Source organism: Ursus arctos, unplaced genomic scaffold, assembly GCF_023065955.2.
Source record: "Ursus arctos isolate Adak ecotype North America unplaced genomic scaffold, UrsArc2.0 scaffold_7, whole genome shotgun sequence".
Classification (NCBI taxonomy): domain Eukaryota; kingdom Metazoa; phylum Chordata; class Mammalia; order Carnivora; family Ursidae; genus Ursus; species Ursus arctos.
The window spans coordinates 38,769,591-38,913,769 of NW_026623089.1; the positions used below are offsets into that span (position 1 = coordinate 38,769,591).

The following is a 144,179-nucleotide window of genomic DNA, read 5'->3' on the forward strand; positions in this document are numbered from 1 at the left end:
CCAGCCTTTGTCTCTGTTAAGTAAGGGGTGAAGGAGGAGGCCACTCACTGCATTCCCCAGGGAAGTGGGTACTGGAGAAGGGCTCTTCAGGGTGGCAGAATTATTTTAAATTTTATTTGAAGGCCTTGAGTCAGCACACACTCTTCAGCTTATCACAATGTCCCTCCACCTGACTTTGCACATTTATGTCACCTGCCTGGCTTTTCAGTCATTTGAGTTTTAAACTTTGTGATGAGGAAAACAACTTCTGAGAAAAACAACTTTTGTTTTTCTAAGTTGCTGTGTAAGCATTTTGCAGCTTGACAGCCCTACTCACACCCAGAGTCTGGACATTTAGATAAGGACTTGAGTTTAGGATTTTAAAAAAAGATTTTGTTTATTTATTTGAGAGAGAGAGAGCATGAGGGGGCAAGGGGCAGAGGGAGAAGGAGAAGCCGACTCCCTGCTGAGCAAGGAGCCCAATGGGGCACTTGATCCCAGAACCCTGAGATGATGACCTGAGCCAAAAGCAGACACTTAACCGACTGAGCCACCTAGGCACCCTGAGTTTAAGATTTCTGACTTAAGTTCCCATTTTGCTTTTCCTGGGGCACCTTTAAAAATAACCCCTTAGAGTTAAGCCCACAAAATATTAGTGACCTCCACCCCAACTACCTTATAAATAATAAGTGTTTGCTACCCTGCTGTCTACTGCTTACTGGTGATCTATGACAGATGACTGCCCTTCCCCCTGCTCATTGCAGCTACACCCCCCCCCCCAACGATCCCCCCCTCTTCTGGGATCTGTAACAAGAAAGTCTGTGAGTCTACTTCCTTTGCATGGTTGTATTGAAACTGTGTCTTCAATTGAGGTGACCCCATTCACCCCGTTTCTCTTTCCCAGAGTGGGAGCTCAGATGCTGGGATGGGGGTGTGGGCTACTGCGGCTGCTGTGTGGGTGGCTTATGCTTCCTCTTTCAGCACATCATAATCTGCATATTCTTAATTCAGTACACCAGCTCCAGCTTCCCAATGTAGACCTCTGGCCTCTTCTGACTCCCCCGTTGTGAGACTTTTAAAGAGGCAGTAGTCCAGCCTGTAGAGCAATTGTTATTTATGCATATGTTTTTTGCCCTGTCTGATTTAAAAAGCGGGGAGGATTTAAAGTAGATGTTTTTCTGTCCAGTGGCTGAAGAATTTAAAACTTAGTGGAATCTTAGAGAAAAGAAACTTTCCCAGGGACTTCAAGGTGCAGACATCTCTCCCAGCCTGCTAGCCCTCATAATTCATGACTGTTCTTGAGCATGGAGCCAAGTTATCTCTGAGATCATGCTCAACTCTTCAGTCCTCCACTTACCAATGGCAGGAAACAGACTCATTTATTAAGCACTCTATGCCAAGGGTGTTATGTGTGCTGTTTCATTTAATCTCTCTCAATCCTGGTGCAGTGTAAGTGTTCTTTCCCTTGTCTTACTGATGAGGAAGCTGGGCATAGAGAATTTGGGTCACTTGCCTGAGATCCCAACAGTACAGCCTGGATTTAAGCCAAGGCTGCGCGGCGGGGCCTGTTTTGTGGTCCTTATGATACCTCCCTATTCCCTGTGCTTCATTGTGCCTCTGCTAGTCCATCTGCAAGGTGGCCACACCTTAGCAGTGTAAGGAAGAGGGACAGATGAAGATTGGTGGGAGGAGGAATGTTCTTGGCTGCCTCCCTAAGGAAGCTTCTGGGACACTAAACTCCCTCAACCTTCAGCTTCCAGCTCAGAATGCAATCCTGTACCCCGTCAATCAGCATCCCCAGGGACTAGGGTGCAGGAGTCTCAGGACTCTCCTGCCTCAGAAAAAGGCTAGGGGCTGAGCCTTGGCAGAACAGGGGAAGAATCCCAGTTCCTGCGCAGGCTGCAGGGAGCTGTCCAGGGTGCTGGTCCCAGCTTCGCAGCTGGCCAACCAGCCTTACACAAGGGCCTGTCCCTCATGCTTCCCCGGGTCTGTGGCTTCCTCTTCAACAGGACTCTTGGTAAATTCCTTTCCAGAGACTTCTCTATCTGACCATAACTTGCAGGAAAAAGAGAACTTCCCATCCAATCATATTGGAGAAAATGGCAACATTTTCTTCTCTGCTTTCTCAATTAGACATAGAAACTGTTACTACAGAGTACGTATCTGCTACTCAAGGTAAGTCAAATGGTAAAGGAAAGAATTTATTTTTTAGGCACACAGAAGTGCTTATGATGTTCTAGGCACTGTTCTAAGCATCTTACAAACATTAACTCATTTAATCCTCTTACCAGCCTTCATATTACCTTTTTACAGGCAAGGACACCGAGGGACAGGAATTTATCCACAGTCAGAGAGCTCATAGGTGGTGGAGACAGGATTCAAAGGCAGACTATCTAGCCCCAGCACCCAGCTGTCAACCACCATGCAGCCCTGCTCCAGGATGGCTGAAGATTATGAGTCGACTTACTTGAAAGTATCTAGCTCAATGCCTGATACTTAATAGGAACTTAATGATTATTGTTTTGTATGGACAGAGACAGCTTGGTGATTTCCTGCTGACAACATTTCTTCCCATTTTATCCGTTGGACACAGCTGTGGCCTCCATCTGCTAGAACAAAGTCCTTTCCTCAAGCTTGGACTGATGTCACAGTGTTGCTTGCTGTGGGCTTGGGGAGTCCTGGTATATGGGAGCTTGAGGAAGGTGTGGAAGGATAGCCTTCCCGCACCTGTGCCTGGGTGAGGTATGGTGTGTGTATGCCAGGGTGGATCTTGAGGGAGTGTATCTGCGTGGGTGCTGCTTTGGAGGAAGGCATCAGCCCATCCTGAACTCTTTTCTAGAAGGTTGTGGGCCACATTAATTCCAGGTCCATGCCATTTGTTGCTTCGCTGAGACAGCTGGTCTCAGAGACTCGAAACGACCATGTTTCTGTAGAGAAGCAGGTTGATAGTGGTGGTGGCAGCACGTGGGTGGGGCACCTGCTCCTGATTTATGATTTCTTTGTCTCCCTGGAAGCACTTAAGTGCAGGCTTAATTCCAGTGGAGCTCAGAAGCCTCTTTGGATTCCAGTACTGGGGGAGGGGGTTGTCATTTACCCTGGTCTCACTACTCACCCTGTGTGCTTCCTCAGGAAGGCCTCAGGGCCTCAGAATCACTTAATTAATTTAGGCTTCCTTAGTCACATATTCTCAGATTCAAAGGAACAGAGCAGCCCCTGTCAGCTTTTCCTGGAAGCCTGTGAGTCTGGTGGCTGGAAGCCAGAAGGACTACGTGCCTGCCTCCCTGCCCTTGGCTAGTGCATCCCTAGGACTCAGACCTGTCTTGCACACTGCATAGCTGGGCTCCAGTGGGGGAATAAGGGGACCAAAGTTCCTGTACTGTGGGCAGGCCTCGGAACACCTCTATAGCTCTCAGAGAAGAAGCTGCTCTTACCTGCTTTTCTTCTGACTCCCAATGCTTCTCAGGAAGTGGGAGCAGGGCCTCAAAATCACTTGGTTTATGCTCTGACCTCCACTCTTCTCATCCCAATCCGATGAGTTTCTCAGGTTTATCACCTCCTCTATTGAGACCATCCCTGCCCAGACCTCTAATCTTCCCTTAAACCTAATCTTCCCTCACACTGGGACAATCAGTCACCTCCCAAACTTGGCCCTTGCTTCCTGGTCTGTCCAATCCTCCCTGCACGGATGCCAAACTTCTTTTCTGTAAAGTTTCAGACAAGTTCCCATGTGATTACAGACCTTGCAGGGCACCCTGCTGCTGTCCAGCTTCTTTTTCCAGTGTTGTGGCTTTCCACAATGAGTCCCCAACCTTTCCTGTCTTTCTTGTCTTCCCTAACAGACCCCTGGAGCTCCCACCTCTGCACCTTTGAACCTGAAGTTCTCTCAGCCCATGCCCAGCTTTGCCTTTCCTTGGTTGCCATAAATGCTTCCCCATTTCCTAAAATATTGTGAAACCCTCCCCCTCCCCCTACCATAACTTCTACTGCATTTTTCTACTACTCTTAGGAATTTATCTCACGCAGTGTTGGACCTGCTCCCCCCCTGCCAGCCAGAGAGTTTTTGAAGGCAATATCTGCCTAGTGTGTGTCTAATAACAAGATTTGCTTGTCATGCATTCAGAACACCGGTCACAGCACTTTGCATAGGAGTGGATATGTCAGTGGTTTTTGAATCTATCTCTACATTTATTAAAATGAAAATCATGGAAGTATACATGAATAGAAATTGCTTATAGAGAGGCTCACAGAAATTAGAACATAATAAATATTTGTTTGTCCTCAGTCCTGGTCCTCTCTGCCCCTCTCAGAAGCTACCACTGTTACTGTTTTTACATGTATTTTCCAGGATCTTTCTAAACCCTTTTCCAGACATATCTACGAACCCATATAAAACATAACATAAGCAGGCTTTATTTTAACATAAAGCTTGTTATATATGTATCATTCTGCTGTTCTCTCCCTTCCCACTCAAGAATATATCTACTTTAGTCCATTAAAAAGTAGCTCAATTTTCTTAGAGGCTGCATAGTATTTTTTGTTATGAACATACCCCAGTGTTTACAACTAGTTCCCTATGATAGACATTTGGGTTATTTCTAATGTTTAGGGATGATGATGTTGCAATGGATGTCCTTGTGCTTGGGTGAGGTGCTATCCCAGGAGAGGCACCAGCACCTTATTGATCCCAGCAATCTGTGCACATTTTAAATTTTGAAAGAAATTTCCAAATTGCCCTCCAAAGTGGCTGCATAAATGTATACCCCAGCAAGTAATCTATAAGAGTACACAATTTCCAACACCCTAGCAATATTTGTTCTTTTCTGCCTTTTTCCCTTTTGTCAATCTAATGGGAGAAAAATGGCACTCAATATTATTTTAATTAGATATTTTAATTGGCTGAGTAACTTTTCTTATTTTCATTGGCCATTTGTGTTTCCTTTTTCATAAATTGCCTGTTATTTTCTTCCCCCATTTTTCTATGAGGTTGTTTGTTCTTCTCTTCCTGAGTCGTAGGAATGTTCATTATATAGAGCATCATTATTAAATAGAATAACTTCATTAAATAAAATACATTTCCCCTGGACATGTCCTTTGTGGCTAAAAATCATTGTTACTTCTTCACTAGTAGAATTTATGGTTTATACATATTGGGCAGGATAGAATGGAGTGGATGTGGAGTTGCAACATCAATTAAAACCCTTCAGAGCCTCTTCATCATCAATGGGAGAGACTCTAATGGAAGAGACTCCAAATTCTTTAGCTTGACATAACAGGGTCTCTATAATCTCTCTACCTCTGCGGCCTCAATATGATACCCAGATTTGATTGCTGATTCCATCACTTTCTACCTGTCTAACTTTGAGCACATTTACTTAAATGCTCTGAATCTAGCCTCTGTCATTTAAAAAAGCATACAGCTGTCCCTTCCTTGCAAGTTTCTGACTCTCTGACCTTGTGCAAGTTGCTTAACCTCCCCAAACCTCACTAATATATCTGTAAAATGGGTGCATTGACAATGCCTCATAGGCTTTGGAATGAGATTCCTTGTGAAGTAAGTTGTTGCTACTGTTAATTATTCCCCCTCCTGTCTGCCTAGATGACTCCTATACATCTTTTGTGGTCAAATCAAGTCTCTTTGTCTTACTCCCCAAATAAAATTGATTTCTCTCTCCTTTGTGCCAAGACCATGTATCTATCACTGTTTGTCACACTGTGTTATGAAGGTGTGTTCATGTGTCTCTTTCCTCTACCAGAGGGTAGGGTCTGAGGAGGGTGGGTTGCACTCAGCGCCTGGTATCCAACACCCCAGTAGATGACTGTGCAGCGGAAGTATTAGCCTGTGTGTCACTTTTGAAAAGAAAAGGGCTTCCTTATTTTGCCAAAATTTTGTTGAATCTGGAACAGACGGAGGGACACTCAGAGGAAAGCTAAAGCGTACCAGAAAAAAAGCCCTAGATGTACCCTGGAGAGAGCCAGAAAACAGATTTGCCTTAAGGCGTGTTGACACTGCAGCCTAGCTGAAAAGCTCTCCTGATTGACTAGTTGGATAGGCAAAAAGATATTTAAGGGAAACTCTACATTTTACAGTTAGAGTTGGCTGGGTTGGGAAAATCAGGAAGATAGATGAAGGCTGCCAGCCATTCCTTTTCTTTTTTAGAGGCTTGTCTTGATCAGAAAAGCAAGCACTGATCAGTTAGAGTCTCTCCCATTTTCAGACTTGAAAAAAGTATAAGTTTGGGGCAGGGAAATCTCAGAGCCCTGCACAGGGGGAGGGTGGAGGACTATTCCAGAAGGATGTCCCTTATAGATGCGTGCTGCACAGGGCTGCAGTGTGCTTAACTGCATCAGTACATCCCCAGAACATAGCACAATCTCTGCCTTTAGAAGGGCTCAGTGAACATCCAAGGGAAATGCTTGTTTGGGAGTGAATTGTTCTGAATGGGTATGTGGTGACCATCTCCACTGAGAACTATGGAAATCCTCTGTGCCTGGATAGTGTAGCCATGGATTCAAGATCATCTCTCCTGAAGCCTCTGAAAATGGATTCCTTCTCAGAGGGGCCTCAGATGTAGACAGTGGAGATGCAAGGAGATGGCCCCATCTGGTAAAAAGGCTGGCCCTGCAGGACCTACCTACTGCTTACCACCCTAAGCCTCCAAGTCATTGTGAATAGATGGGTCTGAGTTTCAAACATGAGCCTGGAGGGGGCAGGGACACTACAAAGTCATTTCAGTTCCCCTGGTTTGTGTCTGAGTGGCCAGAAATTTGTCCTTCCCCAGGCTGCCTGCCAGGGCCTTCTCTGGGCGTGTCTATGACGTAAGAGAGAGGTCAGCAAGCAGCCCCAGTGCGAGCCCTGGTCCTGTGCCAGACGCCGTGAAAGGCTTTTACCATTATTAGCTTTCAATGTCATAAAACTCCTATGAGCTAAGTCCTCTTCTGGGCCTCATTTTATAAATTGGCAATGTAGGGGGTTGAGTAATGTGCCAAGGTCACCCGGCTGTCTGATTCACGTCCATGGCTTTGTCTATTTGGCCATGTGGCTTCCGTCCTCTGGAAGCCTGTGGAATTTCTCTGTGGCCTTCAAAGCACTGTTCTCCCCCACAACCTGTGTGCAGGGTCATGGCTGCCATTCTCCTCTGGGTATTGGGGACCATCCAGCCCCAGGCACAGAGGCTATACCTGTTTCCTCCTTCTTTAGACATTCTGACCTCTGTCCTTATTATCTCTTACTAGGACTATTGCAGTAGCCTCTTGGTAGAGTCCCCTGCCTCTGGTGTTACCACCAGCTCCTGACTCCCCACAGTCAACTTTTTAAAACATAAATCTTCCCCACGGTAGGCACTTCATAGATATTTGTTAAATCAGTCATCCTTCTGCTTTAAATTCCCCTTGCCTAGGGTCAAGTTCACAAGCTCAGCTTTATTTTATTTGTTTAAAAGATTTTATTTATCTATTTATTTATTTGAGAGAAAGAGAGAGAGCTCGTGCACTAGAGGGGGGAGGGGAGGGGCAGAGGGAGAAAGAGAACCTCAAGCAGACTCTGTGCTGAACATGGAGCCTGATGTGGGGCTCAATCTCATGACCCTGAGATCATGAACTGAGTCAAAATCAAGAGTCAGATGCTTAACTGACTGAGTCATCCCAGTGCCCTTACAAGCTCAGCTTTAAATTCCCATTGCCTAGGGCCAAGTTCACAAGCTAACCATGGCTTTCAAGGCCTTCAGTGTATGTCCCCAGCTCCTCCCCATGCTGCTTCTACTAGCACTCCCTGCCACACACACAGGGCTGCCTGCCCAGAACACCTGGGTCCTGCTGTGCCCGGTCCCACTGTTGGCTGTTCTCTTTCCCAATAGAATGGGTTACTAACCATAGGGAGCATCCTGGCCCACATGAACATACCTTAACCCTAGCATTGCCGGAAGGGATTCTAGGGTTTGATGGCATGTCTCCAGTCCCTATCCTGTATTTAATCCATCTAACATCTTCCGTGCCCACAATGGGGCCTCACAGGAAGAAAAACATCTGGGAATGGTTTCTGCCACACACACACATATAGCTATGTGTATAGTGACCTATCTCAAATGAGGCATACTCTCATTTCTACTATAGTTATGTTAGATGCTGGTCTCAACCCACTAACTTGGGTTTCTAATCAGCAAATGGTTGGTGAACTGTGGATTGAAAAGGTTGCACTGCCTGACTTATTCCTCACAACAACCTTATCATGTTGACGCTATTATTCTCTTCCATTTTATATTTGATGAAACAGAGACACAAAAAGGCACATCACACCTTATGAAGCAAGAGCCCAGGTTTGAACCCAGGCAGGTGGCCCCAGAGCCCACACTCGCAACTCGCACAAATGTGGCTTTGCTGATGGATCAGGGCTTGAGGGACTGGGTGGTTTGGTAGATAAGAGGCCATACTGAGCCCACTGCAGGGGTGGTTTCCAGCTCCCTGCACACCCTTGGGAAGTGGCCAACAGGAAAGAAAGAGCTGGAGCATCACCTTCCCCTGAGGGTTGAGCTGCAGCTACAGGGTGGCTCTGCCCGGAGTGCTGTGCTTACACCTCCCGGAGTGAGAGGACAGTTAGCTTGTGCCTAAACGAGGGATGGCGGGATCCTCTCCTCGCCTGTGGTCCGTGCTCAGGGAGTGAGGCCGGGGCCAGGTAGAGCAGGGATGGGACGTTGGGGAAGATTGATGATGGACAGTGGTTCATGTTCATGAGCTGTACCTCCCTCAAATCTGTCACCACTGTGTCCCCAGGAGCTGGCACCATGTCTGGCACATGTGGAAAAATGAATAAAAACTGGCTTTTTCTGGAGGTGTTTGCAGGGAGGAAAGTGACCAGAGTTGTGACTCCTTCTTGTTGGGGTACAAAGATGTTAAAACATATCCGAAGAAACTCGGAGGCCTGCTCTGTGGCCATGTGGCAAGATGAGGCCTGAGAGGAGGTCTCCATGAGAGAGCAAGTCTGGGCTGGAAAGTTGGGTACTCTAACCCTCAAACTCCTGGTGATGTCATGGGAGGTTCTGGAGGAAAAAACCTATATCTTGATGGAAAGAAATGGGGCATGGGCAGGTGGCCAGGGACACCCCTGAATGACCCTACCTCTGACCACACTGGCTACACGAGTCCAATTCTACAGTGAGGCCTGACTCAGGATTTCCTGAGCGGGAGAGTGGGTCCCCTGACTAGTCCTGGAGCTCCAGATGGTAACATGGGCAGAGATGCAGAAAATCTGTAGCTGCAGATGTGAATGCTGATGTAGCTTCCCTCTCTCTACAGTTGTGTGGGGGATTGGGCAGCTGGGAACTGTGGGAACTGTGGGAAGACCAGTGGGGGCACTCTCAGTTGAAAACATGATCAACTCTGAGTATCAGTAAGACTAACCAGAACATTGTTTTCTCAGGTAATTAAGATGCTAGTTTAAAGCTGGTTTCCAACTAATTCTTTTCTTTAAAAGATTTATTTATTCATTTGAGTGAGTGAGAGAGAGAGAGAGAGCATGAGCGGGAGGGGCAGAGGGCGAGGGGGAGAGAATCCCAAGCAGACTCCACTCTAAGCGGGGAGCCCAACAGGGAGCTCCATCCCGTAACCCTGCGATCACAACCCTGAGATCATGACCTGAGCCAAAACCAAGAGTCGGATGACCAACTGAATGCACCACCCAGGTGTGCCATTTCAAGCTAACTCTTGATGACACATGCACGCATCCCGCATAAGGACTGTGCCTGTCTCCCATGGGCTATGAGGCTCAAGCTGAATGTTTGGCTATCAGCAGGCTCCAGGCCTGGCCAAACTAACAAAGAGTGGACAGTCTGTGGGTTTGTAAATGAACAAGTGACAAGAGGACAGGTGCCATTTCCTTACTTGAACTTCTCGGATGCCATCTGATAGCAGATTACATGACCTGGAATGTACTTCTTGTCCGACCTCAGATATTGAGCAAATTCCAGCCTTCCTTGTGAGTTAGTCTGCAGGGCTGATGGGCTTAGAAAGCCTCTGTTCTTCCTCTAGTGGCCGGAAAGAGAGAGAACAGCAGGGCCAGGCATTGCCCTGAGTAGCCCTCCTCAGCCATCTCTAGTGAGATGTGGGACCCAATGAGCGCCCCCAAGGGGCTCAAGAAGGGTCCAGGCAGTACCCCACACGGAGGAGCACCAGATAAGACCTTCTACTTGTGGTGGGAGTGAGAGATGCCCAAGTTGTCCCCTCTGCCCCTGTCCAACAGGCCCAGCTTCAGACCCTTATAGGAGGGATGGAGAGAGGTACCTCTTGCAGGATCAGTCCTGGACATTTTGGAAAGAGAGAGGAAGAGAACTCTTTCCTGAGCAGGGGGTGGGGTGTGACTGGGCTGCCCCAGGCCAGAGGGCAGGGGAGAGAGCACACCCTGACCAGTGCTGTCCAGGGAGGAGAAGACAGAGGCTATACCCAGAGGCAGGTGCTGCAGCTGGGGGGTTGTGTGGGGGGGCTGGTCGTGGGGGTGAGATGCTGGAGTGCGAAGCCCTGGGTTTGGAGACGCTGTCTGCCAAGGCCCTGGAAGCCAACTAGCTTTCTGTGGCTAATTGAAAGGAACAAAATAAGAATCCCTATTTTTTTTTTTTTTTAGGATACAGTTCCAGATGTGGAATGACTGGTCCGAACGATGGGACCGGTTTTACATCTCTTAATACATGAAGCCAAATGGCATTCTAGAAGCATGATGCCCTCAGTTTGTTTCCCAGAGTCCATAGTCTATCATGGCAAACTGAGGGCTTTAGAGGGGAGGGGGGTCGGTGATGGGTATTAAGGAGGGCATGTATTGCATGGAGCACTGGGTGTTATACGCAAACAATGAATCATGGAACACTACATCAAAAACTAATGATGTACTGTATGGTGACTAACATAACATAATAAAAAATTTAAAAAAATAAAAATAAAAAAATAAAAGCATGATTCCCGATTCCATTCCCACGATGAGATGCCTCTTTCCAACCTGACAGCAACGAGAGTTATTATCTTTAAAAACCAACAATCTAATAGGAGAACTGTATCATCTGTTTAATTATTGCCATCTGAAGATTAGACATCAGCACCATGTCCTCCCAGTAGCTCCAGGCCCTAGGGTCTAGATCCCACCCTCACTGCCACTCAGCAGGTCCTCTGCATGGCTCTTCCACTCTGCACGAGTTCGCCCCTCTGCTTGGAAAGTAATCCACCTGCACGTTTCATTTCCTCATCTCCCTCTGATGTGCTTTTGTTAATGAAGTCTTCCCAGACCACCTGGCTTCAAGGTGCTCCCCGTACTTCTTGTCCCCTTGGCTGCTTTTCTTCTTTTCCAGTGTGAATCCTCATACGCAGTTTACAGATTATGTTTACTATCTGTCCCCCCTCCCTGGAATGGATGCCCCAGAAGGTCACATGAAAAGGGGAAAGCTAACTTGTGTCTGGCTGCACAGTTTTCTGAGCAGGCATCAGGATTACCTAGAAGGTTTGTTAACACGCAGGGTACTAGGCACTAATAGTTTCTGATTCAGTGGGTCTGGGAAGCTGTATTTTGAACAAATTCCCAGCAGGGCTTTGTTTGCCCTTGCCTGAAATTATCTTATATCTTTCCTGAAAGGGCTGCGGGTTCAGAGAACATACTAGAGAACCCCTGGCCAGTTTGATTCCATTACTGGTCTTTGCTGCCACTGTCTGGTTACTCTTGAGAATGACATTCTCTTCCTCTGACGTGTCAATTATGCATCCATTCATCTGGCTCTTGGTTTTAATGTTTATTTCACTGACAGTATCTTCAGGGGGATGAATTCTTTTTCTTGTAAATTCCTCAATGACGATTTTATTTATCCATTGGGCTTTAATAATCCATATCAAATATCCCCAATATAACTTCTACCTCCTTTAATTTTCTTTAGGAGAGGGTTAATCAGTTACTTAATAAATTAAAATTTTTTGTCTATGCTGCTTTACCTATTGTATTTTGTGTTGACTATTTTTAACAAATCCACCCCCCCCAGAAATTTGGTCAAAATGTGGCTAAAGCTAAATGATCAGGGTCAAAATGTTCTGCTTTGTCTGGGTACTTTCAGGATTATGAAATGACCTCTTTCTAAGATGAACCGAGAAATCTGAAATCATCAGAGTTGGAAGACCTAGATTTGAATTTAGGATCCGCCACTTGCTGGTGTGATTTTGGGTGAGTTATTGATATTCCATCTCCAGAGGATTTAGTGAGATAAGGTCTGTAAAGCCCCAGCACATAATAGGTGTTTCAGGATTTGCACAGACCTGGGCTGTGTCTGTCCCTATCCAGGCTAGGCTTTACTCTGATGCTTCATTCTCCCTAAAATGGAAACAGCAGACCACTGGGACACCAAGCGTTGTCTGAGGTTCTCACTCCTATGTGCCCAGATGCACACAGCACCATGTAACATTCAGGCATGATCTGTGGGGACGGCTGGGATTTAGAGACAATCCACACACATGATCCTGGTCTATGGAGCTGGTTGGGTTTGCTTGGCAATGGGATGAGGTGGAGGGACTCATTGGTTTTTCCTGTCGCCTTAGTCAAGCCCCTCTAAGGACAATTGGGCAGCTGTTTCTGCAAAAGGTGGGAATCGTCCTGACCAACATCATCACATCTGGGGCAAAATTATAGGTCCACGGAGACAGTTATAAGACATCTCCTTAGTTCTATTTGGGCATAAACTTATTTAAGACATATATCAAAGGGTAAGCAAGCAGGTTTTAAAAAGCGAATTATGTCTTTATGGTATATAACTCATTCAAACTAGGTTTTAAGCAAGTAGGGTTGTTAAAGAAAGGGGCTTTCAAACATCTGCTTGAAACAGAAGATATAGGTCTTCTTCCTTCAGAGTAGATTCTTAGATCACTTTCCTTTCAGAAGACACATAGAGGTCTTGGCATGCCTCGTTTCAGGACAAGGGACAGGCTATTGTCCATCTGTTTCCAGGAGAGAGAGAATCACTTCCCAGCTGTGCTTAGCCCCACCCACGGCATTTTCCCAGGGCCTCTCATAGCAAGAAGTATCATTATTTTACTCCGGCTTGGGGAAAGGCTGATGCTAAATGCCCAACTATTTAATGATTGAAATTTGACTTCGGTTTGCCTAATTTCTGTTTCCCTAAGTTCTTCAATTTCTGGCAGTGGGCGCATCATTTTCTAAAGATACTTCAGCTCGAGAGTGAGGAACATGGTCCTGTGCTACATTACACAAAGTTAAACGAGTTTGGATTTGGAAGTCGTCTTATTATTGTTGTGTTGTATTTTACTGCAGAACTTCTTGGAAACCTTAATGAGCTAATCTAGTGTCTTGGAAAATTATTTGACCACTAAGTCCTTCTGCTTTTCTTGAGGATCATTTCAAGGGATTAAATGTTGGATACGTGTTGGTGTATTAAAAAAATGACTTAGGATTGTTGTTTCGGGACCCTTCTGTGTCCTAAAGTTTCCACTTGGACCCATGACCATTCATAGGTCATCCCCAGCCCACACCATGAGGTCATAGGGAGGGTTTAACGCTACAGGAGAAGGTCAGAGGTTGGCTTCAGAGGACGGATGTACTTGATGGCACATGAGGAAGTGAGTATCCCAAATAAGGAAGCAGGATTTCATTTGTCTTTGTCTGAAAGTGTCTTTTACCTTCACTAACACACCATGAGCTGAGCACTGAGTTAGGTGCTGGGGTGAGGTGAAGGTCAATAAAAGTATATGATACACAGTCTCTTCACATAGTCCCACCATTTAGTGAGGTTGACAAGACTGACTCTTTGTTGAATTCTGTGTTACATGGTGCTATTTATGTACCATCTTTCCCCATCCATTCTTGTCATGGCTCCCTGTAGGAGTGTACTTCTCTGCCCCTCTGGGGTGATGTTTGGCCAATGCAACTGTGATCAGAGGCTTTTGTGTGCTTGCACGATGTAGTTTAAAATCTTCTGCTCTGCCTTCTTCTTCGAGAAGATCATGCCCCAGTGGTGTGGGTCCTAATTTGGAGCTAACCCCAGCCAACCCTAGATAAGTCACAGATGCCCACCACCTCCATAACTGCTTTTTCATGTAAGCTGCTACGCTGGGTTGTTTGTTACCAGAATTGCAGTGGTGGGAGGTGCTAACCCCTCCCCCCGTGGATTCTTGGAGGTATGACAGGAAGCACTGGTACTTATTGACCAAGAGCCCTTAGTCTCATGCTGGATCTACCATGGTCCAGAAACTGTGGGGTAGGTGCTCAGATGCAGGGAGCTTGGGTTGTTCTTTGAGGATCCAGGAAGGGACAGCTACTGTAGCATGAGAGAATCATGGGCGGTTTCCCTGAGTCCAGACTTGGGCCCCACTCTCAGAGTTTCTAGTTCTGTCTGTTATGCACTTAGGGACTGTGCATATTTAATTTCTAACAAATTCCCAGGTGATGCTTAAGTTGTTGGTCTGGGACCACACTTTGAGAATGAATGTCCTAGTTTTGTCATTGAAGCTGGGTCCCTGTCCCATCTGGGTTGCAGTCTGTGGGAAGGTAAAAGTGGAGATACCTTCCCTGATTCCAAGGCTCCACTCTATTTTTTTTTTTTTGCCATTGTTCTCCATACCCCTGTTGGGCTCTTAAGAGGATGATTCTCCTCAAAAAGGGAACAACAATGAACCTACACAATCCCCCAATGAGAGAACACATTGGCAATTATAAGTCTGGTATCCAGGGACCACATTTACTAGATGACCAGGGATTTTGTGCCTTCTGTTAATTATCTGTCCCTCTTGGTTCAACACAGTCTAGACATTGGTGGTAGTGGGTGCAGAACTAGGAGATATTGAAGATATGTTCTTTATACCTATCTCATCTTCCAGGCTTCCTGAAAGTTTCTAGTCTGGAACAGGTAGGGACTAAGGTAGAAGGTAGTTTTAAATTGGATGACTTCAGAAATATGATTATTACCGTGGAATGAAATAGAATATTGAGACTTATTTTATAGACCAGAATGTCCTGGTAAATGTTCCATGAGCTTGAGAGTGAATACTTTGCTGTGGAGAATTCTATAAATGTCAACTAAGTCAAGTTGGTTGAGAATGTTTAAGTCAACCTGTATCTTTGATGGTTTTCTGATTGTTGTATAATTATTTTTTAAAGATTTTATGTATTTATCTGAGAGAGAGAGAGCATGAGTGGGGGAAGGGGCAGAGGGAGAGGGACAAGAAGACTCGCTGCTGAGCGGGGTGCCTGATGCAGGGTTCAGTCCCAGGATTCTGAGATCATGACCTGAGCTGAAGTCAGACACTTAACCAACTGAGCCACCCAGGTGTCCCTGTTCTATAATTATTGAAGGAGGAGTATTGAAATAACTGAATATAATGTAGATTTATCTATTTCTCAATAAAGTTCTATTTGTTTTATTCCATATATGTGGAAGCTGTCTTATTGGGATCATGAATAGTTATGATTGTTTTGGTCTCTTGATAAATTGGCCCTTTTATCTTTACGAAATGACCTTCTCCATCCCTGATTATTATTTGCTCTGAAGTCTCCTTTGTCTGATGTTGATACAGCCACTGAAGCTTTCTTTTGATTAGTGTTATCTTGGCATATGTTTTTTTTCCACCCTGATGTTTAATCTATTTGTCTTTAAATTTAAAGTGCATTTCTTTTAGCATGTAGCTCGGGTATTGCTTTTTCACCCAGTCTGATAATTTCTGTTTTCTAATAGGATGTTTAAACCATGTACATTTTATGTGATTCTTTTATATGGTTAAGTTCAAGTCTATCATCTTATGATTTGTTTTCTGTGTATCCTATCTTTGGTTCATTTTCACTCTTTTCATGTTTTCTTTGGATCAAATGTTTTCTAATATTCGATTTTATATTCTCTGTTGGCCTATTAGCTCTTTGTTTTGTGATTTTAGTAGTTGCTCTATAGTTTATAGTATATATCTTTAAATTATCATGGTCTACCTTTAAGAGATATTAGAACATTTCACATAGAACACTGGTTTTGGACTGGGGGCAATTCTGTGCTCGAGAGGACATTTGACAATGTCCTTTAGTGTGTAGAAGACAGGGATGCTGCTAAAAATCCTTCAGTTCACACAGGACAGTACCTCAAAGTGAAAAATTACCTGGTCCAAAATGTTGTTATCGGAGTGATTGAGAAACACTGACATACAGGATAAAGAACCTTATGACAGTGTACTTACTCTCTCTCCTAGCCTTTGTGCTATTGTCATATACTTTACTTTACATACGTTATAATTATTATAATACATTTTCATCATTTTTGTTTAATCTATGTTATCTTTTAAGTCAACTTAAATAATAAAAAAGTCTTATACACATACCCATATAGTTACCTTTTATGACATTATTTCTTTGTATAGATTCAGACTTTTTTATTTTAAATTATTTTAAAATTTTTATTTATTTATTTATTTATTTATTTATTTATTTATTTATTTATTTTAGAGAAAGAGAGAGAGAGAGAGAATGTGGGGGGGGCAGAGGGAGAGAAAGAATCTCAAGCAGTTTCCGTGCCCGGTGCAGAGCCCCCGAGGAGGGTCTTGATCTTATGACTCTGAGATCATGACTTGAGCCAAAATCCAGAGTCAGCTGCTTAACTGACTGAGCCACCCAGGCACCCTGATAGATTCAGATTTCTATCTGTTATTATTTTACTTCCATTTGAAGGATTTCCTTTAACATTTCTTGTATTGCAGTTCTATTCATGATACATTCTATAAGCTTCCCTATGTCAGAAAAAGTCTTTACTTCACCTTTGTCTTTGAAAGATGTTTGTGTTGGGTATGAAAATCTAGATTGACCTTTTTTTTTTCCCTATCAGTACTTTAAAGATACTGCTCCACTGTGTTCTTGCTTGCATTATTTCCAAAGAGGAATCTTCAGTCATCTTTATCTTTGTTCCTCTGTACATAACCTGTATTTTCCCCTCTGACTGCTTTTAAGATTCTCTCTTTTGCACTGGTTTTGAGCAATTTGATTGTGATATGCCTTGGTGTAGGTTTCTTCATATTTCTCATGCTTGGGGTTTGGTAAGTTTCATGGATCTGTGGGTTCCTTGTTTTCATTAAGTTTGGAAACCTCTCAGCCATTTTTTTTTTCAAATGTTTTCTGCTTCCTCTCTCTTTCAGGGACTCCAGTCACACACAGATTAGTTTGCTTAAAGTTGTCCTATAACTCACTGATGCTCTGTTCATTTTTAAAATTCATTTTTTTCTATTTCATTTTGGATAGCTTTTATTAAAATGTTTGCAAGTTCACTAATATTTTTTCCTGCAATTTATATTCTGCCATTAATCTTATCCATTGTATTTTTCATTTTATACATTGCAGTTTTCATCTCAGGAATTTAACTTGGGTCTTTTTTATAAGTTCCTTATCCTCATTATGGATCATATTTTCCTGCTTCTTTGAATGCCTGGTAATCTTTGAATGTCAGACATTATGAGTTTGCCTTGTTGGTTGCTGAATATGTTTTAGCATTATAAATCTTCCAGAGCTTTGTCCTGGATACAGTATAATTTACTTGGAGACAGTTTGATTCTTTAAGTTTGATTTATAATTTGTTTGGTGGGTCTGGAGCAGTACCCAGTCTAGGGTTAATTATTTGGCATTACGAGACAAGACCTTCCTGAGTATTTCTATTGTGAATTATGAGGTTTTCCAGTCTGTCTGGTAGGAGCAGGCATATTCCAGTCACTGTGTGAGAATAGGCATTGTTACCGCTAATCTTTTTAGATAGCTCTTTTCCCTGAACTGGGTAATTTCCTTACATAAACATGCTGGTCAATACTCTGCTAAATACTCAAGGGAGACTCTCCGTAAGTCTGTAAGTCCCTGCAGTCCTCACTCCTTTCTGGTATTCTGCCCTCTAAACTTTAGCTGCCTTGGTTATCCTAGACTCTCAGCTCCATGTTCTCAAATCAGAGAGTCTCCTGGTTCTGTTTCAGTTCCTCCTGTTTGTATTACAACCTGGAAATGCTGTCAAGGTGGAAAGCTGAGACAATTTTAGGGCTCATTGTGATTTTTTGCCACCTCTGTATTTCATTGCCTGGTGTCCAAGGTGTTGAAATCCATTGTTTCATGTATTTTGACTGGATTGTTGGTTGTTCCATGTGGGAGGTCACATATAGTCCTTACTACTCCCTTTAAAAATCTGGTTTTGTTTTATTATTATTTTCTCATTATTTCTGACTTCTCAGCATCAAGTATAGGATCTGAAACAGAGAAGGTGATCAATAAATGCTCACTGGATGGACGGGGGGGCGGTGGATGGATGTTGTGTTGTGTATAAGTTAGTGAATAATTGGTTGACTAAAGGCAGAACATGGTCTAACTGAGCTGAGGACCAGCACAGGGTGACAAAGCTGAGAATCAAAGACTGGGGAGAGGATAGAGGACACTGGACAGTCACTAGAGTCCAGTGTAATGGCAGAGAAAGAGCCGACCCTGACCCAGTCAGAGAGTTGGCATGGGCATGATAACTAGCCTGCAGCTCTGTAGTATTTAACAAAGAAGCAAGGCAAAGGAGCAAAGCCATGAGAGTGTAAGGTCTGTGTGAAGCTCTCATGTGGTGGGGCTGCTCTACCAATACCTCTGTGCTTCCTCCCGGGGTAGTAGTTAGGTTAGCATTAGCAAGAGGTAGAACCAGCTACTAATTCTCATCTTTGGCATTGGCTCTTTTGTTTATTTTATTTTTAAAAAGTTTTATTAAATTTTGTTTTTTAGTAATCTCTACAACCAACGCAGAGCTCAAACTCACAACACTGAGATCAAGAGTCACACGCTCTTCTGACTGAGCCAGCCAGGCATCCCTGGCCTTGGCTCTTTTAAACAGATCAGATACTGGGACCATCTGGGGGTCCATGAGAATCCAAAATAATCTGCACAATTTATTTGGGTTTTCTTTTTACTTAGTATAGGAAACACAATGTAGGACCTTGTTTAGCCAGACGGTGTTGTATCTGTAATGTCAAATTTTAAAAGCCAATAGTACTTTGAGAAAGAGAGAGAGGAGCAAGAGAGAGAGGGAGAGAGAGAAAGAGAGCAGGTCAAGAGAGAGAGAGAGGGAGGGAGATGGTGAAAGAGGGGAGAAAGTTTTAAGGAGAAACATCATACACAGTATTTCACATAGAAATATGATTTTCAGAAGGTTAATTTATGGGCGCCTGGGTGATTCAGTTGGTTAAGTGTCTGCCTTTGGCTCAGGTCATGATCCCAGGGTCCTAGGGTTGAGCCCCATGTCGGGCTCCCTGCTTAGTGCGGAGCCTGCTTCTCCCTCTCCCTCTGTCCCCCTGACTTGGGTTCTCACAGGCTCTGCTCTCTCTCTCTCAAATAAATAAATAAATAAATAAATAATCTTAAAAGAAAAAGGTTGATTTATTCCCTAATTTGACTCTCTTTTGTTCATTTCCCTTTCTCTCTCTCTCTCTCTCTCTCTCTCTCTCACACACACACACACACACACACACACACACACACACGAGTCAAGCACTTAAAGCTCATGGTTGTTGTTATGAGCCTTTTCTTGTGGTTTGTTCAAGACACGGAGAAACAATAGAAATATTTGGAAATGACTGGGCTATTTTACCTTGTGAAATAATAGTTTCAGATGCTCTGTTACAAAAGGTCCAAAAGTTACTCACATCCCTTGTCAACCCAACTACTTTATAGATACCCTGTTTTATCAACCAATGTGCAATCAGGACTAAATGTTTGGACTCAGTGTCTTAATGAGGTTTAGAATAATCCTTTACTCTTTCTTTGGCAAAACTTGTTTTCGGCAACCTTGGTGATGTGTATAAACTCTCCATTCCTCTTTTCCATTCTCCTCTCTCATGTAATCCTTCCGGGTGCATTCCTTTGAAAGTTTCTCGTTACCCAATGATCACTACAATTTCTAGTGGACTTCCTGTGGGAAACAATGCTGTCATTGCTCTTCCTTTTATAAAATCCCTGGGAATTCAGGACAGAGTGGTCCACAGGAGCCTCACGAGAGCAGTAGGCCCAGGAGGTAGACAACAATAGGCCTTTTAAGAGTAAAAGGTGGACGTTCCAGGCATGGCGCATAGGGTCTTTTGCATATACTATACCGTTTGGTCCTATGAAGTGGGTGCTATAAACACAAAGGACCACTCCCGGATTCTTGGGATACTGTTTTCCTGGCTTTTGTGACATTGTTTCCTTCCTGTTTTTTCTCCTACCCCGGTTTCTCAGTCGTCTTCGCTGGTTTCTTGTGCTTGACCTGTAAATGTGAGAGGCTGTAGAGCGTCCATCTTTCTAGTTCTACATTGCCTGCAGGTGTCCTTGTCCGATCTCATGGCTTCACATTCCATCTACGTCCTGAACACTTCCAAACTTATGTCTCTACTCCAGACCTCTCTCAGCTCCAGGGGAGCAGAGATTGTGTCTTTGTTACTTGCTGCTGTCTCCACAGTGCCTAGAACAGGGCAGGTGTGCAGCAGGGACTGTAAATAGTCATCGAATGAATAAAAGGTGAGGAAACCAAGGCTCTGAGATATTGGCTCACTTCCCAGGATGCATATCAGTGGCTGAGCCAGGACACCAGGCCAAGTCTGTTGTCCCATGGCCTCGAAGACTGTGCCTTTTCATATATTCAATGGCTGCCATGAGGAAGGGTCCCAGAAATCTCTTCTCTAGGTGCATGCATGGACAGGGAGTTTGCACATGCCCAGCAAAGTGGGCCAGATCTGATGCCCTTGCCAAGGACTTCCAGGATCAGCCACTCAAGGTGAGGGTAGTGGTGCTGTGTGCCCAGAATGCTGAGTGCTGCAGCTGAGTCTTGTGGAATAAGCCAAGCATCTAGCTGCACATAGCAGGACTGGCAGTGTGTGCAGAGGACTGGAGAGGTCTAGATGCTGGTCAGATGCCAGTGATGGCGTGAGGTGGTGTGATCCCTTCAGGGAGGACACCGTTCCCACAGAACCTGGCTGTACACAGGGACAGCGGAGGGGCCTGGCTGTTCTTCTTCTTCTTTTTTAAGATTTTATGTATTTATTTGAGAGAGAGTGTGTGCACAAGCCACGGGGGGCAGCAGGCAGAGGGAGAAGTAGGCTCTTTGCTGAACAGGGAGCCCAACGCGGGCCTCGATCCCAGGACCCTGGGATCATGACCCAACCCAAAGGCAGACGCTTAACCTACTGACCCGCCCAGGCATCCTGGGACCTGGCTGTTCTTTCAGGGGGCTCTAACCACGAGGGGCTCTCTAGGACTGATGAGGGTGTGTTGTCCACCATTGCCATGAAATCAGTCAACAGAGGGAGGGAGGATTTCAGCTTTTTCGGTGTTTAAAGAAAGCTTTCAAAGCAGGGAAGTACCTGGGGAGTATATGGTCAAGAGGCCGTGGTCTGGCTTGCCCTACATCCATGATTCCCTGAGGAGGAGGCTTGGGATTTTGATGGTTAAGGGCGGCAGGTGGGCTACCTGAAGCACAGACTACCTTCCAAAAGGGCCTGCGATGTATACGCACAGCACATGGCCCTGAGCCTCTCCCTGATTGAGTCTGGAGATAATCAGAGCTGCAAAGGGAGAGGCACGAAGAGATTTTCAGGCCCAGGTGAAGTCGAAGCTGTGTGTGAGCACACGTGGGAGCATAGCAGAGAGGAGGGGCTAATTCTAGGTGGGGGCTGCCAGCAGGATCAGATGACAAATGGGAGTGGAGAATTGGCAGGTTGGTAGACATAGGCCACACCAAACAATTTTCTATCGGGCCTGAAAACTTCTGAAGGTCCTGCCCCGTGGAGGTCCTTTCGGGCCATGTTCTGTGGCCCTCCTCTCCCCAGTCTCCCAGAAGGGGCTGCTGCATCCCAGGAAATCCTGGTGGATGGTGTGTTTGGATGGAAACACAGTGTCCCTGGGAGCTCCATTTGAATAGCAGAAAAGGGGTTCCTGAGTGTAGAAGGTGCTTGAGCCCCCACACCTTCAATTTTCTCCACCCCAGCACCTCACCTCAAATCTCCACAGAAACAGACCTACAACAGCTCACTAAACTCCCAATGCAGCCATGTTTCTATTTCTTCTGCTCTGCTAGGCCTCATGTGCCCAAGAGCTGCCCACTGCTGTGCACTTGGGCAGCCCCCATTTTGCTGCTTCCAAGCATGCACAGATCTGACAGGCTACAACCTTGTATTTTTCCAGTTTTATGATGTCAAAGATGACTCATTAGGTCGACGCTAGCTTTGCTGATTAATCTTACTTATGCACATGTCTTATTTCTCCCTGCAGGTTTGCTGGGAGCATTTATTTCTGCTACACTAGGAACAAAATCACAGGCAGGTCTCTGGGGCATTGCATATTGCAGACTCCGTCTCTTTGGCCCTCCACGTTAATTTCCTTCAAATGACACCAAGGGGCCAATATGTTGCACGCACACCTTTGCTTTGATGAAATTTTTGCTTTCATTTCTAATCATTTGTGTAAAAAGCTCTGGTTTGGGTTTGTTCAGACCATTTGGGCAGGGAATTGATCTCCAAACCATTTCCAAATTGCTTTCACTTTGGAATCTTGCTGAGCCTGGCATTTTCTCCCCTGGACCAAAGGCCTCAATGCCTCTATCAGTCAGAAAACAACACACACCACACTGGGTGTGATTCCCAACTCCCATCCCCAATAAGGATTTAAAATTTTTAAATTAAAGCTGTGATCCCAAGGCATTAATTGTGTGAAAGGGTTTTGCCTTCTTTTCTTGAATATTGTTTTGTTAAGTTGGGATTTATCCTGGGATCTTTGCCGATTTCTGTATCTTTGTTCCCCGATCCCCACCTGTATTGGTTCTGTACTGACTCAGGCTAGAACAGCCAGCTACAAACAAAACACCACATTTCTTGAGTGGGAAATGTGAGGCAGTAACTTTATGAAAAATATTACCCCTGCACTTCCCAGTAGTTATTCTGGTGTGATAGGAGGGAGATAACCAGGAGGTGGAGGGAAATGTATAGAAAGGAAATAGCCAAACATGGGAGGGTCACCTCCCACCTTCCCTGAGGGTGGTGGAGTCAGAAATGCCTCCTCTGGTCTGGAGCTCCGGAGGCTGCCACTCAGTATGCGGCAGGTGCCAAGGCTGGGAGACAGGCCTGTTCCCAGCCCACTCCTGGGGATCCCACTTCTGGTGATCTGAAGGGAGCCTGGGAATCTGCCTTTAATGACCACATCCGTGATACCGATGCAGGGGTACCTCATGCCGCACGTTGAGAACCGCTGCTTCAATCTCAGACAAGTGTGCTAGAGCCAGGAGGTAGAAGGAAACCCTGGCAGACCCCTTCAGGACCCTACGTGCCAGCCTCCCATCCATCTATCTCATAAACACCAAACAGAATCATGTCGGAGGCATTTTGTTCGGCAGGGAGGTTATGGAGGTACAATGGGTTTCTTCTATCCCTGCCTTCAGGGCCTTATAACACAGAGTGATCCGTGCTCACACTGATAAAGCATCATGCTGTATTTTTAAAGTATTATTTATGGAGCAAGGGAGAAGGTATTAATCAAATGAAAAAAAAAAAGTGCCATGCTCATCTGCTCTTTCTTAAAATCCAGTCTTTAAAGTAACTGAAGCGTCAGTGGCAGAGAGGAATGTGGTTTGGAGACTTTGGCAGGTCCCTGTAGGTGAATTGAAATGCAGGCCCTTGGGATTTGGGGGCAAAGCCCTGCCATCCTCCACAGATAACTACTCTCCTTTTGAGAAACAGCTCTTTGCCTGTTACTAGGTCGTAGTAGAGACAGAACACTTAACCACGGGCCACCAAGTTAGCATGCGATCTGAGCACCTAGTAAGAGCCAATTTCATTGCTCTTATGACCATTACCTCTCTTGAACTTCTCAGAAGCCCGAGACATTGCACCTGTGATATCCTTTTCCCACTGCCCCATTCCAGTGCATGGCAGGTGTAAGTTTTAAAAATTGTACTGCTTTGGGGGCGCCTGAGTGGCTCAGTTGGTTAAGCGGCTGCCTTTAGCTCAGGTCATGATCCCAGGGTCCTGGGATCAAGCCCCCCATCGGGCTCCTTGCTAAGCGGGGAGGCTGCTTCTCCCTCTCCCTCTGCCTGTCGCTCCCCCTGCTTGTGCTCTCTCTCTCTTTCATAGCTCTCTCTCTCTCTCTGTCAAATAAATAAATAAAATCTTTTTTAAAAACTTGCACGGCTTTAGCATGCTAGAAGTTGTCTACTCCTCCTAACCCAGGTGTGGGGCCCTCCTTGTCAGGCTGTGGGTGATACAATCCTAAGATCCCATTTTAGAGTCTGCTTCCTTGAACCACTCCTGAATCTGACTGTTTTAGGTCATGATCCCTGAGGACCCACCTCTCAGGCAGAGGACATTTATTGGGAAGTGCTCTGGGTAACTCCACAGTGTGGAAGTGAGGGAAGTGGGACTGGGCAGGTGGAGGCAGTTAACTGGAAATGCAGTTGCAAGAAAGGCAGAACTAGGGGCGCCTAGGTGGCTCAGATTGTTAAGCGTCTGCCTTCGGCTCAGGTCATGATCTCCAGGTCCTGGGGTCGAGCCCTGCATCAGGTTCCCAGCTCAGCGGGGAGCCTGCTTCTCTCTCCCTCTGCTTCTCCCCCTGCTTGTGCTCTCTCTCTCTCTCTCAAATGAATAAATAAAATCTTTAAAAAAAGAAAGGCAGAATGAATTCCTTGAGAGTCCTGGGGCTGGGCTGGCCCTGTGTACTTGGAGCTGTGGCATGGAGGCTGCTCTCTGTGCCCCTATATGAACTGGTCATTAGACATTGGACAAAGTAGCTCCCATCCAATGAGCTAACAATTTTTGTGGGAGGACTCACAGACCCACCCTGTGGTTATTGCCCCAGCCCCCAAATGGATCATTGGGAGGCACATACTTGGTGGTTGATGAAATGCCCACGGTGGTCTCTTGGGCTGTGGGGTAAGAGCTACTGCAACCGGGGAGGCCAAGTAGGAGTTTCTGAAACTGTGGCCCCCCATCTCCAGGCAAGAGAGCGAATCACACGTAGTGTTGCATCCTGGGGGACAAGGCAAAAGGTAGTGGCCCCTGTGGCTCAAACTGGAGGGCTATCCCAACTCCAAGGCCTGTGTTGACGTTACACGGCGGTCCAGTTTTTCCCTCGGCTCAATCTTACTTCCCCGGCCCCATAAATCTCCCACACACAAATCTCTGCTTTAGCACCTATTTCTGGCGGGAGTCAACTTAGGATACCGAGAAGAGCAGTTTGTAAAATCGCATCCGTCTTAAAATCCTGTTCACACGAGGCAGTAGAGAGCCAACAGTCAAGAGTACAGCTTCGGGAGTCCAACTGCCCGAGTTCTAGTCCAGGCTTACAGCGGGGGGACCATGGGAAAACGATTCCGTTTCTCTGGGCCTCAGTGAATGTGCTGTAAAAGGGGGATGAGAACTGTACTTACCTCAGCAGGACATGTGAATACATAAGTACTCCTAAGTGCTGTGAGGATTAAATGTTAGCACATGTAACCACTTTGCATGGTACTGACCCGTGGCGAGCCACCGATGAAAATTAGTTGTAATTATTGTGTCAAATGATTTGCCTCCAAAAGGCCTACATACCTGCAGGGTGTAAACCAAAGTTGACAATGGTCGTCTGGCAGGGTTGGGATTTCTGGGGTTTTCTTACTACTTTTTGATGGCGAATTTTCTGTAATAAGGCTGATTTTATATATATATATATATATATATATATGCACTATATATACATAATATATAATGTTTATTATATATAATTATAAGTAAAATATATATATAAATAATATATATATATATATATATAAACATTTTAAAGAGAACTGACCACGGTTCAGCTCTTGTCCCCTGTCAATGCAGTACACACTAAGCTGGCCCTCCCCCCTCCCCCACCACCACTTAGACCTTCCATCTTCCTGGCCTCTGGTCTCTGTCTGTACCTCTGTGCTGTCCGTCCTTTTCTTTCTCTGCCAGGCCTTGTCTTGAGCTCCTCATGGGTACTACTTCTCAGTTTCCTCTCCAAATCTCTCTCTCTGTTGCCCTCAGGAAAACAGTGCCTGTCTGCATTAATTTCCCATCGCTACACAACCAATTACTGAATTTCCAGCAGCTTCAACAACATCTGTCAGCACCCAGTTCTGTAGGTCAGAAGTCTGGCCCGGCACGACCAAGAGAGCACGACTCTGTGCAGAGAATGATGGGCTGAAATCAAGGTGTCAGCAGGACTGAGCTCTTGTCTGGAGGCGCTGGGCCAAACACCCACTTCCATGCACATTCTTATTGTTGGCAGAGTTCAGATCCTTGTGGTCGTAGGACCATAGTCCCTGTTTCCTTGCTGAAAGTCAGCTGGGGGTAGCTCCCAGCTCCGAGAGGTCACCTGCATTCCTTGCCACGTGGCCCCGTCCATCCTTAATAGAGCAGTGGCACGTTAGGAATCTCTGATTTCCCCTTCTGCCACCAGCCAAAGAAAATGCTCTGTCTTTTAAGGGTTCAGGTGATCATATCTGGCCTATATAGAAAATCTCCCTACCTTAATGTCAGCTGTGCCATGTAACATAACCTGCTCAGACGGGTAAAATCCAGCATACTCACAGCCCTGGGGACTATGCAGGATGTGTCCGGCAGTGTGTGTGGGGAATTATGGGGGCCATCTCAGAATCCTGCCTATCACATTGTCCCAGTGTCCAGGTCTGGACCCTTACCTTCATAACCTCAAACCCCTGGACATAATAGTGAGTGGAAAAATAAGGAAAACCAAGTAAGGAACACTCCTGGACTTCTTCAAGAGTCACAGGAACTGGAGTGGGTGTAGGGTGTGTGGGGAGAGAGCGGGGAAAGAACTGAGCATGGCAGCCCGCCAGATGGAGGGTTTAGACCTGGCACAACTTGTCCAGGCTGACGTGCTGCTCCAGGGGCTTGGAAATGGTTTCTGAAAGTCCCCTTTAACTTAAATCAGAGCTGACGAGGTGGTGAGGACAGGGAACAGAAGGAGCAGTGGGAGAGTTCGTTCTCCAAAACCCTTTCAACACTCTTGATATTCACATGTTGGCATGAGCAGTGGTTTTCAAAATCATCTGATCCAGCCCACCCATTTCTATAACAAATATTTCTTCACCCCCCCCACACAGTTATTAAAAAATCAGTATAATGCCCTAGCTGAATGAAATAAAAGGGAAGTGATTCGTAAAAAAATCATATTCATTTCAACATGCAAATACCCAGGCAGACCCAATCCTCCCTTTTATGCCCTACACATTGAGAATGTCAGAATTCCAGATCCCTGCCCAAGAAATGCCCCCTGCTCATCGTTGTGTCCCCTGCTCCCCTCCAAGAGAGCCAAGATATTGAGGAGTGCCCCGTGAAAGCATGCCAAGGATATGTAGAGAATGGGCATCCTGAGTGCTATTTCGTTCTTCCTTTTTTTTGAAAGGCCAGAACGCTGGAGCAGTTTCTGCAGAATTGGTTAATAAGACACACTAAAATGAGGATTCCACCAGTTCGCAAATTGCACCCGGGTGGAGGAGCTCTCTGTGGCCTCGTTTCTGCTGGCCCTACACTTCTGCTAAAACCTATCACTCGCGGTGTGACACTTTCATTATTTACTGCTCCGAGGCTCAGAGAGCAAAGCGGCCAGGCTGGTCTCCGCTCCCTCATTCATTAGTTTTAATTAAACCCTCTAATTTTATTTATGCTGCCACAAACTGATTAACAATTTGCCAGCAAAGAGCAGGAAGTCTTAAAAAGCATCTTGAGGAATCTGTAGGCCTCTAAACACAGACCTCACAGAAATGAGGTGGGTTGTGGGTAGGGGCTCTGCCAGGCGGGAGGAGGCACGTTTCTGAAGCTTCGCCACTTCGTACAACCTGAGAACAGCTGTTGGCTCTGAGATCTGCGGTCCCCAAGGGGCTGATGCACTTCGAGGGAGTGGCCGTGTCTCTATCTGCAGCACCTGACAGTCCTTGTGGCTCTGGGAGAGAGGACGAGGCTGGGATTGGCGTCCTGTGTCTCTGGAGGGAAAGGGTCAAGTCTGTGGGAACAGCGGAGATCTTGGGAAATGAACATTGACCCAGCCAATTACAAAGCTGTCTGGGTAGTGCTGTGCTGGAATTGAGGACAAAGAACAAGGAGAATTTCCTGCAGACTGAAGTCAGGTGTCAGGAAAGCTTTATAAAAGGGCTGAATTGAGCTAAACCATGGAGGACGGAGAATATCCATCACCATAGAGGAGAAGGACACGAGCTAAGATTCAGACGTTTATTCCTTTGCTTCCCAAGGATCAGGCACATGGCTAGCACCAAATATTAGGCAGAGAAAAATGAGTGAAAAAAGGTCACAGGCTGAATTGTGCAGTTTTAACCTAGCAATGTACAAATGTGATTTCCCCCCCGCTCTGATAAGCATTACTATTGACTTTGCTTTCTCGGGTTCTTTTTCCGTTCCTGAAACTGGGGAGAAACAAAAGTTGGTCTCTTGCCAGACAAGATCAGCCAGGTCACACCTAGCCAGTATTCTAACGTGGGGCTAAAACCTTTGTGTCCTTTCAGGTAAATATTCAGGTTCTTTGAGTGTTAGGATTCTCTGCCCAGGTCTTCAGAAGCAGTGGGCTGCTGGCAGAGAAAAGCACATGGCCTCCCTCCCTCCCACCCTCCAAGCCCCAGGTGTCTCTGCTCTTCGGGCAGTGCCCAGAAGGGTCCCACTTAAGGACCACCTGCTCTTGGTGTGAGGAGTGGCTCTATTTTTGCTCTCTCATTCCCGTATCTTCTTTGAATGTCAGCCATCTGTGCAGGCTTTGGAGTCCCTGTAGATGTGCTTGCTCTGTAGACAACAGTGCAGTGACCTGTGACCTGGCAGGTCCTCTCTGGTATGGTGACCCCTAAGAAGGGAGCCCCCTTGTTGTCTTCCACATCTCTGGCACTGAGCATTGTGACAACCTTGTGGGTCACCTTCCATATCCGTTAGCTTTTGCTACATAACACGGTACTTCAAAACACAGTGCTTAACACAGTCAATATTCATTGGTTCTCACAATTCTATGGGTGAGTGAGGAATTTCTCTGGTCTGGGCCAGCTCTGCTGATCCTTGAGGTCAGCTAAAGGTCTGGGTGTCAGGTGCGACTGAATGGCTGAGGGCGACCTCACTCACGCATCTCGAGTTCATTTAATGTCCCTTTGGCTTGTTTAAATGGTAGCTGTCACAAGAGTTCCAAGACAAGAATTCAAGCCCTAATGTACTACAACGTATTTAAAAATCGTTTTATTGAGATATCATCACATACCATAAAATTCACTTTTAAAGGTAAATAAGGTCTTAAGAGTGGGGTGGGTCTTAATCTGGTGGAACTGGTGTCCTTATAAGAAAAGGAAGAGACAAGAGCACCTGGATGGCTCAGTCAGTTAATCGTTTGCCTTTGGCTCAGGTCATGATCTCAGGGTTCTGGGATCGAGCCCCACATTGAGATCTCTGCTCAGTAGGGAGTCTGCTTGCCCCTCTTCCTCTGTCCCTTCCCCCCACCCCACCCATGCTCTGTCTCTCTCTCAAATAAATAAATAAATAAATCTTAAAAAAAAAGAAAAGGAAGAGACACCAGAATTGAATTGGACTTCCCAGCCTCTAGAACAGTGAGAAAATAAATATCTGTTGTTTAAGCCACCCAGGTATGGCAGCCTGAGAAAACTAAGACAGTTGGAAAGAGGTACACACAATAGACTTGCTGGCCAGTCCAAGCCGACTGCAGCACATCACAAATAGAGTAGTAAATAGTTCCTTAAATCTTGAGCACAGGCATGCAGAGAGTGCAGAAACATCAGATTGGGCAGGATAATAAAATGGCTTGGACAACATGTTAAATAGCTTGGATTTTTATCCTGCAGGGGTGGGTCTGAGGCAGAAGAGAGACATGATCAGAAGGGTCTGAAATCCCCATCCAATTGTATGGTTAGGGAGCAAGACTGGGCTAGGAGACTGGTTGCAACAGTTAAGAAAATTGAACAGAGTATCTCTGTCGAATAAATAAATAAAATCTTAAAAAAAAAAAGAAAATTGAACAGAGGGGATGGAGAAGATGCGATAAGTGTGAAATCTATGGGGGAGGCACAGTCAATGGAACTTGGGGGCTGAATGGATGTAGGGGGAAAGGAGAGAGGTTTTGGCTGACAGACACTTAAGATCGTAAATGAGTGTTAAAGTAAGTTACTAAAACCCGCACCACTTCTTGTATTCTATCTTAACCCATTCAGGCTGCTAACAAACCACCACAGACCTGGCAGCTTCGAAACAATAGAAATTTATTTCTCATAGCTCTGGAGGCTGGGAAGTCTGAAATCAAGATGCTGACAGATTCGGTGTCTGGTAAGAGCTGACTTCCTGGTTCATGGACAGCCATCTTTTTGCTGTGTCCTCGCATGGCAGAAGGGACGAAGGATCTCTCTGGGGCCTCTTTCATAAGGACACTAAATCCCATTCATAAGGGCATGAGTGAAAAGAAGGATCCTGAGTATTCAAGTGGGCACAGGAATCATCAAAATCTGAGTTGTTGCTGCTAATGTGACCTTACTACTACTCTCAGGCAACAGAAGTCAGGAGAAACTTGGCTTAGAGAAAGTACATAGATCCTTTAATTAACTAAATACAAATTCATCTAAAAAGCTTTACTGAATTAATAGTGACGGTTTCATTACACCTTTCCTAAATTAAAGGGACACTAAAAGGATAATTACAATTGTGTGGGGTAATGATGCATCTTTCCAGTTTGATCCTCCAAACCTACTCTCCAGCTCTCTCAACCCTGCCCTGTGCTTGAAGAGGCTGATCTATACAGAATGGCATCAACGGTCTCCATTGCCCTCTGGCCATCAGTAGGTTTTGATCAATGGGAGGCAGTGGTAGATGAAATAATGAAAGGGTAGTGAGTTCAGGGTATTTATTTCCCCAGTTCCCTCCCACTGAGTGACCATGGGTTGGTACATTTCAACTGGTCTTTTCAACTATTCTCTTCTGAACCTAGTCTTCCCATTACCTTTTCATGCCCAGGGATGGTGTATTCGTTTTTAATGCTGCCATAACATATTACTACAGACTGAGTGGCTTAAAAAGGAGAAATTTATTTTCTCACAGTGTGGAGGCTGTAAGTCTGAGATCAAGGGCTGGCAGGGGTGGTCTCTTCTGAGGCCTTTCTTCTTCAATTGTAGATGGCTGTTGTTTCCGTGTCTTCACATGGTCTTTCCTCGGTGCATGTCCATGCCCTAATCTCTTCTTCTTATAAGGACACCAGTTATATTGGATTAGAGCTTACCCCAATAACCTCATTTTAACTTAATAAAAGGTTTTTAGGGTCTTCAGAGATCCTGTCTTCAAATACAATCACATTTGAGTTACTGCGGGTTAGGATTTCATCCAATACAGTCACATTTGAGGTACTGGGTTTAAATTTGGAAGGATGCAATCCAGCTCATAATATATGGCAATAGCTCCTAAAGTCTTGCTAGCCCCAGGAGTACTGTGCCATCTGAGTTGTTTTCCTGATCCTTTCCACACCTTTGTAAAAGTTATTAATTCTCAACTACCTAGTTTGAGTTTACCATCTGCTTCCTGTCCAAATTCTGATTGATACATGGGGGCTCACCAAAATAGTGCACATTAAAAAGGGGACCTCATTCTCAAAATGGTCAGGAACCACTGTGTATTGGGGAGAAACAATTTTCATATTCAAGCATTGAAACTAATATCTTACCAATGCCTTTCTATTCTCAATTATTGTATTCAGGAGATCACTAGAATTCTTCATTCCTTTTTAAAAAAACAAGTTACATTTTTATGTGGGATGACTTGAGGCAAAGGCTGTGGATAAGACAGATATGGTAGTATTACTGAGTAGCTTCCCAGCCCCCTTTTCCTATGGTCCAACTTCAGGCTTCAAAGTGAGGAAGGCACTTCCTAGGACCAAATATCCTTTCCAGAAAAACAAACCAAAGCACCCCCCCTCCCTAAACCCCCCACAAAGATCCTTCCCTTAGTCACTGCTACTCCCAGAGGACTTTCTGGCGCTGGCCCCAGAAAATCCACCCTCTTCCAGTGCTGGAATCCCTGGGCTGAGAAGGTGCCTTGTTGATAAGGCTGACACCCATCCTGGGCTACTCCTTCCTCAAGTAAAGCTGTTTACCTCCCTTCATTCTGAACCTAGGTGTGGATATTTTGTTTCTTAAAAAGCTCCGAGCAAAAATTCTCATTTGGCTCAGAATCCTTCTTACCTCTTTGATATGAGGACAGATATTAAATAATTGACTCACTAATGCAATCGAGACATTCATGTAGGCCCACTACACACACATACCATTCCCGCCCAGATATGTGTGTAGGAGGCGGAGGGGCAACAGAGATAAATAAGGCCTCTCCCTATTCTTTGCGTGCTAACAGCCGTACCAGATGACCAAGAGGGAGCAACAACGTCTACCGCGCATGGCTACTGAAATGTGACATTAAAGCCGGCTCCCTTCCTCAAGCCTATTTTCTTTGGGGTTCACTGCACACGGGTACCTCTCTCCCCCTCTCTTTCTTCCTGGAAAATGTCTTTTAATCCTTTTGATCGCCTCACTAAAGAGGTATTTTTTGACCAGGACTGAAGCGCTGGACCCAAGGCACAGACATGGTCACCAGCCCATACAACATTCACACACAGGTCGCAGATAAAAAGGCGGGGCTACACGCCTCCCTCCAATCACGTGGCCGTACACGCTCGTCCAGGGCAGCCCGGCGCATGCGCTGTGGTCGTGTCACGCTTGGGGGCGGTGCTTACGGCGGACAAAAGACGCATGCGCCGCGGCCGGTCCTAGTCCGGCTTCCACGGCTGCTGGCGGAGGTGTCGTCTTCATTTCTGTTCGGGTGGCCGCGCGGCCCTGGGGTGAGTGTTCGGGCCGCCGGGCTGAACGTCGAGCAGGGCATGTTTGGGCCCCGCTCGGACTCCCAGGCGCCCATGGCCTCGCCTCGGGCATCTGGCCGCCTTGAGGGAGCCCATCCGCAGGGCCTACCGGGAGCTGGCCCTCCAATCGGGCGCGCGCCTTCCATGCCGGCGCACCTGCGGCCGGAAGTGACGAAGCAGAGCGCTCTCACCTGGGGCGGCGGTCTGTCCCAGCCTCGGGCCGGCGGCAGGCTAGCGGGCCCGCCCGGAAACTTGAACTTCTGGGCTTTGTGTCGGCCCCGGCGCGCAGGATCAACGGGGCCCTTTTTGATTTCGATTAAAATATTGGAGTTGTTTGTTACTTGAAAGAGTGAATCGGGGTAAATACAAGTCAGGCGCTTTGGGCATTGATATTGTCAAGTGGGAGCGTGTGAAGGAGGATTGAGCCGTCCGTATACGAATGCTGTAACATTGATTTCCTACGTAGCATCCAACCTCACTGCTCTCACTCTGTTCCAAGCAAGCTGCCGTCATTTTTCACCCGTATGTCGCCCATCATTTCCTTGTTGTACTGTTTCCGCCAGTCCGTTATCCATACGGTAGCCCAGGTGGTCTCTTAGGAACTTGAAATAGGTCATGCCATCACCATCCTGTTTAAAACTCTTAAAAATCATTCCATTGCAATTGGAATAAAATCCAGGTTCATGTTTTCCCACGTTCTTTGTGACCTTGCCTACGCCTCCATCTTCACTTATGCCTCACTCCCTCCCCAGCTAGATGTGTTTACAACCAAATCTGCAAACCAGTATCCAGCTCCGCCCACAGAAGTCCCAGTGCTCAAGGGCAGGACAATGAAGATACTGTTTTTCCAGATGATTACTACTTGCAGAGTGTTAGGAGACAATTCTGTAAGAGTTATACAATGAATGGAGTCCTTATCAGCAACTTTAACTCAGTTATTCATGTAGGATAAAGTAAAAAATTATCACTGTGTTCCATCCTTCTTTCATTTTCCCAAGTGCACCAGCTCTTACCAGCCTTAGCAATTACACGTTTCTTTGCAAAATGTTCATTCCACTTTTGGCCTGATTAATCCTTTTCATCCTTCAGATACCGGGTCAAGTATCACTTTATCAGAGAGGTCTCCCTTCTCACACCTACCTCTGCACTGTCAAGTAGGTCCCTCTGTTATTTTGTCCTAAAGAATCCTGTATTTTTATAGCAGTTAGCATAATTACATTTGTGGGTATAATTTATATATGAACATACATATTTAAATGTGTAAATATGTATATGTGTATATAATTCTTAAAATGTATGTCTTCCCCAAGAGACTGTAAGCTCTATGGTGACAGAAACTAGCTAACCTAGTACACTGTCTGGTATAATTGACTATCAACATCAAGTATTTGTTGAGTGGATGATTTATTTCACTTCTGAAACTGTTTAGTGTCTGATGAGAACCTCCTGGTTTTCAGCTCTCATTCCCAGGGGACTTGCCCTTTGGACCACAGTCATTCTCCAAGTGGCTTCTTGATGTCTCCCTTTCTCCTTCCCTCCCTTCCTATCCCATTCCCTTCTGGCTTGTTTTTTTAATCTCTCCAGCTTGGACCCCAAGTTCAGTTACTTGAACTACTCGTCTCAGCATCTGTATCCATGCCCTTTTGCCCTTCTGCTACTTCTACTCTGCAAACTCCCAACAGTGACATTTCCCCTGGGACTGCTGATTACTGAAGGAGGGAATTTTACAGCCTTGGGGATTGTTGGCAGTCTGTGGTTTTGGGGGGGCCTCCACACCTGTCACCAGTGTTTGTTCCCCATCAGCTTTTCCCTTCTATAGGACATTTATTCCAGATTCTGATTCTTCTCCAGTCCCTCCTTCTGCTTCCCATTTGCTTCCTTTCTGAGATTCTCATTTTTATGAGTGAATTCACCAGTGGCGTAGTTGTCCACATCAAACTTGTTATTTTAGACTCCTTTCTGAACGTTGCTTCCCTTCAGCATATATGGAGTATCTTCTGTGTATCAGGCCCGGGGCCAGGGGTTCAAATCTTAGCTTGTAAATGTTTCTTTAGCTCCAGACCCAATGCATTGTCCCTCCCTCTGTTTCCAGGTGGCCTCTTGTTGGTGCCTCTTCTACAGACCTGCCCTCCTGTGTTGTTACTGACATGTTTCTCTTCCCCTAGAGAATGAGCTACTCTGGAAGGGATAGCGCTAAGTTCCTGGCATCTTTGTATCCTCGTGCTTAGGCTGCCAGGATGGTTTTATTTAATGAGAAATCAGTGGGGCTTATTGGGAGAACATCTGGTATCTTTATATAAATAAAGTTTTGGTGGTGAAAGAAACCTTAGCTTATTCAGTTAAATGAAAACCAAGGCTGTCTCTTGGTTATTGCTTTCCTTTTTAATGTATTTATTTGAGTTGCACAGGCAATATAGTGAATACATTTTCACTCAAGGATCTCCTAAATATGTGGAGTGAAATGTGAAAGCTTCCTTTATTCCTCCCTATTCCTTCTGCTTCCTCCATCCCAACAGTTGCAGGTTTAGTGTTTATCTCCAGATCACATTGAATGCATTCCAAACATGCAGATGCAAACATCCATTTTTTTATCCAACATAAATGTGTTTATACTCCGTGATTTTTTTTCAGTTCACTAGACTTATATCAGTGTCACTGAAAATACTTAATGCCTATATTAAATTAGTGACATGCTACAGTGAATATCTTTGTATGTATGTGATTATTTCTGTGGAATAAATACCTGGTCACGTGCATTTTAAATCTTGATGGATATTGTTAAATTGACTTCCACAAAAGCTTCAGTAATTTATATTGCCACCAGCACTATGTGAGAGTGGATCTTCCTTGTCTGTACTGGGTATTACCAGGCCCAACCTGTTTTGCCAACCTGACTGGCAGAAATTGTATTGCACATTGAAATGGGGTTATTTTTGATAGTATTTAATCTTTCTCAGATTGAGATTTTGGTGGTGATATTATGTCTCGCTCAGAGTTTTTGTTTATTAGAGTAAATGTTCAACCTTAAAGTTTCTAGAGATTAGTTTCATAGAGAAGCTTGTTCCATACTTCGCTAAATTTGTGTATCTCAGTTGATCATGCCACTATATTGTGAATCTTTTGTGCCACAATGCAGTGAAGATGCTAACTTGGAAAGTGGCAGTCAGATGACTTCAGTTGATTTGGAGAAGACTCTTAGGGTGTCAGTCAGGATTTTGGTTGCCAGTTTTCTTAGCTGGCTCTCCAAATGTCCTTTGTTGTTGATACTGTGGTTTTTTTTCTTCTTGTTTGTTGTTTTTTTGTTTTTTTTAGGTTAATTTTTCTTAATTATTATCAGAACTCAAGAAGATATATAGCTTGTACCCTTTTAAGAAAAGTAATACTTGGAAACTCAAATTTATCTAACTGGAGGATTATTACTTGATCTTTTGAGAAATCAATCTCCTTTAGTTATAAAAATTTTAAGAAACTATATAAATATCAATTCTTTATAACCAAAAGGCTTATTACATTTTTTTTTCCTTTCAGATAGTCAGTAGAGGATGCAAAATGCGAGAATCCCCCACTCAAGTCAAACTCAGGAGCAAGACTGTTTGCAAAGTCAGTATGTCAGTGATAAACAAGAAATGACAATCAAGCAAGAGAATGATGGCAACGTGGCGGTGGAGGAAAGTCTCCCCTCTTGTTCCTCTGCTAATGCACCATCCACTTCTGCCGAGGGGTGTTCATCAGAAGTTCCGAGGAGAGGGCCGGCCCTGCTGCACATCGACAGACATCAGATACAGACAGTGGAGCCGAGTGCGCAGGCCCTTGAACTTCAGGGGTTGGGTGTGGATGTGTATGACCAGGACGTGCTGGAACAGGGTGTGCTTCGGCAGGTGGACAGCGCCATTCATGAGGCCAGCCGTGCGGCCCAACTTGCCGATGCAGAGAAGGAGTATCGGTCAGTCCTGGATGACCTCACGTGAGTGTGGACCATCTTCTTTGATTGCAGAATTTGTGTTTACATGTGATGGAGAAATTCAGATAATAGCTGTGGTATTCCAGAAATTTAGGAGATTTATAGAACCTCTTATTTGGTGGATGGAGTCAATCAGGGCAGTCCTTGACCTTGTGTATGAACTCCAGCCCTTTCCCTCAGGAGCAGCATTGAACGAGATAGTCAGGGTCTCAGGCCAGCTCACAACAACCTGTTTATGCATAATGTCTTAGAGAGAAATACTGTTCTGAGTACCCCAGAACTCACAAGCATGTGCCCAAAATGGTTTTCCGGAGAAGTGTACCTAAGGTGATGTGTGCTACTTGAGATACCAGGAACACATCACCCCCCCCCCCCCCATTTTTCTCTTGTCTTATAGTTTCTTTCCAGTTTCCTGTGTCTAAACCAAGTGTCAGTCTTTTGGTAATTTTTCAGATTTATATTTCTAGAAGTATTGTGAAACAACTCCTTGCTTTTCCTTTCTTCCTCCTACTTGTGACTCTATAGGAAAGATGAAGTTCCATGAAAACTTCATTTGTGTGTTAGAGGAGAAGCAGGCTCTGGACCTGGGCTAGAAGGGTGGGGCAGGTGAAGATTGAGCTCCTTTCCTATAGCCAGTCTTCCCTGTCTTGACCAGTGTTCTAGGCTGTGTCAGGCAAGCACGAAAGAGTAAAGGAATGGGTGGAGGAATGGTGCAGTCTCAGATGGGGATGGCTAGGGGAGGGGAGAGAAGGGAAGAATGAGGAGTTATTGGCTACCCTCAGCCAGGGAGACTGTGGTACAGAATTCTGTTGGAACTAAAGGACTTGTTTTCTGCCAGCAGCTTCCTGGTGTGTTCTTTTGGCCTCTTGAGTAGCAGGTATTCTGGAATACTTGTAGTATTCCAGGTGTGAGGTGCTCGACTCCTGATAAGGAACACACTTTTGCATTTGACCTTGGAAATGTGCCTACTGCTTGCATAGGTGACATCAGAGTGCTGCAGAATTACCACGCAGATGAATACTAGCTCCATGGTGACACGTGGTTAGACTGCCAGTAACTTGAATTGATAATATCTTTTGTCCTGAAATCCGCAAAGGATACAAGTAGCAAATTATACAAGTGTCAAGATTGAATTTATGTTTTGAAAATTGGGGATTACCATTCTATGGTGTCTGTTTTAGGAACACTGTATTAGGGATTGTTTTTTGTTTTTTTTTTCCTTCACACTATAAAATATTACGCTACAGCAAATAAGTCTTCCAGTATTGTGAAAGAAAAATATTGTCACAGATATCTGACTTATATAAAAAAATGTGTCAGCATTTTTAGTACTTTTCCAAACTTTGGGTGTGACTTCGAAAATGGGTTTTAAAAAGCCATGTATAGGTGGTTGATAATGGGGGAGGTTGTGTGTGTTTGGGGAAGGGATATATGGGAGTCTCTGTACCTTCCTCTCAATTTTGCCGTGAACCTAAAACTGCTCTAAAAAAATAAAATCTTTAAAAAAACCCCAAACCACGTATATGCATGTTTTTTTCATCTGAAAGGATAACTTATTGCACATTGTTTTAGCACAGTCTCTTGAATCGTGTAGACACTTAAAATGCTTGTAGAATGAATGAACTGCTTACAAATGGGAATGTGCTGATTTCAGTCAGCCAGATCAAAGAAAACCCTAGCAGTTTCTTTAAACTTCTAATAACCCTTCAAGTTCTTTATGTGGCCAACATGTACATGCATTCTGGTTTAGTTTCTTTCGTCTTTTAGTTAATAAGAAGTAAAAGGACATCTTTGTAGCATTTCTGTCTTCACATTACACTATAAAAAAAAAATGTTACCAGAGTGGAAAATAGACATTTTATTTTATTTTTCAGGTCATGTACAACATCCCTAAGGCAAATCAATAAAATTATTGAACAACTTAGCCCTCAAGCTGCCACCAACAGAGACATCAACAGGAAACTAGATTCTGTAAAACGACAGAAGTATAATAAGGTGATTCCAAATAACACATAAGTATTGCATTTTTGAAAAAGTCATTTCTGTTCATTTAATATTTGGGCAGTATTCTGAAAAGTAGTTAAGACGTGAAGGAAATAGCTATAATAGAAAATTTTGAGTTCCTTTTTTATGTTTAATATTTCAGCTGTTTCCCTTTCATATCTTCTGTTAAAGAATATCTTTTAAAATACACACATACATACACACATATTTGAGGAAAGGTTCCCTTGTTGGCTGTGCATGCTGCCTTATTGATGTTTATGATTATAGTCTCCCTTGCTGTGCCAGCTTAGGCTCCTGTTTGGCGTGCAGGCCTCTCATCAGTCTCCTTGTGTGTGTGAACTTTTTTTTTTTTGCTTGGCTCCTGCTTGTCCTGATTACGTACACTGTGTTTCCTGTTGCTGCAGCCATCACCCCTCACACACTCGTGCTCACTGTTCTTAGGTATTATGGTCTTCACCCAGACACACTGATGGGTGTGCACTTAGGTTTGTACAACTTCAGGGTAGGGAATATCTGTTACTTAGGACACTGTTTTTATGAGGTCTGAAACGTTTTTTAGAATTTATGCTTTATGAAAATATATCAGAGTAGATAGGAATGACTAGTTTTGATCATTTGATTTCTGCCATCCAAAATGACGAGCAGATATCGTTGTGCTGGCCCACGGCAGTGAGTGAAGTCCTCGCATCTCTTATTTAAGCTTTACTAGTGATGTCTATAGACTCAGTGCCTCCTTTTGCTTTCCACTCACCAGTCCGTTATTCTCACCATCCCATCTTCTGTCACCTCCCTCCAGAATAGCAGCCCAAAGGTTAGAGCTAGCAGTGGCTTCAGGGAGTCGGAGTCTCACCAAAGCAGAGAGGACATCTGCTTCTTGTGGGAACCTGCGAATGGACGTTCAGAGACCTCTGACCTCGGGCTTCTGGTGGGCTGAGGTTTCAAGGAGCAGTGAGGACCAGACTTTGGGCCATTTTAGATACGAGTCCAAGTCAATTGTATATTCCTATCTTTCTAAAATAGCCCTTTGATGGTTTGAGATAGACTGTTCAAAGAGAAAGGCTGTGTTTTGTTTGTTTGTTTTTAGAAAGGCTGTTTAAATGAGATTAAGTGAGAGAAAACTGAAAGAAAAGGCATTGCATGTATATGTATAAAAGTATAACATGGCATTTATATTCAGCGTTTCTCCTCATCCCACTCTCATATTTGATGTTTAAATATTCTCGACCTTGGAAAGAAGAACCAGGTATCACAGGCCTAGTTAATTGGAGAGGCCCTAGGAATGGCTGCATAGCTTAGCACTGGTGATGTAGAGGGAGAGAAGACAAAGAGGGGTCTGGGGTGGGTAGGGTAAAAGGGTATATCTAAATGTATATTCCTTTTAAAGTCTAGTGATTGGATAGAATACTATTACAAAAGACTGTAAAGGACAATCGTAAATATGGTACATTATCAAAGGAGGCTGACTTTTTCAAGTGTTCGAACATTTGTATTTGTTTCTTATCCTACAGCTTATTGACCCCATAGTCTGTCGGTTGCTAAGGTCGGAAACAAAAGTTTAATACTGTACGCAGTGTGCAATGGAGAAAACCAAGTAGAGCAGTTCCACTTCCTCAGTGGAGAGTCAGTACATGTGAACTTAAGTGCTCAGGCACGTAGAAAGCTGGGCCGCCCAGCCAGGGAGTGGGTGGGGACAGGGATGCCTGCCTGATGGAAATGCTTTTAGGCCTACATCCCGCTAGAGAGTGGCAGTTGCTCAAATAAGGTTCTCTATAATAATAGTAACATGGAATTCGTTCTGTTTTGCTTTTGACTAAAGCTTTTAAATTTATCTTTTGTATTTAACAATAAATCACTCACTTTGTTGCCATTTTCTGTATTCAATATTTACCATTCAAGGAACAACAGCTAAAGAAGATCACAGCAAAACAAAAACGTCTCCAGGCCGTCCTTGGAGGAGCGGAGGTACAAGTTGAACTAGATCATGCCAGTCTGGAGGAGGAGGATATAGGTGAGGGTACTGGGAACAGTGTCTTTTTTTCTTGAATTGGTGCCTAATGCCTGTAGTGGTGGAGGGTATCTCCGCAGTCCTGAAAAATCCGTGGCTTTGCCTTATGTTCAAACAGATTTAGGAAGATTTTATTTTCTACACTTGTAGAACCAAATCTTTTAAGTTATAAGGGGGTTTTTGGAGAATAAGTAAATAGTTTAACTCCATCTGCTAGAGGCTACTGGTGCACATTTGGTATTATGTTTAATAAATTAGGGAGCTTAGCATTCTTATGTGGTTAGTTTTGTAGAGACAACTAACATCTTGATCAAATTACTTTTTTTTTTTAAGATTTTATTTATTTGACAGAGAGAGGCAGCGAGAGAGGGAACACAAGCAGGGGGAGCGGGAGAGGGAGAAGCAGGCTTCCCACTGAGCAGGGAGCCCGATGTGGGGCTCGATCCCAGGACCTTGGGATCATGACCGGAGCCAAAGGCAGATGCTTAACGACTGAGCCTCCCAGGCGCCCCTCAAATTACATTTTTAAGTCTAGCATCATCAGTCAGCATTCACAGAATTGCTTTTACATATGTTTTCGGGACATATTTGGCAGGCTTTCCAAGCATTACATCTTTTGTTCAAGAAAAGCTGTCTTCATTCAGGTTATACTATGGCTCTGATTTTGTTTTTTGTTTTTTGTTTTTTTTTTTAATTTTGTTTTTATTACTGCCTAGGATGGGTGTCTTTTGGAAAACATTTTGAGAAAATGCATAAGCTCTGAAACGAAGTATCTTTGTAGTTTGGGTGTGTGTATGTGCAGATGTGTGTTTAGAAGTTATTGGTAGCTGTGCAGTCATTTAATACTTGAAATATAGATTAAGGCTTCTTAGCACGTAAGCTTTCCAAGCAAATATTTTCTACTAGCTCCTGAAGCTTATTCAGTAACACAGAATTATTATGAAGAATTAATTGAGGCAATAAAAAAAATATTAGAGAGATGCACTTTTAAATTTCAGTCTCTCAGAATTCGCTGGGCCTACGATCAAGGCTTTCTGCTGCTGAGGTGCCGTGTTTCTCGTTCCTGTCTGGCTGCCTAAAACCTGCTACTGCGCTTTACCTCCTCTTGCTTGTTTGGTAAAACTTTGCCCAGGATTAATAGTTACTTCCCCAAAATCAGAAGCCCCTTTTTGTCCTTGCCGTACTTGGCATGTCTGTAGCAGCTGATACTTCTGTACCTTCCAGGATCCCAGTCTCACCTGGTTTTCCTTTTGGCCCTCTGACCACTTCAGTGGGTTGTTTTGTTTGTTTGTTTTCTTTTTGGAGGGAGAAAGTCTGGGGTGGGAAGTATAGGGTGAGGATGGGGACATTAACAAGATGATTCTAAAATTGATATACAAATGTATTGGGCCAAGAAAAGTTAATCTTGAAGAACAAAATATCAAGACCCGTTATCAAGCTACAGTAATTAAGACAGTGAGGTATCGGCACAGGGAAAGACAGATAGACCAATGGGACAGAATATAGGGTCCAGCAAACAGACCCACCCATATGTGGTCACTTGGCTTATGACAGGTACGGCAGTGCAGTGCTGTGAAGAAGTACCATCTTTTGAGTAAGTGGTGCTGAGTTATTCAGTAAGTGGTGCTGGGTTGATTCACACGGAGGTAAAATGAATCTTGGCCTGTTACATCATGTACAAAAATAAATGACAGAGATTTTAAATATAAATGTGAGTGGTAAAACAAAGCTTTTAGAATATAGCATGGTAAAGTATTTTCATGATCTTGGGGCAAAGACTTAATGAGACACAAAAATGCTCACAGTAAAGGAAAAGGTTTGATAAGTGAGCTATATCACAACTAAACTTCTGTTCAAAATACAGCATTAAGAGAGTGGAAAGGCAGGCTAAAGAGTGGGAGAAGATATTTGCAACCCATGTATTAATTGAAGGACAGGAATCCGGAGTGTATTAAAGAACTCTCGAGAAAGGGCTAAAGACTCGAACATTTTCTTCAAAAGAGGCTATTCAGAAGGTCAGTAAATCTATGAAGAGGTGCCCTAGTTCATTAGTTTGTAGGGAAATACCAATTACAACCACAAAGTGGTACCATTACACACGTCCCAGAATAGCTAAAATGGCAAGAATGTAGACCAGTTGACACTCTGAAACACTGTTGGTGGAACTTAAAATTAATAGGACCATTTTGAAAAACTATTTGGAAGTGTCTGCTAAAGCTTAACATACCCGAAGAATTATGTATAAATGTATTACCGAAGGATGTGTACTGGAGTAGTCATAGCAGTATAATTCATAGTAACTAAAACCTGGAAGCTACCCAAATGTCCATGAACAGTGGAATGGAAAAATCATAGTGTAGCTATATGATAGAATACTAACAGCAATGAAAATTAACAACTGCAACTATATTCAACGATAAGGATGAATCTCAAGCATAATGTTGAGCAAAATAAGCTAAGTGTACAAACATTTCCATTTACATAAAGCTCAAAGCCAGAAACAGCTTGCTTATAGTGTTAACAGTGTGGGCAGTCATTATTTTGGGGTGGAGTAGAGACTGGAAGGTGCCATGAAGGGTGCATCTAGCGGTGCTAGTAATTTCTGTTTCTTGATCTGGATGTTGCTGTACAGGTATGTTTTTTTCTGAAAATTCACTGAGCTGTGCACTTAGTATTTGTACACTTTCTGATGCGTATTTTTCTTCACTGCAAGTTTAGTGAAAAACTGGCTGCGGTATTACTGGACTATAAGAAATGTAGATTTTAGAATATGGATTCCTTGTGTTCAGCCTTACTTACCTTGGTGTTTGGCTATGGGTAATGTTGCCAGAGATTAAGTTCAGAGATTTCTGGGTGACTTTATATTATTATGACCTACCTTCCAATATATGTCCTCTGTTCTGTCCCTTTGCACATCTAACACAGTGCTGTCCAGTAGACCTGTTTGCAGTGATGGAAATGCTGTCTGTTGTCCATTGTGGTAGACCTTAGCCCCATACAGCTCACTGAGCACTTGAAATATGGCAAGTGCATCTGAGGAACTGAATTTTCAGCTTAAATTTGGATAGCCACATGGTGACTGTTATATTGGGCAGTGCAGAGCAGACATTTATGTTTTACCTATTTAGGTACATGTTGATTCTTTATACATTTGCAGTTTTACTGTCTCTTGAATGTTAAGTCTGTGTGGATGCTGGTATTCAAAGTGACATAGAAACTTGGGAGATTGCTTCCTCGGGGGCTACTCTTTGATAAGGAAACAGACACATTTGTCTATATGTTACATGTGAGTAGGTGTTTCTTTGGCTGCACAGAGAGTATATTTATAATGCATTATTTTAGAAAAAGTTATTCAGAATTCACCTTCTGGAATAGAAGTATATTGAGTTTGGCATGATGAATGCTATAATAAATTTTATTCCCTTCTCTCTATATAATATGCTTTAATACATCCATGGTATATTTTAATTTTTAAAAAATTTTTATTATTTTTTTTTAGAGAGAGAGCCCATGTGAGTGGGGGGCGGAGCAGAGGGGGAGGGGGAGGAAGGGGGAGAGATTCTTAAGCAGACTCCGCACTGAGTGCGGAGCCCTCCATGGAGCTCAGTCTCACAACCCTGAGATTATTATGACCTGAGCCGAAACCAAGAATTGCAGGCCCAAGACTAAGCCACCCAGGTGCCCCCATCCGTGGTATGTTTTTAAAATGTGAGTTAATCGTGGGTGCTGTTCGTTGAAGAAGTGACTTTTTGTGTTGTACTCTTGGAAAGGTTTAAGCTAGTGCCCAGTGCATTATTGTCCTCCCTCTTTCAGAACCGGGGCCGTCCTGTCTCGGCAGCATGCTCATGCCTGTCCAGGAGACAGCTTGGGAAGAGCTCATCCGCACTGGCCAGATGACACCTTTTGGAACCCAGATCCCTCAGAAACAGGAGAAAAAGCCTAGAAAGCTAATGCTCAATGAAGCATCAGGCTTTGAAAAGTATTTGGCAGATCAAGCAAAATTGTCTTTTGAAAGGAAGAAGCAAGCTTGTAATAAAAGAGCAGCTAGAAAAACCACGGCCTCGGTCACTTCTGAACTGAGCGCAACACTCAATGAAAACAAACCAAATGAGCCAAGCAAAGTTCTCTCGAAAACAGATAAGCGCTTGAAAAAGCACCTCAAGAAGCTCCGGAAGAGGGCTCTTCATTTCCAGGGGAAGGTGGGCTTGCCAAAAGGAAAGAAATCTTTGGAGTCTGACACAAGGGCAAAGGCGGAGGGGAACTCTGAGGGTGACGAGTCCGAGTATTTGCCCACGGAGGAGGAGCTGGAGGAGGCAGAGGGGGCCGAACTGCCGGGAGAGGGCGCGGACTATGAACTGAAGCCTGGGCTCAAGCACCGGAAACGGCAGAAAAAAGTCATGGTGCAGGAGATCGAGGATGACTTTTTTCCGAGTTCTGGGGAAGAAGCAGAAGCCGCCTGTGGAGGAGGAGGTCGAAAAGTAGTGAGATGCCGAGATGATGGAGATGAAGATTATTATAAGCAGCGGTTAAGGTCAGTCTGCACTTTGTAAACAGGTTGCCCTGCTTGTTAAATAAGAGTTCTATTCAGCCTAGTGTATTAGGCCCCCATTTATCCAAGGGTTGGACTTCCTGCAGCCTTAGCCTCCTAGAACCAGCAGAGCCCCTGAGTCCCCAGTGGAACTAATTCCTAATGCTTCTAACTTCTCTATCTTCATTCAGATTTGGCGCAAGTCTCAGAAGAAAAGATTAGGGGAAGGGCCGGGGCAAGAGGCATGCCAGGGACCGAAGTGTGAGCCGTATGCCTTTACGCTCAGAGAGCTCACCTGTAGCCAGGGTCAGGAAGAGGAAAAGGCTGGCCTGTGTGGTGTATGCTGCATGGTTGGTTTTTTTCTATTGAAGCAGGAAAGTAATTGTCCAGGACTCTCCTCCAAAAAGCTGAAATTTTAAGCTTTATGTATGAAAGAATAAGCTTGTTTTTCTTAAATCCCTCTTTCCTTGTCCTGAGAAAGTAGCCCCCTACAGAATTGCAAACTTGTCATGCTGCCAGAAAGACCTTTCACATGCAGAGCCCACCCTTCCTTTTCACTCTCATCTTTGATGCTGCACACTGACTTTGGCTTTTTTTTTTTTTTTAAAGGTCTATTTATTTATTTATTTGACAGAGAGAGAGACAGCCAGCGAGAGAGGGAACACAAGCAGGGGGAGTAGGAGACGAAGAAGCAGGCTCCCAGCGGGGCAGGGAGCCCGATGTGGTGGTGCTCGATCCCAGAACCCTGGGATCACGCCCTGAGCCGAAGGCAGATGCTTAATGACTGAGCCACCCAGGCGCCCCAGACTTTGCCTTTTCTTTCCATGACTTTCTCACTAGATTTTGCAAATAAGATGAAAGGGAAGGTGATCGTGTTCCTTCGGGAAGTTGGTTGCCACATATTTTTTGTGAGCCCTAAAAAACAGTCTGAACGCTGCAGGTACCCGGTGTGCCCACCGAGCACGACCCTGCCACATCTCCGGCCTCCCATGTGAGCTTATGCAGCACTAAGAAAGTCCAAGGGAAAGGGAATCTGTTTAACAGATTAGTTTTTAAGTATTTGTTCCCGGGATGGCTTTTTCCCAGTCCTCAACAGTTTTTTCTTGTTTTCTACGTAGGGAGACCTCATTTATTGTGTTTCTTTTAGCTTTCCACTGACCTTCGTGAATGCAGATTGTCCTGATATGTTTTCCTTCTGTTATTTAGAACTGATGACCCACATCCAGACTGTCACATACATTACCATACTTTAAAAGCAGATGTGGCATAGTTCTTTTCACACAGAGCTTGAGGACCTGTGACCTAAATCCAGTTCTTGAGAGCTGTTACACTCAGGCCGTGGTAGAGCTCATGTAGCATAGTGGAGGAGTGGCTTACATTTGTTACTTCTCATTGCAACTTTAACTTTATTTTGCACATTTAATATCTGTAGAGCTATTGGAGGGATATGGCTGGATACTGTTGAACCCTGAGCAGTGTCCATCTCTTTCTTAGCTAACTGTAGGGAATTAATAAAAATGTTAATCTCAACATATTGATTGTAAATGGAACAATATTTTCTTCTCATTCAATATTAAATTTATTTTAAATGTATTAGTATCTTGATCGGAAACAGTTTATTTTGATGGAGTTTTAAATATGGGTGTAGTTTAAATTCATGGCAACACGTTTTTCTTAATAATCTCAAGACTGTAGAACAGTTATTTCCAAAGCCATATCAAAGCTAGTTTTTGCTGAAGTTACATTAAAATCTCAAATGAATTTCAGAAATATCAATAACTCTAATTGCCACCAAAATACTATAGCTCTTAAAATTTTATGGCCACAGTTATTAAGGCTGTTAAACTGCAGATAGCACATTGAAATGTTTATATTACATCCCCTTTGGTATTCTTTGGTTTGGGGGATGGTAAAAGAAAAGGCTCGGGACTGAGAAGCATTATTAAGAACATTTTAGAACTGCCATTTGCTTTTTTTATTTTGTTACTTCTTGTTGCTGATATTTGTATACATATTGAAATTATAATCGTATTTCCTTGAGTGAACAACAAAAAAAACAACAACTTTTAGGCTCCCTTATCTTAGCAGTGGTTTGATGACGGGTGATCAGAATAAAGCGCCGTAGAGTTTGCAACATAGAAAATGAGTTTTTCTTTATGGTTAGAGTTTAGGAATATGTACCTAGGCCGGGCGCCTTTTACTGAACTTGTACTGGATATAGCCTTGTTAATTGTAATGCTCATTTAGACTCGGAAGTGAAAGTGAGTCACTCCTAGAGATCTCAGCCCCTTTACTCTCTCAGCTGGAGCATCGGAGGTCTTTCCTTAGCTCTAGCTTAGTCCCAACTAGGTATCTTTGTTTTTAGCTGTTGCCAAGTGCTAATTTCCTATCAACCCTTTTCTATAGCTTCACCTTTTCTGGAACAGGATAATGGCACTTAGGATCCTACTTTCTCTGACTTAGCCCAAGACCTCAGATCAGTCTCGGAAGTGTTACCCATTTTTTAAACTGCCCATATATTTTTTTGCCTTTTTCACATTTGTATCCTGCTTCTGTCTCTGTACTAATTTGCATTTAGAGGCTATCTCCTCATTGATGTTCCCTGATTTTCATACCTTTGATAATGTCCCAGGATGGATGAGGCAGTTCTTAGAAGTACATATTCCGTCGGTTCTTACTCATGTCTTTAGTATGCAAATCCTAGAAAATATCCATTATTTTTTAATTTTCATTTTGTAGCAGCAGAGTTTCTATTAGGGTATTGCTGTTAGCTGTGAAGTTCAGCTTTTCTTAAAATACATTGCTGCTTTAGAAAGCTAGGGTCTGGGAGCTCCGGGAGCCAAATGAAGACTTAATAGGAATGATACACGTTCAGTGTTTGAGCAATAGGTGTCCCTGGTGAACACTTAGCTGTTCCTTATCTTATCCAGTCTGTACAGCCAGGAGAGGTCAGGGCGGCCTAGAAGATCAGACATTTCATATGTGCGCCTTTCCCCTCAAGGTGATCAAAGATCAGCAGTCCTTGTTACCTCAGTGTTTCTGGCTGATTTCCAGATGAGGTAAGAGGCAACTCCCATTGCTTCCACTTTGCTCTCGATGCATGGATGCTTGTGTGCACTCTAGGACCAGGACTAGGGTTTCTGGCAAGGAATTTGCAGTCTTTTAGGGGACATGGGCACCAATAGGCCCTAACCAGTGTGAAGGGAAGAACGAATCAGACCGATATTCAGGGAAGACTGTGGAGGAGATCCGTACCAGCATCGGGCCTTGTCTGTTGAGTAGTTCAGATATGTTGAAATAGACCTTAGGGTGCAGATTATTGAGGGAAAATACTTGCTTTGCTTTGGAGGCACATTATTTCTCATATGGATTGCCTTGGACAGTGGTGTGATGGACAAGTGGTCTGCAGAGATGCCTGGTTTCTAAGCCATCTGCTGTAGGACAGGCAGGGCACAGGCCCTCGTCTTGCCGGACAACTCCCATCTTGGGCAGCAGCATTCTGTTCAGGGGGAGATTGAGGCCCTGTTTGGACTCTGGGGAAAGAGTGCTGCACTGCATTAGTGATGTCTGCCATGGGCATGGGGGCCCCGGGGAAACAGCAGCTTCATGCCAGCTGTTTGCCAACCTTGATTTACAGCACAAACAAACAAAAAATGTCACCAGCTCTGGCCTCCTTCTCCGGCAGCGGTCAGCAGTGCTTGGGTCAGGCTTGGGCTGCAGGTCAGGTTACGTCCTGAGGAGGTTGCACTTCCAAATAAGTGTTGTCTCCTGCTGGCACAACTAGGGCTAGTGCTTAGACTTTGACTTAAACCCATACCCTGAAGCTCTTTTTTCTATTTCTGTTTGCCAGACATTATTGTTTAAGTTGCTAACCTGACAGGCTGTATTTCCTTGGCAGTGAGCATAGACTAAAGCAGACGTTCCCAGCCTCTGGTCTGGTACTGCAGGATCACCTGGGAGCCCTGCCGTTGGAGGTGCTGATTCAAGAAGTCTAGCGTGGGGCTACCAAGCAGTAATTTTTGAAAAGCTTTCTAGGTGGTTCTGATGCACTGTCAAGTTTGGGAACTACTTGGTGTGTATAAATAGGTTTTTATACACTGTTTTCCTTCTTGAGGTTGTGGCTTTTGGCAGATTCAGTTTGTATTTGTTTCTCTGAAATCCTCTTTATATATATCCTGCACAGTGTGTTTATGTAGGGAGGGCTTGAAGAGGAAATTTGAGGTTAGTTCATTCCGCTGATTGCTGTACATAATAGATCATCTGCTTCTTATCAGAGCATATGCTTTAGAATCACCTGGAAAGCATCTTGAGAACTCAGCCAGGAGTGTCTGAGGCAGCAGGTCAGGGGTGGGAGGAGCTGGGCACTGCGTGAGTGCTTTGACCGAGCTCCCGCTGATTCTGAGGCGAGGTTGGTGGCGTTCTTCATTATTACAGGCCCTTGCTGTGTTCCCACTTAGGAAGCCCTTGAGGCTGTTGGAAGGAACTGTGGGTAAGGATGTTGGGGTTTGAAAATGAAATGCTTTTTTTCTCTCCTCTAGCCCAGAGTCAGCTTGGTATTGCTGCCGCAGTAAATCTGCCCCGTCCCGCATTCCACTCCCACCTCAGTGAGTGAAGCCCAGTAGTGTCAGAGACAGACTCCTGAGTGGGTGGTGCCTGAGTCTCCTCAGATTATCAGGTACTTGAGGCCAAGCTGCTGAGATCACAGCCTGAAACCCATTTGAGTTGTTACCTGCGAATGGATTGAAGGCTTTCCACACTCCCCACCTTGCACTTTTGGTGATTCCTTGTTTTTTTTTTATAGTGAATTTATGATAACATTAAGATGAAAAAAAACTACCTCTGCCTCTGTTTTTCACGTTACTCGTCTACATCTCATTCCAGGCTTTGATCCTGTGCATACATATCTTTCAGTTATTAGAGTTATAGTAAGCTGTTCAAACGTTTGTTCATGCCCTATTAAAGTTGATCAACTTGCTTATAATCTCACCGTTAAGAGGTAGAGCTGGGATTTGAAGCCAGGACAGGGTTATGTAAATGTCATTTTCCTTTCATTTGTGGAGTTGGGTGGAATGGACTATATCTAGATGTGACCACAAGGTGGCGCCAAGAATCAGCATGTAGCTGCCTCCACCTCCCAGTGATGGAAACCAAACCAAAAACCTAATGGGGACTTGGGGAGATTATAGGGAGTCTAGAAGACTCGACAGGTATGGTGTGGATGGGGATAGATTTTTGCCTCATGTCTTGTATAACCTGCATCTGTAGTCACGAGGCCTATTGGTGTAACTGGTTTCTAGTCCATTTAATAAAATACCTTTAAACCTTAAAGATTTTTCTTTTCTGCCCCCCCCTTTTACTTTATTTTACATGACTAACTTTGAATGACTCCATTCATTATTTTAATCTTACACAGTGTCTTCACACTGCAAGGCTTAATCATCTGAGTAAACAGTATCTCCGTCGTCCTTCCTCCTGAGCCCTGGGGCTGCTGTGGCCAGGGGCGAGTTGGATCCTGGTTTGGAGGGCTTGACTGTATACATGAAGAGAAAAAGAGAAAGAGACTGAGAAGAGAAAGGCTGTCAGCATTTTCAGATGCTTAGAGGGGTCAAGCCAAGTAGGATAAATGTTGAAAAAAGTCTCTTGGGTTTGGAAATTTGGAGGGTTTGATGACCCGAGCAAGGGTGGCATGTGGGGGATGGAAAGAGGTTCTCCGAGAACAACTGTAGCTAGCAGCACTGAATGTGCACTACTTGGCAGTGCTTCATGTCAAGTGGACTCCTTGGTTTAATCCTCACAACCCCTGAGGAGACAGGAACCTGTCAGAAAGCTGACATAATTTGCCCGAGATAGCATACATGGAGAAGGCTGGGGAAGGGACCTGAAGGTGAATGGGGGCAGGTGGGAGTGATCTACCAGCTTGGTCAGTGCAGTGGACTGAGAAGAGCATTGCTTCAGCAGCAGGTTTCTGCCGTCACTTGATGGGGACCACCTCCACACTTTTTGTGGGTCCCATTCCTTGCCTGAAATGCTGCTGAAGACCATGCCTCCTAGAACCACTCTCCTAGCTGCCTGTCTCCGTCTTACTGTCCGCACAGAGCCTCTTTCTCTTGTTTCGCCCGGAGCCGGCTCCCTTTGCACTGGGATTGTCTCATTTATTCCTCAGTCGGGTCTTTGTTTGCCCTGGTCGGCCATTTAGCACATTTGGGAAGGTCGCACAGAGCAAAGGCCAAATTACATTGTAGAGCTTGTAACTTTTTTTGAAAAAACCATTTGCTCTCTAAATTTTGAATTTATTAGAAGTTTAATTTAGATTTGATCAAGAAACCTAAACCTAATTTGATGAAGAAACCTAATGCTTTGAACATTGTTCTTACCATCAGTGTCTGGGAGTTAATGTCTCAAGAAATAAACCTATGTGTCCCCCCCCACCCAGGAGTCTATATTTTAAAGAGAAGAAAAAGTTACTCCCTTAAAGAGTTTTCTTAGAATCTTGGCTTCTTTTAAATGACGAAGCTGAGACACAAATGAAGACTAATTCTGCTTCGTGCTCTGCACACACCTCTCATTCCCAGCTCCAGTGCATAATTGTCTGCATCAGTCTTAATTTACTCTGTGAGATCTGGACTCCTAACTGAGGGTATTTCATCTGCTCAGATGTGCCAATTAAGTCCACCCAGATAGACCATAAAAAGGCAGATAAGAAAAGTAAAACACTGAGTATCTCAATTTAGCAAATTAGACTAATCTGTAAGGGATTCTTAGCTGTCTGAAATAGAAGACCTATCGCACTACAGAAATGCAAACTATATTAAATACCCAGCTTGGTGCCTTGAATATATTTTTAAAAATCAAGTTGTACTCATTGTGCTTCTGTTGTAGAATTTCTTTCGTGGTTATTGCAATAAGTGGAGAATGAGCCTGAGATTGAAATTTCACCCTGTATTGAGAATGATTTAACTATGTGGTGTGTGACTTTTTCCTCACAGCGCGGATCCGAACTCTGGGCTTGGTGGACCTTGCAATGTGAAAATGAAGGCAGAGCAGTTAGGTCACTTTTGAATTTCAGGCAGCTGAATATAGGGCTTCCTTGGAGTTTGGGAGCAGGCATGTTCGTTTTATTACTATATGACCTGAAGCTACTAATAATTGACAATTTCTGTTGATCGGTATATTTTGTCTGTTTTGTGAGTTGGCATAGGCATTGGTTTGTCTGTTTATTAAATGTATCCTATGTGTTTGTTAAGCCCAGATTATTTGTAGTGAAAAGAATTGCTAAGGTGTTTTTACTGTTACTTGAAAAAGTTGGCAGCTGTACAGTGAAGAATGAGTTTTGACTCACTTTGTGCAGTATTGAGGTGGGGGAAGGAAATCTTTTGAGACAAATTTGAATCGAAGCTTTAGAATTTGGTTTGCTCTTATAAAATTGTTTTCATTTTTTAGTGATTAAAGAGGTGATTATTGACTCTTTGGCTTATACTATGAGAAAAGGGGGTTTTAGGTAGTTTGAAAAATATTTTTGAGAGACAAGATTATGTAACAGGAGTACAGACTCTGTGGGCTGATTATCTGGGTTTGAATCTTTATGTTAGTGATCTTGGGTATCTGCCTCATAGGGTTTCTAAGGATTAAATGAATTAATACAGGTAAATTACTTAAAACAGTGCCCAGGACACTGTGAACATCAGTAACTATTCTTGTTGTTATTACTTAGTATTTGTTTTCTGACTCTAAATTTAAAAAAACATATACCTAGTGTGGATGTTTGTATGTATAATTTCAAAATACAGCTGGTCTAGAGCTAGCAAATGTTACTCGAGGAGGTGATATGTGACATAGGGGTTAGAAATCACAGGCCACAGAACTCAATGCCAGAGTGTCACGTAGTAGCTGTGAGATCTGCCACATCTCTTCATCTGTAACATGGGAATCATAGGAGTACTTTCTTCAGGGGTGGTATGAGGATTACAAAAGATAATATATCTAAGCTATTAGGCATATGTCAGGCACTCAGTAAATATTAACTATTCCTGTTTGCATGCCCACTAGGTTAAACATTTACTACAAAGATTTCATTGAGCCAGTAGGAGGGTCTGTGAGAATCATGAAGAGCCTATAAATATTGATCTATATGAAAAGGTGTCCTCTTTCCAAAGTAAAAGGCAGTTTTAAAGTTGGTATTGATATGCACAGCCAGATCATTATCTATTATAATACTTAGTTTTGTTGATGTCAGGCTTTTCTTACCTCTCATACATTTTTTTATTAATACGATAAGGTCCACTTAGTGATAAAATATCTGTACAAATAGGAGCACATTATCAGTAGTTGTTTGGGGAGAAATAAACATTATTTCTCCTTTGAATGCACTAGGGGGCACTAGACCTCTGCCCAGGGGGCATTCTTCAAGCTTCCATAGCCTGCTCGTGGGTTCTAAGTGTGTGTAGGTCAGGATTACACTTTGGTTCCTCACGGTTTTCTCTGTTCTCAGGTCAGTGTTCAAGATTATTCTGTAGTGTCTTGTAAGGCTTGATTTCCACATTCCTTGCTAACCTAGATGTGTAGGACATCATTCCCCAAGTGGACTGTGATAAGCTTACTCTGGGCTGGTGGCATGGATGGACTAGCATGAAGGCCTTCTAGACTTGGGGGCTACGTCTAACTCCTTTCTGCCCAAGATTGCAGTAGGTGTTTTCACAGTTGTTATTTTTTATTCATATTTAACCTACAATTAACGAAAATGTCTCAATTTTACTTTTTTGTATAATTTCCTGCCAGTAATTAATTGTGAGATAGCATTTGACATGTATGCAGTATAAAAAAATAGTTTCCAAAGGGTGTAGTATATATATTATCATGTACTGCTGTGAGAACCCTTTATTTGGCTCCTTCGGTGGCCGAGGAGACAAATGCAGTGATGTTGGATGATGTTTCTAAAGTTCAGATCTCCCCTTGCTAGTTATAGACCTGAAATGTAGCTCTCTGCCCACATCTGGTTTGCACTTCTTGGTGGGATCTGAAATCTGTTTTTTTTTACTGGGTTCTCCTCTAGTGGCTGCCACCGAAGTCTGAGGAGCTGTTGGAGTTAGAAAGTCTCCCCAGTGACTGACGTCCTTCGTTTTATTTGGTTGCAGCTGTGACTATTACATGTGTGGATTAAAGAAAAAGATGAAGCATCCAAAGCATTATTTCCTTTCTAGTAATGTCAGTGTAGTTTAGGGCTAGTTAAGCTTTTTTTTCCCATGTGTCAGAAGATGAATTCTTTCATTTAAAAAAGTTGAATATTTGCCCACCCTTTCCACCTGGTCCTAGGGAAGCGTGGACCCAAACTCAGGGCTCCTGATTCTTCCCAAGGACTGGTGTGTAGAAACCAGTTTTGTTGCAAAGTAAATCCACTGGAAAACCCATAAAACAGAACTCAGGACTTGAAAATTACTTACAAAATTTTTATTACTCAATATAATGAGCTTCATCTCCTGTCCTTTTTTTTTTCTCCTTATAAAAGTAAGAATTTCTCTGATTTCGTCCTTGCCATACCTTGTTCTTTGTTGTGGACCTTAACCATGTTTGTCCAGTGGATGGATCTTGTAGTACCTTCACATCATACGTGTGGAAAGAGGAGGAATGCAGCAGGAGGTAGGCTGTAAATGAGATAGAACAGGACGGTTCTTGAACCCATTTTTCAATGACCTACTTTGACCATTCTCAAGCCACGCTTCTGTCCCTGGTGTCTTCCTTACCCCTAGCCTAAATCTAAACCTCATTCATTCATTCGTATAGCATTTACTGAGCATCTGTGTTAAGGTGGGCCATTGTCTGGTCTCTAGAGGTATGAAAATGGCTAAAACAGTCTCTGGCCTCAGGTGGCTCCCAGTCTAATGGTGGAGACAGATACGGTTTTCAAATGTTGCTGAACACTTGGTGAGTGTTCTAGTAAAAACACCAGGTGTGCCCATGGTGCCATGGGGTTGGGAAGGTAACTGGAGGACAGGACAACTCTGGTTCGTCAGAGAGGGCTTCCTCCTCCCGAGGCACTGCTTGAACAGAGCTCTGATAGGTCCATGGGGGTTGTTGATGTGTTTGCGGGAGGGAGGTTGGGACACTACAGGAATGCAAAATGGCATAGGAAGGAGGAAACCACAAGGTAGTGGCATAATGACAGCTAGCCGTGTTTGCCCACTTATATATTTTGAACATCCTTGGTGTTCTGGAAATTTTCCGTTGAAAGTAAATTAAGTTTAAATGGTGGCCGCTAGCTCTCAGGTGTATTCTTAGGATTCCATTGACAAGGTGCCTTAGCAACTGGAGGAGGGGGTGTTCCTCGTATAGTTCAACTGGTTATGCTGTGCATTGTTGCTAGCCACCCGGCCCTGGGTCCAAGTCGCTTCTGACAGATCGTTATTGTGGTCTCAGCCCCAGGCCCCACAGCCTGGGCCAGGTTCTCATTCTTGCACGAACGTAGCAAAGCCAGGGAGCAGTTTCTCTGCCTGCATCTGATTGGAATTGTAAGTTGATGTTTATTGCTGGGTTCTTTTCTAAGTGGCTGCCAGTGGAGTCGCTAGCAGGCTGACGATGCGAGGCGTGTGAAGAGTTAGAAACCCTGCCAGGGAACACTGGGCCCGCTTGCTTTTATGCGGCTGCAGCTGTGACTATGACATGTGCGGAGGTTTTTAAATGAGAGCATAGAAAATATGAGAAAGTTCTTTTCCAAAAATGTAAATATTGGACTATTTACTGCCCCCTTCCACTTTTAAAATCCATTATGTAGCTTCTTTTGTTGAAATAACAGAATTTAGACATTTTGGGACCATACATGATTTTTATGATTTTAAATCACTGGGGCCTGAATCTTCATCTCAACCCACCCCCAACCAATTTTAAGTCATTCTGTATCTGTTTTTTTCTTACTGCCATATAAAAAGCAGCCATACTTCATGACAGCTCCCTGTTTACACATCTATTACAGAATTTTAAAAGTGAGGTATTCCAGCAGGTACCTTCTAATGGGTAGGTGTGTTTACTCATGGTGATCACGTTATTCGTAATAATTTTCTGAGCATCTGTTTGATTCCCAAACATGGGTTTTGTTCAGACGTACGTGTTCAGGTAGTTCTGTTAAGCCCTTGTGGTGCCTCGCATTATCGCAGCAGATTGCCTTGTACTATATATTGCCTCCACTTCCTTCTCCGTATGTGAACAGAGTGGCAGTACCAGCCTGTGAGGATCACGTCTGAGTTGGTGTGAGGGTTTCGGTAGGCAGACGTGATTATGTAGAACAGTGTATTTATTTGTTGAGTACTTATATTCTAGGCTCATGCTAAGTGCTTTACATGTGACACCTCATTTAATCCTCCCTAAATCTAGGGAAGTACATGCCATTGTTCTCTCCACCTCCCACTTGAGGAAAGGTAGGTGCTGCCAAGGCTGAGTGACTTGCTGAGGGTTAAAGAACTGATAAAAGCAGTCAGGATTTGATTCTAGACCGTCTGGGTGCAGACTTTTCGTGTTTTGGCCTGTGCTTGCTCCGTGCGTCAAACCCAGTTTATTCATAGCACAGAGATCCCTTTACACCTGCTGGCCAGACAGATTGCTCAGCCTGCCAGGCTGCAGGACAGGCAGGTTAAGCACACAAAAGAGAGCAACTTTAAGACCCTTAATGGCATCTAGGTTGGGAAAGACTTCTGTTTCTCTCAATTCAGGTGAATCTGGCCCTCCTCCACCTCCCTAGTCTGCCATGGCGTCCTTCTTGTCCATCGGCACTTGGTGCTGCACTGCCTCAGTGGGCATTGGTTAGATGGTCGGAGGTCTGTTCTGGCTACAAGCCACATGGGGAATTACTGCTTTATATAACAGAAGGATGTCTTAGCCTGAGCCGCATATGCATGTGGTTTTATAACCCTGGTATTTTCTGTCTTTAATATGTGTATATGATTCTACTGGGGCGATTTGTCTTCACAATGGTACAAATGCTTGTAGGCAATAATGATTTTTCCCTACCACCTTTAGTCATCCTTTAGCCAAACTGTATAAACGTTCGGCTTGCTTCATCTTTATGAAGCGGAAGGCACTGGAATGCAATCATTTCTGTAGTGGCTTATGTGGTTTCCTAGGTGCTGTGTTCTGTGGTGACATGATGCCTGTACCTTTTAGGAGGGAGGAGAAGGAGGAAGCTGAAACCCTGTTGACTCAGAGTGATGCAGTGGGAAATTGAACGGCCACAAAGACTTGCTGGCTGAGTCTGAGGAAATAGCTATCATCTGTCAATGGAGTTTAGTATGTGATACTCTTTATGTAAAGTATTTAATGACTTTATGCCAAACTTCTAAAACCAATATCTTCTGGTGTTTTTCTTTTTCTTCCTGTAAAATTATCTTTGCATAATTGCAAAATGGAGTGTTTTTAAGTGGATTGGTAGTTTTTGTGATTCTTCTGAGTTTTGTATTATTCATAAATTTGGTAAATACAAGTATCTTTTGATTTGCAGATGTTTGGTTTTGAGTTCTGATAGTAAGGAATTTGGATACTGAGGAATATCTTGTTATGTGAAATTGCTTGCTCACTAAATTTCAGATAGTAGGTAGCGAGAATCCAGATATATATACCAGGAAAATGGATGTACGTCATTTGGTTTCTAAGTTTCAGTAGCGCGTCTACTTAGCTACCAGGAATTTTCAGCCTTGGCACTATTGACATTTGAGACCAGATAACATTTTGTTGTGGAGGCCTGGCTTGTACATTGTAGGGTGTTTATCAGCAGTGTCCCTGGCCTCCACCTGCTAGATGTTAGTAGTGTACCTCCCTCCCCACAGCAGTTGGAACAACTAAATATGTCTCTAGACATTGTCAAATTACCCTGGGGGGCAGGGAGGATGGCCAAATTGCCCCTGGTTGAGAACCACTGCTGTGCACCATTGCACTTAACTAAATTTGTTCGTAATATGAAACTCAGAAGAATAGCAAAGACGATTATAGGCACCGAGAGGTACTTCATTTCATCAATTGCACGGAGATAATTTTTAAGGAAGAAAAATAAAAGAGAGGAAGAGATTGCCTTTAGAAGTTAAGCACAAAAAGGTCATTAAATATTTTATATAAAAAGACTATCTCATGGTTATATGACAGCAGTTTTCTTAGGCTTGGCTATGTACTGCCTCTTAAATTTCCTGTTCTTCTCTGGAAATTACCAACAGTGCTTATTTATAGCTCCTCTTAGTACCCCGAGAAGCAGCTTCAGATCACCAGCTACTTCTTCCTTATTGATTGCAGTTATATCTCAGGTAGCCCTTCCTTTTGTTACTTTGAAGAGTGAACATTCTCAACAAGGCAAGACTTTGTATCAGAGGGCGTGCTTTAAGGTCCTCCAGCGGCTACCTCGATGGGGTTGCCTGTTGCTCTTGTATTTGGCCTCCTGTGCTGGTGTGGTAATTGATACTGGAAAACACCATTGGTTAAACCGAGCAGTGTATATGATATTATCCTTCCATTTTCTCATTTACTTTCCTCCACACATTCTCTTAATATTCTTACATAATCAGTGGCGGTTAAATATCTTATACATGTTGCTGTTCTCATTCCCTTCCTGTGAGCTTTTTACTTTGAAGGCATTTATCTGTATTGCTTTATTCCATTCCCACCATTTTGTGAAATTCACATTGTGAGATGCATGCATACTGAGAAAGAAAGGTCATCCTTTTATTTTGGAAGTAAATAGAATGTGAGGCTATTGAGTTGTGTGTGTGTGTGTGTGTGTGTGTGTGTGTGTGTGTATTTTTTAAACTCATGATACCGGTGTCCATTATATAGTTACTTGGATGCAGAATTAGTCTGGTTAAATGACTACACCTTCCCAACAACCTCAGTGTGTTGTTAAGACTTTCAAATCTTTAGACATTTCTTCTGGTATACATACATGGCATCACCCCTCTGAAATATAAACACTCATCTTATTTTATATCTGAAAAGCATCATATTACTAAATTTATAACTTAGATTTTATTTAATGAACACTTTTTTTCCTGAGTTAGATTTTATTTAGTGAACACCTTTTTTTCTAAGTTGTTTACTTATCAGTCCTTTGATATTGCTGATGGCCCTCCATTAAGTAAATAATATGTTAATCTGATATATAGCAATTTTGACCTAACCTTTGCTTTTTGTTCAAGATACTGTGTTGTTTTATGCTATGACCGTCATATCTTTAGCACAGAAATAGTAATGATAAATAAAATCTATTTTTTGTTATATTGCCATTTTGGAAATAGTTATATTGAAATTTTCACTGAGTCTTTTCTAGAATTAAGTTCATATATCTTAGGAAGTAGAAGAGAAATTTCCCCTTAGGGTATGCCAGAAGAGGCACAAGTAGTTTTGATAATGAAATGGGACCTTACAGAAATATTTCTAAAGTAGCTGTAATAATTCAAATAAGAATTGAATTGAAAAGGAAGGAAAAGAGAATTTTTTTTCTTTGAATATCAGTGTTTTGGGTAATGACGGTGGCAGAAAGCTAAAAGACCATTTTAATTTCCGTCTTTTTCCTGTGCATTATCTAGAACTGTGCTTTAATCTGTCTTGTAACCAAAATAATGAAAATATGATTTTTCTTTTCATGGTAGGAGATGGAATAAGCTGAGGCTGCAGGACAAAGAGAAGTGTCTGAAGCTCGAAGACAATTCTGAGGAGAGTGATGCGGAGTTTGATGATTTTAAAATGCCAGGTTTTCTGTTCAAAAAGCTTTTTAAGTATGTGCCGTGTGTTCTTTCCTTTATATCTGTCATCAAGCCATTGTGTACAAATTAATATTTTAGATATGATACAGTAGTTACCTGTGGGCCCTCAAGGTACTTGCAGCAATTTATTGCAAATACAGATATCGTCAAATGAAATTTTAGCCACGTGCTGCTCATTAAAAGTAGATGATAATAAATGGCCTAAAGTGCGCATGGGGCACGTTTGTAAGCTGGTGAATCTATGTGGACCTGTCTCAGCCAGCTAAAAGCAACACATTTAAAAGCCATCTACGTCGAATTATTTTTTTGTTCTTAGTAATTCTAAGGGACCAAACCTCTAATTTCTTAAGTCAGATGAATTAAGTAAGAAGAGTTGTATATTAAAATCAATATTGGGGTGGTTTTTTTTTTTTAACTTCTGTGTAGAAATAAAAACTATTGAGAGTAGTTTGAGTGTTTTATATTGTACCTAAGGGTATAATACTTTTGAGCTGACCAAATGTGCATCTAAATATTTTATGTAGATGTTCTAATGTCAAAAGAGAAGATCTAGGCAAACACCTTTGGCATTAAGTTGCTATTTCAAACTGACTGTGTTTCCTTTGTGAAGTGGCCGAGTGTTCCAGATAACCGGGAGCTGTGTAATAGATGCTGTAGCCTGCATGGCCTGGGCCAGTCTCCCGTGATGAATGTAAATACGGAAGCGCATTTTCCGTCTCATCACTCCTGGGATTTACTTAACAAGATACTTTAGGAAGGCTTCTTCAGTGCATATAGGAAGTTAAACCATTATATAGTTACTTTCTGTTCAGTAGCATCATTTGGTAGTTGGGTGTGGGATAGAAACTTCTTTCTTTGAGACAATTATGCTTAATCTCCTTCTAGATTCAGTTGTCTGCCATGCCTTAAACTTGTGCAAGAGGTCTATTTAAAAATAACATGCTTTTTATATTTCCTCTCAAAGGGCTTATATTATAGTTTTAATTTTTACCTCAATGAGGGGAGGGTGGGCAAAAGGCGTTGGGAACAGTTATTTTACCTCACTAAATATATAGGAAAGCTTAAATCCTAAAAATGTGAAGTGTGTTGGTTGGGTTGCCATAACTGGACAGAAGCCGACTTATGTAGAAATTCAAATCTGAATCGCTCTAATAATTTTTGCAGACAAATCATTTTGTAGCCCAGAGAGGTGGCTACTTTGTTTATTGCTTCTCCCAAACGAAAATTAACTGTGGAAGGGTATGTAAACAACATTTATTGACAACTCTTTTTATCTTCTCTAAAGCGATTGCTTATTAAGGAACAGTCCAGATAGTACCAGTGTTGTACTAGCAAAAGAAATACCCAAATTATAAATTTAAATTGATTTAACGAAGAAGGATACTTCTGCATGTGTAGTAAGTTGGTATATAGCCTCAAGAGTCAAGTTGAATGTGCACTTTTGTATAAGTGTGAGAATTTGTGCTAACGGAATTTCACAGTTACTAGAACCAGACTTTGCTTACTAAGGGTATATAGGTTTCAGTGTATTGACTTATTAACCCTGTAGTAGTTAATGTAAATACATGTCATGTTTGTTTGTTTTAATTTGTCTTAATTACACATTTCTGCAAAGTATTTTGTGTTCATTTCTAAAAAACATATTCTCAAAATAATTGTTATTAGACTTGTTCCTTTTCTTCTGCTGTATGAAAAAAATTAATAGGATTGATAAGTTTTCATTTTGCCTTTATGATTAAGTTTTAGCCAGGCCAGTTTAATTTTCAGCCGTAGATATATTTTTGCTGTATTTATTGCACTCTGTGGAATTAAATTAACAGGGTATAGTTGTACACAAGGGAGTCAGAAGCTACAGTTATCCATTTAAGCGCTATTTTCTCTAAGATCATGTTTAACTTTTAAATTTCTGTTTTGAAAGTTTGCCCAGCAAATGCATTCATCTGTATAATTTAGCAATCAAATGACAAACTTCAATCTTTTGACCTTACTTTTAGCCACACTAGCAAATGGAATCTTGGGTTAGTGTGACAATGCCAAGATATATACCAATTATTTGTGGTTATTTTGTGATACTTCATTCTCATGGGGAAAGCAGAGTATGGTCCTTTTTTTTTTTTTTTAACTATTGTACAATAGTTTGTAAAATATCTTTATAAGGAGTAATTTTTTATATGCCTTTCAAAGGTTCTGAAAACTATTCTGTAACCTTTCATTTGAAGTATGTCATTGTTTATAGTGTTTATTAGGAAATTAAAGCAACAAAACCTAAGTCACTTAGTGGCACTACTGAAACCAGAACCCAGGCTCCCTAACTCCTCCTCATCCAGCGACACACACCTGCCAACCAATGTGCTGGTGCGGTCTTAGGGCCTTTGTAGAAAGAAAGAGCCACTCTGCCATCTTTGTACAATGTCTCAGTTGTTGGGGATTTCCATGTAGTGGTGTGACTTACAGGGCCACCTAGTAGATATTTTTCCTTAAACCATTTCTTTAGTGTTAATCATTTTATAAACACGAAATCGTATGCCCTTGGAGATTACATTTGTAAATGAGGAGAAATCACACTATTATTGCCTCTCCTGGGTCACATAGGATGCAGCTGTCTTAATGCCCTCCTAAACTCCCTTTGGGATACCGTGCAGGTTGCCATTCTTTATTCCTTTCATGGTTTCTGGAGTGCTCCTCTAGATTTTCCCCGCTTAAATTGATTGGCCCCAAACAAAAAGAGATGTTGGACCCGTGTTAGGAGAGGTGGTGTGGTGTAGTGGTGAAACACTAGAATGATCACTGGGAGATTTTCGTCCTTACTCAGCCTGGAGGAGCTGGTCCCATAGTTGTTCACCACCTCGGTAAAAGGAGGTTGATTAACTAGTATTTAGTGCTTCTGATCATACATCAGGTTTTTTTGCACTATATCTTTATCCACAGCTGAGATTGGTTCATTGTTGTGGTTCACAGTCAGCTTTTAGCCTACATCAGGGGTTCTCATCCTCAGCACACCTGACGTTCTGGACAGAATAATTCTTTTGTTTAAGGACTCTTCTGTGCATTGTAGGATGTTGAACAGCATCTCTGGATTCTACCTACTAGATAACAATTGTACTTTACCAGTTTGAATGACCAAAAATGACTCCAGGGATTGCCAGATGTCCCCTAGGGTGCAAAATAATTCCCCATTGAGAACCGCTGGTCAAGATTATCTCCTAAGTGGAGTCACTTTGGAAGGAGAGGTTCTGGATTTCAGTTCTGGCTTGCTCGTTTTTTTCCTAGCAGTGTGACCTTTGGCAAGTTACTTAACCTCTGTGTGCTTTCACATCCTAACTATAAAATGGGTTGCTTTCTTTATGCAGGGTGGTTGTGAGGCTATATCCAAACCACGTGGCCTTCTGCCTCCCCGGCATTGGCTTCTTAAGGAGTTAGTAGCCATTATTCTCTGATTATGTACCATGTGTTAATAGAACTTGTTGTTCTTCAGTTTACTGATCTTTTATCCATACTAGACTTTACTGTGTTTTGATTTTTAATCCTCTTCCTCAGGGTGCATATTCAGTGTGTATAATAGCAAACTTAATAAGCAGCAACATTCTCATTCGAAGTTTTAGATAGATAGTAATAGCAACAGCTAGAGGTAAACTTTTGGAATTGATTCTGGGGGAAACTACTGGGGGAAGTTAATTATAACATATGATTAAGAGATGAAACTAGTTCAACAAGGAGTAGAGTTCACAGTGAGATTTTAGGTAGACATACCACACATATTGGAGTAGATATCAGGCCAGTAAACCAACAACAAAAATGCCTGTGTTTAAGATGGGAAGCTCATCAGCCTTGGTATTTTTTTTGGAAAAAAAAATCTTTAGATTTCATGGTCTTTTAAATATTTTTTGCCTTAGATTTGTTTTTAAACTTGGCATATATTTTTCATATCATTCTATGATGTCTTTCTTCACTCTCAAAAATGCTTCTTGCGTTATCCCCTTTTTAGCTTCATTTTTAGATTATAGATTAAATATGCCATTGATGGAGAAAAGAAAATACCAACTTTGTTTTTATAGGAGAACATATTATTTTTCTTTGTCTTGTACTCCTTATTTAAAATTTTAATAGCTCTGATCTTTCTGTATCTATGATAAAGCCCCTGAATCAAGTTCTGCTTTAAAATATTAAAAAGACTTTTTGTATTGTTGAGTCTTTAAAGTGTTCTTTTTTTCATCTGCTAATAATATGAGAGAATCATCTGTCATGTACTAATTTTGTGAGCAGCCCTTTTATTCAGACTTGTTTATGGCCTTAAAATTCAATTAAATTTTTCCTATAAAAGATAATATAATTGTCAAGTGACTTTTCAAAAGTATGTGCTGTAAATTGTAGTGTTCTGTCTCTTGCTTTTTGATGCTGTTGAGATAGAAAAAGTAAATGTTAATGCCTCTTTTCCATAGAAAAAATATTGGAACTTTATATAAGTAAAAATATTTGAGATTTTTTTCTGGAAAGATACTGAATAAAAGATAATAAATTTATGCTTGTTTACCAAGCTATTTCTAATGTTGAAAAAGAAATGAAATAGTCCCTAATTACCCCATCTATCAGTTTAATTAGAAATGTGTTAACATGTTCTATAAAGAAAAATTTGTGATTTTATGCCTAGGTAATCAAAAATGTATGACCTTATAAATATAATGCTCATGTAAAACACACATCCGGCATGTTTCTCTGACTGGTACTAGAACCTAGCCAAATGATTAATTCATGAGTACTTTCTGTTATGATCTGTATTATCCACCATTTGCCATTTTCTCTTTCTTGTTGGTGTTTGTTGTTGTAGGTACCAGCAGACAGGTGTTAGGTGGCTGTGGGAATTGCACTGCCAGCAGGCAGGAGGAATTCTGGGAGACGAAATGGGATTGGGCAAGACCATCCAGATAATTGCCTTCTTGGCAGGTCTGAGCTACAGCAAGATCAGGACTCGTGGTTCAAATTACAGGCAAGTGCTCCTCTGCAGACTGTCAGTCTGTGGAGCTCAATTAATATTTCATCAGATGTATTGCTGTGGAGGAGGGTCTTGTGAATTATTGATGACATTTCAATTACAATATTCCTTTAATTCTTTTAGTGGGGGACATCAAAGGAAAATTTTTACGAGACAATGGAGCTGTAGGGCAGGAGAAATTAAACATGTAACACTTTTAATGAATTCCAGGCATTGATGCTTCATTTTGCAGATGAGCCCCACTAGATATTTTGGGTCAATACAGTGTCTAAGGTTAGCTTCTACAAATGGATTGTTTACAAACTCAATTATGTTAATATCGATAGTTTACACAATATGGAATTTTAAATTGGGTATAATACCTTTAGTCCCATTTATTAAATTTTACATTAAAATATTTGTTCTGGCAGGAGACCAGGTGAGCATTACAGTAAGTACAAAGTCTATTCATGGGGAAAGTTGGAGCTTTGGAGAAGCCATTCTCCCGAATTTCTTTTATAATCAGTATGTGTGATAGCATTTGTAGATAGTAATAGTGGTTGGATTGGTTTTTTTTTTACATGAAATTGTCTGCTCACTATGTTTTCTTCTCCCTCTCCCAATCTTCAAGAATTTTATATCGACTCTAAAGCCAAAGCCTAAATGATTGCCTAAAATGATGGAAAATTATGTTTGGATTGTGATCTTTATTCTCTTTAGGAATTTAAATGAACTATTAAAGCTGTGGTATTCAGAAAGAATCAACATTTAAATTGTGTTAGTTCAGTATGTTGGGACTGAAATATTTCTCTCGAAATACAGTGAGCATTTATTTCCATACTAAAGCTGTAAATTGGCTTTATGTAAATCAGTATTGGTAAAAATAATACGAGGTGAATTATGTAGGATAGTTCATCTCTAACCCAGATAATCTGAGAGCTCCTTGGATTCCAGTAGGTTTATCTAATGAGTAACAGCAAGATATTTACTAGACGGTTATGTTGTAGCAACCTCAGACACTCACTGAATAGGGTTTAGAGGCACCTTCAACACAGTTCCAATGTGCCTGAAGTCAGCAACTGCAGAGAGTGACTGTCCTGCGCTCGGGTTTGGCGCCAGAGAAACGTTTAGTATGGAGCCAAATGCAAACCATAAACTATTGAGTAAAGAACTTTTTTTTTTTTTTTAATCGTTAGTAGTGCTTTGTTTTTATTCCTTTTCCATTAATTTAACAGATCACACTTCTCATGAGAAGTATTCGTTTTAGGAATATTTTATATGATGTAGGAAAGGGAAAAAACATTTGGAGATTTTAAAATACTAAATACTTTGTTATTACAGGGAAGTTGTACTGAAGCAGAGGTTTTCCTTCAAATATTAGAGTTCTATTACATATTTTACTTGGAACCATGAAAACATTGCAGCCCAAGGGAAAAGTCAAAGTTGAAAATGAGCATTTAGTGTTTTCTTATCTATGAGTGTCATTAGTTTAGTGTTTTAGAAAGTGCTTTCTCTGTTCTAAATAAGCTCTTTGATTGGCGTGGCTCTGCATCTCTACCTGGATGTTTTTTTGTTTGTTTTTTTCTTTTTGGATAACTGGAATGCCCCAGGCTGCCCCAGATGGTTTCTAGGACAGTCTTTCTTTCCTTAAATGATTTCTGGGATTTTCTTATTTCCCATCTCTTATCTTCCCTTCCCTTCCTATTGTCATGAAACTTGTGTGGAGTCTAATACTCTGGGCCTACGAAAACTCAAGTCCTCCCTGCAGTGTAGTTTTGATCTAAAAATTAAAACATGCTCTCCAGAGTGGTGGCAATCCTACTAGGAGTGAAGGCAGGGCTAATAATGAGCAGCAGCTGTAATCAATTAACTATCAATGCTCATATCCTCTTTTCCATAATGAAATAGTGTGGCATGTTGGATGATAGCCCAGATTGTCTTTATTAAAATAGTACTGGTGGAAGTGGCTTCCCAGAATGCAGTTATGTATCAGCCAAACAGCCGGGCTCTTTATGAATAGAGGTGTGTTGGGGAGCGTGGTCCCCTCGACTTCCATGTGCCAGAGCAAATTGTATCACATTTTTCTCACAATTTTATAACCTGTCCACCTCTGCAACTCGATGAACTTGGAGTTCTTCGCTGTGTTTATGTCCTAAAGAAAAATAGATGAATGGTTAGATGAAGTTCTCAGTGAGCTGACATGGTTCATTTTGGCTATTTACATTTTCTCTGAACCCCTGTGAACTGTGTAGATTTGGGGGCCCTAACTTGAGATGGTCTTCGTGTTGCAGTTTTATGGCCCATGGTCTTTGAAAGTTGTAAGTCTCTGGGATACCAAGAAGAAACTTCATGGTAAAGAAGTTTTTTTTGGTTTTGTTTTTTAATGTGTTTTGCATGTGTGTTTGTTTTTAAAAGAGGGAGAAGCTTATTACGTGCAGTTGTAAAAATCTGTACTGGTTTTTGTGCTCCCAGTTCATCATGTGCATACTACCTTCTTTTCCCTTGGCCATTCATATTATAACGATAGGTCCCCTGAATTTCATGATGAGGAAATAAATAATTTACCTTTCAAACTTCAGTTAATACTTTAAGGTCTTGGATATCATTTAGTAAATTCCTGGTTACAAATAAAATGGCCTGAAAAAGTTAATTAACTTTCAAAGGTAAATATTTTACTTTGTAATTCCTGGTAAGTTCTAGCCTGTGGATAGCAGGGTTTCCATCCTGTAGGTTGAAGTATTTGACCATTGGAGCTATTGGCTTGTCCTAAACTCATTAGATAATCAATGCTAATCAAAGATGAAAGGAATTTTAGCCAGTTTGGTAATTGATGCTAATTACTCTAGTACATTTAGCCATTACGCTCATCTCACTGGTTTTGAGGGTTGGAAAAGGGTGGTTCAGTTGATGTGACAGTTAATGGATTTGATTGCCCCTCCTGTGGTTCAGCAACAATCTAGGTCTGCTCCTAGATTTCCACTCAGTGTGAAAACCTCCATAGTCTTCTAATAGAGGGAGAATGGCAGAAATGAAAGGGCATCATAATGCCAGATATGTGTTCAGCTAGAATAAAATATTGGTCCTAAATGACACTGTGAGTCATCAGTGTAGCCGTTTGCAGAAAGCATGTGATAAAAAGAAATAAGTGCATGTAGCTGAATAAAGCATGTGTATGTATTTATACTTATTTGAAAGTGACTTTGTTTGTAAATATTTTAAACAGGTTTTGATTGGTTGTTTCCTAATCCCTGCTAAGCGCATATTGATAATAACTCATGTTCCCCATGGAGGATATAAAGAAGCTGGTGCATTTAATCCATTTAGAAGGAAATATTGTCATGAAGGGGGCCAGAACAGAGTCATGCCATCCCCAGGGAGCTTGAGGGGGTGCCTGCCCTTAGTGAGGAGCAGAACCTGGCTTGGGTATTTGGGAAGTGTCAAAGTCTGTTGTAGCCTCTACTTCTTGAGCCCTTAATATGGAGCAGAGGGGCAGGGGGCAGTAGCTGTAGCTGAAGGATGAGAGGATTTAGAAGTGGATGGAGGCATTTTGTCACATTGGAATATAACTGAGCCTCATTTCAGTTACGGCTTGTTTCTGTAATAGAACTGCAGGTATTTTTGAGCTGTGCAGAAGATTACTTTTAATATTTCAAGCACTGTGTGATTTACTCTGAGTAACTTACAAAAAAATTAAGCTCAGAAATTATTTACTGAGCTGCAGCAAAAAAATAAAAATTACCCACGATTCCCTAACTCAGAAATAATCTCTTTTAACGTTTCAATGTATTTTCTACAACCTTTAAGAAAATGTTTTCATTTAATAAATCCAGTATTCATTAATTACATCCTGTGGTCTAGGCATTTGAAGAAGAGGCCATTCCTACCTTCAAGGGGCTTAGGAAGGATCTAACACACAATAAAAATACGAGTGATACCTGTTATGGTAGGGTTAGTATGGGGTCCTAACTAGTGTGGATATACCAAGGAAGAATCCTTAACCCATCCAAAGAGAAAAAGGAAGACTCTGTAAAAGAACCTCAGGGCTAAAACACAAGTAGATGGCAGCTAGGATAAGGGGAACGTCGAGAGATCAGAGGAATATGTGCTTTGTAGGAACTGAAGACAGTGCTGGCAGGTGGCGTGCTGAACCACAGAGGCAGATGTTGGGGTGGGAGCCGTGAGAGAGGTGGGGGTGAAGAGGTGAGCAGAGGTCAGTCCTTGTGGTCTCATAGGCCAGCTTAAGGTGTGTAGATTATTCAAGAGCAGTAGGCAAACATTAAAGCTTTTCAGGCAAAGGGATGAGACATTCAGATTTTTGCTTTTTTGAAATGTCTGTGCTAAAGAGTGTAGTAACCTAGGTAAGAGGTGATAGTGGCCAGACCTGGAGTATCAACAGTGTAGAAGGAGAGACAGGTGCCTTTCTTGGAGATAGACATGACATGAACTCAGTGTACGTTGAGTAGGTAGAGAACAAGAGGGACAGATCAGTGATGAAACATGGATTTTGAATTTGGGCACCTGGATAGTGGATGACAGTTCTTTCCATTGGGTTTGGAAACATGGGAGGAGGGCGAGGTGGGGGAGGATTGTGTGTGGTGCTGTGGGGACATTTAACTGGAGAGCCAGCAATTAGACATCCAAGCATATGGTACTTTGGAGTTCAGGAAAGAGATCTGGGCTGGGGACCTAGATTTGGTGTCACCCGTGTAGAGGGAGTAATTGCAGCTATGGGAATTAATGAGGTAGCACGGGGAAGTATACGTAATGTGCATTTAGCTTCAGATATTCAACATCCTTGTTGGGCAGAAAAAGGTGGGGGAGGGGGAGAGTGGCAGTGATTCTGCCCCAGAATGAGTGAAATGTAGGCCACGTGACCTCAGCGTCCTCAGTCAGTCTTGGCTCCCAGTTGTCTCCTGTAGCATGAGCTGAGCGTGAGTCTAGTGCTGAAGAGATTCCCATAGTTAGTCTGACTTTTGCTTAATTTTCATCTTATGTACCAACTGGCGCCCAGCTCCCAGCAGGACTGAGGATGAAGTGTGGCCACAGTAATGGGAGTATGGATTTCTAGGCACAGGCAAAGGGATTGGTCAGACATGAAGAGGGACACTTGTTCCAGTATAATGGGGGGAAGGAGTGCAGGATGGTGCACATTCGGTTAGTTACCTGTGGTGTGCAATGTATCAGGATATTTTGGTTACAAGTAGGCAAAACCTTACATTGAGTCAGATGTTCACAGTATATGTGATACCCCTAGGAACCTACAGAGAAGGTGGGCAGTAGACACAGCATGATCCGCAGCTCAGTGATGTCATCAGGGTCCCAGGGACTTCAGTTTTCTCCTAAGGTCAGTTCTCCTTGTAGTCATCAGATCTCCTTGCACTGTAGCCCAACTGCCCAGCAGCCACTGGGCTGTGTTTCCTTGTTCACATGTGCTAGGAGAGACCGAGAGAGAAAAGTCTCCCCCAGCCTGGAATGGGAGTCCTTCCTTCCTTATGCTGAGTGAACCAGTCTTACCAGGCCCTGAGTCGAAGAGTGAGTGGCGCCGGGGAGGGGGCCGGGTACTGTGTGCTGACAGCTGTGGATGAACCCAGGTTTCTGCTTCTCCCACAGCCAGGCAGTGGTCAGATCCCCATCAAGTACAGTGTGGGAAGAAAGAGGGAACACCCGCACAAAATCGTGGTTCTATTGGGAAGGAGAGGGAGGGATGAATGTTGAGATAGTGTCCATCACAACCAATCTGCCAGTTCTCTATGTGAAAGTGAGTTGGAGTGATTCCATAAATAGTTTTGTTTTATAAAAGACTTCTTATGAGCATTTTTCCAGGTTTTTAAATATTCTTCAAAAGTGATTTTAATGGTTCTGTGATATTCGATCTTATTTAACAAGCCCTTATAATATTTGCTATATGGCACTGTTCTGAACACTTTACAGGTATTAACTGAATTAATCTTCATTTAACCCTATGTGATCAGTACTATTATTATTCCCATTTAAGATGTGAAACTGAGGTTCAGAGAGGTGAAGTAATGTGCCCAAGATCATGCAGTTAATGTGTGCAGAGCTGGATAGACCCAGGCAGCACTCCTAACGACTAGCTTGTGCTGAATTAAAGAAATGGAATGGTTTGTTCAGCACTTGTCTTTATGGACGTTTAGGTGGCACCCACTTTTTCCACGGTGTAGATAGTGCTACCGTGGATATCCCGGTACATGAGTGTGTGTTTGGGACTGCGGGGTCAGTGGGTGACTGCTAAGACTCTTGCTGTGTCGTGCTCCGCTGCTTTCCCCAAGAACAGTGCAGCTGCACGCTTGGTGTGGGCTTGCCAGATCACTGTGATGCCCCCACACACATGGAGAAGCGAGCAGCACGGTGTCATGAAAGCAGGCCGCGGCGGTCAGGAGACTGACCGTAGGAATTGCTGCGTCTGCTGGTAACCACGTCGCCTTGGGCATGCCAACCTTCGGATCCCCCGAGCACGGCAGCATTTCTGTCCTGCTTACTTCCCCACGGCTGGGAGGTTGAATGAGATCCTGTCGGTGAAAACTCCTACGATTCTCTGTTTGAAGAGATACATAACACCTTCCCTCACCTGGAATAGAAGAGGAAAGGAAAGTATTTTTGTTATGTAATTTTTGTTTCATTTTCTTTTACTTTACACTAGATCTCACTTACTGGGTGTTAACCTCAACAGCTTTTTCTTTAGAGAAAATATCAATAAATTTCCATAGCTAGGCTTTTCTTTTTCAAACTGTTAACCTATTTGTTTCCTTTTTTGTTTTTTGGCGGTTAATCGTCCATATGCTGTCATTCACGGTTGTGTTTTCTTCTTGAACGTTTTGGATGCAGGTTCAAGGGGTTGGGTCCGACTATAATTGTCTGTCCAACGACAGTGATGCATCAGTGGGTGAAGGAGTTTCACACGTGGTGGCCTCCGTTCAGAGTGGCAATTCTACATGAAACCGGCTCCTATACTCAAAAAAAGGTAACACTACAGTACTTCAGTACCTGTTGGTTTGCTTGGTTTTAAACTTCTCCATTTTACATATTTGTTTCACCTTTGATCCCTGTATTTTTTTTTTTTATTAATGATTTTTTATTATGTTAGTTACCATACAGTACATCCCCGGTTTCCGATGTAAAGCTCGATGATTCATTAGTTGTGTATAACACCCAGTGCACCATGCAATATGTGCCCTCCTTACTACCCGTCACCGGTCTATCCCATTCCCCCACCCCCCCTCCCCTCTGAGGCCCTCAGTTTGTTTCTCATAGTCCATAGTCTCTCATGTTTCATTCCCCCTTCTGATTAGCCCCCCTTTCTTTATCCCTTTCTTCCCCTACTGATCTTCCTAGTTCTTAAGAAGTTCCATAGATGAGAGAAATCATATGATAGTTGTCTTTCTCTGCTTGACTGATCCCTGTATTTCTTAAATGTATGTTCCTGTGTTTCTTTTATGCATTAACTTACTGATTTAATTTAGAGCTCTGTTATTTTCACAGTAGTTGTGAATTTAGACGTTATCATTCTCACAGTTCATAGTGGCCTTGAGACGTGTTTGTTGTCCAGCAAAACACAACTGGGCCCAGACAGGGCACCACAAGCCTGCTAGCGTGAGTGGGGCCATACATTGGGGGCTTACAGAACAGTTAACTAGTCGGATTTGGGCCATTAGCAGCTGTCCACAGTTTTAGGAAAGTGTAATGTAACTCCTCATCGGTAAATGCATCTAACATGCTCTTCAACATTTTTAATGAACAAAAGAACAACCTGCCATTTTGGGAATTTCCTGATTTGTTGCTTTTCCTATTGTTGTTTTTTAGTTAAATTGCTTTGTGTTCTCTGAATCCCTGGTCATCATGTAAGCATAACCATTGTATTTTGAAAGTTGGATTTCTTCACTTATTTGTAGTTTTAGTTACTTTATTAAAAAGGAGGTTGGTTTGTGCTCAAATGGGTAGCATAGAGAGGTTGTATTATGCTTTTTTAATTCTCAGCTCTGACCATCCAGACTGTAAGCTGTGTAAAGTGCCCTTAAGCGTTTGCTGAATAGCTGATAATTACATTTCTTCACCGTGGGTTTACAGGTTACTTTATTGACATGAAGTGGCAGTTTGTTATGAGTTCTTTCTTTCCCAAGTCTTTGGAGCTCTTGAGTGAGCTCTCCTGTGCCCCCACGCAGCGTGCCTGAAAGAGCTGCTGCATGTTTGCCTCACTGAGTTCGACACACGCGAGCCCCTGAACTCCATGGTTCTTGCAGTTTCGCCCAGTACCCCTTTCCTCCAAACTCGCATTTTGTTCAGGATCCTGAGTAGTGAATCATAGCATTCATAGAAGTGGATCAGGAGTATCTATAATCTGGTAGCTCAAGTTTGATGAAATAGAATCTTGCTTATACTAGCTGCTGTTAAAACCAACTGACTTTGCCCTGAATTTTAAATGGTATATGGAAAACGAACTGAGTTAAAATAATTAATGAGGTAGGGTTAATGCTGTGATCAAAACAAAACAGTGATTTTTAACAGCATGATAACCATTTGGATTGTTTTTCTAGTAAGACTAAATTGTTGTAACTATCTTTTTGTCACCCTTGTAAAACATTTTTGATACCTTTTTCACTTCCATCGTCTGTTGACATTTTGTAATGTTCTGTATTGCAAAATCCAGCAGGATTCATTACTTGATGTTTCTCTTTAAAAGGCACGTTTTCCATATGTTCCTCTTTATCCTTTTATTTTCTTTTAGGCTACTGAAGGGCATCTATTCACTTTCACCTTTATCATAGCTTACCTGCATTTCCTCTTTTATTATAACCTGAAGAACTATCTTCATATAAATGAAATGTCTGCGTTGGTGCCTTGCTTCCATATTTGGAGGGCAGAACTTGAGAGAGTAGATCATTCACTTTGCAGTGATTCCATCTTCTGAAGTGGTTTTGCACACACAAACACATGCATGCATGTGATTGTTCATAAATTTTTTTGGTGCTTTACAGTTTGCTAAGGACCTTAACTTGAAGTTTCTTATTTAACTTTTTTTTGAAGATTTTATTTACTTATTAGAGAGAGAGATAGGTAGTGACAGAGATAGTGAGAGAGCACAAGCGGGGAGGAGAGGGAGAAGCAGGCTCCCCGCTTAACAAGGAGCCTGATGCGGGGCTGATCCCAGGACCCTTGAATCGTGACTGGAGCCAAAGGCAGATGCTTAACTGCCTGCGCCACTCAGGTGCCCTCTTATTTAACTTTTGAGGAAAAGCAGTAGACGTATGTTTTTCCTCTGACCCTTAATTAACTCTACTGTTTCTTTTCCATTATAAAGTATCCCAGATCTCTAAAGATGTAAGTTGTTATACAAAAGACCAAAAAGGTGTTCGTTTGCATCTTACAGACCATACTCTTGACTTAGAAACAGAGTTTATTATTTATTATTGTTAATATCAGTTTATTATTTGTGATGAAGACACATTGAATATACTTTAAATCCTTTGCACAGACCTTGTTAGTAACACTTCCAAGATCAGAAATCCAGCTGCTAGGGGGCGCCTGGGTGGCTCAGTCGTTAAGCGTCTGCCTTCGGCTCAGGGCGTGATCCCGGCGTTCTGGGATCGAGCCCCACATCAGGCTTCTCCGCTGGGAGCCTGCTTCTTCCTCTCCCATTCCCCCTGCTTGTGTTCCCGCTCTCGCTGGCTGTCTCTATCTCTGTCAAATGAATAAATAAAATCTTAAAAAAAAAAAAAGAAATCCAGCTGCTAGATTCAAACACCAAAGTGACATTTGATACCTTTGCTCCTTCCTTTTTATATTTGTTCATGAAGATCTTTGTCACCACCCCATGCACACCTGTTGGCTTGCAGATAATGTGTTAGATTGCAGTTATTTAACTGTTTTTTTAATCATATTTCAAATATTATGTCAGTGTTGGTCTGACCTCTAACCCAGCATCTAATGCCTGACTTCCTTTCTGTTCTTATCAGCTAAGATTCTTTTTCTACATGGGGGAGCTTTCTGTGCCCACGGGCCTGTCCAGATAATGGCACTCTGAGATAGGGACATTCCGTGCTGGAGAAAATACGAAAGAGAAGAGAATTTCTCTTTGGAAAATGTAAAAGTACTAATTCAGGAATTGTTCTGCTTATCACTCAAGTAGATTGTCTTTATTTTCCTAATGATTTGTTGTAGCAGATATGACATAAAATTTTGAAAATTAAAAATTAGAAATTTCATTTAGAGCACAGACATCAGATCAATTTCTGAATGGAATGCATCCATCATTCTTCTTCCTTACATTGCCTTTTAGCTTCCCACCTCTCTCACCATGTGACCCTGTATTATCTTTGTTAACGCTCTCTTTGACTGACAGTGTAATTTAGAATTACCAAATGTAAACCCAGCAACCATGCAGAAGAATATGTGGCTAGTGTTTCCAACCAAACAATCAAATCAGATAAAGACATCTTCAGTCTTCTAGATCTTCTTTTAATGGTCAGTTGAAATCTCATTTCATAGGAATCTAAGATTTTCCTTTTCTCATTATGTTTTGTGATCCCTTTTTTTCTAACATAGAGAAACTTGATACATGAGTTGATTAACAGACATTTGTTGAGTAACTATAAACATGGCATTGCAGGTAGTTGAGGCTGTTAGGGCTCCGAAAAATGGATATGATGTTTTTAACTGACCTTGAAAAGCTAGCCATTTTCTTGGGGAGAGAAAATGTACTTATGCCATAACTCACCGTGGGTGGTGGCATCTTTAGCACTGTGTTATGAACTTCATTTAATTGTTAAGGACCCTTTTTTTCAATTTGTTGGAAGACGCTTAATGAGAAATTTCTTGCTTATATTCTGAAACAGTTGTCACTTTGTCTCTTCCACCTTTTCCTGCTGTCTCCTACAGATATGGTAATTCTGTGGAGTATTTTTGATAAATCGAAGAGTTTTATCTCATTTTGACAAGCTCGTGGCACTTAGAGGCATAAAGGTAGGAAATGCAACAATTGCATAAAGGTTCCAAAGTGTAGTTTTTGTCATTACCAGACCAGGGTTTGAATCTTGGATTTGCCATTTTATAGCTTTCTGAACTTGGGCAAGTCACTTAGCTTCTGGGGGCCTAGTTTGATCTCCAACACAGTGAGTATTTTTTGGTAATTTCGTGAAGAGTTGTTGAGGTGATAGAGATGCACGAGCAGCTTAGTGTTGTCCTTGGTGTGTAACATTTACTCAGGGAATTCTTACTGTTAGAAACAAAGAATGTTGCAGACCCATTCTTCTTGGTAGTCAAAAGAAAAGATGCTCTGCTGTTTCTGACTGATTCAATATAAATACTTGGCTAGATTGAAGGTTAACACTTGCTTTATCACACGTGTTCGTGGGCATTCACGTCTAGACCTTTTTTTCTCACATCCAGATGCATTCGGCCCCAAAAGGAAACAATGAAAGAGCGTGTTAAAATTCTTTTTGCGGAACACAAGTTGTGATTAAAGAACAAACCACGGGAAAACATGGCTGTTTGATGAAACTGCCATCACGTGTTCTTTAAAAAGGCCCGTTTTCTGGAACACTAGAGTCAAAGGACTTGGCTTTTTAAAGAGCTGGAAGGGAGTCAGGCAAAAACATAACAAATAAAAGTAGAAAAGGGCCACATGGTCCCTCAAGCATCCTAAATATTTCAGACCCATTCCAAGTACACAAATTATAACACAAAGTGATGTAATTCCTATTAACTTCAGAGACGGTGTATACACCTGATACAAGAAATGATAGATGCTATGCTTGTTCTGTGAGGTATATTGTAAAATTATGTTGCTGGAGCCCTTTTTTTCTTCATTGTCAGCACAAATCCTTGTTTATTAAAGATTTAGCTTGAAGGAAATTTTAATTAATTACAGGTGCAGTAAATCCTGCCTGGGAAGCTGCCGTGCTGTGTTTACCGTGAATGGCCTTCATGTGCCTGTGCTCCACTCCGCTCTCCCCGCTGCCTGACAGTGTGATTTATGGCTGTTGTTTTCTACCAGTCCACTGTTTGCCCTCTAGGAGGGATTGGTCTCCTGAGCCTCCATAATAACAGCAGCACTTTCACAGACATCTTTTAATGACAACAGCACTGCATTCAGTAAGTCAGGCTAATTGCAGATGTACCCTATTAATTGCAAAAACTAGGAGAGGTTACATATTTTACAAGCTTTTAATTTGAAACCGCCCGAGATGATTTGTCTTTAAGTGTTTGGATAGAGACGTCCATAATATTCAACAATTCGCCATTATTGAAACTCCAGACTAGGCCATTATAGAATTCTGAGATTGAATCAGGTGAAAACAAATAGTCTTAGATGGTGTTTTTACCTAGTGACTGTTAAGTGGAAGTTACATTTTCAATAGGGACATTAAAAAAAAAAATTCTTATGCTTCCTACAAAAGTGTCTTTTTGATTCTTACTCATCATCATACATCTTTCTGAATATGTTAGAAATTGTTTATTTCTATGGCTTAACATTACGGAATTTTCCAAATAAACTTCAGTCCTCATTAAACATGCAAAAGAAGCTGAACATGGTGCCAGTGGTGTGTATTTGAGAGGCTTGGCATCTCATTTGTTCAGCTGTGGTGAAGTGACATCCAGAATCCAGCTCGGGGTGGCATTCCCTGGGGGGGTGGTTAAGGGAATGGCCATGGTGAGTCTTTGCATCCAGCAGTTATAAGAGTTCCAGGGTCCTGAGCAAGTGGACCCACAGTTGCAGGGCTTGGCTGCGACCCAGGGGACATTTTATAAACGTGGGTGGTAATTTGACATCTGTTGGTTTTGAAGCCCCAAACATTTGTAGTTGTTTTTATCCCCCTCTTGTCTCTCCACAGCCACAGAGATCCAGGCCTGGAGGAGAGTTGGGCAGGGACATTCTCTGTTTGTGTGCTGCCTTCTTGGGGCCTAGCTGCTTCATGACTTCTAGCAGCCACTGCTCTCCTGGCGGGGGAGACGGGGGTAGGGTTGTAGCAGTGGCCTGTCCATAGTCTCAGTGGAAGGTTTAGATGCAGAGCAGCTATTAGCATCAGCTCCGGCTTCTGAAAGTCACAGGGCTGGAGGGAGGAGGCGTTCGAGAGGGAGCAGCGCATCTTTGGACAGCCCGCTTTCCTTCATGGGCGCTGGTAGCTGTGGCGGCCCGTGGTGGTGGATTAGCAGTGCAGTCAGGCGAGTCCCGGGAGAAACCTGTCTGTGTGTTTGTAAGGCTGTGAATGCTGAGGTTTTTCCTGTGCATTCACCGAAGGTACGGAGTTGGGAAATGGTGAATCAGGTGTGGTCTTCAATGTAGGACTGTGTAGGCATTGAAAACCGTGACTAGGAGGATGGCAAAGTAGTAGTCACGATAATATAGCTCTCCCTGTTGAACCTTTAAAGTGTATCCAGTTAGCATCCTTGTTCTCTAAAGCGGTTTTACAAACTCGGGAGTTTTGAGTGTGTTATGAGATGAGAAAGTCATTTCTCCCTCGTTTTTCTCTTTCAAAATTTTTTGGCTCTTACTGCACCGTTTTATACTCTGTTAAGTTAAAAATACTCCAATCCTAGTTCATTAACATAATACTAAAATCATTTTTGAAGATGCTGAGTTTTATAAAATTTGTATAATTGTGATTACACGAATATTGCATTAGGTTTCCTGATATTTTGCTCTTCTTATATTCCTGTGATGAGTCTTATTAGGTTAATATACGGCTAGGTATTATTTATAAGTAGTGAATTTCTAGTAGGGAGTATACGTGTAAGTGTGTTGTGTCTGTCAGTTTTGAAAACAGATTTTTGCTAGCCTTGTAGTAATGAATTAAAACGCGTCCTGTCTTTTTCTGCATTTTGGAATAGTTAAACAACAGGGTGGATTCCTACTTTGCTCGTGAAACCCTTTGGGTCTGGTTGACTTTTGGTGTGAAGAGCATACCATCTTTTTCAAGTTCTTCAGTAATTGGTCTGATCGGTTTGTCTCATTTTTCTTGGGTCCATTTTGGTACTTCACTTTTTTTAACAGTTGTCCTCTGTCAAAGTGTTCAGGGTTTTGGCATGAGCTCACTAGTGGTAGTGGTGAGAAGACTCATTTGTGTACAAGTGTCTACATCTGGGTTGTGCTCTTTTGACACTCTCACGCTGTGCGTCTGACTCTGCTCCATGGGCTGACCTGACAGAGCTTTGTCTGTTTGTTTTTTTCAGTGAGCTGTTTTGTTTTATGCTTTTTCAGTTCTTCCAGTTTTGTTTTTTTATGGTCCACTAAGTTTTGTTTTTATCTTATTCTCTCATTTTCCCTTTTTAGCAGATTGCGTTGGCTGACTGCTCAGCTTGGCTTTAGCCTCAGTGGCGTGTAAAGAATGAGTATTCTTTGTGTGGTCAGAAACTCTGCTGATAGCTATTAGAAGGAGCTCACGGATGCTGGTGCTCAGATCATTTGTGCTTTAATATTTGACCTCTTGTTTTCTTTAATCTTACTTTCTCTCTTCGGGTCTGTCGGGTCCCCTGCAGGCTGTGGCTGTCCTGCTTCGTCAGTGCAGCTCTGGGGCTTTGCGCCCCGGTTTGCTGCGGGTCTTGCTGGTAGGTGAAGGTGCGTGGCTCCTCCTGTGCGCACTGTCTCCTTTAAAATATCAAATATCCCTCTTTGTTTCCTGTTAGTTTTTTTTGTCTGCTATTTGTATTTCTAGTCCTGCCCTGTTTCTGTTTGCATTTCTTGGGTAATTCCCTTATTTTCAGCTTTCAGTGCCAGTCTCGTGTGGGCCTAAGGGTTTGGCCGTGTGTACACACTGGAAAGGTCTTGCTGCTAATAACCCACTGTCATGACTCCTGGTACATTTAGTCTGAAACCAGCGATCGTATTTTCTGTTTTCTATTTTCCTGATTTTTTTTCCCTATTTTCTATTACTTTTTCCCCCTAGAGTTGTTTGATAATTCTATAGTCTATTTCTTTTCTTGTATTTATGTGGAAGTAACAGCTATGGATCAGTAGATGGGCTTGTTTTTTACGAATGTAATCCAGCCTGTTTTTTTTCACAATTAAGAAGCAGACAGTGTCTGTCACCTCTGCCCCTTTTATTTTTCCTGTTCTTAGTCTAGGTTTGGTTAAACTAAACAAGAATTATAGTGACACTTAAAAATATATCCCTTTTTATATTTTAGGTTTATTTGTGACAGTTTCATTAATATTTAAAACAATGTTTTAATATTTACTTACTGTTCTAATACAGATTTCCCTGCTATCCAGAAAGTAGAGCATTCCTATAGAACCTTTCATACACTGAAATGGCTTGAAGTGAAGAAGCACTTACCATCACTTTATATGGAGAAGTTCTTGAGCGTTACCAGACCCAAACAATAACCTCTCTTAGGCTTTTCTGATACCTTAGGATACATCTTGCTAACATGCACAAAATAAATTGAGATAATGCATAGATGCTTATAGATCAGTTCAAAGCTACCGCGCTTGCTGCCCAGATGCCGAGTGTAGTTCCCGGGGAAGGAGCTTGGTGGCGCCACTCTTGTGCTCGCCATGTGCGCTGCCTCTATAATGGCTCCCTGCGAGACAAAGACTGAATGCTGTTTTTGCTTTTCACCCTTTTTCCATAAAAGTGAAAATCCTCTTTGGCTTTCTTTTGGTTGGCAAAAACAGGTACTGATGTAGGGATTTTGTGAAAGTGAAGAAGCTAACTGAACTTTGGAAAAGCAGAGGATACCTGTAATTTTTTAAAGAACTGGTATACATACTACATGTAATTTTTCCTTAAATATTTTTTTCTTTTACAGTTAAGTATGAGACAGCTTTGCCTAGTATTTAGTTAATACTAGCTTTGGAGTTGGCTGCCCGTCTACGTTCAAATCATGACTCCACTACTTACCAGCTATGTGACCTGGTATATTATTACAGTTTCCTCCTCTGTAAACCAGGGGTTCGTAATAGGACCTTCGTCCTTTTTCAGGGAGTTGCTGGGAGTGCTCTGTCTGTGATGAGCATTCTGGGTCAGGGAGCTCTGCTGTCTGCCTTCTGCAGAGTGCTGTGTGTTTTAGGCACACTTTCTTCTGCCCTTGGAAAGGGACTGTGTTCTTTCAGTGACCATACCTCTGCCTTGGCTGGAGATAGAGTGTACTATACCTGGCCTTTCTCTCACTGGTTTATTTTCTGGTTTTGCCTGTCTGGAGGTGGAATTTATTTTTTCTGTCAAGCATGACTGCTAGTTTGGATCAGTGCAGAATTCCAGGGTCAGAGCATTTCCCCTGGAATTTTGGAAAGATTGTCTCCTTGCTTTCTGACAGTTTAGTGTAACAGAAGAGATGCCCAGCTCAGGTGGAGTCTTTTTCCTCTGAAAGGAATCTTTTCTTCTGTTTTGTTCTGACTAGACGCTACAGCGGTTTCTCTTTACTTTTGGAATTCTAGTAGGTATATGCCTAGGTATAGGTCTCTTTCAGCGTTTCTGCCTGACACTCCATTCCATTTGCTCTATAGACTCCTGTTTCTCCTCAGAATTTTTTTTATATCTTTTAAAAAAAATCATTGCTTTAATATCCTTTTTTATTCTTTCGTCCTGCAATTCATGTTCTGCATCAGTAGAGCGCCTGGATTTGTCTCTCTTGTCTCCTTGGCTTTTCTCTCATTTTCTTTTTCTTGTTTTAAAATAATACCTCACTTCCCATCTATCTTGTTGTTTTAAGTTTAACAAGAATTGACACAAAGGATATTTTAGAAAAATAAATATTGGATAAGTGTTTACGTATTATAACTTTTTCTAGTCTTCTCTTGAGGGCCCTCTTCCTTACTAGATCTAGTAGTCAGTGTTAACCCGCTACAGATTAATGAAGCATAGACTGCCAGTCCTGATAATGTGTAATTGTAATCGTATATATTACGATTGTATACATATTTTTAAAGTGCGTTAGATTACATCGTGGAAAGGTTGCCATTTAAAGGATCATGCTCATTTAGTTTATTTAAATGAGCTTATTTAAAACTAGCTTTACCATTTTATCATCCTTTTAGGAGAAACTAATTCGAGATATTGCTCATTGTCATGGCATTTTGATCACTTCTTACTCCTACATTCGGCTGATGCAAGATGACATTAGCAGGCACGACTGGCACTACGTGATCTTGGATGAGGGACACAAAATTCGAAATCCGAACGCTGCTGTCACCCTTGCTTGCAAACAGGTATGACCTTTTATAGCAAGGGAGATTTCCAGGTGGAAAATAGTATTTAATTGAGAATAAACTCTGCTTTTAGTAACACACTTACTGACTCTTGTGCCTTTGCATGAGGAATTTGAAATACACATTTTGCCTTAACGCAGAAAATTCTTTATTCTCACCCATAATCATGGTTTTAAAAGTTCTCATTGTTCACATTACTGTCTCTTATAGGGGTCAGTTGTTAGAATGTAACCAAATCCAACTCTCATCCCTGGTATTCAGCTTGAGCAATAAGAAGAATTCTTCCCTGTTTATTTTTTCTATATTTCATTAAAATGTCTACATTTTGGAGATGATTGAAACGATATGTAAAAGTGTTAAATAACCAGGATTGTGTGGGAATATTTTGGGGTAGGGATGGTGTTCATCTCTTAAAAAGTGAATTTAATAAAAAAAGTGTTTTCTTTCCCCAAATAGTTCCGCACCCCTCATCGCATCATCTTGTCTGGCTCGCCGATGCAAAATAACCTCCGGGAGCTGTGGTCGCTCTTTGACTTCATCTTCCCAGGGAAGTTGGGCACATTGCCCGTATTCATGGAGCAGTTCTCGGTCCCCATCACCATGGGGGGGTATTCAAATGCCTCCCCAGTGCAGGTAACGCATTAGGCAGGTAACACTTCTAGGCATTTTGATATTTAAACTGTTCCTACCTAATAACTATACTTTGTAGTCAAGTCATTCATAATATAAGAGAAATGGCCAAGCTTATGAGCTGGTATCTGCCAAAAATCACGAAACTATTTTTGCTTGACAGCTCGTATTTTTCCAGATGAGTTTTAAAAAAATCATATAACGTATTCAAAACTGGTCAGAAATTATGAAGCAAGAATGAAATCAGTTCTGGACACTATATAATTTAGTGTATCTTATAAGACAGAGTAAAAGCTTAGAAAAAGGGAAGCCTGGGAGGATTGAGTTGTTCAGAGAGGACTTAATGCAACACTTTTAAAATGTCCCTTAACCTGATCCTGGGAAAACAGACCAAGAAGAGTGGGGCATTCTAGATTAGGGCAGCGGTGTGAACACAGCTGTGCTGTGTGGCCACAGGCCACAGTGAGAGACATGGCTGATTGCACTGGAGATGCTTGTGGGGTAGCAGGGAAGGTGTGGATGCCAGAAATGGGGCCTTGAAAGGGAGGCAGAGGCTCTCAGGCAGCGAAGAGCCACCGAAGGTGTCTGAGCAGGAGGCTGAAAGAGGGCTGCTCTTGGAGGGTCACTCAGGCTGCAAGTGGTGATGGGATGAAGGCTGGCTTTGAGGGACCCCCAGGAATTGTTAGGGGTAAGGGTGATGACCTGGACCCAGACTTGGGTGGTCGTTCTGAGAAAGAAGGTGGAGAGCAAAAGTTCCAAGTGACATCTTTTTCCGTAGAACAAATAAGATGTGGGGGCTGCTAAGATAAAGGAAATGGGGTAGAGGTGGTGAGCTTGCTACAGCTGACGTCTGAGGTTTTAGACCTGGGTGACTGGCAGAAGTGGGGGGTTTGTTACAGGAACATTAGGAGGTTGCCCTGAGGGCAGTTTGTGGCATGTGGAAGTAGACCTCAGCCGTGGTGAGGGGGACAGCCTTCAGGCATGGCCTGCACCTGCCAGGCCATGACTGAGCCAAAAATAAAGCCATCCACCAGAAGAGACATTTTCATGTTTAAAAATACTTAGAGAAAGAATTTTAGACCTTTAAAATTAGGGGATTGTCAAAAATCATTTTAATACCTTTTATATTTTGAGATGGAATGACTTATAACTAACTTTTATAAGAGCCCCTCTTCCTCCACGGAATCCCTGCTGTCCTTCATTTATACCATTCTTTCAGAAATTTTATTTTGAAATGATTTCAAACTTAACAGAAGATTGCAAGAATTATAAAAAGAACTCCTGTACTCTTTCACTAGATTCACCAGTTGTTAGCATTTGCTAACATTTTGCCACAGTTGCCTTATCTTTCCTTCCGTCCCTCCCTCCTCCTTACCTACACTTCTCTGTACACATGCACACAAATTTATACTGTTTGTTTTTCCTGAATCATCTGAGAGCAGGTTGTAGGCATTATGTCCCTTTCCTCCAAATCCTTCAGTGTGTATTTCCTGAGAACAAGGACATTCCACTACGTAACCACAGTAAGAAATCCAAATCAGGAGGGAATTTAACACCGATACAATCCTGAGGTCTGGTCTGTAGTCATTCACGTCTTGCCAGTTGTTCTAGTAGTTTCCCTGTCTCTTTAGTCCTCCTTTAATCTGCAACAATTCCTCTAGTTTTGTTTTGCCTTTCATGACTTTGATATCTTTCCAGACTATAGGCCTCGTATTTTTTAGAATGCACCTCACTTTGGGTTTGTCTTCCGTTCTCTGTGACTTGTCTTCCTCAGTGCTCTGGAGGCACATGCTGTCGGTCTATCCTTCGTGGGTGTGACAATTGGTGGTGTCTGATTACTTGGGTAAGATGGTATTTACCAGATTTCTAAACTTTTCAAATTAATCACTTCCTTTGGAATTAATAAACACTTGTAGGGAGAGATGTGGAAACCCTGTAAACATGGTCTCTTTCTTCCTTGACATCCTTGTGTTAGAAGTCTGTGTACTTACCTGTTTTCCCTTTGTAGGTTATAAGGTCCTTGGGAGCAGAGCTGTCTTTTGTTGTTGTTTGTTTTGTTTTGTTTTTTTAAGATTTTATTTGTTTATTTGAGAGAGAGAGAGAGCATGAGCAGGGGGAGAAGCAGACTCCCACTGAGCAGACTCCCCCCTGAGCAGGGAGCCCAACGTGGGGCTCGATCTCAGGACCCTGAGATCATGACCTGAGCTGAAGGCAGGTGCTTAACTGGCTGAGCCACCCAGGTGCCCCAGAGCTGTTGTTTTACATTTGCTTTTTTGTTTAAGTCCATGGTTGCTGTGAGTTGCTGAATCCCAAGAAGATCATCTGTCAGCAGATATTTATTGTGTGAGGCTGGGACTAAAATGATGAGAGGTGGCTGGCAACCAGAACCTTCCCTTGAATAGTGTTCTCAGTCCAGTGGGATGGTCCTAGTACAGGGTAAGGAGGACCATGATCAGGGGAGATATCCAATATCACAGCTTGTGGGAGTTAAGAAAGGCTTCCTGGGGGACAGATGACTGTGCTAGGCTGAGGAAAGCAAGGGGGAAGAACATTAACTACCAAGAATATGGCTTCCTTCTTGGCTTTGCATGTTAAGCTTAGATTTTAGAACTGAAAAGAAAAAAAAAACCTAAAAAGAACCTCCTCAATTCTTGCTTAAGGTTATTGAGACTCAGTGGTTTGGTGACTGGCCTAGGGTCCCCTCAGCTTTGGAATAAGCAGAACTGGGGAGTAATTATCACTCTACCTTGTGAGGAATAGAAAGGAAACATGGGCTTGCTCAGCTAGGTCTCCATTTTCCATGGCACTGGGAAGCTGGGAGTGATAGTTAAGAAATACAGTTGGAGCCTTACCGTGTGTGTACTCAGAGAGACAGGGAGGCAGGTGGGAGGTAAATATAAAATCGGCTTTATTGCCTGAAGCACAGGATTGCCTAGAAAAGTTGGACTGAGAACATGGCTGGACATCAAGGCTAAAATTGGGTTTCTTAGTCTTCCTTGCTCGCCCATTCCCACCACATTCCAGAGTTTTAGTTCTTCCTCTGAGGAGAGTTGGGTGTGAAAAACAGACCTATTCCCAGGCACTGTGAGCTCTAACCCCTGTGAGTTCACCATAGTGGGCCAGGAACAGGGAGGGGTGGTGGAAGGAGAACTCTCCAAAGGGGTGGACAGGCAGGAGAGAGAGCGGGAATGAGCGGCCAGACCATTCACCAACCTAGCCCTGGTTTTCCCGCATCATCATCCAGCTCAGTCGTGCTTCTGGAGGAGAGAAATGTGAGTAGAGGTGGGGATGTGGAGATAGTTTCCTTAACATACTATATATATTTTTAGAAAGAATTGAAACAGTGTACTTGCTTCCGTGGTGGGACTGTAATGTCATGTTAAATTTTGAAATTTATCATTTCTGTATTACAGACCATAATATGTACATGCTCATCATCTTAAGGGTAATTTTTAATCAGTGTCTGAACGATACATTTATGAAGTTAGCTGTAACTAAAAGTTGTTAATTTTTTTTTTAAGATTTTATTTCTTTATTTGACAGAGAGACAGCCAGCGAGAGAGGGAACACAAGCAGGGGGAGTGGGAGAGGAAGAAGCAGGCTCATAGCAGAGGAGCCTGATGCGGACACGATCCCAGAACACCGGGATCACGCCCTGAGCCGAAGGCAGACGCTTAATGACTGAGCCACCCAGGCGCCCCTAAAAGTTGTTGATTAATTGAACTTGTTTGTTATTGTCTGCTATTCCAAGTAAATCCTGTTTTTTCTGCATATGTACTCACATATACACACGGTGAACACACATACACGCACATACGTGTATACATACTTGAGTGAGGTGTTCTTAGGGTCTTTTAAAATGTTTTTCACTATTTTTTTTTTTAAAGATTCTGTTTATTTGAGTGGGAGAAAGAGAGAAAGCATGAGTGGGGCAGGGAGGGACAAAGGGGTAGAGGGAGAAGTGGGCTCCCCACTGAGCAGGGAACCCAGTGCGGGGCTTGGGCCCAGGATCCTGAGATCATGACCTGAGCGAAAGGCAGACACTGAACTGACTGAGGCACCCAGGAACCCCATGTTAATTTTTTAACATGTATTTTTCTGTATGTGTTATGGTCAAGCTCTTTTTATTATTCATTTTGCAGCTAATTTTGTTAAACTTAGACTTTGGTTGGAATTTTTCTTGTTTCATTAAATAGTAATTTACTAGGTTGTTAAACCTATTTAGATTTTTTTTAAATAAGTATCAATAATTTATTGAATTCTTTGTTTGCCTTTAAGTGAATTGCAGAGGGAGTGTTTCCTGAGCGGTGGGTCTTTGTTTTTCTACGTACAGTTAATACGCATCTCATGTGGCTATGCTCCATTACAGAACCATATGCTCCGTCTCAGGCTAGAGTGACCTTTCATTTCTGGGATCATAGGGCTTTTCTTGAACTTACTCTCCGAAGTCCCCAGTGGGCAGTAATCTCTGCTTATTATCTGGTTGCTCCCATGGCTGCAGCTTTCCCCCAGAGTTAGCTTTTGATCTTCAGTCTTGCAGAGCAGCAGTTCCTTCGTAGCTTTTGGAGAATACAAGATTATAAACAGATTCATTTGAAAGCCGTTTTTTCCGTAGAGGATAGTCGAGAACCGAAGAAATCTCTACTTTAGAGTCTAACAATATAATAATAATAATTAAAGCAAAGTATGGAGGAAGAGTAGGGCACAAAACTACCAGTTCTTTTGTTGTATATTTTGGTTAATAAGTTTTTTAACTGATGATATCTTCTGAAAGGTACCACTTCTGGAGTATATGGAACTTAATCCTAATTTTTCCAAACCATTTTCCAACCATTTCCAGCCAATTTTGTATAACCATGGGTTGTTAGAAAAAAATTTTTTTAACATTGGAATCGATTGAGAGGTAAAAACAAATGCATTTGTTAAATATAAGTAATTGTTTTCCCTTTTGTCTTATTAAAGGTAAAAACTGCTTATAAATGTGCATGTGTCTTACGAGATACCATAAATCCATACCTGCTGCGAAGAATGAAGTCAGATGTCAAAATGAGCCTTTCTTTGCCAGACAAAAATGAACAGGTCTGTAAATCCAGGAGTTACCAACCCATTCCTAATGCGTGGGTATACTTGTCTGTTTATTCTGCTTTTCACATGCAGAATTGGTGAGGCTAGGCCTGGTCACTGTGCTGCAGGGCAGCCAGTTTCTGTATACACCTGTATGTGACAGATGAGCCTGCCGTGGCATCTGCCCTCAGCCGGACTCTTCCTCAGTCCACAGGCTTTGATCTCTCTCATTTTAACACACAGATTCCTGCAACTGCACTTTTAAACCTCTCATTTTTCTCAAGCCCCCAGCTCATTCATGCCACAAATCAGAGGCTCCAGGCATGTTCCTGGGCGATAGCAATGAACAGAGCAACTGCTTGCTCTCCTGGAGCTCACCTTTATTCTTGAGGAAGGAAGACTCTCATAGACACGTACGTCACCCAGCAGGCAGCAGTGATGTGGAGGAAACCCTGAGCAGGGTCAGGGGGATGGGGCGTGTAGGGCCTGGATATGGGGAAGTGGGCTTCTTAGGAGGGATGGTGAGAGGTCTCCTCTCTGATAAACAGACATTTGAACAGAGGCCGAGAGAAGGTAAATCATCGGGTTTTTGGAAGAAGAGTGTTCCAGGTTGATGGAAATGGAAGGGTGTTGGTACCTCCAAGGACCAGCAAGGAGGCAGTGTGGCCTGCGGGCAGGAAGAAGGATGAGAGCGCTTGGAGGGAGAAGTCAGTTAGCCAGCCAGGTCACCAGGGCCTGGTGGTCACGGTGAAGACTTCAGATTTTACTGTGAGTGAGGAGGCAGTTCACAAGGAGAGACTGAGCCCCAAGGAGTGACGTCATCTGACTTAGGTTGTTAAAGGGGCATCCTTTTAAAGCCCATACTAGTGTTTTGTTATCTCAACAGATGACTGCACGTTCTTTTCAACACCTAACAGTAAATACATTGTAGATTCTCAGTGTTGAAACTATAAAGCATCTTGGAGATCTGTCACCAAGGCTGCTTTCATCCCTGCCTCTTCCCTTCCCCAAGGCTGCTTTCATCCCTGCCTCTTCCCTTCCCCAAACTCATTTCCAAAGTCAGCCCTTGATATTAGCATTCCCCTTACAGGTCTCCCTTTCCCACCGGTGTCTCAGGCCACAGTGCTCTGCACTGTCTAATTCCAAATCCATCAGTTGCTGTGCTATTTTATTTGTCCTTTTTCATGGTCTCGCTTCTTTGCTCCACATCCTCGTAAATTAGTGCAGCCAATGTCTAACTGGTCTCCCAGCCATTGGCACTCTCCATTCCAATCAGTATTGCACAGCGTTGCTGGCTTAGTTTTTCCAAGGTTCATCTTCTTGCTGACATACCTTCATGTCCCTCTTCCCATCAAGAATCCTGATTTAGCTTATTTGTACCAATTTATTTTCACTGTGGAATCCCAGAATGTCTCTTCTTTATAATCCATGTAGCAGCCCAGGCAAATGGCTTGGAAACAGTTGCTGTTTTCCAAACATGTGCCACTTGTCTTTCCATTTGCATGTGATGTTCCCTCTCCCTGAAGGTTTTTCCACCCCACGGTACCCACCTACCCACCCACCCCCCGGCAGACCCACACACGGAAGTTTTAAGATCCCACTAGGCTTTTGATTAGAACTCCTTGAGATTGGGACTTTGTCTTACCCACTTTAAAATGCCATGTAACACCTAAAACAGTGATTTGCAGACACTAAGCATCTGGTGAATAATTAGTTCAGTTAAACTTGTACTTAACAGAGGAAAGGATTTTCTCTGTTGCCATTGTATTTAAAATACTGAAATACAAATTAAAGAAATCAGGAATTAGAAATACTCAGGTTCATATTTTCAAAAGATCACTCGGGCACATATGAAAGCATTGGAGGGGAAGGAAAATGGAGGCAAAGGCACGAGTTAGACGGTCCTTCCAGAGTCCACAGAGGGCAGGCTGGACCTGAGCCACAGAGGGTGTGAGGCTGGCAGGTGCTTCCCAGGTTCTGTGTAGATGCTGGGATGGACCTACTGCCAGACCTTTCAAAAGGACAGAGCATGGAGATAGTTGTGAGTTTATTCAGGTCGTTTGGAGTGCCCATGGCACATCTGCCTCCCCAAAAGGCAGTTATAATTGGGTCTCGGGTTCTGAGGAGAGTTCTAGGCGGGGATGTAGTTGTGACCTCTGAGCAGGGAAGGTGTGAAAGTTATGAGCAGGGATGAGGTTGCCTGGGGTGCATACATAGAACGAAAAGAGAGAAGCTGCAGTGTTGTGGAGATGGTATCAGGAAGGGCTAGCTGGGAGGACAGGAGGCCTAGGCAGAAAGGCAGGAGGAATCATGAGGCCTAGGGACTTGGTGTGGTTGGCTGCTAGGAAGTCATTAGTGAGCTCGTCCCACAGCACTTTCTCAGTGGACTTGCCCTCCAGGCTTATGCTGGGATAGGAAGAGGCTGAAAGGTGAGGATGTGGGGATAGTGATACATAATCCTTATAAGGAGTTTTCCTCTTAAGTTTTTGGAGAGTCTAAGGTGGTGGAGCACTGTCCAGAGGAAAAGGAGACGGTTTTTAGATCTGGTAGGAAGGTCAGAGTGTTGCCCCAGTTCCCAAACAGGGAGCTAGCTGTTCCCCCGAAAATAAAACAAAGAGAGGTGGATAAAGTAGATAAATTATAGGGGGTGAAAATTAGGGAATCATGACTGATAGCTTCGGTTTCTGTTTTTGGTGTTTTGTCCTTTTTTTTTTTTTTTTTTTTTTTTTTAAGATTTTTATTTATTTGAGACAGTGTGAGAGCGAGTGCACAGCGGTGGGGTGGGGGGCAGGGGTAGGGGCAGAGGGAGAGGGAGAAGCAGACTCCCCACTGATCAGGGAGCCTGATACAGGGCTCGCTCCCAGGACCCTGGGATCATGACCTGAGCTGAAGGCAGGCATTTAACCTTCTGAGCCACTAGGTGTCCCATTTGATTTTTTTAAAGTAGATATTGAATCAAAGGTGAGTAAGTCGGTGGGTGGTTTGGGGAGAATGAGGAGTATAGGAAGAATGCCTAGAGAATTCCCTTGGAGACCAGGAGCAAGACACTGCCCAGATGGGTGAGGTTCTCCAGCAGTGCTCAGCACTTAACATAAAGGAGTAGAGAAGGCAGGTGGTTTGAGTCAGTCTTCATTTGGAAGTTTACAAGGCAGAGTAGTGGATGGCAAAGGTGTAGCTGCAGGAAGATGTCTTGGGTGGATGACTAGCCAAGGAATAGAGTGGACATGAAGAAGGAGAGGAGGATTGAGAGGCAGACAGTCAAGGAACGTTCTGGCATGGAGTAACAGGCACAGTTGGGCTGGGAGGATGGACAGGTCTGGTAAACTTGTGGGCCTGTGCTTTGACCTCCAGGAAAAGGGGCAAGTCAAGGGAGGGTAGGGTCCCTGGTCAGGAGTGCTGAAGTGAAGTGTGGGTGAGGGGCACAGTGAGACAGTCTGAGCACTTGGAGGCTAGGATGGAGGAGGGCTTGCGCACCTGGTCCTGAGCTTTCTTGTGGGAAGGAAGCCGACCTTCAGGGACTGTTGGGTTAGTGGGTGGGAACCAGGAGGTGGATGGATGACAGAAGTGGAGGGGCTGATGAGAAGGGGTGACTGTGTCTTTGTTTAGCTCTGAGATGGGGCACCATTTTGGCTTTTTAAAATGAGAGGTACATTGTTAAAATTGTATACGTTGTGCTTTTTTGATTAGAAAACTTTGTTGATATTTTAATTATTTTATTGTATTTTACTTTTTTCTCCTCCATAGGTCTTATTTTGCCGTCTTACAGAGGAGCAACATAGAGTCTACCAAAATTTTATCGATTCCAAAGAAGTTTACAGAATTCTCAATGGAGATATGCAGGTCAGAAGTGAATTGTAGAGCAGGGAAGAGGGGGTGGAAAGGAAGCTGGTACTAGTCAGGTTTCACGGTTACCTCTTGGAAAAACTTGGGTGTGCACCGTCACTTAATTCAGAGCCCTTCCAGAAGTAAGAGAGCATGCAGTTACATTTGAGCATGCTTCCTTTTGTCTGTATTGCAGCATGGTTACCCCTGAACCCCACATCATGTGGTCTAGCAGAAGAGTAGTGCTAGACACAGGGTCTGTAGCAGTGAGTCCTGCAGGGATGTCTGGTCCTAGTCAGAACGCAGGGAAGTGGTCCCAGACTGCTGGGGTTAGCAGGGGCATGAAGGAAGAATTATTATTATAAATGTTTGTGTAAGTAATAACATTTCAGTTATTGGCAATACTCTGCAATAGATGTTGGTGAAGGTCTGTTCAGTAAGCACGTGTAGTGGGTTTATAATCAGCATATACTTTGAAGCTCTACATGAACTATTCAATTTCTTTGTGCTTCAGGGTCCTAAAGTGTAAATTGTGTTTTATTTAGTAGACACATAAAACTTCCTTATTCTTGGGTCTGTCCTCATGGGAGGTATGACTGAGTAACAAGTACCTTCCTCTCCGAAGCACACTTCCCTGCTTAGACACAGAGGCTGATAAAGAGATGAGTGCGGGTGGCATGGCTGCCTGTGTCCCATCCTGTCTGCAGGCTTTTTCTTCCAGAGGAAGTCATTTCAGTTCTTTGGCCGCGGCTCACCGTTTCTCTTACTTCATCTATCATTGGCCTCTGTGAGAGGTTCTTAAATCATTCACATTTGTTCATCTCTCCTAAATCTGCCCTTATCTTCATGTGCTCCAAGTTATGAAGCCTGAGGTGGTCTAGATTAGCACTGACCTGTAGATACAGAATGTAAGCCGCGTGTGTGCTTTTAAATTGTCCTAACAGTCACATTAAAAAAGGTAAAGAGAAAAGCAGGTGAAGTCAATTTTGGTAATGAATTTTATTTAACCTGACCTAAAATGTCATTTTAATATGTAATCAAAAATTTTAAATTATTCGTGAGATATTTTACCTTTTTTTTTTTTTAAACTATGTCTCCAAAATTGGATATTTTACATTTGCAGAGCATTTCAGTTTAGATCAGCCTTCTGTGGCCTGTGGCCACTGTGTTGGAAGCACAGATCTAGAAGCAGACAGAGGAGTTACAGATGACTCTTTGGGGGAGTTCTGAAATATTCCTGATTTGTTCGGATTTTTTATTATTTGTTTAACTGTTGTTTGCTAGTTAGAACTACCGTACTCTTTGATTATTGGCTTAACTTATGGTTTATCTTTGTCTCCTTGAGCTTTTGTACTCATGAGCTTGATTTGAGTCACACTGGGAAAGCTGTGAAGGATGCCCTCCTGCTGGGGCCTGGAGGATAGGCACCCCTGTCTCCTGTGCCCTTCTGCTGCGTGAACCACCCCCATACCTCTCCCGTTTGTGTATTTCCCGTGCAGATGTGTTGTCTGATATCCTAGCGTACAAGCAGATGGAGCTTCAGCCTCTGACTCATATATTAAACTACAGAACCTTTAACAAGGGTACTTGGTGTAGTGTGGAATGCGTTTGCTAAGTCATCTGCCTGATTTCTCCAAATTCAGGTGGGAATGGCATTTTTTTCCCACAAAAAAGAGGAGTCATTTTTTAATATGCTGTGAATTACACACCTTTTTTTCTAGTGAGAGAAAATAAATCATCAATCAACTATGACCAGTGGATGTTCGGTCCAGTAGAATGTTTTTGTTTTTAGAGAACTTACCAAGAAAAGATGATGAATGAAGGTTGATTTCTTCTAGCTCCTCGTATGCTGTGAATAGGGAGGAAGCTAAGAAGCTGGTGAAGAATTACTTTTTTTTTTTTAAGATTTTTAAAAATATTAATTTATTTTAGAGAGAGAGCGGGCAGGTGGGGGGGGGAGCAGAAGGAGAGGAACAAGCAGACTCCGTGCTGAGTGCAGAGCCCATTGTGGGGCTTGTTCCCATGACCCTGAGATCATGACGTGAGCCTAAATCAGGAGTGGATGCTCAACCGACTGAACCACCCAGGTGCCCCAAGAATTACTTTTTAATCTGTGTTACATATCGAACAGCATCCTTCCCTTCCTTCCCAAGTGCATGTGATTTTACATGGTGTAATCCAAATGCGCGTAATTCTCTTATACCATAGATTTTCTCTGGACTTGTAGCCCTAAGAAAAATCTGCAACCACCCTGATCTCTTTTCTGGAGGCCCGAAGAATCCTAAAGATATTCCAGACGGTGAACTAGAAGAAGATCAGTTTGGATACTGGAAACGTTCTGGGAAAATGATAGTAGTTGAGTCCCTGTTGAAAATATGGCACAAGCAGGGTCAACGAGTACTGCTGTTTTCTCAGTCAAGACAAGTGAGTTTACGGACCTCATATAAGAAACAATTTGGTTAAAACTTACAACCAGTTATTAAGAAAATGGGGTATAATCTTAAAATAATGATTCTAAAAGCCAGTTCACCTGCTGATACTGAGGTGGCAGCCTATAAATCTCTTTGGGGTCTTGGATCTTTCTCTAGAGTTGGTGCCCAGAAGTTGGGTTTTTAAAAAGGTTTATCATGTGATTCTAGGGTGTGAGCAAGTTTGGGTCTGAACTCAGATGCCCTGTAAGAATTAACAGTAGGAAAATACCGAAAATACTCTCGTAGTAGTTATATTTATCTGCCTCAAAGCAAGAAGCCCCTTTTAATTTAAGCCTGTTGGGGAAGGTGTGATTGTTTAGACAAATGTGGACCTCACTGGAGGTGTGTATTTGATTTTTAAACTCTTATCCCCTACCCCCCTCCCAAACAGATGTTGGACATACTTGAAGTATTCCTTAGAGCTCAAAAGTATTCTTACCTCAAGATGGATGGTACCACTGCAATAGCTTCAAGACAGCCGCTGATTACAAGATACAACGAGGTAATGAGTGAATTTAACAGTAAAGCCAAGTAGTGCTGCTCTGTGCAGAGGAAGGAAGGAAGAACAGCCTCACCGCCTGAGCCCTGCTTACATGGGGGATGGGCAGTGGGTAGAGGGAGACTTTCCGCTTCTAACTCTGGGCATTCCTGTATTCTGTACATGTGTGTGCATATGTGTAAATGAAGAATGTGTGTTCCTTCTTGAAAAGCCAACTCTGAGAGATTGCCTGTATAATTGGTATTAAAAACAGGAGCTGTGAGATGGCATCTTGACTGATCAGCGGTCTCTAGGACGTCACCCATCCTTGGTATTGGGAAGAAGTTTCCATGTGTAGAATGTGTAAAGAGAGAGGTGAAGAGCTGTAGCTAGTCTTAAATGTACAGACTAAATGTTGTGCGTCTTCCTCTAGGACACATCCGTATTTGTGTTTCTTCTGACCACTCGGGTGGGTGGCATAGGAGTCAACCTGACGGGGGCAAACAGAGTCATCATCTATGATCCTGACTGGAACCCAAGCACAGACACGCAGGTAAAGGAGTGTGCAAGTGACATACAGTTGAATGGCTGGCCCTTGGGAGGGGTCTTTGCTGCCCCTGTCAGCTTCCTCATGGAGCTCCCATCTTGGTTGTTGCCTCGTTCTCGGCTTGGAGGAAGACACCGTCTAGCCTCACAGACAGGAAGAGTCGTCAGCAGTTTTATCTGTAGCATTCATTGCTACATCTGGGGGACAGAGAGAGAGAGTGCAGTTACAAACACACGTTTTTCAGATAGAGGTGGCTCAGTCTATCTTTGTCACCTGCCTGTTTATCTTCCTTAATGGGCCTGAGGTGTATTTAGTGTCATTAGCCAGAATTTTGGCTTTGGCAGGGGGAGGAAGCAGCGGCTCTCTCTGTTTCTTTTAGTGAGCGCTTGTCATCGGGAAGGGCGCTTGTTGAAATGATCCCTCTGCCGTAGGCCCGGGAGCGCGCATGGAGGATAGGCCAGAAGAAGCAGGTGACGGTGTACCGGCTGCTGACTGCGGGCACCATTGAAGAAAAGATTTACCACCGGTCAGTACCGATGGCGGCCTCTGCGACCAGAGACTGCTGTCCCGGCAGCAGCGTGTGCAGGGTGTAGCGATAGAGAAGTGCGCCGCCGGGGTTGAGCTGGGAATTTCTTAAATGTATTGGTTTAAAGAAGTGTTTTTATCTTAGAGCAATAGTTCCTGTAACTTAAAGGATGTGTGTGTGGGGGGAGGGTTGTTGTTCCATTTTTGTATTCTTTTCTTTCTTATTAAAGTAAGCTTAGATGGCTTATTGGAATTTTTTAAAAAATGTCTGAACTTGATCAATTTTCCACCTTATTCAACATCAAGGACTGCTTATGTATAAACTTTATCTTAATTGTTATTTAAGAGGAGTGTATGTATCTACTATAGTGTACCACTTTTTTTTTCAGAAAAATTTTAAGAAGTGACAATGTTGAAATACATACTAGAATTTTCACACACCATGCAGCTGTGATCAGTGTGGGTAGCCTGGTGGTCTTTGGCTTAAAGGCCCCTGACGGAGAAGTTGACCAGGACACCTGTTTCTTTTTCCATCTGTGTACAACGAGTAGGAGTTAGGGTCCCTTTAACAGTGGAGTGGAGATACTGCCACCTTCTCCCCCTCCTCTGCCAAAGACTCTTGAACTGCACCCCAGCTTTTAAAGGGAGGCTCCCTGCTTTCCGTGCACTGGGCCACTCCCAGATAGATACGTGTTCTTCAAGGCCGTATTCTGAGAGGGCAGGAGACGAGCTGTGTCCTGCGAAGGAGAGCTTCCTCTTAGACATGCTTTAGCCTCGGGGCGGTGGGGGCGCCTGGGCAGGAGTGACGATGGTGTGGAGCTTCGGCATAGGGTGTGAAGCAGCAGGTGGAAGGTGGAGGAGATGGCTCCCAGGGAAAACTTCGCAAAGGCCATGTAAGAGAGTTTCCTGAATCCCATCACAGAAGCGTCCTGAGGAGGGCAGGGCAGGGGGCCCTTGGTCCAGAAGTCCCGGAAGCTGACTCCTTCCAGCTCAGAGAGACTGTGAGTCACGTGATTGTATGTAGAAAGGTGATCCCTGACGTGATGAACCTTGGAGATTGAAAAAAGCTCACTGGGTATAAATAATAAGATACTCTTTGTAATTTAAATTCTGTCAAGCATGGGAGACCACCTGATATTTTATGTACTTTCTGAATTGTAATTTTCCAAGGCAAAAAGCTTGGGGTATGATGTAGACATTTGAGCTATGGTTATCGTATCTCTCATATTGTTTTATAACTAGGATTTTGAGGTACAGCTAAACATTGTTTTATACCAGTTTAATTTTTATCTTTTTAGACAAATTTTCAAGCAGTTTCTGACAAACAGAGTGCTAAAAGATCCGAAGCAAAGGCGATTTTTCAAGTCCAACGATCTTTATGAGCTGTTCACTCTGACCAGTCCTGACGCATCCCAGAGCACTGAAACAAGTGCTATTTTTGCAGGTATTAACATAAAATAATTTCACTTAAAATAATAAAGTACAGAAGAATTATGTCATTTAACTTGAGCTTGTTTTTCCCCTTTGCAGGAACTGGCTCAGAAGTTCAGGCTCCCAAACTCCATTTAAAAAGAAAACTTCCGCCAGCCTGTGGAACAGACCATAATGTTCCAATATGCAAAAAGTTCCCTGATTCTAATGCAGCCACAAACGAGGCCACATCATCTGAAGAGAAGTCTGCAGCTACAGGAGCTGAAGTAAATGCAGTGACTTCTGATCCAGGCGATCCTTTGAAAGATGCCCCCCAAACACCTAGGAATCTACCTGGCAGTGACGGACCGGGAGAAGAGGCGAGCACGGTGTCTGGACTAGAAGAGTCGTCTGTGATTAGTAGATGTGGGGATTGTTCAGATTCTCTGAGAATCAGCAGAATGGATGGGCTGTCTAGTGAGGAAAGCGTCAATGAAAAGCAAGGTCTTTGCGACAGAAGAGAAAGCTGCCAGGCTCAAACAGAGCCTCTTTGGGAGAATAAGCAAACGGAAAGTAATTTTTCTAAGCGCAAGTCAAAAACGAAACATAGGGCGCCAGAAGAAGAGCCCCTAGAGCAGCATGGGAGGCCGACGAAGAAGCCGAAGAGCTCCAAACATCGCAGAGATGCCAAGTTTGAAGGCATTCGAATTCCACACCTCGTGAAGAAAAGGCGGTACCAGAAGCAGGACAGTGAAAATGAGAACGAGGCTGTCGAGCAGAGCAATGATGATTATGTCTTGGAAAAGCTTTTCAAAAAGTCAGGTAATCTTTTTGCTGAATTTGGCACAGGTGTGCTAGGAACAGAAGAGGAATAGTGGCAGCCTTGACTCACAGGGCAGAGTGGGCTCTCAACTGGAAGTGTCTTTACTTCTAAAATTCAGATTTGAAATATATGGACATTTTGAAAGTCGCATTCACCTCTCTCTTCTGAAGACCTAGAGGAATTTGAAACTCTGGGAAGCACTAGTACTTGACTTGCAAGCATGCGCAGGAGGGGTGCAGTGCTTCAGTAGGTTTGTACTACCTGAACGGTGATCGGAAGTGTCTGTACGTACTGTATTTACCTGATTTCCAACCACAGGAGATTAAAGTAACAGCCATGGGGGCGCAGGCAGGGGCAGGCCAGGGCATGCACTCCGGAAGTAGGAGGGCTGATGGCTCACATCAAGGGAGAAAACTTAGGAAAACAGACTCAGCAGTTGCTCAGAACCAGGGAGCACAGACAGTACTGCACGGCTTCGTCATCCGGGGGTGCTGTCTTGTTCAGGCCTTGGCGGTCACTGTGTTCACAGTGTGATGGCCCCGAGTTACCAGAGATCGCCGTGGTTCTCGGTGCGGGAAGGCCAGGTTTCTGTACGGCATTTCAGAAAGAAACATCTGGGCCTGATACTTTTTTGTAAGGTAGTTTATTGGTAACTTCCTATTTTTTTCTACAGTTCCTGGTCATTTTCCTAGGAAATGATCTCTTTTGTCTAGTTTTCAAGTTTTATTTGCACAGAAGCATTGAAAATATTCTTGTAATAATTTTGTAAAAATTTGTTTCTGTTTCAAGATAATTTCTCCCTTGTCATTTCTAGTTTTGTATATTTCCTCTACCCCTTTTTTGGTCAGGTTAAGCTAGTGGTTTGTCTGTTTTGTGATTTAAAAAAAAAAAAAAACCAGCATTTTAATTTATTAATTAGATCTATGGTTGTTCTCTACCTCTTTTTTTTTCTTTTATCTTTATTACTTTCTTCCTTGTGCTTTTGTTTTTGTTGTTTTGTTTTGGTGAGGTTTTTTTTGGCTTAATTTTTAAAAAAAAATATTTATTTATGTGACAGACAGCCAGCGAGAGAGGGAACACAGCAGGGGAGTGGGAGAGGAAGAAGCAGGCTCCCAGCGGAGGAGCCCGATGTGGGACTCGATCCCAGAACGCCGGGATCACACCCTGAGCCGAAGGCAGACGCTTAACAGACTGCGCTACCCAGGCAGACTTAATTTTTATAAGACTCTTTGACTTGGAAATTTAATTCGTTTGTTTTTATTCTTTCATTTCTGTTGATATATAAATATTTAAGGCTGTGAATTTTCCACCAATAACTGCATTAAATTCTGATAAGTAGCATTTTCATGATCATTACTTTTTAAAAATTCTGTAATTCTGGTTTATATTTTTATATTTTTCCCTTCAATAAAGAATTGATTAATAGACGGTGTTAAAATTTTCCAGATAGCAGGGATGTTGGAGTTGTGGTGACAAAGGCATTATGCTTCAATTATTATAAAACAGGGATAGTTAATGGTCCCTACCTTCTAGAGTAGTGATGAAGGTGAGTGGCAACGGCATTTGTCAAGTTCTTGGGTCATGATAGTCACCTTGGCAAATAGCTGAAAGCGTTCATTATTTTTTCTCTACCCACAACATACTAGACTATAGAGAAGAAAAAATGTGATTGTGTACAAACTGGAATAATATGTCACTGTTTCCTTTGCTCTTGCTAGTCGGTGTGCACAGTGTCATGAAACACGATGCCATCATGGATGGAGCCAATCCAGATTATGTGCTGGTAGAGGCAGAGGCCAACCGGGTCGCCCAGGATGCCCTGAAAGCGCTGAGGCTCTCTCGTCAGCGGTGTCTGGGAGCAGCGTCTGGTGTTCCCACCTGGACAGGCCACCGGGGGATTTCTGGTGCACCAGCAGGAGTAAAGTAAGAGATGACTGCTCCACCATGTGTGTGAGGCGGCCAGACCGTCTAGGCTGGGAATAAAGCCAGGGCAGGCGTGGTAGAAAATCTCTCAGGCAGGGATTGGGTCAGCCAGATTTGCAGGATTTGGGGAAAGACATATAATCTTATGTTCTTCCCTGCATAGTCCCCTGCTCTCCAAAGCTGAGCTGTCAGGGGAAGGAGACATGATCTGTTTTGTTAACATGATCTGTTAAGAGAGGACGTTAAAAATAAGAGATACAGAATAGCGATTACACTTTAATGACATGATCGGCTGGTGTTCAGCCGTCAGTAACTACCGTGCTATTTGGTATACCCGTTTAGAACAAGAATTTGAGGAAAGTTTCCATCGTATGTTGAACAAGATATCGAGTGGTTCTTACTTGAGATGCAGCAGTTATTTCCTAGGCGAGTAAAGCGAAAAATCAAAGGGGATGAGCTCATTGCTATGAGGAATAACCTTGCAGAAGAAAACTTTTCCTGGAAAAGATGAAGTTGTTGAAAGGGCATTTTCATCTCTAAGTCGCAAAGGAAACATTTTATCGACTGTGATTCTTTTCCTTGTTTAGGAGTAGATTTGGTCAGAAAAGGAATTCCAACTTCTCTGTGCAGCATCCGTCTTCAGCATCTTCAAAGGAGAAATGCCAGGTAATATGATAGCCTGGCTGCTTTTCATGTCTGAGACTTAGTGATTGAATTGCAATGAAAACTTAATCTGATTCAGACGTGAGGAGAAACACCGGCGTCGTGACACTTAGTGTTTGTGTCGTGGACTCTGCTTCATGAAGCACCTTCATTTGAAGCTAAAAGGACCAGGCAACTTTGTAAAAGACAAAGTCTTTTAAACTCAAATCTATGGCAGAATCTCTGTTTGCCCTCAGAAAGTTAACACAGGGGATAGGTGATGTGTGAGTTGCTGCCCTTGCAACCTGCCCCATCCAGACGTGAAGTACCAGCTCCAGAGAGCACTGCCCTCTAAAATGAAGGTTGAGAAAACTGCCTCGACTGTTGTGTGTAATTTACTAGCTGCTGGAGCCTCGTGCCCACCTCTTCCTGTCCTGTAACCCCCCGGATGCCTTGAGTGCTTCACTGAGTAAAGACTAGACCAAACTCTATCATTCAGTGCTCTCTCTTTGGTCTTTACTGGTCAAAGGTTAGGTTGCTGATAAAAGTTGAAGACTCCCAAGTTCAGACTCCTATTTTAGATTAATATGAACACATTTGGAATAGAGAACTTTTCCTGACTTCCCATGTTATGCTCTTTTAGCAGTAGGAATGTGAAAAAGTGTTACATTTGTGTTGCTGTTTTAGGGCAACTCACACGAGACGTAAAGTGGAAAAGAGTCCAAAGATTTAAATGTGAAGAGAAGGAAGCGCAGCTCTGTGATCGTTCCTTTTCCCACGGTGCCTAGATCAGGGTGGATTTGGGGGGAAGAACAGCGAGAAACCTGCAGAGCCCACGCCTCCTGGAACCGGCTTTCCTGCCAAGAGGAGGCTCGTTGCCCCCACCCTCCCCTCCCTTCTCTCACCACACAGAATGGTGATGAAGTGAAGAGTGTAGTTTGGGGGATATGGGTTTTTTCAGAAATGTTCTTTAATGGTGGGTGGATTTCAGTGCTTGACTTGCCCCCTGTCCCTTTTTGTTCGACACTATCTCGTTCTTCCCTGTCAGCCTCACTGCCTTGGTCTCAGGTGTTCGTTTATGGCTCCTCAGGGCCTTTGGGGATATAGTGGGAGCATGAACTAGAAGCTGGTGTTTCACTGCAGGGGTCTTCTTTCTTCAGGACAGTGTCACAAGAAAGGATGGAAAGGATAATGCTTCTGAGCACTTCAGTGGAAAAGTGGAAGATGCAGAGTCTTCACCGGGGGCCCTCTCTTCGTCTTCACTGTTGGCTAAAATGAGAGCTAGGAACCACCTGATTCTGCCAGAGCGGCTGGAAAGTGAAATTGCGCACCAAGAGGCGTCTGCTCCGCTGTCCTCCACCACGGAACACGATGACCTGCTGGTGGAAATGAGAAACTTCGTGGCTTTTCAGGCCCGTGTGGACGGCCAGGCCAGCACTGGCGAGATACTGCAGGAGTTCGAATCCAAGTTATCAGCCTCCCAGTCTTGTGTCTTTCGAGAACTGTTGCGAAATCTTTGCACTTTTCATAGAACTTCTAGTGGTGAAGGAATTTGGAAACTTAAGCCAGAATTCTGCTGATCAACATTACTTTTTAAACTTTCAATTTCCTGATGGAAATTTCTGATTATTAATCCTATGATTAATAATCATGTTCCTCAACAGAAGTTGGCTGCATTTGATGTTTACTTTGAATGATATCTACCTCATCATTTAAAACTTCAAGGAAGAAGAAATTCATCTGTAAAACTTAAAAGTTTTAAAAATACTTGGGTTGATTTTTTTTATTTTGGCACTATGAATGATGTTACAAAATCAGGGACCTGACAGTTACTCCTTGGATCACATTTGTTCCTTTCCCCAAAAGATGCCGTCAGGGAGCACATTACTGCTCAGTTAGGTGTTTGTAGACTAGAAATCTCAAGAACTGTTTTTATTGGTGCTAAAAACATGTCTTATGTTCAGTCAGACCTGTTCAATAAATTAGTTCACCAATATCTGATAACATATTTATTTTTGGTGCATAGCTTTTAAACGTTTAAATTTATCATATGACACCCATAAAAAAGGAGACTTACTGTCTTTTGAATATATTAATTGCCTTTAAACAGTCTTCCTTTTAAGGTACTGTAAATCAGCAGGTGTTTTCGTTAGTAAAGCATGAAATAGCTTGGTAATGAATGATGAGACCTGTACTTGCAGAAGGTTGTAGTGTTCTCAGCTTATATTGGCTTAACTTTAAGCAAAGGGCATCTTTTCCCCCCTATGGGGACTGTTGGTTTTAGGAAAATAAAATATATTATCTTAAAAAAACATGCAAATCTTAGAACCAAAAGTGAGTACAAATAAAACAATGAACACACATATGCACACACACATCGCCCCAGACCACAGCCTATCGATACGCCACGATTACCGCGTCGTGACCACCATTGCGGCCCGCTCTCTCTGCTTACGTGCTGGGAGATGACTTTGAGCATTTTTTACTTTTATTGATTATTTGCTTTTCTAAGGATGCAGATTACTCTGTATTGGGCATCATTGTTCTCCTTATGTATTATCTTCTGTCCAGTTGTTTTCACCTCTCTTTGTCCTTTGCATTCCCTGTGACTGTCCTGTTCTCGATACTCGGTGTTCAGCTGTTTTCTGGCTGTTGTTGATGTATTTATAGTTCTGGGATGGTGGTGTTTTGATCCTCAGTTTATTTTCTTAGCTTTGATTTTCTCGTTTCCCTCTCTTTGTTGTTTTATCATCTCAGCTCTGAAGTCTTGTTTTCTTAAATTCATTACATTGCTTACATTTCTTCTAGAGCTGTCGTAGTGCAGTTTGTTTCTTGTTTGCTCTCTGTGGCATGCTGCTTTTCCTCTCTGCTTCTGTATCATGCTTGTCTTCTTCCCATGCCGTTTCTTTACATCTCGCTTATGTTTCAAGTGAGCAGCTCTGCCCATATCTGTGTGTTCTTCCCTGTGACCCAGAGAGAAGGGATTTGGGTTTGGGGGTTGGGAAGAGCCTCTGCTGGGCACCATGCAGCTCTGGTTGGAGGATTTGTGTTTTACCCCTCCGTTCGGAGATTTTGTTAAACAGCTCGGGCCAAAGAATCCCTCCCCGTAGGCAGGAAATGTCGTAGAGTCATGATTCCCACCAGGATTTTCTGCTCCTTTTTTTTTTTGAATTCTGGCTTATTCATTTTATTCTGTTTTTAGAGTGATTTATATATTAGAGGAAGAAGATTTTCTTATTTTCTTCAGTCTGCTATCATGTAAAAGTCATAGAAGGGATTTTTAAACAGCTCAATAAATCCTAAACTTGAGGATTTGGCTCAGAAGGGAGTCAAAACTCATGACTGTTTTGTTTCTGGGAAGTTCTGCTTTTATTTTTATTTTTGTAATCATTAGCCTGTAAGAAAATTGCTTCCCCCTTATTCTCAGATTGAATGCAGTTCATTATCTCTTTCTTTCTGAAATCTGAACTCTACTGAGAGAAGTTTTGTTTGTTTTTTTTTAAAGATTTTATTTATTTATTTGAGAGAGAGAGCATGAGCAGGGGAGAGGGAGAAGCAGACTCCCCACTGAGCAAGGAGCCCCATGCAGGCCCCATGGTCCTGGGACCATGACCTGAGCCAAAGGCTGGTGCATAACCAACTGAGCCACCCACATACCCCAAGAGTGAGAGAAGTTGTAGCCTTCTCATCACGTAGAAAATGCCATCAAAGGTTATGCTGCAGTATAAGCAGGGTGGTCCTCACTCTTGTTTTTGTCTCAGCTCTGTCACCGGCATGCTGGGACCTTGGGCAGGTCACTGTCCTGCCTATGTCTCAGTGTGGACATCTATAAACATTGTCATCATGCCTCCCAGGTGGAGAGGCTTAGAGGAAGATACTCTAAGTGTAATGTTTTTAACAATAGAGAGTAACTTATTCATTTAGATAGAATCTACTTTTTGGAACTTTAAAAGCTTTGTACAATGTAGACCGATTTAACGTATTTAATATGTTATATTGGTATCAAGCTACAATAAAGTATTTTAAAATTTTGTGAAGTTTTAAAACTTCCTTAGTTCATACATGAATATACTATGACCGTTTAAAAAATTTCAGGCAATTATTGTCTCCTCACTGTTTTTGCTCCTATTCCAGAGATGAGGACTATAGTTAGTGTGTATTCACCCTTCCGGGCTGTTTTCCACGGATTTGCAAATACATGTGGCAGAGATTGCTACTCTCATGTGTGTTTCCCCCTTCTTCCTGTACTGACGAGTCTCTGGAGTTTTCCCCAGACGCCTGGCTTCTCCACTGAAGACTTGGCTTCCCCGCCTCCCTTATAGTTAATTGTGGCCTCATGACTGGGCAGTTTAATGCGAGTGGAACTTCCAGACTGGGCCCTTAAATAAGGGATTGGTGTATACTCCTCTTGTTGCCTGAGATTCCGGCGGGGGGGGGGGGGGGACCTTAAGCGGTGACATGGGAGCTGCAGAAGTTGTATGTTGAGGCTGGAGAAGCTGGCCTGCCAGCCTTGAACTGCTTTCCTTCCACCTGTTACTTAAGAGCAAAATAAATTCCTGACTTGCTTAAACCACTGTCTTTTGGAGTCTCCTTATTACAGAACTAGCTTTGTTTAATAGGCGTGATTTAACGTGGGTGGGATTATCTCATCCTTACTGTTTTGCAGCTAGCTTTTTTCATTTAATGTTACATGCCAGACATCTTTTCATCCCTGAAGTTATAGCTCGACCTTCCTGGAACTGCTAGATTAAAAATGACTTAGAGTTAAAAAAATTTTTTTTAATTTTAATTTAAATTCAACTTAATTAACATACACTGTATTATTAGTTTCAGAGGTAGAATTCAGTGATTCATCAGATGCATCCAACACCCAGCTTTGCTTGTTACTTCAAGTGTCCTTAATGCCCATCATCCAGTTACCCCATCCCCCCACGCCTCTCTTCTCCAGCAGCCCTTAGTTTGTTCCCTAGAGTTAAGAGTGTCTTACGGTTTGCCTCCCTCTCTGTTTTCGTCTTATTTTTCCTTCCCTTCCCCTATATTCATCTGTTTTGTTTCTTAAATTCCACATAATTGAAAAAAAAAGATTTTCAATTTTAATGGATGTAGTGAAACTGCTTTCTTCCATTTACACTGCAGAAGAGGACCCATTCTCCACAAACTCATCAAAATCAATCTCGGGAGGTTTTGGCTTTTGCTTTGTTTTTAACCAATCTTATGGTTGAAAATACCTTGTTTGAACTTCAGTTACCCTGATTATTTATACAATCAAACATTTCCATGTTTTTTGGCCATTTGTAGATCTTGAGTGTGCTCACATCACATTTGTCGAGTTTAACAATTGGTGATAAATCTTTTAGAGTCCCTCCCCCCGAACAAAAATGAAAAGGCAGTCGCCCGCAATTATTACTGAAGCTTTTCATTCTTTTCTCTGTTCATTTTTCTCTCCACCCATCTGAAATGCCGAGTTTATCATATGCTAAGTTGTCTCTTCCTGGACAGTGGGTCCAGCTGCCTATTCTACCAACCACACCCTTCACTGTTGACTTTGTGCTATGTTTTGCTATGACAGGCAAGTTCCTAGTCCTTCCGGCCTCTGCCCCCATTGTCTTGTGCATTTCCTGTTCCAGGTAAATCTTAGAATCCGTTTATTATGTCACTAAGATTGTGTTGCTCTTTTGATTGGGATTGCATTCGTTTATTCATTGATTCGAGGTAATAGACTTCTTCAAAATTAATACAGTTTTTCCCATTAGGATCATGATAGGTCTCATTAAAGTATTTTATATTCTTGGATAAAATTTTAATAATTTTTTTCATAGAGGTCTCACCACATTTCATATTAGGCTTATTCCTAGGTATTTTATAGATTTTTAGTTTTGGTTGGGGATCTATCTTACATAAAAATGTGGAGAATTAGAACATCCATGTATCTACTTTGCATATGATGTCATCATACAGAAGTTTTAAATTTAAGTATAGTCAAATTCAGTCTCCTTTCCATGTTTTGTTTCCTTATTTAAGAGTCCTTTTCCTGGGGCGCCTGGGTGGCACAGCGGTTAAGCGTCTGCCTTCGGCTCAGGGCGTGGTCCCGGCGTTCCGGGATCGAGCCCCACGTCAGGCTCCTCCGCTATGAGCCTGTTTCTTCCTCTCCCACTCCCCCTGCTTGTGTTCCCTCTCTCGCTGGCTGTCTCTATCTCTGTCAAATAAATAATAAAATAAATCTTTAAAAAAAAAAAAAAAAAAAAAAAAAAAAAAAAGAGTCCTTTTCCTAATCTGAGGTCATGATTGCAGTCTCATAAATTTTCTTGTAAATTCCATATGGATAGTTTTCCTAACACCGCTAAAAAAAATAGCCCATCCTTTCCCTCTGATTTGTGAAGCTATCTCTATGATTATATCAAACTTTCATATAATTATGGAACCGTATCTGGGCTCTGTATTCTGTTAAATCGGTCCTCTTAGCTAACTTTACCAATAACCCACTGTTTTAATCATTGTAGCTTTATAATTGTTTATCACATGGAAGAATGAGTCCCCTCGTCTTCCAAAAATGCCTTAGCTCCTGGTTCCATGTAAATTTGGGGATCAGGTTGTCACATTTAGATTCTTGTTTTCAAAATTGTAATGATTTATACAGATTATTTGGGGAGGATCGTTTATGATCTTGAGTTTCTCTTCGTTGAATAGGGCATATCACTCCATTTTTAATACGAATTTATTACGAAGACATAAAATTCCACTATATCTTTCACTTACAATAAGGTCAGGCACATCTTACATTTATGCCTGATTATCTTATGGTTTTGGTTGCTGTAGTGTAAATGATGTTAAAAAGACATTTTCTAGTTCGTAAGAATACTGCTGATTTTACATATTGGTGTGTATCTAGCAACCTTGCTAAACTATTTTACTAATTTACAGCTTATTCTCATATAGTCTAGGTATTCTGGATATCATCTATAAATAATGTCAGGATTGTCTCTTCAATACTATTACCTCTTACTTTTTCTTACTTAAGTAATTCCTCTACCCCAATGTTAGCCAGGAAAGGTGAATAGTGTGGCCACCTGTGTCTTGTTCCTATTTCAGTGAGGAATATTTCCCATGTGTCAAGAATATTTGCGATGTTTCTGGTTGATCCTTTTTATTTTATTTCATTGAGATTTTATTTCTTTGAGAGCGCAAAAAGGGGAGAGGGAAAAGCAGGCTCCCTGCCAAACAGGGAGCCCGATGCAGGACCCTGGGATTATGACTTGAGCTGAAGGCAGAGGCTTAACCGCCTGAGCCACCCAGGCATCCAGGTTGATAACTTTTTAATGAGTTAAGAACTTCTATTCCTATTCCTAGCTTGCAAATTATTTTTATTAAGAATGAATGTTTAAATTTTCAGTTGCGTTTTCTGCATTTATTGAGATGATAATACTTTCTTTAATCTGCTAACATGCTGAATTGGATTAGTACAATAGATCTAGTTTTTGTTGAGTCAACTCATTCAGTCCTTCTTGGGATGTTCTCAATACTGGGTTGGAGGTGGGAGATCCCTACTGAGTTGTGATGTATTTTGCTTTTAATATATTGCTGGTTTCAGCTGGCTAATACCTTGATTTTAACCCTTTGGTTCATAAAGGAATTTATAGATTTTTTTTCTCTCAGTTTTTGATGTGCTCTCTATGTATGTACACTGTGTGTGTGGGGGGGGTTATTCTACTCTTGGAAAATGAATTGGGACACCCCTCACTTTGTTCTAAGAAGAGCTCATACCACACGGGAATGATACATTTGATAGAACATTTGATAGAATGCTTGTAAAACTCTGGGTTTGGTACCTTTGGGTGAATGTCTCAGCTTGATCCTTAGGCTCATTAAATTGATTCTTAACAATTCTGTTAGTCTGTCTATGCCTTGCTGTGTTTCTTTTAATTTCACAGTGAATTTTTCATCTCTAAGATTTGTCATCGGTCCTTCTTTCCTAATAGTCGATTCCTTTGTCATGGATGTATTAGGCTCAAGTGTGTTCATGATCTTTCATATCTCCCTTCATTTCCTCTAGTCAGTTTATTTCCTTGAATCCCAGTGTTGCAGCTGGTGGTGTTGCTACTTCCCTTTTGGGGCGTTGGTTTTCCTCTCTGATGATTGGTCTTCGTTATGTTTGCATGGATATGTGTGATGCTCTTGTGTACCCTAACCTGTCTTGAGAAGGAGGGAGCTGGACTCTGCTGCTGGGGAGGAAGTTCCAAAGCTAGTCTCAGGTGCCTGTGGGCACCCCATTTCTCCTAGCTCTTTCCAGCAGAGGCCCTGGCAGAGCCCCTCTGTCCACGTGCCTGCCCACCTGGCCGCAGTGAGGGTGTGCAAAGGTGGGGGAGGGAGGGCCGACCTCCGCTGATCCTATGACAGTGACCTCCTGCTGCCTGTGGCCTCAACACCCAGCCACTCCCGCCTTGGCGCCCCACCTGCTCCAGTGGAGGCTGCCCTTCTCACCCCACGCTGTCCGCCCTTTAGGGATGCTTCCTAATGTCTGATTCACAGTGGCCCTCCTTTACTCATCTTCCAACACATGGAGATAGATACATACATATATATGACTGTATATGACTGTTTTTATATGTGTATATATAGTTTGTCTGGAAGGGGTGTCAAGCATTTATGCTCAGTCTACCATTTGATTCCGTCTTCATATAATGACTCTGATTTAACATCTTTAACCTAAATGTATTAACAATTCATGAGAGTAATTTTAGAACATATTTTTTATCTGACTCTTAATTTACTGCCCAAGTGGGAAAGGTTCTTTCAGAAGTTGAATTTCACTTTCCCATTCAGTGTCCTCTGCTGTTAAATCTCTGGGAACTTCATTTATGCAGAGAGGGAAGGGAAGGTAACCTCCTGACGATCCAGTCACACCAAGGGGACATTTTATACCTCCACCGGCACAAGTGTCTGAAGTGAATGCAAACGAAGTAACTACAGGTGCAGATCGTCACTAACATTTTTAGTCTATTTGGATATGTTTTCATCCTCAAATGAACAGTTGCAGTGTAGTAGTGAAAAAACTTTTTTTTCTGGGGAATAAAAATTTCATTTTGCTGAGCAGGTAGCCGGAGAGTAAATGGAAAATATTTTTCACTAAATATAGAAATGAAATTTTGGAGGCGAAGAATCTAACAGGACCATAATCTCAGTCCATCTTAACAGAAGTTCTTCATAGTTCTGTGACCACCTGTCCCCTAGCAAGACCAGCCCAGCAAGAATGCTGGAAACCCTTTGCCCCAAACCTTACGTTTTGTGTATTTCCTCTTGTGTATTGTAGATTTCAGATTTGAAAAAAAGGCTGGAACCCAGCTTCAATTTAGATTGTTGCTTTGGATAGCCCTGAGTTTAAGACAAACGCATCTTTGCAATTGAGTACTGCATCTCATTAGTATTGGCGCTGTCGAAGTTGCTCCTTAGAACCCTCTGCTTCTTTGGAAACGGAGAAAGGGCAGCACTGTAGCTTGTACCTTGGTTTGAGAAACTGTGTATCTGAATAGTGGCCACCACCACTTACCGTTTTCTTTTGCACAATGAATTTGGTGCTCTCAACCTTGGGAACATCACACTAGGAAGTCTACAAACCTGCTTTCTCTTTGTTTTTCACGGCAATCAGGGTAGACCAACACAGAGACTCCCACCCGGCAGGCGGAGGGAGGAGGCCCGGAGAGGGGCGTGGTCCACATTCTCTGCTAAACCTCGACCACTGGTGAAGCAAACTGGGAAAACTAGGCGTTTAACTCTCCTGCCTGGGGGTGGGGAAGGAGGGGCTGGGGTGTGGGGGAAGTTGGATGCTTGCGACTGTGGCTATTCACTTCAGTTTTCCCAAGCCGGGAGGTGGATCCCTCCAGGGCAGGAGTCTTATTTGGATACAAACACCCTGAGGGGTGGGAGAAAATGGTCTTGAAAGGGGACCAAGGTGCCCCAGGTTTCCGTTGCTCCCAGGAGACTTTCCTGGCTTATCTCTCATAAGATGAAGTTTTACTTTCAATTTGAAGCACCAGCTCTCTCTCTCTCCACCTGTTCCTTCCTCATTCTCTCACATTCCCACCTCCTCTCCTTTTGGTTTTTAGTGGCTCATAACCAGTAATCAAAATAACCAAAGCTCCGGGGCGCCTGGGTGGCCCAGTCGTTGGGCGTCTGTCTTCGGCTCAGGGCGTGATCCCGATGTTCTGGGATGGAGCCCCACCTCAGGCTCCTCCGCTGGGATCCTGTTTCTTCCTCTCCCACTCCCCCTGCTTGTGTTCCCTCTCTCGCTGGCTGTCTCTGTCAAATAAATAAATAAATAATCTTAAAAAAAAAAAAAAGAGCTCCATTTTTAAACCCACAAAATGGGGAAAACAGCTTTGTAAAGCCGCACTAGAGTTGGACAGGCTGCTGGTGCTGTGGGCAGAACTCAGCCCTGGGGCACCGGGGGTGGAAAATCCATGCCCTGGGTGACACCGGCAGCGCACCCTCTCCCCCACCCTGCAGGACAACACATTTTACTCTTCAGAAATCAGGATGCCAAATTGGACACTGTGTAAAATGAGTTTGTATCATGGTAAAGAGGCAAAGGAACAGGGAAAGATGTGAACAGCTGTTCTGCCTTTAAGAGGACAAAGTGGGTTTAAAATTCTTCATTAGTCTTACTTTTATAATAGTCACATTTTAGAATAATTTTAATTTGCATTTAAAACGAGGTGTCCTCCTCCATTTAATAACCACCATTTGGAATCTCAAACATTCTGAGATGTTAAGAGGGGAAGGTAATATTTTAATAGGGTTTCCAGCTGCTTCCAGTCCCTCCAGCCCTGTAACTCCCCACCTTCCTGCTCACCTTTTCTTCAGATATGCCAGCCCCCACCCTCAAGCTTCTCATTCCTGAGGATAAAGCTTCATTTGTATGGTGCTTTTCTCCCCTGCATTTCCCCTATTTCTAAGGTACTAGTTTTCAGTGAAGTACCTTTTCAGTTATGCTCTTTCATGAAGGCAGAATTAAATGATATTTTGCCCAGCTTTTGCAAATATGAAGATTATGCAAAATTCGTGTCAGATCTTTTTTCTTAAAGAAATAAATGTGACAAAATGAACCAACCATCTCAATTCCTTTTCACTTCCCTCCCTGAAGTAACTAGATACCTAATGTTGATATACGTTAATCTTCTAAAGTTGACGTATGTTATTCTAGGCATATTTTTATTCATTGACTATATACCTAGTCATACACTAAATAGAGTATTTTTTAGAAAAAAAATTAAACAGAATAGTGTCATTCTGTGCATATTTTTTGCAACTTACTTTTTCACATACCATGTGCTTTTGAGATTAGTTTGTGTTGGTAATGCCCTGCTCTTCGTTGTGCATTTTAACCGCTGTATAATATTCCACTGTGATCTAATTCCTTATGGATAAACATTTTTTGCTATTATTAGGAATAAAGGTGTGAACAGCTCTGCTCCAGATTCCTTGTGCACAAGTGCAAGGCTTCTCTATGACAGGCATCTGGCTGTGGGGTAGCATTTTCGGCTTGTCTTAGGAAGTAACAAAGAGCTCTCTACAATCATACTGATTTACTCTCCTGCCAACAGTTTATGGGAGCTACAGCCTTGCCAATACGAGTTAGATTTTGAGAACATTAATACATTCAAAAAAGTATTTATGTTTTTACTTTGATATTTGTTTTACTTTGGTAATGTTGTTAAACAACATTAAAAAATGTCTTAGTTTTTCTAGTAGAACTTCAATATGTCAAAAGCCGTATTGTCTAAATGTGATTCTTGAGCAAATACCAAGTAATTATTTTTTTTGAAGATTTTATTTATTTATTTGAGAGAGAGAGAGCACTAGAGGGGGGTGAGGAGTGGCAGAGAGAGAGGGAGAAGCAGACTCCCCACTGAGCAGGGAGCCCAATGCGGGGCTTGATTCTGGGACCCTGGGATCACATGACCTGGACTGAAGGCAGACAACTTAACTGACTGAGCCACACAGGTACCCCCCAAATAATTTTTTAAAATCAGAAATTGAGCTTTATGATGAACACATAGAAATGATTAATATTCTTTTTAAAGACTTTTTTCCTTTTAATCATACAGCAGGAAATATCTTCATTTCTTGGTTACAGGATGGTGATAAGTAGTATCTGTCGTCTTTCCTCCTCTTCCCTCCTCTTCCCTTCCCTCCTCTTCCCTTCCCTCCTCTTCCCTTCCCTTCCTCTCTCCTCTCCTCTCCTCTCCTCTCCTCTCCTCTCCTCTCCTCTCCTCTCCTCTCCTCTCCTCTCCCCAAAAGAGATACTATTTTATTTGTTGTAGCAAATTCCTAAATGAAACTTAGGCAAATAATAACATATCCGGCCACCCGCAACCTCTTGCCTTGACCCGCATACTCAGGGTGTCTTTGTTGTGAGGCTCTTGATTCCGTGGCCTTGGGGTCAGTTTTGCTAGTCATCAGCAAACTCACTCGTATGACATCACTGCCAAATGCGAAGGCAGTTGACTTACTGTGAGTCGTTTTGTTGGAGGCTTGTGCCATGGTAAAAACCTTACGTTTGTGGGCACTCACCTATGTTCATTGAATTCATCTTGTTAAATGGCAATACATATTTAAAACGTATTTTAAATGGATAGGTAGTGAAATTGGATCTCATTGTTTTATTTTCATTTCTCTGATTCCTAGAAAAGTTGAACATCTTTTTATTTGCTCAAGAGAGGGTCGGTTCATCATGTTCCTTTTCTGTGAATAGCCTGTTTATATCATTTGTTTACCCTCCCCATGACCCTCCCCTCCTTTTTAAATGATTTTAGGACTTACACAGTCTAGATGCCAATCTTGTATCTGTACGTTGCAAAAGTTGCCTCTGAGTGGCTTGTGTTTTTACTTCGTATAACCTATCTCTTGTCAGAAAAGTTTTCAGCCCTCAGTCTCTTTATTTACGGTTTGAGCATATTGTGCTAGGTTTATGAAATCATTCCCTCTCCCCAATGCCATAAAGATCATCTGTATTTTCATTTAAAGTTTTATTCTTCGTAGTCATGTCTTCAGTCTGTGTGGGATTTGTTTTTGTGGATGGTGTGATCTAGGGATCTAATTCTAACCTTTTCCATAGAGACAGCTGATTGACCCAGCACTCTTTGTTTATTCTTGTCTGACTCATCATTTTAGTTCTGTCAGATTACGGGTTTTGCACATACACATGCCTACCCACACACAATGTATGTGTATGTGAGTTTATATATATGACATGTATTTATCATATTGTTTCAATTTCTGTAGCATTCTGGTAAAATTCGATATGTGAAGTAGAAAGTCTATCATCTCAGTCTTTAGAACAGGTGTGGCTTTTCTTTTTCCATGGGAATTTTAAGATAACTCTTCAGGTTCTAAGAAAAATCTTGTTTGGCTTTAAATTAGAATTGCATGGAATTTATAGATTATTTCAGTGAGAATGGCTATATTTACGACTTGAGTGGACTGTTCGAACATGGTATACTCTTCATTCATGTAGGTCTTTTATATCCTCCAGGAAATAGGATTTTTTTAATACTTTTATACCTCAACTTTATACTTTTTTAACTTATAAGCGTTATACTTCTAACAATAAAAGTTCATACACATCTTTTGTTAGATTTAGTCAAAGATACCTATAGATTTTGTTGCTATTGGAGTAATAGCTTTTAAAAACGTATGTTTTCTCATTGTCAGGTGATTGAATCCTCTAATGAGATCTCTTAGTTTTATCTGTAAGTTCTCTTGCTTTTTCCTTAGCAGAAAATTCTTATTCCTTGTTTTAAAGGTAATAATTTAAAAGTTTCACTATAATGTATGGTATTTGCTTTAGGTTCTGACAGCTGGCCTTTATCAGACCAAGGAACTTTCCTTCACTGATTTCACTAAGAATCATAATCACAAATGGATGTTAAATGTTTCCCAATGCTCTTTCTACATCTGTTGAGGTGATTATGATTTTATTTCTTCCTTTGATGTTTTCATGTGATGAAGCACGCTGCTCTGTTGTCCTTGTGTTCCTGCGATAAATCCTACTTTGCTACTATTTTTGAATGTACGGTTGGATTCCATTTGCCATATTTTATGTAGGGTAGTTGCATCTGTGTTCATACCTGAATCCGGAGTATGACTTTCCTTTTGTACACTCTTTTGTTTTTGTTTCTTTTTTTTAGATTTTACTTATTTATTTGACAGAGAGAGAGAGCGCGTGAGCACAAGCAGGGAGAGCAGCAGAGGGAGAGGGAGAAGCAGACTCCCCGCTGAGCAGGGAGCCTGCTGTGGGGCTTGATTTTAGGACCCTGAGATCATGACCTGAGCTGAAGGCAGATGCTTCACCGACTGAGCCGCCCAGGTGCCCCTTGCGTACTATTCTTGTTTAGAACATAGGTCAAGTTAGGAGAGTTTTCCTGCTCTTCCAGCTCTTTGGAGAAATTTGCATAAGGTTGTCTGTTCCTAGAAATTTTGAAAGAACCCACCTGTTTTACTGTGTATGTGCATTTGTGGAGGAGTTTTAACTATTGATTCTACTTAAAGAAATAGATATGAATCTGTTCTGCATTTTCATTCCCTTTGTGCTACTTTTATTGTTATATTTCTGTAGAAAATGTTTCATTTTATCCAGGTTTTCTAATTTATTAGCATAAACTTACTCATCTTATTTTCAAATGGTTGTTTCAATTTTAACTGTATCTATAATTTTGTTCCTTTATGTTTGTAAGATTGTTTTTGTGCTTTTTCCTTCTTTCATCTCACTATCATGCTGGAGATTTGTCTCTTTTATGAATCTCTTCAAAGAACCAGCTTTTAGGTTTTGTCATTCTCTCTATGATTTCTTTGATTACTATGTTATTAACTTTCTAATGGACCTCAGGTGCTCCGAATTGGGTAAGTGAGAATTCTTGGCTCAGGACGCTCATCATTATGCTGTCATGGCCTGTTTTATCGTGTTTATGTATGTCATAATAACCACGTGGGAGCCCGCTGCTCCCCATGAAAGGACAACGCCAACAGTTCACATCTACCCATTTATTCCTCCTCCCTTCCCTCGGCTTTCTCCTCCAACTGACCACCACTAGTCTGGGTCTTGTGCTTCTCATTTTCTCCACTTCTGTATTTGTGGGTATTTCTAAAAGTACATTGTTAATTTTTAGGTGCTCTTCATGTAATAAAAAGGGCATTTTGTGGTACATGATATTCCAGAACTTGTGGGTTTTTTGTTTTTTTGGGTTTTTTTTAGAGAGAGTGTGTGGGCGAGTGGTGGGGGTGGGGGAAGGGGCAGAGGGAGAGGGAGAGAGATAATCTTAAGTAGGTTCCACGCTCAGTGTGGAGCCCAACACGGGCCTCGATCTCGGGTCATGAACCTGAGATCATGACCTGAGCAAAAATCAAGAGTTGGATGCTTAACCGACTGAGCCACCCAGGTGCCCCTGGGACTTGTTTTTTCAAGTCAATATCATGCTGTTCTGTCTCATCCATGTTGCTGCATGGAGCTGTACTTCTTCACTTTTCACTGTTGTATGATATGCCCTTTGGTGAATAGTCCATAAGTTGTCTATTCACTTATTGAAAGGCATTCAGTTATTTCCATGTTTTCATATCATAAACACAGTAGCTATCAACATTCTGATATATGCTCCCTGGTATTCCATGAGTAAGACCAACTCCGGGATGTATTTTACTGGACATAGCCAGGAATGCAATTAAACCAAATGTTCCAAAAATCACCCTTTCAAGCAAAGTATAAGAAATCCTGTTGATTCATATCCTTTTTAACACCTGATGCTATTGACTTCTTAGTTTTTGTGGATCAAATGAGTATAAATCTCCCCCTAATCTTTTTTTTTTTAATTTTATTAAATAGTCTCTACACCCCAAGTGGGGCTCAAACTCACAACCCTGAGATCAAGAGTCACATGCTATTTGGACTGAGCCAGCCAGGCACCGTTCTCCTCCTAATCTTAATTGGATTTTCCCTTGATCATTGATTCACAAATGATATTGAACATTTCTCAATAGGTGTTTTCTCCTTCGTTTCTATCTCCTGTTCATTTTTATTGGGTTGTTTGTCCTTCTCATTGATTCGTAGGGGTTCTTCACATTGTTGATACCAATCGGGTGTAAGTTATACATGTTGCAAATATGCTCTCCCATCTATAACTTGTCCTTTCTCTTTCTTTAAGGTGTTTATTGAACATAAATCCTTAGTTTGATACAGTCAAATTTATCCAAATTTTAATGCCAGTGCTTGGTGTCTCCTGTTTAAAAAATTTTTTCCTACTGTAAATTCAGAAAGATGTTTACTTATATTTTCTACTACAAATTTCACATCACCATTTACGTACTCAATCCACCTGGAATTCATTTTCATACACAGTGTAAGGTAGAGAGGTTCAATTTCATTTATTTCCCTAAAGGAACATGTTTTTAAAAATCATTTTCTTCCCTCTATGGTTTTGGAGTTTTAGCCTGTTATTCTTTTAATAATATCCTGGGTTGGGCTCTTGTTTCATGATTCTTCACCCTTCCTTGTATTTTAATACCTGCATTGAAAGCTATAAATTTCCCTTGAAATACTTCTTTGGTGCATCCTATAGTTTCTAAGCTTATGTAGCCATCATTATTTGGTTATAATTTCTAATTTCCAATATGATTTCTTCTTCATCTCATAAGCTATTTCAGGTGTTGAATTTTTTTTTAAAGGTTTTATTTATTTACTTGAGAGAGAGAGAGAGCATGAGCAGGGGAAGGGGGAGAGGCAGGGAGAAGCAGGCTCTCCACTGAGCAGGGAGCCCAACATGAGGCTCAATCCCAGGACCCCGGCATCATGACCTGAGCCCAAGGCAGACGCTTAACCGACTGAGCCGCCCAGGCGCCCCAATCAAGTGTTGAATTTTCAAATACATTTGCAAGTTTGACTCTCTTTCTGTTATTGATCTCTAATGTTAGTTTACTGTGGTTGGAGAACATGGTCTCCATGGTATTGATTTTTTATATTCGTTGAGGTCAGTGTTGTTGTCCAGAAACTGGCCAGGTGATGCTGATTATTGGGTGTACTGTAAACATTTTTAGGTCAAACCTGTAAACTGTGTTGTTTAAATGTTCTGTGTCCTTACTGATCTATTTTTTCTCTACTTTATCCATCACTGAGTAGGGTTTAATAAAATTTTCTGTTATGATGTGGCTTTTTATTTTTATTTATTTTATTTTATTTTTTTTTAAAGATTTTATTTATTTATTTGACAGAGACAGAGACAGCCAGCGAGAGAGGGAACACAAGCAGGGGGAGTGGGAGAGGAAGAAGCAGGCTCATAGCAGAGGAGCCTGATGTGGGGCTCGATCCCAGAACGCCGGGATCACGCCCTGAGTCGAAGGCAGACGCTTAACCGCTGTGCCACCCAGGCGCCCCATGATGTGGCTTTTTAAATTTTCTTTTTATAAGTCTACTGATTTTTGCTTTATCTGTTTTCTGTGTTAGAAACATACAAATTTGAATTTTTTAATATCTTTATGGTGAATTGTTCTCATTATCTCCATGTATGATCTTTTTGACTCTAATAATGCTTTTTGTCATAATGTCTGTTTTGTCCAATGTAAGTAGAGCTTCAATTGCTCTCTTGATTAATATTTGCCTACTTTATTTTCTCATCTTTTTACATTCATCTGTTTTTGTGTGTCATAGTGTTTACTGAATCTCTTATAAAATAGCCTATAGCTAGATTAAAAGAATCCTATCTGAGATTGTTGTATTTCAATGGGAAAATATAGTCAGTTTATAACTGAGATTACTAATAAATCTGTATTTACTTCTTTTTTTTTAGTATTTATTATCATCATGCTTAGTTTCAATCTTCATTTTTGTCCCCTGTCTTCTGTGAATTGTTTTTCACTTTCACTTTTTTTTTTTTTTTGCTATTATTCCCTATAACTTTTATTTACTTGGAAGTTAGACAGTTTATCCCTATTCTTTAAAAGTTGAATATGCATTTTTAAAAATCAACATTGTTATCCTTTTCTTGAAAAATTAAAGAACCACAGGACCCTTGCACTGTTATCGATTGTTCCCAGCAACTTGCATGCACATTGTCTTGCTTTTAGGTCTGTCTTGTTTCCAGGGATACCCGCTGATCTTAGTGTTGTTCTGTACAGTTTATGCTCCCTGAGATGGACCTAGCGTTCCCTCATTTCTGTGTCCATTATTGCTGGGAACACCTCTCTCCTTATTTTTAGGTCCAGTTTCTTTGCTTCGGAAGTACGTTCCTAAATAGTCCTCTCAGTGAGTGAGTGAGTGAGCGTCAATGACACACTCTACTTGAATGAAAATTACTCTGTTTCACCTCTGGGATGAGTCTTCGGCAGGGTATGGAATGCTCGGTTACCAGGTATGTGTTCTCAATGTACTGAAGATGTCCTTCTCTTGTCTTCTGGCTTCTTCTTTTCTCTTTAGACACCTGCCATCGGTCAGACGGTCATTGCCTAGCAAGGTCATTGGTCTTTCCGCTCTCGTTGCTCTCTAGATTTTCTTTTTGTCTTTGCTTTTTAAATGATTTTAGTGGGGTAGAGCCATGGGTTCATATTTTATTTTTTCTGCTCAGGACTATTTCTGCTTCCTCAGTCTGAGGATTCATATTTTTTTAATAATTTATTAAAAATGACGAACCTCCCAAAGATGGCCTCTGCTCCCTCCTTCCTTCCTGAATGCCTGTGGGTGTGTGGCAGCTCATCCCCTCCTAGTCTCTGGTTCTCGAACTCCGCAGAGAGTTCCATCTGTTTCTCTTGCCGTGATGCATACTGGGTGATTCCCTCAGACTGTCCCCCAGCCCCTCACTCATTCTCCCCTCAGAGGCATCTAACCTGTTCTTTAAACTATTGGTTTTAATTTCAGTGACTTTAAATGGTTTGTTTTGTTTTTCTTAGCTAATCTTTTCAAAGTTCCTTGTTCTTACAGGATTCCTTTTTTTTGTTTTAAGAATTTTATTTATTTAATCTAGAGACAGAGACAGCTACAAAGAGCACAAGTGGGGAGGAGAGACAGAAGAAGGCTCCCGGCTGAGCAGGGAACCCAACATGGGGCTCAATCGCAGGACCCTGGACCCAAAGGCAGATGCTTAACCAACTGAGCCCCCCAGGCTCCCCTCTTACAGGATTTCTAGTCTCTTTAATCATTTAAAATAGTCTTACCTTATAAACTTTTCTTTTCCTTATAAACTTTTTCATGTTTTACTCAAGTGTGGTGGGAGTAAGGGAGACTAGTCCTCTTGTTTGACATTCCTGCTAATTCTTCCTCATCTTGTCTTATTCCCTGTATATTTTGGAATTTTTGAATTGGGACCTTCCACGTAGGAGGGGTTTCATTTATTTGTTTTGAATGTGGGACTCTTTGGGCTGGGAAATTATTCCTAAGGATTTCTTTTGCTTTTGTTTGCTCTAGGATGCCTGAGGTCTCACCCAATCATAACCAATTCTCAGGTTAGTTTTTACAGTTTAGGGATTTCCATACTTCCTGATCGTGTACACAGGGACTGCAAACCTATGTGTGATGTAAGCTTAGGTTTTCACTTTCCCTTGGGACAATCCTCCCTCTTCCCCGGCCTGCCCCCCACTTCAGAGCCCTGTGCACATATCAGCTACCCTGACCTCATTTATGCTGCTGGGTAGAATTTCCCTTTTTCCCGTTCCGCTGTAGCCCCCATGCCGCTGCAAATCCTAGCTTTGCGCCGTGGTCTCAGTTCCAGGGCTCTGGCTTGAGTGGGCACAATGAGTTTTCTCCTGTCTTTCTGTGGGATGTTAGAGCATAGGGGTAATGATCTCGAGTCAGCAATAGGAATGTTCCAAACACAGGTGTGAATCTTTTTTAATATTAAATCAATGGTGAAGTGAAATGTACAGAGTCTAATGAGGGGACAGTCCCACAGGGAGGTCACCAACAGAGCTGTGGGCACATGTCTTCATCCCAGGGTGTGTGGGTGGGATTGGGGGGAGAGCATCTATAGCTACCCTTTATGAGATAGAAGCACTGGGCAGACGTGGCTGTGGAACACCTGAGATGTGGCCAGTGTCCGCCGAGATGTGCTTCAAACTAAAAAGATTTCAGACTTAGTATGAAAAAGAATGTAAATATGAAAATGATGTAAAAATAATATAAAAATAAATATAAATAATATAATATTATATATAATAATATAAAAATAATGTAAAAGTAATATAAAATATTTCTGAACATTTTTTATAAAGATTGAGTGTTGCAATAATAATGTTTTAATCTATTAAGTTTAAAGAAAACATCATCTAAGTGAATGTATCTCCCTTTACTTTTTAAAAATGTGGCTACCAGAAAACTTATAATTCAGTCTGTGGTTCAGATTATACTTTCGAGAGCCTTCCTAGTCAGAGTGAAGTCCTTAGGCCAGCAGCGCTGGCATCACCTGGGAACGTGCGAGAAGGGCAGGACCTTGGGCCTCAGAACCTGCATTTTGACAAGATCTCTATGATTTGTGTGCATGTTAGAGATCGGTGGTCCTGAAACTTGGGTGGACATCACTGTGTCCTGGAGGGCTCCTTAAATCAGGAGTGGTAGGCCCCACCCCAGAGTTCCAGATTCAGTAGATTGAGGGTGAGGCCTAGACTCTGCTTCTCTAACAAGGTCCTAGGTGGTGCGGAGGCTTCTGAGGACCTCGCTTTGGGAGCCACCTACTCTCTCTACATTCTGGAAGATAACAACCAGATGCGTCCCTAAGACCTAAATTAGGGGTTAGAACAAAGTTCTGGGGATAAGCTATTTTGGAACTTATCTTCCAGGAGTGGGATATTGTCTTCTTTCTGTTCCTTCATACCAGACCCTCTGAGAGCCATCCCCAAATCCCTACTCTTTCAAATGGATTGAAGCAAAATATCCTTCGCAGGTGGATATGAAAATTGCAGGAATGTGAAAAATCTTTCCTTTGCTCAGAGATGGGAAAGAGCTTCCCAGCCGCCAGTCACTATCTACCATTCACCTCCATTCACCACCCACCACCCGCCTCCATTCACCATCCACCATCCACCTCCACTCTTTATTTAGCTCTATTCACCATCCACCATGTACCATTACCCACCTCCATTCACCACCCACCACCATCCACTTCCATTTACCTCCATTCACCATCTGTCGTCCACCTCCCCTCACCATTCTCCATTCATTATTGATGACCCTTCACTCTCTTGGTCCTCGCAGCCTGCATGTAGGTTTTCTTCTTAACAGAAGGGTGAAGAAGCTGAGGCTACAGGAGGTGAGTGACTCACCTAGTGTTGGGGCAGAGTGGGCATGTTTCTCTCCCTCTTTTTAAAGCCTCCTTTCAGCAACAGCATCAAACGTTAGCGAAGCAACTTCGCCCCATGCTGCCATTTCCTGTGCCTTGTTCCATGATGAGTGAGAAGTTGCTGTTCCAAAGTCAGAGCTGAATCCTGGCCGTACCACACACCCAGGCACTTGGGTCATCAAGTAATTTGAGATCTTAAAGATGCCTGAAAGTCAGCATTTTTGGCTTTCAAAGGTGGTTACTCATGCCCGGAGAAGTTAAGAAACATTCTTCAGAGCAATATAACAACTTAGAAAACGAACCAGAGACCTCTAGTTAGAAAGTGTGGTTGAGGTCATAGCTATCTCCCTTCCTTCCTGAACCGTGGTGTAGACCCACAAGGGCATGAGAGCAGAAGAGGAAAGAGTGGATGAGAATACCAACAATATTTTCAAAAGACAATGCGGATGAATGAAGAAGGGTAAGTAATCTAGCGGAATAAAGCTGAAGGGGAGGAAGACAATATGCTGAGGAAGACCAGAAAGCCTCAGAATTAGAAGCACTAAGGGCCCGCTGGAGGCTGAATGCAGCCGAATCTCCTCCAAGTCTGGAAATGCCAGATCCCTTCTGCTACCCAGGCAGTGCAGGAGTGTGGACCCTCTGCAGAAATGAACTGGAGGAGCTGTGGGCTTTGGGCACCAGGCACAGCAGAGAGTAGGGGTACAGACACACCGGCAAGATAGAAATCAAGTAGACATGGTGAGAGCCAAGCCACTCTCTCCATCCTGGGCCCAGATTTCCCAGTGGCCAGATTTCATCCCCAGTTAGAAAATTGGCAGATTCTTCTGGAGAAATGGAATGACCAAGAGAAAAGACTTCACTCTTCAGGTCCTTCAGGATGGAGGGGACTCCAAATAGTAGCCCCCCCCCCCCCAGGAAGTTCTTCAAGCAGCCAGCTCTGTTCTTGCACATGGGGCTTTCAATCCTGATGCCTCTTTATGCAATAAGAACAGGTAGGGAAGGATCCAACATTCGAGGACAATGTGTATACCTGTGTAGCCCCACCCCCATCAGGCACAGGGTACGTTTGGTCAATGACCAGCTTTGGAACAGCATTTGACTTTTAAAACATACACATATACTGCTCTGTTAAAAAATAAAAGAAAGACAAAAGAGCCCCATTGCTCTGAGGAACTTTCATCTTCTCCACTCACATGTGGACTCCCTCAAGTGAGTGGCCCCAACACAGCTTCAGATCCATGTCCTCTACCCTTGGGGCTCCATCAAAGTGAGCTGAGTGTGCTTGGAGGATGGAGAAGGAATGGGGGCTCTGCAGTCCCACTACCTGTGGCACCCGGGCTGGTCTCACGACTTTGGCTGGGCTAGCGGTGAGGGTCGTAAGGGAAACCCAGGGCCCAGGGGCTTGTTGGTTTGGTTATATTCCCAAATGAGGGCTGACAGTGCATGGAGAAGCCAAGGGAGCCCCAGAAGACTGAACTTAAGATACACCAGTGGTTGTTTGGTTTTCTTATCAACAGGCTCTTTCCACCTGCAGTGAGTAGGGCCTGCACGGGGCTCTTGGGAAGAGCTAAGAGTTTCCCTTCCTCCAGAACTTGAGGTGAGGTAGTTGGGTAAGGGTAGGATGGAAAGGAAGGGTCCCAGGCTGACTTTCAGGATCCTCCTTGTGCAGCACACTAGGGCTGGGTGAGGGGATCTGTGAGGGTTTCCTTATAAAAGAGTGTGGTCTCAAACAGCCATGAGAGGAGAAATTCCAGTAGAGCAATTTTCATAGGGTGAGCAGGGCCTTTGGGGGAGCCACCCACCAGCGATAGGCTGGGAGACTGCTTGCTTCTCTGAGCTGGTCTCAGCTGAGCCTGAGAGAGCATGTCTGGAAAGGGACAACCAGCCTTGGCCTGTCCAAATACATTTCCCCGAGCTCTCAGGTTGCCCACAGCCCGTGGGCCCAGAGGCAGGTTGGGGACTGAGGTTTCTGGACCCAAGCCCATCTGAGGGAACGAATGCCCTCACTCTCAGGTTGACTGGGGAAGCTTCTGGGGAGATTGTAGGGGGCAAGAAGCCATGGAATGTCTCCTGGAGGAGACAGGGTGGGCATCCTCAGCAGCAGGAATCAAGGTGGCAAAGGGTGGGCACTCTGTTTCTGGGGTGAATTTAGCAAATCTCCAAATTCACCTTTCCGTTCCTTCCTTATTCCCCCCTTTCCTCCTTCCTCTCATTTGGTCACGTATTGGGTGTCAACTGTATGTACCATTAATCCATTCTCTAAGGGCAAAGACTCTGTTCTCAGAGCCCCGTACCCTGGGGGAGATGGGCTCTCGATGAACTATCAAGAGGCAGGACGAACCAGTGCCCGGGTAAGAGTCTCAAGAGACAGGTGGGTGGATGGCAGCAGGGAATCCAAGGGAGCTGGTGTCGAAGCTGGCATTGTACTCATGCATTCCACAGTCTTCTATCAGGCAGAGCCCCTGGAGAAGTTCCTGCCATCTGGGCTCTGAGCTATGCACAGGTGCTGCTGGGCAGCAAAGGGAAGGTATTGTAAGATGGGGGCAGGGAAGGCTGTGTGGGAACGTGAGTGCTGGTGGTGGGTTGGAAGTAATCGTAGAAGGCATGGAATGAGAAGAATGGACTGGACTGTATTCCATAGGTAATGAGGAGACATGTGCTCACTGGAGGAACTTTGGAAGTTATAAAGAAGAGCTAGCAACAATATCCGTAATCATACTTCTCATGGGCAACTCTTAACTTCTCGATGTATTCGCATCCAGTCTTTTTCTCTTGTGACTTTTATTTGATGGCAGATTATATTTTATAAATATATTTTTCATTTGATGTCTTCGCTAAATTATTTTCCCATGTTAAGAATTCTCTTGGTCACATAGTGTTGTATCATGTGGGTGGGTCATAATTAACATCACTTCCCCGTTTTCTCCTGTTACAAATAATACTGATGGACATTTCCAGGCACAAAAGTTTTTTCCTCCCCTCTCATTCTGGATTCGTTTCTTGGAAGGATTCCCAGGTCAGCGGCCCTTCAACTTCCCCAGAAAGGAGGCGCCCAGCTCCCTGGTGATCAGTGCTGTGGCATTTCTTGGCATCTGGGTCTTATTTCTTAATGGGGCCGAGGGCAGCTTTCCTCCTTCTCTTTTGGGAATGTGAGCTCCGCTCTTGGTGGGTTGCCATGTTCTCACGTGTAAGACCACGAGGTCCTGAGATCCACCCCAGAGTTGGAGCGAGGAAGCCTCCTTTCAGCCTGGGACATGCCTCTGACACAGGCTGGTGTTTGCTGTCGCCTGGATGGGAAGGGGCCAGGGCCTCCTCTCTTTGGGCTGGAGGGGCTCGGGGGCAAAGGAGGCAGCACTGTTGCGCGCCTGTGATGTGCCGGGCACTACTCCCACTCTTCTGTGCGCGTCATCTTAGATGCGTCTCCCCCAGCCCTCTCCAAACTGAAGCCCAGGCTTCTCTGGCTGCAGTGCCCAGACGCTTGGGGGTCCCCGGATGCCGCACGTGGCTGCTGGGCTGCAGGGTGTCTGTCGGCCACACACTCTTTTTTTTTTTGGAGGGGGCATCCAGACCCGAACCCGGGACCTCTTGATCTGCAGCCTCTTTTTACGCTTTCAAGGATCCCCGAAGCAGAGAATCCAGGTCAGTACACAAATACATTTATTTTAAAAATATTTCTATTTTTAACAAATTAACTGAGAAGTGATGAGAATGGCAGAAAACTCCCATGTACCTTTAACCCAGATTCACCAACTATTTACATTTTTGCCCCATCTGCTTATGTGCAATCTCTCTCCACACACACACACACACACACATGCACACACACACACACACACACATTTTTTGCTCCTGAGCATTTGAGAGTAAGTTGTAGACTCATGCCCCTTTACCCCTAAATATGCCCGTGTGTTTTTCCCAAGAAAAAGGAAAATCTCTCAGTTATCCGCAGTATACTTACCAAGGTCAAGAAGTTTCCTATAGATATACTACTGTCACCTGATACAAAGTCCATCTTTAAATCTTGTCAGCTGCCCACACTGCCCCCTGAAGCCCCCCCCCACCCGCGCACCTGTCCAGGACCACACACCGCCCTGGGTCCTCCAGACTTTAAATTTCCTTCAGCTGGGAAGTCCCATTTTTCCTCTGCCTTCCTGATGTCCCCAGCCCGTGCGCTGGAGGGCTTCTCTCTGCTGGAGCCTGTGGAGGGTTTCCGCGTGGTTAGGGGTAGGTGAAGCCCTTCAGCAGAGGTGTGTGGTGTCCCCTCAGGGCGTGGCACGGGAACACACCAGGAGCCTCTGGCCCCGTGTAGTGGTGCCGACCTCGACCGCCTTGGGACGGTGGCCTCCTCCACTCTGCATTGCTCTTTCTTGCCCCGTTTGGGCTCAGTAAGTAATTTGTGAAGAAATTCTTTGAGATTATGCAGCTGTTTCTCATCTAACTTTTGCCCCCTATTTTTAACCTTCATTGATACGTTTGCCTGAGTCCATGATTACTCTGACGGTTGCCAGAAGATGTTCTAACTGTGCCCTTCCCTCTACGTTTATTATTGGCATTTACTGGAAAGAAGAGCTGTCACTGCTTACGTATTTATTTGCAGCAGGACGGACTCCTAGAATTGTGTTTTGTTCAGTAGATTGTAATCCATTAGTATCCTCATTTAGTTTGATGCTCGGATATTCCCAGTCTTGGCCAGGGGCTGCTTTAAGTGAGCTCCTGTGGCCTTTTGACATGTTCCCATCATTTCTGGCCCATTCTTTACCTCCTGGCACAGCGAGATGGTTCAGGCTCATAGTGTACTTTCCCTGCCTGAGCTGGAATCAGCCATTTCTCTGAGGACTGCTGCTCCCCTCTCTTTCTCTCTCTTTCCTCCCTCCCTCCTTCCCTCCCTCCCTTCCTTCTTTCCTTCCTTCCTTCCTTCCTTCCTTCCTTCCTTCCTTCCTTCCTCTCTCTCTTTTTTAGAGAGACAGAGTGAGAGAGAACATGAGCATGAGTAGGGCTGATGCAAGGTTCGATCTCACGACCCTGAGATCATGACCTGAGTCTAAATCAAGTGTCGGACGCTTAACTACCCGAGCCACTGAGGCACCCCCCTTTTTTAAACTTTTTATTCTGAAATAACTTCAAACTTACATAGTGTTTGCAGTCTGGCTCCAGTCTCAGCGGGGAATGCTATGTAGAAAGCAAGCACTATATGTACTCAGGGCTGTCGGAGCATTGCTTTTATTCTGTATTAAGTCTGTCCTCATGAACAGAAAGATAATGGGTTTGTGATAGTGCTTTCAAGTGTTCATTTAAAATAGATTTTGGGTTACCAATATGAGGCAATTTATAGGAAAAAAAGGAAGTCGATAGTAAGCCCTGGATTTGTTGTATCACTTTGTAAAGGTGGGATGGGAGTCAGGGAAGTTAGGAAAGCCCCAGACCATGTTGTTGTGGACTTGGTTTTGAACACAAAGGGGCACTTTGGAGTATACCCCCAGGACACTGAATACTGCGAATGCCCCGCTCATGGGAAGTTGGCTTAGACTAAGAAAAACAGCTCAATCATACCAAGTCATATGAGTCAGTGCTCTCAGCAGACCTTTAACGCTTACACCATTCTTATAGGTATTGTACAGATGGAGAAACTGAGGCACAAAAGGCTACTCAGTGAGGCAGGGCTCCTTGGTGCTGCAGTAATTCAAGGCTATAATGGTGACCGGGGATGCTGATCTCTGCTTTCCTAATTTGGGGTGTCAGATGTGGGACTGCATGAAATTTAAGGTCTCTTCCATTGCTCATATTCAAAGATAAAGTGTTTATTGGGCTTGTCTTTCCATTAAAAACATACACTGGCTTGGCTTGGGTCTGTTTAAGCAGAAAACCATGACTTGCCCTCTCGGTTTGTCTTAAAGGGAATCGGTACATATTAAGGACTTTTCACTTCAAGGACTTTTCACTTCTCTCTACATACCTTGTAAGTCTCAGATTCTTTATATATAAAATGGGGATAAATATAGTTCCTGCTTCTGAGGCTATTGGGAAGATTGGTTTCAGATAATGCACATAAAATATCAAGTGTCTGGCACACAGTAAGTTCCCAGTAAATGTTAATCATTTAAGAAAAATCATTAAAAATAAATCACTCTGCTAATAAAGGCCAGAATCAGAGTTTGGACCCCTGCAGTGTGGCTCAAGGACCATCCTGTTTAACCCTCACCGTTTGGCCCCTGGCACTTGGATGATGTCCCCTGGTGACTGCCTGGATCCAGAGGAAAGCCTCGGCCGGGAGCTCTCTGGTCCTGGCCACAAAGAATGTAAGCAAGCCGTGGTGCAGCTAAGGCAAGATTGACCAGGAGGGACAGGAAAGGGAATGGGAACTTTTGCAGGTTGTCTACACCAACAATAGGGGCAAGAAGCCCCCTCGGTGAGGGGGACTGCCTGGCCCTGCCGGCCAGTGAGGGCGGGCACCAGCTGGCAGGTGCTTACTCAGGCAGCTCAGCCTGGGTAAGCGAGAGCTCTGTCGACGGTGTCCCGTGGCCCCTCTGACAGGCAGGGGAGGCATCAGACGGGAAGGGGCTCTGGAGGGCTGGGAAGGAGGCCTGGCACCCGCAGCAGGCAGCCCCATGACGCTGTCCGGCCGCAGTCCGTGGGCGGCACCGCGCATTTACAAGGCCCTTCAAGAGCCCCTCTTGGATCACACCAGCACGACAACTCCACCAAGAGCCCCTCTCGAATCACACCAGCATGACAACTCCACCAAGAGCCCCTCTCGGATCACACCAGCACGACAACTCCACCAAGAGCCCCTCTCGAATCACACCAGCACGACAACTCCTGCTGTGTGCCTGCTACACGTCTGAAGCGGAGGCACCAGGAGGCCGGCTGTGGGACGTAGTGGTTAAGAACATGGCTCTGAAGCTTCACCGTCTGGGTTCCAATTCTAGCTCCGCCATTTACCTCCTGAGGACGTGGTTAATCGACTCACCCGCTCGGACCTTCATTCCCTTTTGCATAAACTGGGGTCAGGTGGGGGTCTTGTAGGGTTGAGTGAGTTATTTAATTAAGTTCACCCATCCCAAGTCAAACGACTTCCATGTTCTCGCAGGCCTATGAGGTAGGTGTATGCTATTATTGCTATTGTACAGTGGGGGAAACCGAGGCACAGGACACCAGTCAGCTAGTAAGAGCCAGAGCCAGAATTTGAACCCAGGCGGTGGGGCTGTAGGAAGATCTTATTTAACCCCTACTCATCTGGACCCCAGCATGTGGGTAAAACCCATGGATCATGTCTGACACTTGACCGTTGCTCACAGCCGCCCAGCACCTGCGAGGCAGTAAGAGTGCTTGGTCACCGGTACTTACTGCTCCCTGGAGAACAGAGGTGGAGGCTGAGGGGTGTGCATGGGGAGGGGAGGCTCAGGCCACCGCTAGGCGCACACGCCTCCAGCGCTCTGCAGCTGCCCTGCAGAAGCCACCTTCTCACGTCACCACTGGTCACCCTGTGGCTGTGGACTATGAGAGGCAGCTCAAAGGGCCTGTGGCCTGCCAGAAGCACCTTCTCCAGGTGGACTGCCAGGATATCAGCTAGTAGGGGCTGGGTCATCCTGCCCGCCAGCTACCGGGTCAACGACTGCAAGGCACAGTGTGTCTATCCACTGGGCCACAGGATCAATACTTCTCATCACACCTCCTTCCTGTCCTTCCCCTCCCACTATAAGGTGAACCCCGACATCTCCCGCCCTTCCTGGGTCTCCAATAAGCTCAATGCTGTCAGCTTCCTCTACATCAAGGAGCCAAAGACACAGTTGTGCTGTGGCAGTATGCAGACGTTAGTGGAGGGTTGTGGCTGCCAGTAAGGCAGGGGTGGGTGGCAGATCTTCCTGGGGCCTCCCCTTGGCACAAACTTGGCTCCATTGAGTAGGGGGAGCAGGAAGTGGGTATGGGAAAAAAATACCTACTTGGGAGCCCAGAGCATCAGATCTGTCTGAGGACGTGCTGAACTCCCTTGGAGACAGGTGAGGCACAGACTGTCCCTAAGCCTTGGTTTATCCGTCTACAAAGTCAGCTGCATCTTGATTGACCTCACAAGACGAGCCAGGGACTTGGGAACGGTACTGGCTGGGGAGGAAAGGGTGGCTGGTTCCATTCTGGGAGGGGCTGTTATTGCTTGTGTCATCTTCTCCTGCAGGGTCATTCACTGCTGGGTCCCTGTGGACCACACAGGCCGGGCACAGAGTCAGCCCTTGATAGTATTGAATCAATAGTAAATGAACTGGAAGCTTCTGTTGTCACTCTTCTCACAAGGCCATGTCTGGAGGAAGCAGGAGGAAGAGTTTCATGTCTTCCCTGACTTCTTCCATCTCTCCCACTGCTTGCGTCTTGAGTCTTAGTTTGGGGCCTTCCCCTCTCCCAGCTGGATGGGGGGTGGTGGGGGCAGTAAGCCTTAGAAGGCGGCTCAGCAGTGGTGTTTATGAAGCTTAGGGAAGTGTGTTCCTGGCATAGCTGAGACCTTGCATAGCCAACGCGCCAGGGGCACCTGCCTCTCTGTGCAGCTGAGACAGCGGTAAAGCAGAAGGTGTCTCTGGTCCTCCCTCTTCTCCTTGACGCACTCACACAATCACCTGGGTCCCAGGCGAGATCACAAGAGGGCTCATGAAATCAGAACAACAACTTTGCCTTGCGAGTAAGCAAACCAGAAAGAAGAAACTCCCGCTGGCAAATCCTTTAGTATGTTGTCAAGGACAAGCCATTTATTTGAAAATTTAAGAATAGGTGTGAACAGAAAGCCCATCCATAGGGAACTAACTGGTGAATGGATGACCTTCCTTCCTTCCTTCCCTCCCCTCCCCTCCCCTCCCTCCCTCTCTCCTTCCCTTCCTTCCTTCCTTCCTTCCTTCCTTCCTTCCTTCCTTCCTTCCATCATCCATCCATCCATCCATCCATCCATCCATCCGTCCATCCATTCTTCTAAGGTATGGCGAAGACATTGGAGATGAAGTTCATAACAAGATGTTCACAACATCATTGGATGAAAAAAATGGGTTACAAAGCTGCTTACAAAAATTGGTTACAAAATGTGTTAGTGAGATCTCGTGCACTTTTGGTTTCTTCTCACTTATGTTTTCTACATTTTCTACAATGAAGATATTAGAGAGAGAAAAAACAACTATTTTAAAAACAAAGCAGATGTGCTCTCTGATTTGGGCAGCATGGAACACTGACCAGGGGAGATGCGTGTCTTGGCAGAGGGAAGCAGGGGCATCTCTAGGCCTTGCCTACGAGCCTGTCGTGGGCTCCTGCCTGGTACAAATGAGGTTCTGGGGACCTCTGAGGCCTCTCACAACTTGGGGTTCCCAGATCAACTTAAGATTCCATTCAAGGATTATTTCTCGATGTCCTGCAGACTTAAAGATGAAGGTTGTTGGCTTCCAGTCCTTTGCACACTGAGAATGTGGTCAAAGTCCTATGTTTGAACCCGGCTCTGCCCCTGGCCAGCTGGCTGTGTAAGAAAGTCCTGCAAGTGTTCTGAATGGCAGACTCCTTATCCGTAAAGAGTGAGAAATGCCACATCTCTCAGAGTTAGTGCAGGAGTAAACGCACAGTAAGAAAATACAAAGTAAAGAGACACTGTAGTGAGGGAGATGGAATAAACATTATTCACATGAAAGGTGGCAGAGAAGATGGTGCCGGGCCAGGCTAGGAGCATCTGGGAGCAGATTGCATGGAACCCTCTCCTGCGGGACAAGCCCGGCACAGAGCTGGGGTCTGGGACACGTCTGCTGCTTAATGAAGACGTGGGGGAGATGATGGGCTGGAGATGAGAAAGAGATGGCACCTACGTGTGCCTGGTGGAAGGGAGGCATGTCAGCAGAGGGGCCATTAAGGCTGGTCCTCCTGGCACTCCGTGAATACGTGCTGGATGAATGCACCGATGGACGAGCAGGCTGCGTCCGCAACCAGGTTTCTCAGTTTCAGTCCTGTTGACCTTTGGGGCCAGATGGATGATTCTTGGTTGCGTGTGGGGGAGTCCTCTGCAATCGCAGGAACTTAAACAGTATCTTTGGCTTCTCCCACTAGATGCCAGTAGCAACCTGTCACCCCAACAGGTTGTGACAACCAGAAACATCTCCAGACGTTTCCACATGGCCCCTGGGGGTAAAGTTGCCCCAGTTGAAAACTACAGGTCTGGAGGGATGAATAGGAGCTCTCCAAGGTGAAAGGGGAGTGGGTGCTGTGGAAAAAGTGCTCAGTCTTCCTCCGACCCCCCTGGGCTTGGTCCCTCCCCACTCTCCCAGTCACCTCCCCACCCCCACCCCACGCAGTCCTGACAGGGCACAGCTCCCGAGCTGCAGAGCCAGTGTTCCAGCTCTGGCTCCTTTCCTGCCAGTCCATCGTGACGGGGTTGGCGGCCACCGGCAGTGCCTCCCCCGGCCCAGCTCAGTCTGTACACAGTCCTCTGCTTTTACCGTCCCGGCCCACCTTCCGTGAGTCTGGGGCCAATCCCCCGTGTCCCTGAGCCCTACCCCAGACAGAAGCTTCATGATCCTGCAGTGAAAGCCCAGCTAGCTGCTCAGAAGGGGGTCTTTGGGCGCAGGGGCCGTCTGCGGGACACAGCAGGCATGGACCCCTTGGCGGGCCTGCAGAGCCGGCTGCTACTTCACCACACGGTGCCCAGCCGGCACGACACGTCTGGGCATGTCTGGCCCCTCTGGCCTGGTCCAGATTATTGATTGGTTCGATGGCAGCGGGCACAATACCCACTGTCTTCAAATAATCCCCCGGCCGTAGTTAGGAGCCAAACAAGCCCCCCACTTGCCTCTGTGCCCTTTCAAGATTCTGTGCGCTCAGGACCAGCGGGGGGCTGCCCCCGGGAAGCCCCCCTGTGCGAGGGGACCGGGTGTGGCCCTGTGGAGCCCAGTGTCAACGGAGTCCTCGGCTGTTTCCACAGTTCCCCCACCTCCTCTGCCGCTGACGCCCCCAGATCTCACCCTCACACACTGCCTTGTGGATGCCAAGACCGAAAGGGGGCCCCTCTCTTCCATTTGCTGATGGGCTGCACGGTGCGGAGAAATCTTTCCGTGAGCACGCACAGCGAGGACAAGCCATCATGCAGGGTGCTTCCAGGGCTCCTCGGTGTCCTTTTTCTGGATGTTTCCTTTCCCCTTAATACTCTCATGTGCGGTGTTTGGGATTGTCCTATGAGTGGACACACCGCCCGCCACTGGCTCATGATAAACCAAGAAAAACGTTTGCAAAGTGGATGCCAAACAGAAGAGTAAAATCTTCATTGCATCTAGAGTTCTTACAAATCATTAATCTTCCAGTAGAAATGATGAACCTTCCAACAGAAAAACAGGCATGGAATGAGAAGACCCCCCCTAAAAAAACCCCAAAAGAAATACAATACAATATCAGTGAAACCATATAATAATTGTCTTTCTCTGCTTGACTTATTTCGCTTAGCATTATCTCCTCCAGTCCCATCCATGTTGCTGCAAATGTTGAGAAATCATTCCTTTTGATGGCTGAGTAATATTCCATTGTATATATGGACCACATCTTCTTAATCCAGTCATCTGTTGAAGGGCATCTCGGCTCCTTCCACAATTTAGCTACTGTGGACAGAGGAAGATTGGTAGGAGAAGGAAGGGAAGAAGGAAAGGGGGGTAAACAGAAGGGGGAATGAACCATGAGAGACTATGGACTCCGGGAAACAAAGGGGGGGGAATGGGATAGGCTGGTGATGGGTAGTAAGGAGGACACGTATTGCATGGTGCACTGGGTGTTATATGCAAGTAATGAATCATGGAACTTTACATCAAAAACTAGGGATGTACTGTATGGTGACTAACATAACATAATAAAATTTAAAAAAATACATAAGAATAAACACAAATGTGAAAGAAAAAAGAAGAAAATGTGAAAAAAAATACAATAAAAGCAATATGGGTGTGGTAAACTGTTTAACCCCATAAAAATGATTAAGAGAGAGAGAGAGAGAGAGAGAGAGGGATGCCTGGGTGGCTCAGTCAGTCCAGCATCTGCCTTCAGATCAGGTCATGACCCCAGAGTCCTGGGATCGAGTCCCGCATTGGGTTCCCTGCTCAGCGGAGACCCTGCCTCTCCCTCTGCCTGCCGCTCCCCCCCGTTTGTACACCTTCTCTCTCTCTGTGGCAAATAAATAAATAAATAAGATCTTAAAAAAGAGAGAGAGAACATAGAAAAAAGATGTCTTCTGTGTGTGGCTTGTCAGACTGTCAGAAATTGTTTTGGAAGTTGCCTGCTGCCTCCGTGAGTGCGGGGGAACACATCCAGGCACCCGGCCCTGGGGAACTCCCATTGTCCCCTTGGCCCCTGGGTTCCTGGTTGCTCTGCATGAGGCAGACCTCCTGCTGGGGTGGCGGGGCTCAGAGCCAAAGGCAAAGAGGGATGAATAAGTGATGGGTTTCTGGGCACAGGGAGGCAGCCGGGATTACAGTAAATGAGGTCTGAGCAGCAAGGCCCTCACTCACCGGCAGCTCTGCCCCGGCGCCTTCTCTAAATGATCTCCTTTTGTGCACCCTCACCATGGTTTCATTATGGCCCATTAAACAGCAATAATTAAAACAAAATATATTGGATTTGTTTATCCTGGACTTCATAAGGATATGAGGTTTGCGATGGTGGCGGTGCAGAGCTCAGACTACAGGGCTTATAAGCAGCAGGATAATTAAGGAGAAGTTGTCTTTGCAACAAGGAGGTGCATTTCTCAGGGGCAACAGACTTCTGGTGGTGGAGAGTCCTGCCTGGGGGTGGCCAGGAGGGGACCGGGAGCTGCTGGAGGCTGGTCCAGCCCGCGGAATAGCCGGGGTTTGTCCAGTCAGCAAAACGCTACGTGCCAGGGACTGTTCCAGAGACTGGATGCACCCATAAGCTTGCATGCTTGCAGGGAGACGACACTAAGCACATACCATTAAAACTTGTGAGAAGGTGTTGATGCTAAAAAAGGAAATTAAAGCAGGAGATGGCGGAGAGCTGGGGAGAGTGGGGCTCTGGTGGCCCTGGAATCCTCTTTTGAAGAGATGACTTTGAGTTGAGGATGGATGAAGTGCGGGCAGAGCCCGAAGCCTTCCCAGACAGAGAGAAGGGCAACGACAAGGGCGGGAAGACGGCTGGCCAGGCTGGGGCTGGGAGGTTTGGGCGGGGGTCTGGCTTTGCTGGTGGACTAGGAACCTGACTACGCAGTATTTCCTGCTGAAGAGGAAGGAAGGAGCTACCCCTCTTCAGTTTGGTGCCTCCTGGCGGCCACTGTTGGCTCTGGCTGATATGGGTGGGATGATTCTGGGCTGGGTGGCTCCGTGAGACTTCAGGACAGCGGCCATTTCAGAAGTCGCCCAGTGGCTTGGTAACTCTTTCTCAAGGAAAGCAGAAACCTGAGAAAATTGGGCTGGAAGCACTGGGGACGCAGAGACCCTCCCCATCCCCTTCCCTGCTTCTCAAGACGGGGCTGCCTGGCTCTCCTCCACCCTCCTTTCTTCCACTTCCTCAGTCTCCTTTTGGGGTACCAGAGGCTAATCTGAATTTAGATTTTCATGGAGTTTACTTGTGCTGACCCGTGACCCAGGAAGTATGGGTATAAACAGAGAGCCCCATCTGCTGGTGGCAGCCCCCCTCTAAGACCCACCAGAGTTGTGCCGTGGGTTTAGGGGAGGTCCTCAGGACCACTGCTAGATGAACCTGTTTGGGGAGAAATCGGCCAGTGGCCTGGGGTCTTGATTCCCTTGGTATTTGACCTTGTAAATATCTCTCTCCCCAGCCCTGGGAAAGAAAGCTGTAACTTCCTGCTTGTTCCACGACCTGCTTCCCCAGCATTCCAGCCCACATCCCACCCTCCTTTTGTCTAGGGTTTCCTGATTGTGACGTCTGCCCCCAAACAGTTTCTTTACCTAAGAGCCCGTCCAAGGGATCAGCGGCTCCATCCAGACTTCCATCCCCTGGCCTGGGGCTTCTCACCAGGAGCACAGGATATTTCAGATTGCCCCTGAGACCCTGCCTGGCTCCAACTTTGCCACCTCGGACTAGAGGGGGCTGATGGATGCGATTTTCAGTTGGGAGCTATGCTCACCGATGTTTACCACCCATGCAGGCTGGTCCCCTTTTAAAGGATGGAGACCTGAAGTATTTACATATGACCTTTTGCAGAAATGGGAAGAAGTGTGAATGGCTCTTAGGAAACTTAAATATGCTTATTCTTTGAAATAGTTTGCCTACTAAAAATTTATCTTGAGAAAATAACAATGGGTGTGGATATCCTGCAATAGTCCCCAAAGTAAGATAGAGGCAGTAATTGGCAGTTGTCCCCCAATATCTATTCCCCATAATGATAGAACCTGCGATATTTATCTGGCACATGGATGTTAAGAAAAGAACTCTTTCTAAGCCTCCGATCAGCTGGGTGTGGCCACGGTTCTGGCCAATGGGGTGAGAGCAGAGGTAACAGGTGCAGCCTGCAGACCCTGGGCCTCCAGTGAAGGCTATGTTACCTGCTCTCTTTTTCTACCCTCCCTGGTGGCTGCAATGCCAATATGGAAAGGGGTCCTTCTGGGCCCTGCGGACAAGGGCCACACTCAAGCGATAGTGGAGAAAGCAGATCAATGGAAGTCTTGCTACCTCCTGGAGCAGAGCCACTGTACCAGACTGGCTGTCCACATGAAAGGGAAATAAACTGTCTTGTTTCAGCCGCTATTTTGGGTCTCTATTACAACACCTGGACATAGGTCCTAACTACATAGAGAGCCCCTAAGAATATTGTGAAACATTCAATGACATGGAAGGTATTTGCAATAGATTGCTAAGTGAATAAGAAACTAAAAAAAAACATGTAATGGTATGGTCCCGTTTTTTTTTCTTTAAAAAGTATGCATACAAGAAATTCATGTAAAATATCATAAGTTTTGGAATAACATGTTAATAATGGTTATCTTTAGGTTGTGAGATTATCAATGGTTTTAGTTTATTGTCCTATGTGCTATTTAAAAACATTTTAACATTTAATTTATTGATGGATTGATTTTTTCCTTTAGACAACATTTCTGAAGAGCACAATAAAAGACAAGTCAGCCATGGCCCACTATTTTAAAAAAATCTATCCAGGGGCTGTAAATTCAGATGCCTTCAGAGGTCAGACAGAAATCATCATTGCGTGAAGGGGTGAGATGCTGCAAAGGGGCAGGGTCTGGACCTTGGCCAGTTGGGTTCCGTACAGTTTTCATATTTTAAATAATGTAAAATGGAATATAAAATAAAGTCAATACCAATTCTGGTCAAATACGAAAACTCTTACAGTGATAGTCAGGTGGCAAACTCTGCATCAGGTAAGACATGAGGGCTCCCCTCCCCTACCCCCGTTCTCCACCCCCATCCCCCCCACCTAACCGCTCTTCACAGTGGAGAGAGAAGGAGGTAGGTACCCCTTGGACAGGGCGGAGTTTAGCCTAGGCATTGCCAGGTGGAGGCAGGACTTGGAGTGGGGGCAGGAGGGGGAGGGAGAGAATGGGAATACCAGAGAAAGGCAGGCATGCTGGGATCTTGACAGAAGGGTAGCGGGGGAAGGCTGTGACTCACTTCTCCGCCCACCCCCCTTTAGCTTTATGAAAGGGAGACCACGTGTGTATTTTACCACTTCATAAACGACTTCTTCTGGGATGGGAATCATTTCTCTTTTGCAGACGGGGACACTGGTGTTCAAAAAGGTCAGATGACTCGAGAGCTTTTGGAAAGTAGCAACAGGGATTTTGGACGTGGAATGCCATATCCATTCTGCTACTTCAGGCTGAGGAGAGACAGAAGGTTCTAGAATGGCGTGTGAGTGAAGTTTGGCAACACAGCCTAAAGCAGTGTTCTCATAGGGTTGTAGCCTTTCCTGCAAGACTGGACAGCGCATCCACCTTGCTCTGCAAACTGTGAGCCACTTACGACCACCTCGGAGGTGACCGCTGTGACTGCTGAGAGGTCTGCAGCAGCATCTGGTAAGAGATATGAGAGAGAAGAGACGATTGATTGGCTCTTGATTCATGTACTTATTTATGCCCTGACTTGTCCCAGAGAGCATCGAAGGACATAAGACTGCACTGCAGGGAGAGGCATTGATCGCCAAGTGTCTGTTCATGTCTATGCCCTCTAGACTTGAGCTCACAGATCTTGCCTTATTCATCTGTGCCCCCAACAGATCTTTATTGCATGTCTGCTAGGTGCCAGGCACGGGGCTAAGTGCTTAGCATATCACGATGAGCCCACGCTGACCTGCTCTCTACCTTCATGGCATCTACTTGGGGAGACAAGATTAGCAAATACAAAACACAACAACAACACACACATATATTATATTAAAAGGTTTTAAGAACGGTGGAAGACAAGACATCTCTTTTCTCTTGCCGCTAGCATCAGTCTGGCACAAACATGGGTCTCAGCGAGCATCTGTTGAAGGAATGTTGAAGGAATGTGAGGGAGAACAGGAATGTTTGGGCTACAGGACGGACACTTGGGGGGCTGTGCCGGGGACCTCCACCTTCCCAGCAAAGGTGAGCCTTTCCATCCTTGCCTCAGCTGCCCTTTGCAGCTGCCGGAGCTCACTCCTTCTGGTTTGGACTGCCTGGGCCAAGCTGGGGGGCTGTGGGAGCAGTCTTGGACAGCTGGGGTCCTCTCCAGGGTTGCAGCCTGTCTCTGGGGACCTGGTTTTGGCAAGCTCTGTTACAATGCTTCGGAGAGGCTTTCCTAACACACTACTCTCCTAGGTCTCTGGGGTCTTGTTTGCAGGTGCATTCCTGGAAGACTTCTTGGCACAAAACGGGTGCTCCCTGGCAATTTGTGGAATGAGTGAAGAAATGAATGAATAGACAGGTAAACAGTGAAGGCTGCTAGCGTGTCTCAGTGCGTGGTGCTAAGCTTTGCCCCTTACCTGGCCGGCCTGTGGGGCACGGTGGGCTATGAGGCCCCGAGGCTGAGAGGTGGAGACTGCGGCACCAGCTTTGCTCAGACATCAGTCAATTTCATTCAATAAATATTTATGTTGGGATTTAAATATACTCTGAGAGTCTGCTGTTGGATGAAGCTGAGGCCGGCAAGAGAAAAGGGAGGCAGTGAGTGCCTTACTGGTGTGTGCAGAGAAGTGCACGGGTCTGCACACAGGTGGCCTGGCCGTGCTGGGCAAGTTGATGGCGAACCAAGTCATAAAGAGAGAACCAGACAGTACAAATGGAACAGTGGGGCGGGCAGGTTGGGGGGGCAGCGTCCTGGAGGCGTGGGTTCTGATTGTGGACAGGAGTGCGCTGGTCAAAGGGAAGAGGGAGGGTCTGATGAATCCAGGTTTGCAAAGGTTATCACAGAGAAGTGACAGTTAGGAAGTACCTACAGTGTATGTGGGTGGAAGGCCAAGAAGAAGCGACCTATGGCTGGGACAGATAACTGCAGGGTAGGCATTGTCCAGCCCACTTTGTAGACAAGGACAGGGGGTTTAGGAAGAAGCCAGATTTGACCCCCAGTCCACCTCATTGAAAACCCACACCCTTCCCACTGGAGATGTTTACATAATCCAAGTCTATTAGAAATTAGAAGGCTTTCGTTGTGTTTACTAATCATTCATGTAACAAACTTATTTCATTTCTTCAATAGTCATTTCAATTAAATTCTGCACATTTATTGAGCACTTAGCATGGGCAATTGGCTGTATATTTTGTTTCAAGAGAAGCCTGTCTTATTAAAGAGCGTGTAGGGACCAGCCCTGGGCTTGGGCTGGGAAGGTTGGCCTCCAGTCATGGTTCTGTTGGTTCCACTCTTCACATGCCACAGCGGTGTTATTTCGTTCTTAGGGAGAATTGTTTTGCACCAAAGAGCTGACCTTGGAAGTTATTTTTCCTAGGTTTATTGGAGAGATAATGTAGACTTGGAGACTGAGATCTTTCTTCTATTTTTGGCTGGATCTTATTTGAGATTTCCTTGGATTGGTTTCATTTTCTTGTTTGCAATTCATTATTACATTTTTCATCATAGTCAGCTAGGCTTACCAACTAAATGTTTATTAAATGATTTTGCTCCAAGCCAGTGACTGTAGGAGACCCGTCAGAGTAGTGCTGGATGTTGGGATCTTAAAAATGGAAACTGTGGGTGCACCTGTAGGACATATCCCAGACTGATGTGAGGTCTAGTCCTCCAAGCTTCTCCCTGCAGCTGGAACTGGGAAGCAAGGGGCTGGAGGCTGATGCTGAGCCCTGTCAAGACTTCTGGGTCCCTGGAGGACAGAGGGGAGACTGTCTGTGAGCTCTGGGGAAGGAGGGTACTTCTCCATCTAAAGCTGTATGAGGATACGTGAGTGTGGGGGATCCCTCCGCCAGTTTGGGGTAGGCTGTAGTCTGAGAGCTGCCCTTCCAGAAAGCTCTCTAGGGCAGTGGAAAGAAGGCCCAGTGAATCCAGTGGCTTTTCCTGTGGTACCAGATAGTGCCAGATTCCTGTCTCCTGCTATCTAGTCTCCTTTCCTCACCAGAATCTCTGGGGGTTGGCTCCCAAGGCCCAAAGCTCAGGTCTGTGTCCTCTGCGCCTAGCACAGAGTAAATGATCGATATAGGTTTGTTGAATTGGATTGAATTAAACTCTGGAACTCCAGAGGCTATGGACTTTGTCTCTTCTCCCATCCTAACACTTGACAAGAAGTCATTATCAGTCTGAAAATTATGATAGACTCATGCAGAATTTATGTGAGGGGTAGGAAAGTCAGATGGCTGCGGGAACCAGGTGGGTCACACAAATGGAAAAAGTGACCTGGAGGAAAGTAGTGTGGAATAGTGGGGCTTGTGGTTAAGCAGGGTTGACATGCTCAGGCTAAGGGCACTCCCTCTGAATTTCTTTAAAAAATTCCTGTTGGCCAAATAAAATACCTTTGATCCAGTTCAAAGGCCCTTGGCTTCGATTTCCTAGTCAAATAGCCGTGTACTAAGTGCAAGTCAACAACCCTGACAATGAAGCATGAAGAAGGAAAAAATGTCAGGAAGCAAGCATGGCAGACTGGTAGATAGGTAGGATTAGGAGCTGCAGGGAAGCTCTCCCCAGGGTGGTTCTGCTTTGGCTCAAGGTGGGCTCATCCTGGAGACAGCCAGGAAAGTCACGTGCCATCTAGAAGTACTCAAAGCAGCACCGGACCGGGTAGCCCCTCTCCAGGCACGTGTCTCCTCGTGGGCTATTAGTAGTGGCAGGGCAGTAACAGTAATGACAGTAGAGCCATCACAGCTGGTATTGACTGACTGGTTGCTCTGTGCTGGGCATTGTTCTCAGCACTATCTTTTTTCCCCCTTTATTTAAAAAAAAATAGACTTTATTTTTTCAAACAGTTTTCAATGCCCTGCAAAACTAGGCAGAAAGTATAGAGAGTTCCCATCTACTCCTTGCCCCTACATGAGCACAGCCTCCCTGTTGCCAACACTCCTCACCAGAGCTGGACGTTGATGCATCGTAATCGCCCAGAGCCCGTAGTTTGTATTAGGTTTCATTGTGGGTGTTGTCCATTCTATGGGTTTTGACAAAAGTATAATGGCATGTACCCACTGCTGTAGTATCACTCAGGATAGCTTCACTGCCCTGAACATTGTCTAGCACTGTTTTGAATCCCCTTACCAGCACTGGATGTAGGTGTTTTCAAACTCCTTTCTCAGAGGAAGTCAAGGCGTTCCTGAGAGAATGAGTGGCCTCCTCAAGTGCACCCTGTTTGGGAAGCTCGCATTTGCGGGCTCTGCAGGGGGTGGGCCTGCATCAGGTGAGATGCTTTGTTACCCTGGGAGGGTTAGGCTGCTTGGAGCTGAGCCGCAAAACTCCCTGGGAACCACATGGGAATACACTTGGTCCTGTGGCCAGCGCAGATGAAATTATTGGAAGTTGGCTTGCATTTGAGTAGCTGCTATTACTTTCGCATGACAGTAAAACTAATGAATGGTAAGAAATTTCCAAGATAATAAAATGCATATCTATCCCTTGTTGTATATATATTTTTCCTGTTCATAGTTCCCTGTTCATCTGGAATTTCAATTAGCTGCTGGTTTTTTTTTTTTTTCACAGAGCTTATCATGTTTAGCTCACTCAAGTGTTCTTGGCAATTTCCAAAACTACAGAATGACAATAGATTAGCTGACAAGTAGAGAATATGTGGGTCCATACTGAGCGTGCATATGCTTCACCTTCTGCCTTGGGAGAGCGGTGTGACCACTGGGGGTTATACCAGGGAGGTCTTAAACAATTTAATAACAAAACAACATTACAAATCACCCAGACCCTTCCAAAACACAAATTAGGAATTCATTGGGTTTTTCTTCCTCCCTGAAAATGGAAATATTGTTATGCTTTTAAACCATGTTTACTGAAATTGTTTCTGCTAAACAAAGTTTTAAAAGGAAGGTTGGGGAAAATCTCTTCTGAGCGCAACTGAGATATCAAATCCCACATCTGTTCATGTATCTGTGCTCAAAAGATGTTGACAGTGGTATCTTGAAAAGTTTCTCCAGTTTCCCCAGAACAGAGCAAACGGTAAGAAACGAAAACCATGTGTGATGGTTGAGGCATCAACCCGGAGTCTCGAATCTCTACATTTTCTAAGGATTTGGGATTCTTTTTAGGAATCAATTAAAAATAACTCATAATTCAACTGAAAGACAATTTAGGGCTTTCAGGGATAGATGCTCTAATTTCCAGGATTTTATTGCTGCTGTTGGTGTTTCTGAGATGACAGTTTTCCCTTCACAGAACAAGCTTAGAATTAGAAAAATCAAACACCCATTAGAGAAAGCAGATTTACTCTGCTATGAATTGATGTAGAGATGTAGAACTCCTGTCACCCAGCGGGAGCCTAGCACACCCCCTGCAGACATTCTCAGGGGCCAGTGGGTCAGCAGCAGCCCCCTCGGCCTAAACGGGAGCTGTCTGCTTTAGGAGTGGAGGCTTGAATTTTCGGTGGTAAAGACACGCTGGGAAGGGGGGAAGCCACATCTGCACACACGTCTTAGGGAGTGTGTGACGCTCTCTTCCCACTTTGTTCTATTTTTTAAAAAGTGAACAACCTTGAAAGTTGAACAATCCATCCTATTCTGGCTTCTCTGTGCTCTGCTGGACAGACGGTAAAGGAGCACGTCTGTTTAGTAACCAGAAAATGACTCAGAAGGAAGGGAGACTCTGCGGCTGCTGTGAATTAAATAGGGAGAAGAAGGAGCGTTGAGGACCAACCACAGAATTGTCTCCTTCCAGAGGCTGGAAGCAGCCCAGGTGGGGGTGGGGAGGGCCAGCGGTGTAAGAATCTGTTGAAATATGACCCGTGGTTTTAACTTTAAATAAGCATTTCCGTCCTAATAGAAGCCCCCTCTAATGTCTCCTGCAGCTTTGATTTTGGAACACGTCACATTCCTCATTAAAGCAATCACTGTTAAAACATAAAGCAACACAGGATTTATTTCTTCATTAAACTGATGATCCGTATATGAAGCCAATTAACATTATGAGTCTGGTGAACATCAAGTGTAAAGAGGTTAGAGAAAATTAAAAGCAGTCACCTTGGTCTTTAGATAAAGAAAGTACACTTTTAGGTTGTAAATTATCAGAGTGTCCAAGCGGGACAGATCGGGGAATTTGGTTAATTGAAAAATACATTTTACCGCACAAGAATTAAGGAAAAATAACCTTTTCGTTTCCAACGCCCTTTTTGGTGGGGGAGGGGGGCCGCAGCGAGCACATATTAGTCACCTTTGGAGGCCGAGTGTCAGAGACAATCGGAAGAAAAAAGGGGGCTCGCGTCATCAAAGTTTGCAGTAGGCTTTGGTTTCCACGTTGCTTGGCTGTTTGTTTTGTCGCTGTTTTGCCAACAGAAAGGAGCGGGTCTCGAGGCTCAGGGAGAGGGACGTTGGGCGAGGCGAGGCGGAGGGTCCCCAGCTGACTACGAGTCCCGCGCGAGGTGGATGTTTTCCGGGAGCCTGGCTAGTTGTCCCTCCAGGGAGACGGCCAGGCTCGCGGCGGGGACGCTGGGAAGGCTAGGGTCAGGCGGCGACCTGCGGCGGGCCGCTGGCAGGCTGGAGCCGCGGGGCAGGAGCAGCGCGTGGGGCTGCCGCGCCGAGAGTTCGGTCCCTTCTCTGAGCGCTGAGCGCGCGCTCCAAGTTAACTTCCGCAGGTTTGAATCGGGAGAGGATGGTGGTCAGTCCCCCAAAGCCTGGGTTCCGGCAGGGCGGGTCCCATTGCTGCGCAGCACAGAGCCCCAGAAGGGCCTTCGGGACCGGTCTCTTTTCCCTCCGCAGCCCTGGAGGGTCCGATGCCGCTGTCCAGGGTTCTGACTGTCCAAGAGG

General features: G+C 43.5%; 1 protein-coding gene across 6 annotated transcripts; it reads left to right on the forward strand.

The window, feature by feature from the left end:
• The first annotated feature begins 32,717 nt into the window (after positions 1–32,717).
• Positions 32,718–105,119, forward strand: ERCC6 (ERCC excision repair 6, chromatin remodeling factor). Of its 6 annotated transcripts, none has more exons than XM_026481547.4 (21): positions 32,718–32,839; positions 36,386–36,821; positions 38,693–38,813; positions 40,719–40,830; positions 44,641–45,358; positions 59,968–60,093; positions 64,907–65,065; positions 71,897–72,032; positions 82,044–82,214; positions 82,671–82,847; positions 87,807–87,923; positions 91,653–91,748; positions 93,939–94,154; positions 94,593–94,703; positions 95,113–95,232; positions 95,658–95,752; positions 97,050–97,195; positions 97,282–97,983; positions 99,703–99,907; positions 100,495–100,573; positions 101,710–105,119. In XM_026481547.4, exons 2-21 carry the CDS (start codon positions 36,400–36,402, stop codon positions 102,127–102,129), a joined length of 4,449 nt encoding a protein of 1,482 aa, XP_026337332.2. In that variant the 5' UTR covers positions 32,718–32,839; positions 36,386–36,399; the 3' UTR covers positions 102,130–105,119. The 6 variants fall into 6 exon arrangements, 5 of the variants coding, with proteins under 5 accessions (XP_026337332.2, XP_026337333.2, XP_048074965.1 ...); XM_026481548.4 differs by having other exon boundaries at positions 32,749–32,839; positions 36,390–36,821; XR_003312077.4 differs by lacking the exons at positions 100,495–100,573; positions 101,710–105,119 and having other exon boundaries at positions 32,749–32,839; positions 97,282–98,234; positions 99,703–99,789.
• The last annotated feature ends 39,060 nt before the right edge of the window (positions 105,120–144,179 follow it).

Coding starts and splice junctions, on each gene's coding strand:
- ERCC6 (XM_026481547.4), top strand. CDS start 36,400: ATGCAAAATGCGAGAATCCCCCACTCAAGTCAAACTCAGGAGCAAGAC. Junction 36,822..38,692: donor TCAGTCCTGGATGACCTCAC/GTGAGTGTGGAC, acceptor TTTATTTTTCAG/GTCATGTACAACATCCCTAA. Junction 82,215..82,670: donor TCACCCTTGCTTGCAAACAG/GTATGACCTTTT, acceptor TTCCCCAAATAG/TTCCGCACCCCTCATCGCAT.